We start from the raw sequence: 105,736 nt of genomic DNA, 5'->3' as shown, positions 1-105,736 counted from the left end.
GAAAACAATTTTGTCAAGGTGACATTTTAAAACTATAAAATCACAGAATTTTTTTTCTTAAATCTGTGTTTGTGTGTAGGTTGATATTGTGTTTAATGTTACTGTTATAACCGAAATCATGGAAGTTCTTAAGATTTAATAGTATAAAAGGCGTTTTAGTTGACAACATACGACGAACGCTAGAATTACAGTAACACGCAATAAAGTGAACAGGTTTGGCAATTTAATAAACAGTGTTGTTGTTGAATATTTTTATAAAGGGTCATTGAAAAAAAACACGTGTGCGATTCTCCCCCATTTCTAACCAGTTCTAACCCTTACTGTGATAAAGAAAACGGTGATCGTTACTGAGGAGTTATGTATAGGTATCCAAGATACTAATCTAGGCGACTACGTTGGCCTGAGTTATAATTTTTGATGAAAATTCATATTAAAAGCCAACTTTAGACTTTTATCAGGTTTCGAACCAACACAAAATCTTGAACGATAGAGCGCGACCTACTCTCTGTATCATATGCTAAGTTCTCCCTCTCATTAGAAATACAGAAAATGGTGTGATTCTATAGTTTAAAATAACACCATGACAAAATTAATTTCGGATGACCACGCACGGCCAAGATGATCAAGTCGCAATGCAGTCAGAACTGAAAACTGTAGGAAATAACAACAACAATCTACCTAAGTGGTTGCCTGGAAGAGATCGCAATTTTATAAAAAGTGATTAATAAAATACTTATAAACAAATCAACGTTTTATTTATCTTTTCTTTGATAAACTTCATTGCGAAAACTGGGCGGAGGGCGCTTGCTCAATCGCAGGTGTGCTTTCTAAGAAATCATTCCCCTCTCAGAAGTCGGAAGGCGGAGTGCATTTCGCGAGATTTCTGTGCGGGGCTATTTATTCCCACGATGTGAATTCTTCATGGGAAGGTATACTGGGGAACTTATAAATTCAAGTCTACAAAAGACAACTAAAGACAGACAAATCAAAATACTGATAATATATTCTTATTTATAAAACTAAGGCTAGGCTGGTAAGAAGAATTGGCCTACAATTTTAAAAATAAATTGAAAGGCCTAAATTTATATTTACTAGGGGGGCGTTCGAAGTTCAGATATTTAAGTAGGAGGCAATACGATATCCATGATACCTGTATAATATGCAGAATTCATCCTAGTTTCAAATCGTAGGCAAATTCATTTAAATAATAATTTATTTTGTTTGGTACCTACCAGTTTCCAAATTAAGCGCGTAGAGTGAAAAGAACTGAGATGAAACTCTATGACGCACTTTTTAATCTCCATGATTTGGGTAATGAAAAAATATTTATTAAGTGCGATTCCCACGTAAATATGATAGTGTATTATTAAAATAAGTTGACTGAAATGTAAGTATTTATGTTGAATAGATGAATGCCCATAATTGAAAATCGAAGTACAAAACGGTATAAGCCATTGAAAGATTCTGAAGGACGAGAACGAAACGTAGCGAAATTTTTTTTGGCTTCGAATTGGATCTAATCACAAATGTGTTCTTAAAGAACATGAGGCAACCGGGCAGGAGGATCATCTGATGTATCACAACTGCCACTAAAATTGTATTAACGAATTAATTAACTCATTTACATAAAATAACAATAATAAAAATTAAAAAAGTAATATTAGCAAAAGTTAGTGAAGTTTTGTGTAAATTAATGTAAAAAATTAATATAAGAACAATTGTTAAGAAAAAAAAAATTTTTTGGGCGGATAAAAAATCTAGATTTCGTAGAATTCTTGTTGAGTAACTAGATGTTCTTTTTGCGACGAAAATTTGATTTTAGTTCTAATATTATACACCGCTCTATATATTTCTATGGCTATAGGTATATATATTATATACATAAAACTCTTTAATCTTTAGCTTAATATGAATGCGATTACTAAAAATTATCAGTATTTGTGACTAGAGAAACAGTTCGGCCAATTCTATTTTAATATAAGATGTTTTCTATATTGACCACGTTGAGAAGAATATATATTTTTTAACTAAACACTAGCGCCATTATGACGATTGCCATATAGAATGTCTTCGTAGCTAATAATCTGATATTACAATTCGACACTTGTTTATATTTGCAACTCCCTATATGGAAATAGACTGGATCTTAGGGCCCGTTCAACTAATAGAAATTTAAAACTATTTATTCGCTTGACAGTGCGGATTCAGCGTAGGCACACTGCTGTTTTTTAAATGAATCTTCAGAAACAAAATCTTATATTCAAATAGTATAATAATAGAACCATATTTCAACAACATAGAATATTGCAAAATATGTTGATCGAGTTGAACGTAGGCTTGCGAATCTCAACCCTGAGGTCGTAGGTACGATCGCCGGCTTTACACCAATGGAATTTCTTTCTATGCATTTAACATACGCTCGAACGGTGAAAGAAAACATCGTGAGGTAACCGGCTTGCCTTAGACCCAAAAAGGCGAGGGCGTACGTCAGGCACTGATCACACATTAACAATTGATCAAACAAAGTCACTAGTGAAAAGTCTAAGTTATAATACATATAGAATGTGTGGTCCTTTAGAAAAATTGGCAACAATACCTCGGCTTGCGAGGCTCATACACCGTGGGAGGATATCATATTCGCTATCGAGAATTACAGAGTAAACCTTTTTTCCATGCTTAAACCCAATATAAGTCTATTACCTCTTTCAACTTTTTTAACCTACTTTCCCAAGGTCAACTATTTGTACCAAATTTCATCAATTTTTTCTTTTTTTTTTCCAGCTTTTAGGTATAGGCGTGAAAACGTAACAGATAGAGAAATACTTTCGCATTTTTAAACCTTCCACTTACTATTTATTTAAAAAGTTATGAGGTGTAGTTAATTTTAGAAGTCGTTCCAACGCCGCATTACCCCCACAGTACACTAGTAACCAGGTGCCACTCGTGAGAATCTTTAAGCGTAGGGAACCTACACAATAGATAAGATTGGGTTGTAATTATTCAGAAGTAGGGTCCTCCCGTGGTTCAATGGTTAACGCAGTCTCTAGTCCCAAGTTCGCTAATGACGTAAAAAAGTTTGTGTGCACGCTTTTAGGCCCCTGAAGAGATTTAATAATAATGGTGTAATTAATAAAGATATACGTTTTATTTAGAAAAAAGGTTCGTTTATAAGTATCCCAAAATAACATTTAATATTAAAAAATATATACAAAGAGTATGCGTAGGTGCCTAGCCAAATATAAGATGAAGCACTATTTCATCATCTAAACGAAATTGCGTATAAATATTAAGAAATAAAAAATGTAATTTAATTAACTTGTATAGCTTCCTTAATTCTAAATAAGTTTTAAGAACATTGGTTTTCTCTTTATATATTTTTATCATTTTTAATTATTTGCGATGAATTAAATTACTTTTTATTGAATTAATCTGTCCTTTGAATTTTAAAGTTATAATGAAATTACAAAATAACATGTATATCATATTATATATATATGTGTATAATTACTATTATTTTTTTTATTATTTAGAAAAGACAATAAAATCACTGTTAAACTATATCTCATTTTGTTACTAGAATTTAATTTAAAAACAATACATTAACAATAGAAAACAATACAATAAAAACAAAAATCCTTTTTCATACGACCAAAACACTAAGGTCAAGAGTGGGTGTCGGGTACCTTCTTAGACTAGAGGCAGCTGCTAGCATAAACCACCCCCGTTCCCACGCTAGCTACCCTAAACTCGGACGGCGCATACCCCAAAAGATTTCAACAATCTACTTCTTATTATTTTTTTTACCCTTACCGTGATTTTCATAACTGTACTCATTCTGTGTTAAGATCTGCGCGCGTGCGGGAGTTCCCCAGTCCAGGCGTATTTAGTTGTAAAATGGATACGGTCTTCAATAACAGTGTTTTGGCGAATATGGAGTCGACTGGTAGGTTAAGTTTATATTATTTTTAAACGCTGTGATATTTTATCGAACGAAATTTTTAAATTACGGATTGAATTTTTAAATTACAAACGGTGTTTTCAATTATAAATAATATTTATATTTTAACGTGAATTATACGCGATATTCGTAAATTCGATTATTATGGCAAATTTTAAATTGTATTTGTTGTGTTGGTGATGATAATATAATAAATATAAAAATTAAATTTTCTTTGCAAAATCTTTTTTCATAAATATCAAGTAGGTTAATATTCCTTTTGCTAAATCTCTCTTTTTACTTATTTCTTAAATATAGAAACAAAATTCATTAACTATTAACCGAGATGAAACATATATTTTAATTACAAAACTAGTTTTGCTACGATCTCTATGCATCGGGCTGAGTCAATGTAATAAATAAATTCATTTGAAAGCTAAAACTTCATAACATATTTGTATTTTATTTAATACTCCACCATTTGATTTTATCTAACTCTGAGTAGTACTTAAGTATTACTTATTAAATAACATTTGCGTCGTCACTATTTAATGTGCTCTCACGTTTACTAAGCTTAATAGACATCTTTAATTAACCAATTTACTAATAATAAATTACGTATTATACTCCGTTATAGATATCAACTAATATTATTCTAGTTTGTATAATATAATACAATATTAGTTTGTTTATGTAGTTCTATCTATAAGGTATACTAATATTGTATACACGTCTGAATTTACATAGGCGTATATGCATCGGGCATGGTGGCAAATTCTTATCCAATTTTAACTACCCACTGTGATACTAAAATAAATATTAAATGTTGGGACCCTATGTCTGTGTCCATCAATGATAGTAGCTTTTAGTGTGTTTTGTGGGATTTTTAGAAGTATTATCTCTGGGGGCACCTGTACCTACTGTCTACCGTGCGCCTAAGCCTGTAATCAGCGCCTTTGCGCTTAAGCCCCTTGGTAGAAGAGTCTTCGCCAAAGAAAACAAAATCAAAGTTTGAAGAAAGACTTGTAGTTTTGATTTTATACCATACTAGCGACTTTCATAATTCGGTAAAAAAGTTTCAAAGAGAGATCCTCTATACACAGCGGTATTTATTTTTTGTATTCGGTCCGGGAGTTTATAGATTATTCGTTACGAAACCGTTTGTCACTTAGAATAAGATTCAGGGTCGAGACAGTCACATGTGACTGAATTTCTCATGTCAGAAATATATTGTGTTTTAACATACGGGCAATCGATCGCGCTAATTCATGTCCATTCAAGTTTCCAGGCGCTCGAAACAAATCAAGAGTAGTTTAGATTTAAGTGCGACTTGATCAACGGTGATTCGACATCACATGCGTAGGCGCGCGATGCAACTCCAGACAGGTGTAGTGGGGTGGATAGCGCTCCGCCTGTGTTTGACGCCTGTCAGACAAGTCAGTTGGTTAGGACCTAGCTTAGTACGTGCACATACGCTGTATTCTTGTCTCGCAGAGGCAACCGGACCGGTATAGGCGACCTTACAAACCGTTCACTAACGTACTCTACGCGCATAGCAAAAATGCAATCCTGATGGTGCTGTGATTTCTTGTGGATAAACATGTAGGTTTTCCTATTCTTTATTTTGTTCTTTTGTTTAACGTATTATCCGTGGGAGTATACTACTTTGTATATCATAGGTTTAGGTAAATTGGGTGTCTATACTAAAAATAGGGTTGGCTTAAACTTTCAATTTTATCTAGCAATCAAATATGTAGTACTGAGTGTTATACACAGTAAGAGAGTGCAGTAAATTACCAATTGCAAACTAAGTACTTGATTTAAACTTAAAGCCTTATGTGTTTTAGGTAACGTTGAAGAGTTTTTCGCTAAGTGTTTTTAAAATTAAATTCATAAAAAACTTTTTAAATTCATGCAATATATTTAATACGAAAACGCGTTGCTATGGCAACTGATTAGACCTTCTTGTCGTTATCAATTCGAGTTCAAACATGAAACGTAAGCTCCGCGAGTGGATGGGGAACTAATCTTAACATTCCTTTAATAACTGATATTTTTTAATTTGCTTGATTTGTGAGAACTTTCTGAGAACTTGGGATTTAGCACAAGTATTCTGCCCTCAACAGCGAGAATATAACAATATATGCTAAGATACCCCACCCCACATCATCTTATGCACACTTAGAAACGCCTTATTCAAAACCAGTACAGGCACTTTTCAAAATATTAGGGGAAAAGCTATTGTATCGTCCCAAAGACACGCTATTGGCTTAAATAGCTTACGGTTCCGCCAATTGAATCTTTAAGATAAGGGTCACCGTGAACGAAGGCAGATGCGTAAAAGGTGCAATACATTATCAATGTTTGCTTATGTTCGACATCTCGCTATGTAAATAAAAAAAACGTTTTTGAAGTAAAAAATAGTATAATAGAGACCTTGGGTTCGTTACCTAAGCCATTATATTCAGCTTAAAAGGTGTTTTTATAATACATTTATTAACCTTTAATTAGGTATCCTCTAAGACATTACCAGTTAAACTTATTGTGTTTTGACGACAAAATAAAATGTATGCATCTAAAGTAGAGGACATTATTTTTTTAAACATTACTAACTAATATTTATCCTATTACATGTTATGATAGACGAAATTACTTATTTTATTATTTAAGAAAATAGATTTAAGTAATGACTAAGTTTATCAACGCCATCATACTACTAAATTTTGCAACTAGCGACTTATCAGTGGATAAAAAAACTAATTTAAAAATATTTATTTTTCAGGTTGGAGCACAATATTGGACCCCAGAAATCATGGAGAGGGAAGCAGCGCGTTCGAGGGAAGCATGGCTGAGCCTACATCTGAAGCTCTCTCATCAATCGTACATAAGCAACAGCGATTGTCTAAATTGCTTGAAAAGCTCTCAGAGCAACTGAGGAACAATAATCGATACCCCTTTCCCCATTGGCTAATGCGTGAAAAATCACCAAACGGCGAGAGACTACCGGATGACGTGCCACTAGACCTCTCTATAAAATCCGAAGTCCCGAAGCCCAGTCCACCACCAGTATACGCTTGCGAGATATGTGGACAAACCTTTACAGTTCACGACCGCCTCGCTAAGCATATCGCATCCCGTCATAGAGGTAAGGCTTCAAAATCGTCGCGGGCTTACGAATGCGACATTTGCCATCGTCGTTTCGCTCGTTCCGACATGTTGACTCGCCATGCACGCTCTCACAGTGGGGTGAAGCCATACTCGTGCGCAGTTTGTGGACAAGTATTCTCCCGCTCCGATCATTTGGCTACTCATCAGAGGACACACACGGGAGAAAAGCCTTACCGCTGCCCAAAATGCCCGTACGCGGCATGCCGCCGAGACATGATCACCAGACACATGCGTACACATACACGGCGACAACATATTGCTGAAATCTAAATGTTTTAACTTTGATCCAAGTTATGCATTTTCAATTATGGATATATGTGGATTTTAATACTAAAGATATATCGCCTAATATAATTGCATTGGTAAGACATATCACATTGCACGGCATTTGCGAATTTTATAATATTTGCAATGCGATTTGTCTACAGCTTTTTGTTTAGGTATTAAAAAGTGTCTTATTACCAACAAATCACAAAGTTATAGATACTGATAACTTCAGCACCTTTTTTTAATATTCGTAAGTCTATTTTATTTACCAATCGTCCGAATATAGGAATATACTAGGGCTGAATAAGTTTTACTGATTTATGATTCGAATAATTTTATAAAATACATCAAAATTCTATAAATATTGTAAAACATTTTCTTTTACGCTACTTTACTCGACTTTTCAAATTCTGCAGAATTCACAAAATATACCTAACGGTGACGGATCCTTTTTGTAAATTAGATTTTAATATTGGTTTAACCTGTTAATAAAATTTAAAATTAAATCATAAGAAATTTTTAAAGTACCATAAAGGTTTTATAACTGTAAGATAAATGTCGATCTACATTCCAGATTTAAAAATACAAATTTATTCTAAGTATATACTAACTAGTCGATGTACATAACTATATCGACAGACTTTGGAGACCTTGTTTCTCATTTAGAATTTCTGGAATCTTCCTCTTTAAAGGTCTTAAATTACTTAGGTATAAGGCTATTATGCTATTATTTATTGTTTGTGAACTAAGAAGAGCGGTAAGTGGCATCATGCTTAGCGTTTTTAAAAACTAGGAAAAAAATCGAAAGTGGAGCATTGGAACTATTACAAGAGTTTTTAGTTTTAAGATAAAGATGATTATCGTGTTACTCTATTGTCCAAGTTCGTCAATAAAGAGTTAAATTCGTTGTAGGATCTTGTAGGACTGTAACGAGAGTAGACAAGACTCCAAATCCTTGTTGACCGTCAACAGCAGCAAAGCAAATCAGCAGCTATGACTAACATTATACTGACGTTTATAATTTGACGAAACCTTCCAGGTATGATTCCGAAGCGAGACCAAGTCTCTCTGAATCTGGCCCTAGGAGCATAGTTTGATCAAAGCCTCGTGTCGGAATAATATGCCATTTCGTTGCGATTGGCCGGAGTCGCGTAATCGGCCAATCACTAGGGAATGTTACTTAGCAAGTGAATTAACAAATGAGATTAACAGAAGGGGCTGCTAATTATGTTATTATTGATATATTATGTTTGTAAATATCTGTATAGTTGTTATTAAGAATACCATCAAAAGTAGTATGTTTTTGTGTAGTATGTATAAAATTTAAATGCATTTTGTTATTACTTACAGTTGTAAATTTATTAAGTTTCAATAACTTTGCGTAAATTATAAATGTTTGCTTGTATATGTTATGTTTGTATTACATTGTGATAAATTGAATAAGTAATATTAAAAATATTTTGAGGCTTGATAATGTTATGTTTAAATGATGGTACTTAAATTCCTGCGTCCACATAAATTGAACACAGTTGTGAAAACAGAAAAATATACCATTTTAAAATAAGATCATATAACCTATTACTAGTTAGGTAAATATTAATGAATGTGTAAATCATATGTCTAATATATTCTCCCTATTGTAAGATAGTAATATATTTCAAACATTTATGAATAAAAGTTAAATTTATAAAAGAAATTTTATTTTAATATCGCCGGCACACACTCTATTTTTAGCAATTAAGCACATGAATGAATTCAAATATTTTGTATTCGAATAATCTTATTGTCACCGTCTATTTAACGCGTGAATATTTCAGTTTGGTTTTATAATCTCACTATAATATTAAAACACCCACCTTACCTGAGTTGAATTCGCATTGTAATTTTTATTACTTTATTAATTTGTAATCTACTAGAAACTCTCCAAGCAAAACTGAATAGTCTATCTATTTGTATTGTATATACTTTATTTAATAAATTTAAGCTTGTTGTACTGAAGATTCCTCCCGCATGTCGAAGATAAAAAAAATATTGACAACTGGCATAGAACGCTGATTATCCTGTAGCATTAAGGAAAAATAATTGAAAGGTCAGGCAAAAGAAATTTGGGCAGTTTTGAGAAATGAGTACATAAAGTAAGTAAGTTAGTAAGTATCCGCACATGCCAATGAGTAGGGAATTACTACTTGAAATTTTTTAGTTTCCTTACGAGCCCCCTAAACTACAAACTTTTATCTGCCGATAGTTTGATCGGGCGGGAGCAATGCATACGAGGCCAAATAAACGAGCGCCTTACTGTTTCAAAATAATTGGGAACTGGTCCCATCCAACTCATCAAACTTATTTGTCTGGCGACAAATTTGTATGAAAATGGTTACGTAAAAATGCGTGAACTAATCGTCATTGCCATACAAAATCATTTAGCGTAAGTGCATCACAACAGCTATCGAAAAGCCCTAACACCAGTAAAAAATTTAGCCAAAATAAATGCGTAGGTTCTCGATTCCAATTCTATAAGTCTGTAGTCTGTAGTCTGAATCGAGACTCGACTCAAGTTACTTAATATGTACCTATGAACTGAGGTCGAAATGTAATAATTAAATTAAATGATATTGAACCAGCTCAAATTAACGAAAAACAAACTCAAGATAATCCATCTTCAACACATCAACAAGAGTATATATATTTTTAAATACGTTTATTTTTTAATATGTGATAAGCTGTGGCATGTAGGTCGAAAATCCTCGCCTTAGCCCCATGTCCGCCATATCGTGTCACGGCGCGGCGTCACAACTCGCAGTGCAAGTGGCGACGATTAATATGTTTGTCTGATTTTGATGTTTGATATTAGAAAAAAATGGCAGTTATATTTTTTTCTATTCAGTAACGATTCAAGTTTTCTGAGATAGAAAATAAAATCATGGAGGACTAACTCAAACGTTTTTCGGTTTCGAAAAGGTATTCATGCTTCACTTAGTCCTAATTCCAACATGTGCAGTTCAGTTCAGTTCAGGATTTTTATTCGTAACTACTTTGAGACGACTACAGCGCCGCCTATATTTTAATTAGTTTTTAGATTATAAATGTAACGGTGTGATAAGTTTTGTGTATTTGTTTGGTAAAGATTTGCTAAATACTTGAATTATGCCCGCGATTATTTTTGACATCACTAAAGATGGCCGACTATATATTGTAACGACTAAGTAGTAGGCTAGTTTTCAGTTGGGACAGTAATACAGCAGCTTCATTCCACTTTTTCTATTACCTGTTTTCGATATATTTGACATAAAAATAAAGAAGATTTTATTGTTTGTGGTCTTTACCAGTTTACATCATGGCACCTCTTCGTGGAGGGAATTCTAGAAACAAAGCCAGCAGCAAGCAGGCTATGACGGTTTCTGAAAATCAAACAACTCAGGGACCCTCTACTCCAAGAGGTTAGTAACTAATCATAGATTTTTATAATTAATTTGTCCGAAATTTTGGTTTATTCAATCTATAGTTATCTACGATAAAACACGTAATTGATCCAAAGCTTATCTATTTTTCATTTAATCAAATTTTGATAAAATGTGTACTTACCACCACTCTTTGAACCTGTACTTTTGTTTATTTTTTTAAGTCACCATGAAAGAAGATATTAAGGAGCCAGAACAAAGTGTAACTTATTTTGTGGATGAAGAAGGTAGATACTATTACCAGCCTGCTGTGGATAATGAAAATCTTACCATGACTATTGATAATACAAATGATTCTGATGTAAGTTTATCCTGAAATCATGTAAATTTAAAATAGTAATGTGTTCCTATATTTTAATATTTAATTGTATCTTTTTCTGTATAATGTTTATAGTTTAGTTGAACTTGTGCAATTTGACTGACTTTAAAGGAATTAGTTGAAATTGCGATGCCTTAACACCTTATTACGCAAATGTCATATATGGCACTTCACTTGTAATGTCTTTTTAAATTTTTGACCAGACTTATTTGATTGTTACATGTAGCAAAAACATATTATAGTCAACGAAGATTACCAAACAGTCACATTAGTGCCATCGGAGTCTGATATGGGTGAAGTCAGCTATGTGCTGGTGGTTCAGGATGACAAGCAAGTTATGAATATTAATATAAAGGTTAATGAGGTATTTTAAGATATAAGCTTGCTACATAACTTTGTATTTATAAAATTTCTACATAATTACTAAATACATTATGTATTTATATATAACCACCTTTTGTAAGATGGTGAATTTGACAATAACAGTAGTCTTAGGCAATTCTAATATTGATTTATCTTAACAATATCAAATAATCAGTTCTCAATAACAGTAAATCCAATTGGTTTTACACATTTTAAAATGATTTACATCTGGTGAGAGTATCATACTGGTAGTTTTACTTTGAATAAAATTATTAACAAAATTTTTCTTACCTGCATGAATAATGCTTGGTGGCTCAATTAATACAATTTATAAAAATTAAGAAGATATTTTATGTAAATATTTGTTTTATATTAGGAGGAGAATGATGGTGATGTTTATACATTTGAAGATGAAGAAGACATAGCAGAAAAAGCTGATGAGCCATCAGATTCATTGGCTAAGGTGAGTTTTAAAAAGTTGGTTGAGCCTAATAATAATTTAATTATTCCTATTAACTACCATTTTACTCGACTAATGAATATTGTTACTCATATATTGCCACATCATTTTACTATAACTTAAATTTTATTTAATGTTTTTATTTCAGCCAAAACGCAAGCAAAAGACCTCGCGGCCTAATTATAATTGCACTTACTGTAATTATGTGAGTCACAGAAAGTAAGTACACCGTATCTTATATTTATTTTATTGAATTAAATTCATGTTATAGTACATACCATTCATATTTCACACTCATTTAATTGAAATATTATAGAAGCAAGTAAACTAACTAAATATTCAACAAATAATAAATAATTATAACTTAATAATGAATAATATTAAACTAATTTTTTGGCTTAAAGTAGATAATTATTCAAATATTCACTATGTTTAGTATAATATGTTTAAGCATAAACAACAATCTTAAAGACCTGAATCTTACTACACAACAGTCCTACAAACTATCTCATTACATTAGTGTTTTAACTGAAAGATAGAAGACTATAGATAGATCATTTTTGTGTATTTGTTTGTTTGTTTTTACCACTTTTTACAATTTCAATACACACAACACATACAATATAGTTACTGTAGTACTGCAGCTAATGAATCAACTTCATTATATATAAAGAAAGATATATATTCCATAATAATGAAATATAATTAGTAATTAAATTATTTTTTCTTAGGTATTTGCTCTTAAGGCATATGAAGTCACACTCAGTTGACCGACCATTTAAGTGTTCTGTTTGTGACCGGGCCTTTAAGACCCGGGTTTCGCTGAACAATCACACAAACACTCACAATGGTATCAAGCCTCATATTTGCAAATATTGCAGCACACCATTTACTACTTCAGGTAAATTTATTTATTTCTCTATCGCATATTTAATTAAAATGTGGTCTAAGTAAATGTAATTTAAATGGCTCCTGAAACACAGTTTTCTCTATATTCTTATAGCGTTTTGTTGCCAATCAATTGAATTATTATTTTGAAAAGCTGTACTATGTATGACAAAGACAGAGGTATTGGAGGACACGACCCAATTATTTAAAATTATTATTATTATTTCTTAGGTGAGCTTGTAAGACATGTTCGCTATAAGCACACTCATGAGAAGCCACACCGTTGTACTCAGTGTGACTATGCCTCTGTGGAACTGTCTAAGCTGAGAAGACATATTCGCTGCCACACTGGAGAGAGACCATATCAGGTAACTTGGTAACATTAACTTTAATAACCTTTGATCAATCGTTTATAAATGTATATTAATTACATATGTACAGTGTTTTAATAATAGAATATTTAGAATTGTGAAGCAAATTAGAGAGTAGAAAATGTATTAGAATGTCATGTTTATCTGTTATCTTTAGTGATATTTTGAATAAACAAAATGTATTTATTATTACTTTATTGTTGAAAACATCCATTCCATCCGAACTAAAGAATGTCAAGTTCATTGCGTCTTTCAGTCGGTCCCTATGCAAACACCTGTGTATCGTACACGGCCAGTCAATAGACATAGGTTAAATTATTGTTTATTATTTCAGTGCCCGCATTGTACATATGCATCGCCGGATACGTTTAAATTAAAACGTCACTTGCGCACGCACACCGGCGAGAAGCCATACAAATGCGATTCTTGCAACATGTCTTTCACCCAATCCAACTCGCTGAAAGCTCACAAACTTATCCACAATGGTAAGATTTCTTATGCATTGAGCTATTGATATTATAGTGCATGTTATGTATTTTAATATTTAATGTTGTTTAACAAAAGAGAATAGAAACATTGAGAATTGTTTTTACAGATTTTTGTTTTAAAAAAAATATTATATTATATTCATTAATTTATTTTATTATTCAATGGTAAAAACCCAGACAACTTTAGTTAATAAGTAATAATTGTTGGTTTGTCAGACACAGCCTTTTAATTTGTGAATGGTTATGGGACTTGTAATCTACTAAACACAAAAAAATTATTATTATATTATGAATATTTCTTTAGTGTCAGAGAAGCCAGTGTACGCTTGCGAGCTTTGCCCGGCGAAGTGTGGACGGAAAACTGATTTGCGTATTCACATTCAGAAGTTGCATACATCGGACAAGCCCCTTAAATGCAAGCGTTGTGGGAAAACCTTTCCGGACCGATACTCTTGCAAGGTTCATAATAAGGTAAGTTTTTTTGTGTATGGCAATAAAAAGCATATGTTTTTACAGAGAAATTAAAATCAAATAGAAGAGAGGCTTATACAAAGGCGACTTGATAGCGTTATGGATAAAAGGTTAAAACTTTATAAAATAAATTATTTTTAAACCAATAGTATATTATTTTAAATTATGAATAACAGTTAATTATTGATTTAATTTTTTTTAATCTTTAATGTTTTGAAAATTTTGGGTATATTTTGATTAAAACTTGAATTTAAATTTTACAGACCCATGAAGGCGAGAAATGCTACAAATGTGAGCTTTGTCCCTACGCATCGACAACGCTTCGACACTTGAAGGCGCACATGCTAAAACATACTGACCAAAAACCGTTTGTCTGCGATCAATGTAACCAATGCTTTAGGTGAGTAGTAAAATACCAGTTAAAATTCCTATAAGCCATGGGCCAAATTGCTTCATTTACAATTACTCCGAAATATATACAAAAGTTTTCACAGCAAACAGGAAGGAAAGGAATGACTAAATAGCCAATAAATTAAGATAAAGTAGCTTGAAAAATTCTGGAGGTCCCATGGTTAAAAAAACACATCAGGACTTAATGTTACCCATTTTTACACCTTAGATCAAGATTTAAAAATTGTGTATAAATATAACTGTTTTCAAAGTTTAATGATATCAAATTCATAGCATCATTGCTTAAGTGGTTAGTTTCATAATTCATATCATTTGAATTTATTAATTAATGCACATTTTTACTTGGGATTTTGTGTAAAAAGCCTTTATATTTTTTTTACCTTAGCTGTGCCAGTCAGAATGTATTATAGTCTTTCTCGAAACATGGAAAAGACATAAGAATATTTAATGTATAGATCCACTGGATGTTGTTACTTTTAAATGTTTGCTTTATTACAACATTATGGAACATTGCAGGCAGAAGCAGCTTCTTCGTCGTCACCAAAACTTGTACCACAACCCTGATTATTCGCCAAAACCACCCAAAGAGAAAACTCACGTTTGTCACGAGTGTAACCGCAGCTTTGCACACAAGGGTAATTTACTTTAAAAAAATATATATCTTCTTTGTAATATTTAAAATAAACAGCTATGCACTCTACATTTTCATGGGATATTATATTATATAATTTATGTTATTAAATAAAGAATAATAGTTTAGGATATCTATGCGATCAACACGTAAATTTTTTAATCCATCAGATCATCAGACGTACGACCTCCCAAGGTTAGACAATACTCAATAATGGCTAAATATTTTTTATAAGTGAAGTGATTAATTCCAGGAAACCTCATTCGTCACTTGGCTATACACGACCCAGATTCTAATCACCTTGAGCAGGCGTTAGCTCTAAGGATTGGCAGACAGAAGAAACTTAGGCCATTTCCGGAAAAAGTAGGACAATTTACTATACTATACTTTTTTTATGTTTTACTGCTTTGCGCAAAGCTTTTTAAAAAAGTTAAAATTAATTGAGAAGATTAAATAAAGTTATTAATTTGTCCACAAACAAAGAATACAATAATATGGTTAGTCATTTCAAAACGGATAAAAATATGATCATTGGTTTTAATTATGAGTGAACTTATCAATGTCAGACATGATAATTTGAAGAGAGAGCGAAATGATTATGCTATGCGGACATATAGTATTTTGTATTAAGTTTTTTATAATATATAATTGAAAAAAAAATTTAACTAAGACTTACTTCCAAAAAGTTTGTTTTAATAAATTCGAGGTTTGCCTATGTAATCTGTTTAACTAAATGTATTATGTCGAATTAAAATTTAATGCATTTGCGAAATCTTTACTAAAGTACCCGAAATGGCAAAATATTTTAATATCTATGAATTTTTAGCAATAATGCAAATGATTAAATCAGAGATTGCGAATCTATTTCTGCGAATATATTTATTACGCCATTTCATCAATGTATATGAAGATAATTTTAAATGCTAATAATAACTATGCGAATTTTTAAAATGATTGTATATTTCGTAAGGGGACATGAATTTATGACATTTTGGCCAATGTAACAGACATTGACAGTATGTAACGAAAATGCGAATGTAACAAACATAAAACACTTAATAGCGAACTTATATGTAGTGTACGACGCTAATGCACAAATTTGTTGTTCTATGAAAATAAATAATTATGTATATGGCAAAAGCAGAAGTTGAGTAAATATAAAAAGGTTTTAATTTTGAGTTAACAAGGATATATATTTTCCAGTCAATACGGGAAGAGAATTCCAGTTCGCTTCAAGAAGAAGTTGTTAAAATAGAAGTGGCCAACAATGAAAATAAACAAGATGAAAATATGGAAATAACTGGTGAAGAAAATCAAGAGTACGTGGTCTTAGAGGTCATACAATTGGAAGATGGATCTGAGCAACAAGTGTGCCTAATCACACCGCATTACTCTGACATGGAGAGACGAGGTACCATATTATTGAGTTAGCATTTTAATTTATATCGGTACATTTCATAATGCAAATAGTTAAACATAATAGTAATTATGGTAATACACATAGAATAGGTTTCAATGTATATTTAGATTGTTGCAAAATAAATTTCATTCATAAAGCTTACAACAAAATATTTAAAAAAAAATCTACGATTTTCAGAAGAAAGTGATCCAGCTAATGCAGATGATAATTCAGAAGGAGCCCAAGATTTATTCTACAAAACACAACTAAGAAAGACAATCGAACAAAATTTGAAAGCAGAGAAAGACTTAGATACTTGCTTTGGATTTGATGTAAGTCCTTTGGATTGCTTAATACGATAAGGTTATTGAACTATAAATCCCGTTTTTGAAGCTTTCTGTCGATCCTAAGTTAATTTTTTTCATACCTTTAAAATAATTATAGCTAATAAATAAATAAATATATATATATAGTACATAGCATAGCAATTCTTAAAAAGATCGGCAACGCAATCGCGAGCTTCAGTTCGCGAAATTCGCTTGCATTCAGATCTAGAGTAGTACAAACATTTTTCTCTACAAGAATTAGCTTAATGTTATTCCTATGAACTTGATCTATAGTTGAGTTTTATTTTTTTAATCCAAACAGATTACATATTGCCTACAGATACTGTAGGCAATTTCTTTGTCTCATAAGAACTATAATATTTAAAAGTTTTTCAGATTCTACCCAATTAGCTTTCTATACTGTATGTGTTTTGTTTAATTTTCAGGAAGAAGAAGAAGAAGAAGAAGTGGAGACTGTACCTAAATTTGAGGAACAGCAAAATGAAGAAGGATTTAGACTCCATTATGAATTAAGCGATGAAGAAAATTTTACACTTCACTATGAGTCAAGTGATGCCTCTGAAAAGGATGGTGAGTAATGGTATTAAGGAAATGTGTCTAAGCGTTTAGTTACACAAGAAATCATAAAGTATATTTAAGTTAGAGCAATTGAATCGGGGACCGAGTAATGCCTCAAATAGCTGAAAGAACTTGTGAAGGTGCATATCCATGTAATATTTTGTATGTTTTTCGTTATTAATAAAGAAATAATCAAATTTTAGTTTTTAATATTTTGTTGTAAGAGACAAACAGAATGAAGGTGTTTGTCTAGTCTGATCTTTAAGATCTCCCAACAAAAACGTTTGGATATGCATCTAAAGTTACATATTTGTTTGCCTTGCAATTGTGTAGAATAATTTATTTCAATGATAATAATGTCACATAAATTGTTTGTGTACAGTCAATGTGGCCTTTGTCGAACCAAAAATGTATTTATCAAATCCTGTCTGAAACTCCTGAATTCTGTTATGATTACGATGATTATGATAATATGATGATTATGATATGATGATTATGATAATATGATGATTATGATGCGTAGAAGAATCATTGATAAGAGTTTAATCATGTTTGGAGCCGTTCAAATATTACGTAAACAGATTTACTGAAATGTATCCCCCCTCCCTCTTGTCAGCAAAAGTAAGAGAAGGTATCAAAAAAAAAACATGTGCAATGGTAGAAGTGAAATCCTCAAAAACAAAGTTTTTATAATTAATCATATATATATATATATGATTAATTTTGTTGTGATTTTAAAATCGGATGCAACGATTTTAAAAACGTTCCTCCATCTATCTCATTTTCTCCCACGTTAAATCTTATGAATTTGTTTCTGTCTCTTTTTACTGTAGCTTTTTCCTTTGCCATTGCATCCGGTGCGAAATGCATAATAAAAAAAGTAACTAACTACTGTTGACCATCACCAAATAAGAAAATCAAATATCATATAAGGGGGGTAGTTTGGGTTTCTATAGTGCTTATGTAATACTTGAAGGGCCACTTCTTGCACAAAAGCTATTATATATAATTCAAGACTCGACTTGTTAAAGGGCACAGGTTATTTCAAGGTTTTTTTTTATATTTATTATCGGTGGGTTATTTCTGTGAAACTTGTACTAATCTGATTAAATATTTGTTCATTAAGCAAAAGAGAATTGTTCTTGTTGCATATTTGAGTAGCTTTTGTGCCACCTAATTCATGATTGAATTATTTACACAAATCTCACTACAATGTAAGGAGCTCAAATGTAACACCAGTTATCGCCCTTCATTGTAAATAAAAGGTAAATTTAGCCAATAACTATAGTATATCAATAATGTATGTGGAAATTGTAAATACGTAAGTTGTAATAATTGTGAATTTAATTAATTATGTATTGCTAATTTAACTTTAGATACTTTAAAATCGCCTATAACCAACTCTATTCACACTATTGTTATTTTCACTTAGCCATGGGCATTTTCAATAAAAATCACAACCCAAAAAAAGGTTTAGGGTCTGTTTCACAATGTATGGATAAAGTAGCAAATAGCTTTGCAACACAGAAAATTATTCGGAACATTAAAGTTCCGAAGAAATTTCGCACTATCTGACGGTCGTGAAACGCAAAAATACTGTTTATCCTACCAATAAGTAATAAATAGCTTATTTGGAACTTATCCAGGCATTGTGAAACAGACCCTTAGTATTAATAAGCGTTTACCCGTTGTGTAATAATAAGAAAGTTATTTAATAAAGAAATTTAGAGTCTTACGCTTTTTAATTTTCCTACATTTTAGTTTTTATTATTTCAAGGCGCCTTCAAATTTGCCGCAGTTTCGGGCTCCTTTGATAATCTATTAAAATAAACGTAGGTAATACTGTTGCCATAAAATATAAAAAACGCGCTGTTGCCGCGCGATTCAACGCGTGCAACCCGCAGTCGAAAATCAGGTTCAAGAATTTATCGATGAGGTTGAGATTCGTATAGCTATAAAAAAGGCATGGGAAGAAAAATAGAATAAATTAATTGAGGATTTCACAAACAAAACCGCAAGTGAAAAAATGAAGCCATATTTTTAATACAATTATTTTATCCATTATTTGCCTACAAAATGAATCCTTTCTAATTTTAATAGTGTAAAATGTACTACTACGATTCTCAAACTTAGCGACAGAAATGCAGCTGCAGTCCATGATTAATATTATTGTTAATTCATATGAAATTAATGAATTATATTTTTTTACATCTTTTATTCTACTTTCCTTGCAAGTTTATGGGATTCATCGGAAAATGATGAATTTAGTTTAGTTTTTAGCGATCTTAAATTATATTTATAATTAATTATATTTAATCTGAATAGTTTATAATCTTACAGTGTTCAGTGGTGTAGTGACAAGGTAAGGGAATAGAGGAAAATGGGGTAGTTAAGAAAACAGTCGGTCTACAAGTGAGTTTAATAGGATAACCTTACATAATTCCCATACTTCTGAAAAATTTATATTTTAAGATTATAATGCAAGATGTGATGTATATTATCAGTTTGTGATAGTCCAGCGGCTGTATCTTGCACAAGATCACCAACTACTCGCTCTTGTATCACCAACCTCCGAACTAATGGTTCCCATCCGCCGTAGTTTAATTCAGTCAACTGTATGGCTTTACGGACTATTTTGTGTGTCTCCAAACACCACTCCCTGAAAGACGAGAAAAGTTTGTCTTAATATGTATTATTTTTTTAAAATTTTTAGTTCGCTCATTTTTCTATTTAGTATGATATTAATTCCTTCTATATATTATGATAAAGTTTTATACCTATATGCCGAGTTCCGCGGTGCATTCAGTATTCGCTCCAACATCACATCAGACAACTTTCGTAACTCGTGCGCCACCTTAAAACCACAAATGTCCAACATATATACAATCGAATATTAGTGGTATTTTTTATTGCAAGAAATCTAATATCGCTAAACCTATTTATAGGTCTTGACCTCTGATTTCTTTATCTGTTGTCATTTCTCATAACTTGCTTATTAGTTGTGTGTTTGGCACACGCTGTCGACCGATTGATCTACCATTGATGTTATAATTTAAAAAAAAGCATAACCTTATAGAAAATATTAATTTTTAATGTTTTGCAAGGATCTGCGGACCTCCTTTTTGAAAATATATCAATCAACAATTTGGTGTATAATTCATATGTGACTCGACAGATTTGTATTTAATTTCATTTGGTATAAGGATTTCTATAACTCTATCTTTTAACTACGTTATCCGATTTCCGGGCTGCATCACTGAATAAAATATTTAAAAAAACAACGACTTACACAAAGCTTTATTTATAGTGAACATAATAGATGATCTTTTAGAATTAATCCTATTCTATGAAAAACCGATATTATTTATAATCTTACCTCAACACTGAATGAACCATACTGATATTCGAGACTTTGTATATTTTGCTTTATCAGCTCCACGCTCTTGCTGAATTCCCCTTAAATACAAAGCGAGATATTTATATTATGATTAATTTACATACTTTATATTTATATATTATATTATTTGCATACATAGACCGAATTTCATCTATAATATCTAATAACTTTTTGCCGGAAAACTTTGGTGTGCATAAATTTTAACATTAAAATGATATATATATGTAGTTTAACATAAATAGGCATGCTTAAAATATGGTAATTTTTACATACAGAAAAATATAGTTTATGACACATAAAATGAAAACATCACAAAACGAATAATCTAAATAAAAAGACTCAACATTTAAAACAAGGATATTTTTAAATAAAAATAATCGCGCAGTTTGCTAAATTCCCTCAGTGTAATAAAGTTTAAAGAGTTGAGAACATCGATATTTCTATTTAAAAAAGGCCTAAAGCACATATTTCGTATTTGTTTGGTAATTATTGTTAAAAATAAATATAAATCATTGGCTACACAGCCCGGGTTATAAAAAAGACCCTCTGGCATGAGTAACACGCTTACGCCAGTCCAAACACAATTTATTTTTCGACAAAACAGATAAATGTTCTCTGCAGGCCAGGATTAAATGTCTGTTGGTTTAACAATATTTTCTTTATGATAAAAAACCTTACCGGCATCTGCATAGGATTTAGCCAATTTATCTGCCGCGGCGCGTAATGAGGCATGATGTCTGTACCATACTTGCTGTTTTAACCGATACGAAGCTTGCATTCGTTCGCATCCCTCTTGCGGTGTTTTCGCTTCAATTGCTATAATTAATTTAATAAATTAACGGTATCTTTTAAATGAACAATAGGCTGTTTGAAAGTAATCTGTTTAAAACATGACCTTAAACATTGTTACGGAGTAAAAATAATCATTATCTAAGAATTTTTGGATTTATTTTTCAGTCACGTGACGCAAAACAATTATTGATTAGTCCAAGGATGACAGAAGCATATAATGTCTTTGTTAAGTATGTTGTATTTGTTATTGTTTTTGTTGTATTGTTATTGTATGTATATGTTTTGGGAATTAATTTGATCGGAAACTGATTTTAGAATCAGTGCCACGGTGGAACTCTTACTCATTAATAAAGCGATATTTCATGTTTTTAATTTTGTAAATAAAGAGACACAAATAAAGAAAAACAAATGCACGAGTAAGAAATTCAATTTGGAATACCAAACCTAACGACTAATCTTAGGTTTGGTCCTCAAATATGTCCATATTTGCCTATAACAAAATGTCAATTTCATATTTTTAATTCATTCAAATTAAAAAAAATATATTTTTTTAATCAATTTTATTGAATAAAAACCTTGAAAAGCCAGTTCTTCAGCCCTGTCCAGTATAGCTAGCGCCTTTTCCGGAAAGAATTCCGCATTACAATGTTGACAATGCGCTTTCTTGCCTTGCCATAGAACTGGCCCTTTGCACGATTGGCACGCATATGCAGTGAATAACATCTGGAATATTTTGAATAAAAAATATTATGTATTTATTCAAAATTATAATTTTACAGTCATTACTAATTCGATAGAACTACACAATCTCTGAGCCGTGATGATCCTATACAAAAATGAATTATAAACCTACATTCCATGAATTATAATAAAACTAGCAACTCTTTTGATCTCAGCCAAACAAATAGGTCTACCTCGATATAAACTTTAGTATTAACCAGTGCCTCGCGTGGGCGGCTTCTTGGTAACTAGGTTGTTTCTTCATCCAACAGTTATGACCTCCACCTCACTCTTGCTTGGACCCGATCCAGAATCAAAAGAATCCTAAATAGGTACACTGATATAGCGCTCTCTTCTGAGGCATAGCTGGCCGTATGCGGAACAATAAGGCCGTATGGGGTCAGGTACATTAGTGAAAACAAAGTATATACTCGAAAATAAACTATTTTTTAATAAATTTTCGAATCCTTGATTATTGTAACATTTATGTATTAATGCCAACTAAGATGTCGTTTATCAGAATGAAATACATTAATAACAAGTGGGAGTCATATAAGTTTATGATTTTGATTAAAAATTTTTTAGATTTCTAATCAATATATATATATATGCAAAATGAACTCCTATTTCGCATTTTGAAATTTATGTATAGTTTACTCGGCGTTAGCTAAATCAAAAACTAAATAGTCTGTTATGAATGTACTTTAGAAATTCTTGATTACTTCTCTTTATAATTTATGACCCATATAACAATAATTATATAGACTCTTAAGAATTCAGTAAAAGTCTACGATATATGTTTTTGATAATGAAACCATTGTAAAGAGTATTTTTAGAGATGAAAAAAAAAACAGAAATAAAAACCTATGATATGTTTTTGATAATAAAACCATTGTAAAGAGTATTTTTAGAGATGAAAAAAAAAACAGAAATAAAAACCTATGATATGTTTTTGATAATAAAACCATTGTAAAGAGTATTTTTAGAGATGAAAAAAAAAACAGAAATAAAAACCTATGATATGTTTTTGATAATAAAACCATTGTAAAGAGTATTTTTAGAGATGAAAAAAAAAACAGAAATAAAAACCTATGATATGTTTTTGATAATAAAACCATTGTAAAGAGTATTTTTAGAGATGAAAAAAAAAACAGAAATAAAAACCTATGATATGTTTTTGATAATAAAACCATTGTAAAGAGTATTTTTAGAGATGAAAAAAAAAACAGGAATAATATACATACAGCAAACTGTTGTTGGTCGCCATCAGCGCAGGCGGTGCACATACATTGGAACATGTACTGCGCCCGTAAGTGGGCGCGCCTTTGGGCCGTTGGTTCGCGTGCGCGATGCGGCCCATAGCAATTAAACACTTCCGCACCCGCCGACAATTCGCGCGCACAGCGTATTATTAATCGATTCTTGTAGAAACTGTAATATCGATGTATCTTTTTTTAAAGGATTAGACACAAATGGGCAAGCGACGCACCGTTATGTTTATGTGTTATTTAATGTATATTGTGAATATCCAAAGAAAGGTACTTTTTAACATCATGTATATGTAAACTTATAATTATTTAACATTTCAATTTATTCGACGTTTCGCGTGATTTTCAGTGTGCATGGTCACGGTGAGTCGTATAACATTTTCACATAACGTAAGATAAATAAATCAAAACTTTCTTTTGAGACAATTCGACTTAGGGTCCTTCAAGAAAAGAGCGTACCAATTCTTAAAAGGCCGGCCACGCACTCGCGAGCCCTCTGGCATTGAGAGTGTCCATGGGCGGCGGTATTCCCAGAGAGCCTCCTGCCCGTTTGCCCCGTTTTATAAAAAAAGACTTGTTATTAAAAAAATATTGTTACTCACGTATTAATAATATTGGGATCACAAGAATGATTCATCATTGCTGCTGAGGGATATATTGCAGTCGCCCGGCGAACTTCTCTCTCTGTAACTGTACGTCCTAGAAAAATGTGTTTTTTACAGATCACCCTGACTCATCTGATGATGAGGAAAAAGAATAGCATTCCCTTTTAATTTATTGCATTTTATTTACACTAAATCATTTTACAGTAAGGTCGGATTGTGATTATTTGTTTACGTTATAACATATTCAAGGTTACACAAGTTATTAGGCAACGGGCGGCCATGTTGCTTACAAGCGTTTTCTTTCAGGCAACCGTAGCTTGGAAAAAAAATACCTACTAATGGTACAAGAAGTACATAAATAATTAACAACAAAAAAAATCCACGTAATTAGAAATATATAAAGAAAATCTTAATTTATATCTATAAAAAATAAATAAAAGGGAAGAACTAAATCTAAGCGTTAATGAGTCATAATTAATATTAAAGTGGCAAAATGTAAGGTTTCTCTTAAAATACACGTCCTATTTTAAAATAAGATTGTAACGTCTAATGTAGTAAATGTATTATATATGATGTCAAAAACATCGAGCCTTTTTCGCACTCTTCTATTGCTTTATTCAAAAATAATTTTAAACAACTGTTAATATCCTAACTCTTACAAGTTGTCGTTGTCATGTTTTGTTTTGTTTTAATTTGCTTGGTATCATATTTTTATTAGTGAAACCTGTTGGGATACATCCAATATATTTATTTTGAACCTTGTTTTTATTGTAAAGATGTATCAGTTATGTTTCCAAATAAATTAATAAATAAATATGGTGTACTTTAATAAACAAATATTTCTATAAATAGTGTTTGTATACAATACCAGTTCCGTCATCGTAAGTAGACAGGCTCAACGCCGCATGTCCATTGCATACAAGTTGGCCCATACATCGTAACATAAAAGCCGCCGCGAACCTTTTCCTCTCCCTTTCATTCAATGGACCCAATTCAAACGTATCAAAGAATGACGTAAACCTCTCCAAGTATAAAATTAACATTGTTGCGGTCTGAAATTTAAAAAAAAAGTGATATATAATAAATGTATCGTAAACGAAGAATCCGAGCACATCAGAGCCCGAAAAAATAATATCGTATTAAAATATTAAAGAATTTTTTGTCCAGACAGAAACACATATGAGAGGAACTATATGACTCCCAATAGACACACTGAACATACATGCCGCCTAAACATCGTTATTGTCTACGCTCCAAGTTCAAAAGGGCCAGAGAAATTCTACATAACAGCGCATTGATACAGAACTGTACTGAGAAATGAGATATCACAATAAATGCAAAGATAGCAAGCACATAACATGACTACAGACAGGAAGTGAGAAGTTAGAGATAATATTCGATAGATCAGAAATAGAAAGCGAGCAAGCAATAAAAAAAAGTAAATTCGATTGTTGTTCGTGATATTGAAATATTTGTTATTTTTGTATTAGGTCACTTGATTAAGTAAATCTAGATAAAGAATACGTAGTATTTATTATTTATTGCCCTCAAATGGGTCGAATATTTCCCCTTTCCGGTAGAGAACTTGTTTAGTAGCAACACTAGTGAAATGTCGGAATTCTACGGAATGAAAAATCAGAGTATAGTATTTCCGATTTTCCTTTATAGTGCTGAATCGTAGACAAAACGGACATTGCTAAGGATTTTCTGGACAGTTAAATAAATAAACGTGCAATTAGACTGTTATTTTGGATTCAGGAAAAGCAGTCAATACATACCACAGCATACTGTATATAATCGTTATTGTTCATCTTATCGAAGTTTGTAACCAAATTGAACATCCTGTAGAAGTCAGGTGTTTTAGCCCTGTATATGTCAATTTTGTCAACTTGACTGTAGCTCTTGAAAAGTTCGTACGCTGTGGGCTTTGCCAAACTTATCGGCGTTGGTAGACCGTGGTAATGACTTATCAACAGCACCCTGTAACGAGAACAATAGAATAAAAATATTTATAAAGTCTGCACATAAGAATTTGACTCAATTTCTCCTGTCATTACGGTGATTTTTGCTCTTCTGATTTAATGAGTAATTGCTTAATAAACTGGTTTGTCTGAATTTATTTATAGCTGTATATACCGTATAGGAAAATACGACAACAGAGATCGATCGTATGCTCGTTCACGTTCACCATCTCTTAAGGTCCTGTTCAATTCTTTTCACGAATCGTTTTTGAAGAATACTCCTTCTGACTTCAAAAGCGATTTTAAATTCTTCCAAATTCCATTCTTCTTTTAAAGTAAAGAAATAAAATAATTCTAAAGAATATACGTTGATTGGTGTTTAAATTATATTTAAAATGGTAATCGTGATCTAGGACGGATGTAAAGGTTTGGTCAGGCAGCGTACGCGGCATCATTGTCCATTTTTGTAGACGAATACAAAACTGTCATCACGTTGGGCGGGATGATTTTCGTCCCGCTGTCTGTTTGACTACTTGAATGAATACCTATAAAACACAACGAGTTGCGACGGCTACGGGAGGCGACCGTTAGCGTCACGCCGGGCGCGATGGCTCTGTGTGACATGTCCTATATTAATTAGTACATTACAACTGTCACACCCCGTCAACTGTGTGATCAAACCATAAATATATCCCTAAGCGCCATATCTCTTTAATAGGACATCGGAGAAATTATCTGACCGATGTATGACAAACAATAATTCTAAAGGTTTTAATGAATTAAGACGAGACAAGAAAACAAAGCTTCCAGAACCTAATATTGATTAGAATATGTCATACCGTAATGCCAAGTGGGCGATGCCAATAGTAGGGAAGAGGTCACTTTGAGCTCCGACACACTCCCACTTATGAAACATCGCGAATGCTGTACTCCTACAAGCTTCACTACAATAAACGCTGCGTGAACAACTACTGCATCTAAAAATACATATTAATATTAATATTTTAAAACACCGATTATTATTTACACCAATGAAAAATTACAATATAATTTACTATGAGATGAATATAGTGGAAGAAGTGAACTAAATGAAAATAAATTATAATAAAGAACATTTAGGAGGCTAAATTTTAGTTTGAATGACTCACGGTAATGGATTAATATCTGTTTGGCAACACATCTCACATACTGGATCTTCAGAAGGCAGTGTGACCCATGCGTAAGGTTCTTCTGAGAATAAAACATCACCACGCTTTAAAGCCTCCTTCGCGATCACATGACGTCCAACTGTGTCGTTGTTTCTAAATAATAAAAAAAATAATATAAAATGAATTAAGCAAAATTATTTCTATTAATTAATTAATTTATTTATTTATTCACACTACGTTGCTAGAAAGAAACACAAATAACACAATATATATAAATTACATGGGATGCAACGGGCGGCCTTATCGCTAACAAGCGATCTCTTCCAGGCAACCCTAGTAAGAAAATAAAACAATAAATAAAAAAATGATGAGTGCAAGAAGTGCATAACCAGAAGTTATATAAAAAAACAAAATATATTTATATTAATCTATAGAACCTTAATCCAGAGAAAATAAAAAAAACAATATTAATAACTAACTAAAACTAAAAAGCTAATCTTACAGATTCAAGAATAGCAAATAGTGAATTACATTTACAAAACGAACAGGAGATACAAGAATTACACAGGTCACGATTGATCAGGATATGATAAGGTTAGGAAATATTTATAAAGAAGAGTTTTAAAAGACGATAGGATAGATTTATTTCTTTATATTTTTTTCTAAATAGTTTGATGTTCTTTTGTATTTCAGTTATAAGTGTGTAATATGCTCATTGCTCACAAAACCATTTAGATACAGTATAGGAAAACAATCTGGTGGCTGGTTACATTGAAGTATTTACTGAATCATGACATAACATAACATCTAATATAGAACCAGAATAATATTTTCCCAATACACAATATATATAGTATAATCTACTACTATTGGATAGAAAGCTGAGACATACTTTAGTTCAATCGAGAGTGATGCTGCATTGAATTCTGGATTGACACCATTAAGACATTCAGGTAGTACAACATTATATTCATCAAGTGAATGTGTATTTTCTCCAGTATTTATTTTTCTTTCCAAAAGTCGTACATGACGTTCAAACTCAGCTGTAAAATAAATACAGTCACTAGAAATATGTTTTTTTGAACTATTGGCAGGTTTCTTTTATGTTTAAAAACTATCTACTTAAAATTTTTTTTAAAGAATGTTTTATAATAAAATATTTAAATGGACAATGGCTTTCTCTACATAACATTATTTTAAAAGGGTTGATTATATAGTTTTGTTTTTTGCAAAGAAAAAATATTTTTTTGAAATCATGTTAAACAAAGATAAAAACCTTACTATTACTAAAGTTACACTTATAAATCTGACATACCCATTTGAGATGCTGACAGTTTAAGAGAAATTGCATGTTCTGAGGCACTTAAAATAGATGCCTGGGAATTTTTCATCTGGTTCAGCTCGATGTAACAATCAGCCTTTCGTAAAAGCAACTTATGTAACATTTCCCTTTTGTAACCACTTGCAATGGAGAGATCTATATCGGCTAGACATTCCTACAAAATAATTCTAATGCATAATATTTCTAAATTTAAGTTTAAACAGTTCATTAAATACAACAAACTTCAAAAAACAGTTCAAATTTATTATTTTCAATTCAATCTATAGGTTTGAACACTATAAAATTGTTGCTAGGTTTTCTATAAAAAAATAGATACAAATTTACTAAATTGATATTGCATAATATTATACTAATAAAGAAACATATTTTTCTTTCCTTACCTTGAATCGTTTCAGCCTAAGCAAAGCAGCAGATCTGTTTGCAAGAGCTAAGGCATATTCAGTATCATTCTGATTAGCATATATGACACTTTTGGAATAACATTGGTAGCTTTCATCTATTAAGTTGGCATGATACTTGTCATTTCCTTGTTGTCTCCATAAAAAAGAAACTTGGTTACATTTTAGTGCAGTATCACTTTCAGAAGTCTTCCTAGCATATGATAAATTCATTTCATGTAACCATTGCAACATTATTTTTCTGAAAATTTGTATATTTTCTCAATTATTATAAAAACAAGGCTTTTGTATAGTTGATTCTAATAACAAATTTACGTTAAATAGGCTAAAAGAAGTTAAGTAAGACATAAATTACATGTGAAATTCTATTGAGGTGTACTTACTTAACACCTTCATTGTTATAAAAATAGTTCATAGTATCTATTTCATTTTCAGTTGTTCTATCGATGTTTTTCTCTTCTGAAGACAGCAAAAGCAATAAAACTTCCCATTGTTTGGCACAATCCGGTGATATATAAGTACGAGCGGTCATCGTTGTAATTTTAATATTAAGCACTCACAAGAAAATATCTCAAATTATGATAATATTATGGTTTTTGTTTTTGCGGCATGCAAAACTCATAGAAAAAAAAATGTTATTGATTCATAGTCACAGAATGCAGTAAGTAGTTGCAAGAAATGTCAACTACGACTCATAATATCAAATAATGACAGAATATCACAGAGCATGGTACTAAAGTATAGATGCATCTTAGTAATAATCACAAATATCTTCTTTTTCGGTACTTCTTGGCAAATTTTCAGATCAAAAATACTTAGATACGTTTATGCTTGTTACACCACCCACCAACTCAGGTCAGTCACAGGTTTTACAGGTCTTACAAGAAACAGAGACCTACGGCAATCACCATGATAATATGCATCCTGTGGGCTCCCTCTCTTTCACAATTATCAGTTGTCATTTATCAAGGTTACTTATATTTTGACATTATAGTTTTCAGCATAGTATACGATTTTGTATTGATTTTGTGGCCTAAGCTGAAACTTAGGTTTAGTTTCTGAAGTAGAATTCATACAGGTCTTTCACATACAAGTAATAGATCGTAAAAGTTGTAGAAATGTCTAAAATTCTAGAGGCACAGGAACATTGTAAAGCAGCAGAAAAATAGTAAGTAAGAGAAGATTTTCATAATTATTTAACAATTACATGTAGTTTTACCTATTTATATTATTTTACTGTTAGGATATGTATATTTCTAACATCTTTTTCAAACAAAAAATGTTATTGATTGATTTATAGTTATCACTACCATTAATTGTATATAGATGTGAGTGGGAGTTAACTCAAGTACTGTTACCTTCTGGGGTTCCATTTACCATATTTTACTTATCCTTTGGGTGTATCATAATATTATCATGCCTTTGTTAATAGATTGTCTTTGTTACATGTTTATAATTTTTTTTATTAACAGTTTAAAGACTGGTTTGCTAAAGTGGAAGCCAGACTATGATTCAGCTGCTGATGAATTCAGTCAAGCAGGTATGTGATATATAACACAAGACTAGAAAGCACAGCAGTGTCATCTGTCGACAATAAAAAAAGATATTGATCAGATTATGCCATATGTTTTATCTAACCACTATATGTATGTCTTATGTATTTTTGTACTTCTTGCGTTTATGTTATCTAATTTTAATGGTAATAAATAAATCATTTTCAATTTTTGTAATATGCTTATAAATTTTGTATTTAAAATATGTACACTATTTTATACATCTGTATTTAATCAGCATAATTCTGAAGAATAGACAAGATAAACAAATTTATAGGTTATAAACATAATATGCTTTCAGCTCAATGTTACCGCATCGCCCGTGATGTTAAGAACTCCAAGGATTGTCACATGAAGGCAGCAGATCTATATGAGAAGAATCGTTCATTCTTTCATGCTGCTAAGGCGATTGAGAATGCAGTTATTGTCAGCAAGGAGTTGTCTTCGCCTGAGGAAGTAAGTTTTTCAAATTACTTATACAGCTGTCTTCCAATAATTTAATCATTTTTTTAATAGAATTACTTAGAGTTTTTCATTTTCTCTTTGACCAAAATGTTTTAAAACTAAATCTACATTCACCATAAAGTAAAACCATAAAGATGATGTCTTTGGGTTTGCTTGACTCTATACTACTTGATAATAGAATAAAAATACGCCAGTGAATGTGTATGTGAAAGTCCTCTTTTATTTTTGGTTATATTTTTTTATCCTATTTTGCATCACAATGTTATTTTACACAACTACAAACACTATTTTTACATTAGTAAAGTAAATTTATAATACAATTTTTTTATTGTCAGTTGTACAACATGGCATGCAATTCAAGCAGCTTGTACCAGCAACATGGTTCAGGAGATGCTGGCGCAAATGTCCTGGATAAAGTTGCAAAGATTATTGAAGAGAGGGCTCCCGAGCTTGCTGTCAAGTTATTCCAGCAGGCAGCTGATGTGTCTTCGGTAAGTTAATTATGTTTTTCTAAAAAAGTATTGTATACACAAATTTACCTAATTACTCAACACAACTTTCTCTCCAAATGTGGCTAATAACAAACATAATAATCATAATGTAAAGAATAAGACTGGTAATGTTGTATTGATCTCTACAGAACAATGAGTAGCGAAGGAAACGAAACGATCAGAAGGAAATTGTAAATGAATATAAAATCGAGTTTTTAAAAACAACTTGTCTGTCATTAAGAGCGATGTTCACGATGTTAAGGTTACATACATACTTGCTATTTTGTTACCAATTTTTTTTAAGGCTTTTGTCTTTAACAGGTTGAAAGCTCTCAACACCAAGGTACAGAATACATAAGCAAAGCGTCCCGACTTCTTGTTAAACTGGAGAGATATGACGAAGCATTGGATAGCCTTAGGCGTGAGATTGGCTTCCACCTTGAATCAGGTTATACTGGGGCAGTGGGACGACTTACAGTTGCCATTGTCCTTGTTCAACTGGCTAGAGGTGACGCTGTGGCAGCTGAAAAGGCTTATAAGGTAATGACGTATAAGGGAAGAAATTTGTTCATTATGTTTAATTTACAATTTAAATTCTCCTTTCACAAATCAATATTTCAATTATATTTTCTGTAATTTTTATTTGCGAATTGTCGTAATATGGGAAATGTCAGTGAATTTTAGGCTATGCATTTTGGTTTATTAGGAATGGGGTAATAATTGCGAAGTGCCTGAAATGCAAACTTTGGAAATGCTTTTACAAGCATATGATGAGGAAGACCGTGATTCAGCGAAAAGAGCGCTTGCGTCGCCATTTATACGTAGCATGGACGTGGAGTATGCGAGATTGGCCGGAACTATACCTCTGCCTGAAGGGATTGATCCGGCACCAAAAGCAGCTGTAAGAGAACATGCGGCGCCGTCCTATGTCAGCGCGAATACTGGCGAAGTAAGTATAGAGTGACTGTGAGTTTATTAAAAAAGTGTGTTTAGTGTACCGCCTGTAACTTTGCTCAGGTATCAATGCAATTACAAAAGGTTTATAATACTCTCATGACTATGTTTTGAGATGGGTATTATCCAACTTCAAAAAATAATAGATCATGTTATGTTCTATTTCAGCTTCCAAATAACGTTGTTAATTTTATAATTATGTTTGTCCAAAAAATTACATCTCTCACTTGTGTGTGTGATAACTGAAAAATAAATAAAATAAGATTAAATATTGTAATTATTATAAGTAATTTTGAATTGAGTTTGTTTATGGAAAATCTGGGAACCCTAACACAGGTATTTTTTACTTAAAAGGGTTCCCAAATCTTACACTTTGAAAAGAAAATGTACTTGATATATGAATGAATAAACACTTTCTATTATTTTTTATTTATTTATTATAACATACATAAATTTTGACAGATATTTGAATCAGATTTTTTTAATGGTACTGGTAGACTAGACTCTAGTGATCTGAACGTGTGATCGCTGACGTAAGTGGAAAATTTGGCTGTGGACCAATGACTTTTCATTGAAAAAAATTTTGTGAGGAAAACGCCATGCCTAAGACCTACATAATTTTTAAACCTTTATATTTAATAATATATACATCTTTCAGGCTGAAGAAGCAAGCGTGTCAAGAGCAGATATAGAAGAAATCGAGTATGCTGATAACAAAAAAACCGAAGAAGAAGACGATTTGTGTTGAATATCTGGTATTATCTCGATGTTCGGAATGTTCTCATTGTTCGATCAGGCGATGAATTTGAGGATTATTCCTAAATTGCACTTTCGTTGTAAATTATTGCTTCAATTAATCGTGTTGATATGAAGCTAAGAATCAATTTGTAATATGTGTACATTTTGTTGTATTTTACATTTACTATGCACTTTGATGCTTCAAAATATAGCCTTCTATATTCGGGCATTCGAATGTTTCACCATTTTGACATCTGTTCAGTAGTTTTAGGTTTAATTGTGACAAACATACATAATTCCTCAATATTATGGATGTAAAAAATCGTATTGTTATACCGTTCCAGCAATGCTTAAAACGGAAGTACTTTAGTTAATCAGTGGGTTTAGACGTAAATTGAATTTTCCCTTTCGATAAGTCTTCTTTAGATATTAGCTATCGTCGCTAAGCTACGAAATATCTTATTAAAATATAAGTGATACTCTTAAACTATATTTATTATCCATGGATATATGATAAACATATAATGTATGACTAAACATTCAATTTTGCATTTAATATAGGAGTCAAACCGGCGACCGTGGTTCTAGTTCCAGACCAGTCGCTTTCAACTTATTTATTTATATTTTTACTTCTGTAAATCGTTAAGGTTAAGTTTGTTCTAATTGTTATTTCGGCTGGGAAGCAAACGCCTATTGACAAAAATCAGTACTGTATTATAAAACACGAACATTGATTTCCACTTGATAGAACACAGATTACAGAAGTAATTTTATTTGTATAATGGTTATGTTTTAAATAAACAGTTATACTTTCGTTTATACTTTGTATAATGTTTTTTTTTTTTCATCTTAAAGATGTGGGATATTATAAACTGCAGTAGTTGTTTGTTAAGAGGACAGAAAATATTTGGAATGAAGTATATAATAATACTGCTCTATTTATATAGATAAGGTATTGTACTTAGTCATCTGTTTCGTTGAGTGAGGTTTGTAAATGGCGCTGTAGTACTTGTTTTATTGATTTGAGAAATTGAGATAACATTCTTAGGCCTATATTATAAAATTTAATCTTGAATGTAGGATAGATCCTAATATCAAATCTGTTAACACATGTTACATATATTTGTATAAATTTTATGTGAAGGACCTGTTAAATCCTTAGTATTTCCGAAATTTAGCGATCCTAATTTTAAAATAATGGTCAGACTTTGGGTTAATCCAGAAACACACATTACCGCTTCTTATTCATTTGTTATTACTATTTCTTGTTACTTACTCAAAACATGTAGCTTCACCTCCTAAATCATCATCATTAGAAATGTACATTAATTTGTTAAAAAGTAAAAATTGGTGTGTGTAGTATTAAAAGCATAAGAAAATATATAAGTAATTACTCCTTAAAATTAGCTTAAGATATCTAGTTCAAGCATTTATTTTAATGGATACAAATGTATTTATATAAAATGTATATATTTGATTAGTATATTTTTAAATAAACTATTACATGGATAATATTTTTCATGATTGTCAGTTATGTCCCAACATGTTGTAGTGATTCTAGATATTGACTTCTTTCATTATATATTCTGTTTGTTAAGTTCTATTATAGTAAATATATCTTGCATAAATGTTGAATTACTATTTAAATATTTAATCATGGGAACGGAGAGTTAATATTTACATTTGTAAAGAGTTAGATCGGCATTGCAGATTCAATCTTAATAAATTGACAACGAAAGTAGGTTAACATGAGAAAATATGTTTATTATCATAAGAATTCAAAGTTAGCCTGTTTCTTTGTTAAATAGCCAATACATTGGATACTACTTTTTATGCTGTATTTATGATAATAAAAGATGTAATACATAGAATATAATATATAATGTTAAAAAAATACTATGTAGGATATAATTTTGACAGAAAAGAACAGATTTCAATTTGACATGTATTTTTTATTAATTGAAGATTACCTGACTTATGTAAACTTGATTGTATAGTTTTAATTGTTATTGATCTTATATAAATATTGTTTATGTTGATATGATGTTATGTCAATTTAGAACATTTAATGCATAAGAATAAAGCTTTCAATGATTTAGTGTTATTATTTGCATCTGTAATTTTTATTAACTTTGCATTTAATTTTAAAAAAGAAGGTGGGTTCAATTCCCACCTTATGTCTTGCCTACAAAATTATGTAAATTTTGGGTCAGAAAATTTCTTACTTCAAAAACAAAATGTCAGAAATCAAATCTACACCAATGAGTACATGAATACAAGTGTTTTCATTTATGGACTCCACTAAAAACAATTGTGTAAGATAATAAAAAAGAAACTTCAGTTTTATTCGACAATATATTTTACAAATCATTTTTAGTCCTGCTTATTATATACTTTGCAAAACAAGTATTGTATACACAGTTATCAATTAAAATTATTACATCCTAAACACTACTTGCCTTATATACTATATTAGATAATTCTAAATTAAATGCTAGTTTTATGAGAATTTATAAAACTAGCATTTAATTGTAATATTTTCATTGTAATATTGAATGAATGAATAATTCTTATACTTAATGTTTATCTGTTGGTTGTTAGCATGGCTGATTATTCTTAGATATGGCTCTGATGCTGGATATGCTGGTACATATTGACTATTACAAATTACTTGACAGCTTTAGATGTTATAAGGTCAATAGATGTATTGCAGACAGAGCTTTGTCAAGAATTTATATATTTTTAAACATAAAATGCAATGCAATATAGATATTAATTTGACTGCAAGATTATTAGAAATTTTAGTATAGTTCCATAATTTAATAGATCAATAAAGAATATTTAAGGATAATTATTGTATGTTTTTGTGACTAAACATAGTATGTATGTATGGAGGCACCATAGGCGGTACAGATGATGTTGCTTCTGGTACTGGTTCTTTATCTTTGTTATTTTTAGGTTTTCTAAATTGAAAACCATTTTTACGAAGTATTTTTCTCAGTGTCTCTCTTGAACCCTTAAAATTTATTTCTTCTTTTAATATTTGCAAGAGTTTGTTAATGGTAGGTACTTCTTTTTTAAAAGTATAGAATTCATGTATTTTTCTTCTTATTACTTGTAGATCATATTCATCAACTTCAATTTTGCCTTTTGTGCGTACTCTCTTTTTAGGATTCTTTTTTAAGGTCTCTGGATCTAATATCCCTTGTTCTATAAGTCTCGCCTCCTTTACTATGTTTAGTACTGTGCGTTCAGATACACCTATAAAAAAAAGCTATATGAGGTTGTGATACAAGCAGACATAATTATAACAAACAAATAAATATTAAGTTATTTAATGTAGTACAGAAATTCTAAAAAAACGTACCAGTTGCGGCAGAAACTCGAACGTATACTTTACTAAGTGGAATAATAGGAACTTGCATCCGCTTTTCTTCATCCATAAACTCTTTCACCTTTAATATAATTTCACGAACTTCACTCGTTATATTTTTTGGCATTTTTACAAATCACTCATAAAACAAATCCCAATGAATTGTATATGTTAAAATATAAAAACTAAATGTCTATGTACATATTAATGTAAATTTGTAAATATTATAGTCTAAATTCTAAGATCCATAATTCATTGACTTTGAAGTTTACAAAGACGCAGGACGCTGTCAGTGCTATATAAAATGCCAAATGCCAATTGCCACTTATAACGAAGTGTGTAACATGGCGCGCTATTTTAAATAAAGGCTAATCGAAGAAATACTGATGATATCTAGGCTTCTAATCATACTTTTAAGTATAATTTTCATAAAAATATTCTTATTAAAAAATTCGATGTAGTTTTTTTTGTGTCTCTGTAAAGTCTATGCTTTATTCAATATTGACGTCGATTGTCGTGAAGCAATGATAGTTGTTACTGTATGGAGAAAAGTTTTAATAAAATTTAAAATCTTGCAGCAATTTTTAAAATAACATTATCATAGGACTTAGGGTCCTTCAAGAAAAGAGCGTACCAATTCTTAAAAGGCCGGCAACGCACTCGCGAGCCCTCTGGCATTGAGAGTGTCCATGGGCGGCGGTATCACTTAACATCAGGTGAGCCTCCTGCCCGTTTGCCCCCTGTTCTATATAAAATTAAAATTAAAAAGTAAGAAAACATGATCTGTTGGACAGCCCGGTTTCGACAGCATGAGAGTTGTTCCACACTTAGTCGTTAGAACTTGAATGAATTCTTTTTTACAGCAATTTAAGTACTTTTGTTGTCATTGGAGTACATTCTTCTACGTTGTCTTGAAAATGTATGCACGTCTCTTGGCTGGAGAATCCTTTTATGAACATGCGTGCTTAGTAATGCATGAAAAGGATGTCTTGGATTTGGAGATGAGTGGAAACAGTTGGTTTAAATGCTTCAGAAGGTGGTGGGGGAATTTATTCCTGCTCTCGTATAAAGATGAAAGAGCACAAGTATATTACACGAGCATACACGCATTGAGAATGGAGAGGGCCAAGCAATTTTATATTTATAGAAAGTGTATACATCCGTTGAGTCAGTTTAGGTAAGGATACAAAATGATAATATATATAAATTACGCAACACGTTTGTCTACTATATACCTAAACTACTTAACCGATTTAAATAAAATTTGCACATCGTATGCAGTTTGATCTAACTTAAAAGATAGCTACCTTATTATATATTATATAGGTTAAAGGATAGCTTACGTATATACCATATATATATATAAGTAATTACGTGTGTATGTCACTGAAAAAATGCGCTATCTTGCAAAGGAAGAAAGAGACAGGCTGTTTTAAGTCACAATAGTCGACAAAAACAACCTATTTTTGATCAAGAACCATTGATATTTCTACCATTTGGTAGTTTACCGAATAACAATTCGTCTTCAATTCGAATATTAGTAGTAATAAAATTTAAAAATACAGAAATTAACCTTTGTTATATTTAGAACTATAATCTATTGGCTTTTATGCCTATATTATTACTATTTTAACAGATAAAGTAATTGCCGATCGGTGCGTTTTTTTCAGACAATTTTGGGATTATGCTATTGTGCCGATTGTGATATTAAATATGATTATATTTTACCACAGCACATCCATTACGTACGGTGAGGCCGAGTGGCAATTTTACATGGCCAACGTATTTCTAGAAGGCCTACTTTTTCTGGATATCTACTTTAGTTTGAGCACTGGGTATGTCCATACGGATTCGAAACGGATAATTCTGAATAATAAAAAGATAATGTTACATTACGCTTCGACCAAGTTGTTCTTTCATGTTCTGGCCTCTTTTCCTGTACAGACTATCATGTTCATGAGATATGGAAGAAGTATTAACTGTGCGATCTGTAAGGCGAATAAATTCGTTATCGCGTTGCAATTTATCGGCATATTTCGTATGTATCGATTAATTGATGCTACAAGCCAATGGAGTACATATAGAAGATCTGTACAACTGACCTGCTGGCTTAAGTTTCTTCGTATCGCTATTCTTTGTTTTATCTCTATGCATATTTTGATGCGCTTAGCTGATATAATATCGGTCCTTAAGATTCTATCTAGGGGCCGCATAAGCCCTCGTTCTTTTTACGCCTCAGTATTGAGTATAAGATACGGTAGCGATCCACCTCCGGACCACGTGTTCTACTATTTAGAGTGTGCAAGAATCTGCAAGTCATTTCTACTGTTTAGCTTTAGCCTCACGCCTGATGCTTATTTTCCCGATAAGATGACGTCATTGTTCGCGTATTTGGTTGCCATGATGTTTTATATGTGGAGTCTTGTGGAGTGCTATTTTTTATTAAGCTACCTAAAGTATACCGAAGACCAAATGTACACTTGTGTAGACAGAACTTTGACTTTGTCACGGTGGAGAATGTTGCCTGACAGTTTTAGTAAGAAGTTATTGAGTTATTACAAGTTTAATATGACAAAGCTAACTATAACGGAGAGACAGAATGGGCTGTACAGAAGCCTTCCTAAAAGTTTGAAAAATGAAATTGCTATATCTTGCAACAGTCGCATGTTATTGAGAATACATTATTTTGCCGAGTGGCCGTCTGAATTGATCGAACAATTGGTAATGTGTCTTAAAGAGGAAATATATATGGCAGGAGATGTCGTTGCAGAAGTAAGTATTTATTACTTCTTCTACTGGTTCCTTTTTTATACTTTATTTTAAAAAGAGAACCAGTAATATAGTTCCTTTTTTATAAGTTAATTAATATATATTTTTATTTTATACGTTTAGTTAGATTTATAATCATTTAAAAGAATCAAATACACAACTACCCGCAATTCTTTTAATCGTCGAGCGAGTTTGCTTATCTTGCCGAAGCCGCGTACAAATTATTTGAAGAAGCCCATTAGGTATGAGGGTCTGCAATTATTTAATCAATTACCATCTAAAATTCACAATATAGAGAGTTTGACAAATTCAAAAAGACAGTAAAGATGCATGTTAGAATGAACACAGTTGACTAAAATTAAGAAATTATTTTTTAAAACTAATTAAGGATCGTCTTAATTTCAGGCGTTATTAAGTTGCAAGTATAATATTTTTGTATTTACTATGTATACGACTTGATTTTAATAGTTTAGTCTAAACTTTATATATGAAAGATTTAGATATATACACGAATTTTAATGGTATATTAATACTTACATAACAAGTGTTACCTAAGTTAAGGTTGTCTTTACACATATTTACTGGTTTTGCTTATTTTGTTGTTTTTGTGTTTTGATTCAATTAGGGCTGAATTTTTTTGAGGCATGTATGTAGGAATCCGTTTTAGAAAACCCTCATTTTTATATGTATAGTTTGCATGATATGTCTGGAGGAAACAACATCACACTGACATATTTACATACATATTTCGCAGGCTTTTGTTTTTATCGACAAGTATATAATGACACTTGAATATCTATATAAGTGTCTAGTCTTCTGTCTCATAAGAAGGAAGAAACGAATGTTAACTATATTCTAAGTAAATACCAATTGAATTATACATTTTAGTCTTCCATACCAAGTGATGGTCTCATGATAATTGATGTGGGTGTGCTAGCAATTTATTCAACACGAGATGAAGAGGTTGGCCATTTGGTAGACGGTGACTACTTCTGCGAGTTATGCCTAGTCACAGATAAAGAAATACGAATGTCCTCGGTAATCGCTTTAACCCCGTGCAAGGTACATTTTATTTATCTAACCTCTCTGGCTAACAGCTATTTATTTATTTGATTTTTATTTGTTGATGTTGGTACTAAAGTTATATAAGTAATTAAAATGTGGTGAAATCTAAATGGAATAAATTATTTGTCAGTTTGAATTTAGATACCTTTCTACATCCTTTTAAATTTGAGTTGAGGAACTTTGATTCTCAGAGCAATTAAATATAAAATATTTAACAATCTGATGAAAATATCGCATTCTGGTACTACAGTTGATTGCCAGATGTGAGCCTTTCTTCACTCTTTTCATTTATCTCATTGGAGACTATTTAGATGAATTTATTATTAAAGTAAATAATATAATTATTATTTAGATATTACTACAACTAACGGTAATCGTTGATTACTATTGATGAATTAATCTGTTGGTATCGTTTAGCTTGATAAAAGTATTGTCGTGTTTCAGATATTGTTTCTGGAGAAAATAACTTTCAGAAAACTGATGAGATCATACCCAGAGCTGTTCTATCAATTGAAGGATTTATTAACGGAAAAATACACATCGCAACGTCGAGCCTCCATTAACCCACTTCCAGTAAAATCAATAAATATTTAGTTTATTGCTTCAATTAAAAGCATACAACTTAGTTACGCAGTTTTGCGAAAAGTACCGTCTTTCAACTATATTACGACGACGATGGTAATAAATTGGACGCACGGTGATTCCTGTAGATGAGATGCTTGTGTTATATATTTTACGATGTTTTGTAATCTTAAAAGGAGTAAGTACATTTTGTTTAATTTAGTTTTGAAGCATTACCTGAAAATAAATAGAAAAAAACACTAGCCTCTTAGGTCTGGCGCTCAGATTTTCGTATCTGTTTTTTTTCGTAGGTAGGTGATCAGCCTTTTCTGCCCTGACACACGTCATCAGCTTTTTGGGTCTAAGGCATACGGGATTCCTCGCTATTTTACCAACCATAAGATTATTGCGTAGATAGAACGTCCATTGGTGCACAGTCGAACCAACGAACTTAAGCTTCAGACTCACACGCCACTGAACGCACTGTATGAATGTTAGAACCAATAATACCTTTATTTGAATAAAGTTTAGGGAAAATCTTCAGTGAAAAGGTTTGGTGGGAACAACATTCCTTCGACCGTTGCCTTTTATTTGTTGAACTTTATTTATCAGTATTAATACGCAAAAGCCAAAACGAAATACACACCAAACATAAAATACAGTTAACAATTATCAATTAACAGGTTAATAACATTTAGGTTAAAATATCATTGTAAGTTAGTATAAATGTATAATTTATATAAAATACCTTTACCTGTTTTGTTTTGTTTTAATTTAATTACCTATTAACTATTATATAACTTTCAACATATACTTTCTGGGCTTACTCAAATCAATGTATGAAGTCCATAACATTCTCTTCAGCCACAAAATTACTTTCGCATTAAAATATTAGTGGCAGCGGCATGACCCACAAGCCGATATCCGCATTCGTCTTATGATTATTGTTTCAAACGCAACAGATGTCGCTCCTACGTGACCGACATTGTCAATAGATGACCAAATGTTTTCCCAATCGTGACCAAAGCGGGCCAATATAGAAATAAGGTTTTATGAGAGCTATGTAGATTCCGCGATCGTGGTCACCGCGCGAGGAATGCGAAATAGTTTTTTCCTTTATTTTAATTAATATTCACGTAAGAGGCGCGTTACAACACCTGGCAAGTTAGAAGTGTTGTTCAATGTATAGAAAAGTAAATCGAGGCATTCTAAGTAGCCAGCTAGCGGACTGTGAATCTATTAGTGTAGATGATTAAGTGAAAATAAAATTTGAGATTTATTTATTAAGAGCATTTGCGTCGAGTTGTATTAGAGTTATCTTGGGAATGTGGGCGTTCTATGGGCGGTATTTACACTTACGTACACGCGTACACGGTACATACACTTATTAGCATCGAGTCAGTTTTGTTCCTGAAGTAATAAAACATGCCTTGAAAGTTGACAATCGTTTGGCTTTAAAATATTAAATCTAAACTTTTAACCTCTCCGTATGAGCTAAATACATTTGGTGTTCCTGGAGGCGTTGCATCTACAAACAATAGTTATTATTGATTAATTACTAAATAATTATTTTTAACAAAATTGGTAATAAACGTGAAAAATAATGCCAGTCGAAAGTTGCAATTATAACTTTATGAAGCCAATGCAAAAAGTGATAGTAACACACATCAAGAATTTCAAGTTCCGAAATTGGGTTTCTCGATCAAGCCTCTTGGATGCACTTCCCTGCTTTTTTGTAGCAATCACTGTTACGTGCCAAGGATATTATCTAATGTAATACTCTTTACATAATTGCGTAGCCATGTTGCGAGTTGAAATTAAGGTTAATACCAAAATGAAAACGTGTAATACGTTAAATACTATTACCAATATTAAATTAAATTATGGTATCGACTCGGAACACTCGAAATCATAATAAATAGTAATTTTGATCGCGAAATTCTAACATACATAACAATACTAACGAAAACCTATTATAATTGAACAAAAAATATTAATTATAAACATGACGGAAGACATATTTTAAGGTTTTTAAAAATATAGGGTTTTATAGACCCACAAGATTATGAACCAATATGACTCAGGGCAGTCCATGGGCGGTATTATTATCTATATAAAAACAAATACACATTAAATATATACATATATATATATAACTGTATAAATGGAGCAGACTAACTTAAGATGAAGGATTGGCGCTTTCGAAATGAGGTGCTGATGTTAAGCATACCATAGATCGTTAATCCAATGCATCGATCCAGCTCCATATTAAAACCCGTTTATCAACCACAATCCGACAACGTTTCGTTTCAAACCTAAATAACCTAAGAATATCATCGTGATTGGCAAAAACACCGAAGGTAAAAGATCGCGTGGGCGTAGGTAAAAGACCGAAATTGCAGGAAAATTCATCAAATTAGATCTTACTATACGACCACGATACTCAAATAAGAGTCACCGACCCAGCGAGAGAGAAGCGGAATAGCGATTCTTGCTTTCATTATGATCATTATTTTGAGAGAAATATAATCGCCAATAGTTCAACCGTGAAGTTTTAAATGAATAATTATGAACAGATAGGAATAAATTATAGTAAAAGATATATGTTCTGTGGTTTAAATTTTTGTAGCTGTGTCATGGTACTAGGTAATAAAAAATCTGTAAATATATGAAGTCTAGTTTGAGAATCAAATTTCTCAGCAGTTACACGGCACTGCTGAGTAACAATATTGAGTTTTGCTATGGTGCTAAAGATTTTGAAAGAACTATAGGGTACAAAAGGGTTATAGGGGTGATATAGGGTTAAAAGATTACAGAGGCAGGCGTAAACAGTTTGATAAGCGATTGCTTAATTCATACTGTGGAACCATGTCTCGTCTCATAGACGAGAACTAATACGAAATTGAGTACGTTTTAGACATAAGGGGTCATAGTTCGCACCAATTCTTGACTGTCAGAAGGTTTAGGGCTGAGTACAAGGAACGTCAAAACGTCGTCACTTGTCATATATTAGATTTTGACACATGGTTGTAATGCTGAGTGACCCTTAATATAAGTTTATAATCATAGTGTTGTTAATTACGTTACCAGTTGTTATGTTGAATTTTTAAATCATAACCAATCGCTTTAAAAATATGTATGGCAAATTCTGTTTAAAACTTAGATTATCAAAATATATATTAGGTATTAGCTGTATGTACCGGCTGCGTACAGATAGACCTATATTACCCAGAAGTAAGGTACGATTTTGACGGGAAAAAAATTTTTATATCATGTATTTTTTGTGATTGTACGTTATAAAATAAATGGTGAACAGTTGATAATTAGGATTTAGGCCAACAGTAGTCTAGCTTATAATGAAATAGCGATATGTTTACCAAATGCAATGTGTATTAAGTTTCATTCCAATGGTTACGTAAAGATTACATTTACAGGCTAATAACATATTACTGTGAGAATTCCATACTTAGTGATGGCCTCCGCAATTTTTTTGTTTCCCTTTCTATTCATATGGACTAGTTACGGAAGTGGATTGTTAAAAATGATTGTTGTGGTAATATAAATAGAAAATAGGTAATTATTTGACTTGAGTGCTTGTCGCACAAACGCCTATAAAACCAATGCAAGTAATTACAATCCATCTTCAAATAAAACAGTGCTGTTATTCGCTCCGGGAATACCATGTCTCCAAAAATATAGAACCAGTTTTGGTGGAATGGAACTGTTCCTTAAGTTGAAATATATCTGATTTACATGACTATATCCATATAACTTTAAGTTCCCGAAATTTGTAGTCAAACGCATTTACGAGCGATTACGATCAACAAACTTTTCCAAGCCAGTGCAATGATATCACGTCTAACTGATAAAATCCCCAAAAATGGTACTGTCTTCATTGAAGGCTTTTCCGTTTGTCTCACGTTGTTTTGTATTAGAAAATGATATTTCGCATTTATTGGCCAAATATTACATTAATTAAATTTATTTATTGGTATATATATTAATAATGTAATTTGTCGAGGTTTTATAAATAGGGTTTTGATTTTTAGAATCTTTATAAAGACAATTGGATTCAGTAATGGAGATGAAGCAGGCCAATATGATTACTACAATTTGATTAAATAGAAGTAGATGGGATCACGATAGGAACTGGTTTAATAGTACCTAGAATTTTAGAATAAGCTTACAGAAAGCACAGTTTTAAAGTAGCAAATATGTAGTCGTCGAAAAGTAGTTTAAAAACAGTTCATTAAATTTTAGTTATTGATTACTAAGCCATGTAAAGATTATTATAGGGGTGTTTGGACTACACTTATCACTGAATTTTACGACCCATTCTCAGACAGGGAAAAAGATCAGAAGGAAGATCGTAACACAAGATATATACATATATATATATACATATATATATATACATATATATATATACATATATATATATATATATACATATACGCTAAGACGCACCACATCTCGTGCATTGGATTTCACTGCAACGGTGATGGCGTAAACACGATGAAACCAGATTGAGGATATGTTACAATGTTGCCAAACTCTTTATTATTACCAATCTAATAATATATACTTAGGCTTAATAAATTATTGTTTTATGTTTTGGTCACGCACTGTTTCGCAATTAAGGGTCCGCCTGGGAATCAAGGTTTGACTGTCAAAACTTAAAGGAAAGGTTTGATTCCTACATATTTTTTTAATGAAATGTAATGATCAATATCATTTCAACTAAATCAATCAGATATCCTATTCATCAAGGATTTTACTAATATCCATATGTTAGTTTATTCTACGGAGCCTTTATGTATGGGTTCGGTGGTGAGAATGTTATTTGCGGATTGCGGCACGTAGAAGCTAATCATTTTTAGAAACCATAAATGGAAAAGGTTACAAAAGTATCAGTGTCTCGAAGTTAAGGACTTCAAACACAAATACTCGATGAGTCAAAATAGCTTTGATTTTTTATAACAATTATCTCTCTATTACTCAACGATTTATATTAAAATGAAATTGAAATGTCTAGATTTATTCGCACGCAAAACACAATTACGAAACTATTTTCCGGCATCATTATAACGCAGGGGTTCGTATAACAGCGCCATTTTGTGGACCTCCAAAACAGCTGAACGGATCTGTCTAATATGGGTCGTAAAATATCGCAGTTACAATATCAACTTAGAAATAATAAATAACTTTCATATAAGTAAATAAGTACACTTATGAACTTCACAAAGGAAGTTGAATTAATAATAAATTTACATTTACTAACAGTTCGCAAGACAAGGGCGTAGAGCTCTTTTTAATCGCTAAGTTATGAGTCATTCAAACTGTTTGAACCGGAGTAAATCAATAACAAGGATTAGGATCATTTAAATACTTGTCAAATTTATAAAAACTTTATTGATTATTTTACATTCATGAGATCTTTGAATTTAGTTAGTGATAATTATGTAATTTCGCTTGGGCGTTTGCTGTAAAAATGAATTGGTTTATCTTCTGGAGCCTGGTTCGTTTGTCTGTTTCGAGTATTTTACTGGAGAATGTAACCATTTGCTTTAAAATGCTTTGTTTATATTTTTTTGTACATTCAACAAGTCTTCATGAATATACTGACCCGATAATGTCATAGTCATAATGTACTTTATCTGCTTATTGATCTTACTATACAACGATATTTTTAGTTAAAATGTTTGTTATTATACTGCCTGGCAATATTGCCTGTCAGCAATGTAGCTGCCGTGGTTTTTTAATATTTATACAAAGAGTTATACTTTACTTACCATTAATTACTCTTTTCTTTCCATAAAAGGCTTGCAGCTTCGACACTACAAGTCCGCATAAGTATAACTAATTTTCATTGCACTAACTTTTTGCTATAGTGTTAGCCAAACACTTGATTCTTGACCGTGACTCTGTAGTTGGAAACCAGCTCTAGGTTTTCTATGTTAAATAGAAAAGTATAAATGTTAACACGTGAAGATCGAAGAGAATCAAATAAACAGGGGTTCCATTCTACTACATTATTTTCAGTTTTTACCAATAAGATAAGAATAAGACCTAAGTATCATTTTGAAAAATCCGGGAACTTAATACAGGCATACAAAATAAATGTTTACCTAATGCTTGTATATTATTTTTTCTATATCGCTATATAAGATAAAGTTTTCTACATAAAGAATTAATCTCGTAGTGTTTGATATTTATTTTCGCAGGGCATAAAAATCGCAAATGCAATAATAAGTACAGCTTATATAAAAATAATGATATTGCTTACACTAAAGTGTTTTAAATATGATATAACATTTATTATATGTCATGTACAACTTTACACATTTCTATAGTTTAATCTCATATGCTTTCAAAATTTAAACAATGATAGTTACGATTAAATCAATAGTTACCTCATAAAATTCCGTACATCCTTTGCAAATTCCTGAAGCTTGTACGTTTGACTTTTCGAAATCACTTTAATAGCAATCACTTGATCAAGTTACACCCCACCTTGGCAAGCCCCACCGAAATGTGAAGTTGCCTATCTGCGTTCCTTACACCATAGTAAACGACCTTTCTAAAACTGCCGGGTTGCCGGTTAGTAGGGATGAACTAAGGGGCAGAATTATGCAATTATTGGACTCGAGTAAACCATATATAAGGATGGCAATGGACTGTGGTGAGTATACAGACAGCAAGTGTCAGACTAAGTGTAGCTAATCAGTTCAGCCAATTAAGCAAGATGTACACGAAACTCGCTGTAAGTTGAGACTTTTTGCTATCAGTAATAATATAATATTTTTCTGTTATTTAAATAATATATAAAGGCAATTGAACTTCTCAGTGCCAACATGGTCATCTTTTAAACCAAACTGTTTCTTAGGAATTACGCATAACCATTACTGAGTAAAGGACATGTTTAAAAATTTTCATTGGGTTCACATTTAAAGTAAAACTTATACTTCTGGAGACATTTAAGAAACAATTGAAAAGCGATGCGTTACGTTTATTTAGCATTAATTGCATTTGAATTTTCAGCTCTTCACCCTCTTAGTCGCCGTGGCCGTGGCAGTGCCAACACCAGGAGGCTTCGGTGGACAGTAAGTACATACAAGAATTATCAAATTGAATGCAAATCATCGACAAATTATTGATGTCTCATGAAAAATACGATTAATGTTTTTATATTGCGTACCAATGACATGTTTGCAAGCGCCTTATTATTAAGAAACATAACTAATTATTTTAGATTTGATAGATAATTTAATGTTTTAAGTCATTATAATTGGACGATAAATTTTGGATTATGTCTAATATGTCAGAATAGCTGTTTACGTATTAAATGTATCCATTTGGTATTTAAAGTTATTTACGTTGGAAAGAAAAAGTAACGAAACAGTTTCGCTGAGAAACAAACCATGCACCTGGGTTTGCTTTCACTACAAAACCATGTGGTCGTGGTTTTCCAAAGTATATATGAAGTATACGGCCATAATTAATATAATAACAATTTGCCAATAATCGTTCAAATAACCGAACCTATCACTGAACATTTTATCCTATTGGAGAGACGATTGTCTGTCAATAATACGGGATTTAACATCAAAAATATCTAAAACGATTTATATAGATTCAAGTTGAAACAAATGAAAACAATATGTATAAAATCCAAATTAAAAAATAAAAGCTAAAAATTTCAATTCCGATTACGTAATTTGCAAAAAATATAACTTTATGCACTGTTTAATATAAATACAATTATAAGTATGCGACAGCGTAATTAGATATTACGTATGAATCGCGAAAGGATTTTTTTGATTTTGTAATCTTAGTTACACACGTGTGATATGTCCGAGAAAACTGACGACGAACAACCAATCTTAATAAATGTTAACATTAATAATTTACGTCCTTATTCACGTATTTTTCTTTATGGACTCAACGCGAAAGAAAGCAAAAGAAAATAATTAAACATTTACTGTTACTAATATTACGCATTCTGCCACTAAAGCTCCAGACGGAAGTTAGCGGCACTAAACTGTCTTGTACGCAATAATTGATCTGCATAATCCCAGTGAAAGGACTGCTTTCGAAGCAACCTTTGTTTATTAATGTCGGCTTATGTAACGATAAACGCTAAGAATTCTAAATACTCTGAAAATTGTAGTATGTGAACATTTTATTTTTTTTTGAGCAGAGGGATTCATTGGTTTTTCGGATGAGTGATAATTATGATCGAGAGAGGTCGTGCACGTCTTGCCAACTCTAGTCTGTAGCGTCTGTTTGAGCTAAGGGTCTCTATGTGTAGGCAGATAACCAAATCGAACAAGCCTGCCAGACGCTAACGCACGCAAAAGATAACAATAATCAATATGAGATTATTATAACTTAATTTTTTTGGGGTTGTTCGGTGAGGCCACAGTTTTAACAGTACCAGTTAATAAAAAGCGTGTAAGGTGTACAATCAAAATTCAAACTCGATGGGTTATGTTTTATTCATTGGTCGTAGATAATAATTACGTCTAAATCGCTTCCAAGTTGAGCAATTTCAATGTAATTTTTTCAAATAAGTAATTTGAGTACGAGTAACAATGCCTGTCAAATTAGAGCATAAAAATGTACAGCATCACATGTAACAAGTTAATATAATACTTAATAACAAAACATTCACTTGTTGCGCAATAGTCTGTATGGATATGCTGATGTTAATTGGTTTGTTAATAGTTTATTATCAAGCTTATAGTACTTTCATCTGTTGTTTTAAAGAGACCTAGCCTGCGAAAATTAAATTTAGATTTATATGAGGATTAGTTTTTCTATAAAAAGATACTGGACCTCTGTTCTAAGTAGTAGTAGTATAGGTAAGTAGGTGATCTTCTGTGCCGGAAACAGGTCGTGTCAGTTTCATGATTCTTCCATCACAGTCCCAGCGAGTGTTAAAAGCACACATAGACAGTCCATTGGTGCATAACGGGGTACGAACTTCGACCTAAGGGAGAACAGTCGCGCGCTGATGATAACACTGCTTAGTTTATTTTACGTTTACCCTTAAAATATACATATCTTGCCAATATTTGTCTTATAAAAACGTAATATTTCGCTGTACAAATATGCGTTTTTATGCATAAACTATCACAAGTGAAACATTCAGTAGCTATTTGAATCTTGTTCTAGTTGAGGTGATCTGTATACTAGTGATACAATTTCAAATCAATAAAATCCTATATATTGTGCTTTAGTAGTAAACTTTCCGTTTATGCATTTGTATCTGAAAATAGCCGACGAAACCAGCCCTACGATTAATTTCAGATTTTTGAAACCTTTGTAAGATTTTTTTAATTGGACATAATATACTTTATTATTAGGTCATAAGCACAAGTCTAGTATTACACAATACTTGTTGAATACGATCGCTTTCTCCGATGTAGTGAAATGGACAATTTTCTTGCGCGACAGAATTACTTAACTTGATGTAATGGTGTCCTAGTTTTCCATAACTCACTTGGTACTTTGAAATGTTACCGCGTAATATTGTAGCGTTTAGACGATTTCCGGACTAAGTTGTTTTTCAATATGTGCTTCCTAGTTAAAGGCGTGAAAGTCTTAAAAACGTATTATTTCATATTTAGGCATAATACAATCTAAAGACCTTTGCCAAAAAAAGTTTCAAACTTTTAAGTTATTAATCAACGTACTTTAGGTGTCCATTATGTACACAATGACACGAGGCGAATACAAAATGATCAATTGTCAATCTTTATTAATTTAGAAGTTTTGTAAGATGTAGTTATGAGATTCCACGAAGGAAATGACATTCTAAACCATAAATATAATACTTATCATAGAAAAACCTTTCCAGCAAGCACGTAACCATCCATGTACCATACAAAGTGCGCACCATCCACCATCATCATGTCTCCAAAGTACCGGTGCCAATCCACGTGCCTGTGGTAAAGGAAGTGCCTGTGATCAAGGAAGTGCCTATCTACAAGCACGTACCAGTCCCAGTGATCCAGCACGTACCATACCCGGTGATCAAGAAGGAAATCATAGAGAAGGAGGTGATTGTGCCTGTCCATCATCATGAAGAGCACATCTCCCACGGATGGGAGGGCGAGTCGTTGTCGCATGGCTGGAACTGAACGTCTCTGTTAATTAAGAAATTAGTCTAAGGTAATTTCACTACGTAAAATATTTTTGTTATTGCACACACCACATAATTGATTTATAGCTTTTATTAGTTTTTAGCTATTTGCTTCAGTGAAGCTGATTTAAGTTTAACAATGTTATTTTATAACAAAATTCTTTCATGTTTTTGGCTAATCCGTTTACAATTGAGTCATGTATCGATTCCTGGTTTGGAATATCCCAAATAGTCTCGGTTCGGAAGGGACGATTACACACCAAAAATCTTACTACACCAATTGTATCAAGATGGAATTCATTTAAATAAACTTTGTAAATGCTAATTTATTTGTTTCAGGTAATATTAAGATCCCTCAAATCATCGTCATTGTAAATACAAACAGTATTACTTATATACGGAAGTGTGTATGTATGTGGATTATGAAACCGTTTCATTCAATTTTGATTTTAAAAATAGTTTGTTTGATCTATTATAGATTGTATTATCTTGTCCGTGTTCTTTTTAAGTTTTGAATTGTTCGTAGTAAAATTGATACTATATTTTAGAAACATGTATAATAATTTTGATCTTGGGCATTTTTGGCTTACCGCCCGTTAGCATTACGACGAAGACAAGTCGTATTTGGAACAACTTTTTTTTAAATTTTTATTTCAAATTTCATTATATACTATTTAAAAAGTTCTACGCCTACAACTTTATAAAAAAGGTACTGTGAGGAAATAACTCGTTGACGCTATTTGATAATTATTGTAATGATGTTGGATACATGTACCTTGCTTAACACATTTGTATATACAGTAACCAAAGAAAATAAACGATGAATATTTTTTAATAACTGTTTTTAATTTCTCCATTAACTTTGCTTATGCGCCTGTGGGTTTTTTCTATACAAATTAGTCTTATAAATCTACGTGTAGCATCTACTCGTATTGATTAAAAACAAATCCGGTTATGTTTCACTATAGAAACTTTTTAAAGTTTTAGGATTTCTTTCACAATGTCCGGATAAGTTCCAAATAAGCTATTTATTACTTACTAGCTGCTTCCGCGAACTTCGTTTCTCCTTAATGCCTAGCCTACCTTTTTAGTACATGCCAACATGGAACATTTTGCTGTGCTACCCCCTTTTTTTATTTTTCGGTTGATTTTTTACACCTTGTGTCCGAAAAACCCCAATATCTCACAGAACCCTATTTTTGTCAAAAATTAAATATAGCCTATATTACTCGTGGATAATGTAGCTTTCGAATGGTGAAAGAATTTTTAAAATCGGTCCAGTAGTTTATGAGCCTATTCATTACAAACAAACAAAGTTTTCCTCTTTTTATTATTAGTGTTTATTAATATATATTATATTGGTAGGATAAACACTATTGTTGCGTTTCACGACTGTCAGGTAGCGCGAATTTTCAGGATTTCTTCGGAACTTTTATCTTCCGAATAATTTATGTGTTGCATAGCTATTTGGTACTTTATCCATACATTGTGAAACAGGCCCTTAATGTTTCCACTTTGCAATAATACAATTTAGGCTATTATCTCGGTTATCTTAATAGTTTAGTGTCCACGAATTACTTTATTAGTTGCTTCTTTAACTCTGAGGCGTTTGTCTATTTTTATAAAACCATGACTACTTAAAACTTCATTAAAGCGGTAACGTTAAAGACATTCTACAATATTTTTGGATATAATTTATGTAAAAATCGGTAATCATATTTTCAACTATCTTCGAGTAAATACTAAAATCTTTAACATATAACCCGTGACAGACGTGTTATTGAATTATAATACCAATAGGTAATTTTTATTATAGTTAAATACATAAATAAAACTTCTTTAAGATTGTTTTAAATTTATATTACGTTCTACACATTGGCAATACATGTACTATACATCATCTTTTCCATAATTCTCTTAACAAATGACACGAAAGCTCATACGTTGTGAAAGTGAGAATATTAGTTGATAGTGCTTTATATATCGTTATTTGTAAGCCTCTATAGAGGCCGAGGAATCCCTCTATCTTCACAGTATCAGCTATACATTGGATCAAATTAGAACATTTAACTAGATTTCTTGATGTCGTCGGAGTATAAAATTTGTCCTCAGATTTATGACTCTGCAAAGATAAATTGATTAACTCCAGAATAATGTAGTTTTTTGTTATTAGTAGTTGCACAAACCAAAACATGACAAAAAAGTGACAAGGTATCATGGCAATATACGCCCCTTTTTTTAAATAATGACGTTCATAAGTCTAGGTATAACAACAAATACATTCTGATTATGAGCACCGTTAGTCCAATTGTAAAGAACTAAAATTCACGAGAATTTTGATACAGTATAGAACTCTACGGTAAAGTACATCTATCAAATATTAATGAAACAGTAAAAAGCAGCCAACCGTGCCATATGTAAATGTAGTATTTCAACTAAGAAAGAGCCTTCTATATTTTGTATGAAGAGTAACTTCCGTAACTTAACACTGACTAGAGAGTCAACTTATGAACACATCGTCTAAGTTTACAGAGTCGAAACCTGTTTTGCTTTCATCACAAAGTTTTAATTCCTCGTATCACCAAGTCGTGTACACAAAAAACCTAATATTAACTATGTATCTAATAAAGTTAAGAGAACATACAGAGATTTGTAGTCTTCTCTTTGCTAAGTCGAATGGGTACATAGCGACCTTTGAAATGAAACCGGCAAACAGTCCTGCAACACTGGTAGCTAAAAGGAGGTGTTCTGGTCTTGTCGGCGCCTTTTTCTCTTCTTGTGTTCTACAAGAGTCTAAATAGTCCAGTATTATTGGCTGCACGAATCCAAAGACAGAAAATGTAATACCCACTTGAGGACCGAGCTAAAACAGATATAAAAACATAAGTTACAGATCAGGGGGCAAATGGGCCATAAGCTCAGCTGATGTTAAGCGATAATAATAATTAAACGATAAGCGATCGCTGCCCATGGACATTCACATTAACAAAAGCGTTGCCAGTGCGATGCTGTCCCTTTAAGAATTCGTGAGGGTCTTTAGTCGAATTGGTTCGCTTACTTCAGTCTGCATATTTAAAAAAAGAGGTTTTTGATAGATCATTTATATAGTGGCCTTCTGTTTCAGTACTAAACAGTTTTTGGTTTTCAAATAGTCGGGTCATCGCATTCTAAACTAACAGGCAAATCTCGAGTAACTCTTCGATGTGTGCAAAGCTTTAAACTACAATATTTTCTAAATAACAATAAACTTCTCTATGTTCAAAGAAGTTTCCCTGTCTTTTTTATAGAACAGGGGGCAAACGGGCAGGAGGCTCACCTGATATTAAGTGATACACATGGACACTCTGAACTGCGGACGTCGAGTGGAATTTCGTATTCTGCCTCGATGATGAAACTCAGCTGCAGGTATTAATCCGAAAAAATGTTCTCCTTTTTTAGTTCATACAGCCCAGTAAAGAGCCATAGAGACATAGGTCTGTATAGTACCCTATAGTTCTATTAAGTCTTTAACAGATTTACTTAGTTAGAATAGAATAGTTAGAATTTTTAAAATTATTATTTTACGAAGTTGTTAAAAAAACATTTGTTTTGGCGTCTAAATAAAAATATTTACCATTAGTACCCCAGCCGTCCAGCCCTCATAAAAGGCAAACAACCCACCGGATCTATATACAGCCTTCGCTCCATTAAACAGACCTTTATACTGCTGTTGAACAATCATCTGACGAACTCTTATTACCTCCAGTGGGGTCACCAGCGTGGCGCTGCAGGTACCAGCACATATGCCGCATAGGAATTGTAGTATATTTCTGAAATTTAGTTATAGATGCGCTTCAAAACCTGACTATTGGAACTCTATATAAAATCTATATAGATACTTAAATTTTTTTTTCACTACAATAAGAAGAACAAACTTCTGCATTACTCTAACCCTAAGATCCAATTGGATACTCGTGTATGCGAGAACTGTGTTGTTGGCCTTCTTAAAGGTGCTACTAAATCACAATCATTACTGTAAGTAATTTTAAAATAAAGAACCTCGGTCTTCAGATATTTCGATTAAAAAAATGTTGAGCAAAAATGGCACTTAATACTGTTGTCATTAAAATATATAAGGCGCGTATTTACTTGTGTTCTGGATCGACCGATGACGATTGAAAAGCATATCTTGTTGTTAATTCATACACGTAAAACTGGCTGCTCGTTGACAATATTGAATGAACCTGGTACAAATATAGTTATAAAATATCTTCTACGATGTCTGTTTAAGAGGTCTTAGCACGTAAATTTAAATGAATAGCTAGAAAAATCGTAAAAGGATTATTTACAACTTAAGTTTCGCGTCGTTTTTTATAAACCTTGGATCCGGTCGGATCGACAGTCGACTTTCAAGACGTCGAAAACTAAAATCGATATGAACGTGCCTTTAAAAATTATTTTTACGGAAAATAATGTTTTTTATTTGGATTGCAACATTGTCTAAATTTACGAACGTATTGCTAACATATAAATTGGAAAAAAATTGGATAATAGCATTTTATTTTTTTGATTTTTCTTTTAAAAGTAAAATCCAAATCTGGCCAAAATGTGCCGAGACGAATGCAAGATAAGACTGTGTTGTGGACTATAAATTGTAAAGTAAATTTATAAGTATTTTATGGGCCAGGAATAATAACCTACTTGGCCAAGATAATGCCCATGCCAGAACGCCGTCATGCCTTCCTCGAAGAATATCTTTCGGCTGGTTTCCATCAACGTTCTCTGTCTGCGTTTTCGTTTTTCCAGTTGCGTTCGGATTTTTAACACGTCCAATGGTTGGGTGAGAAATCGAGTTACAATGCCTGATATACAACCTGCTATAATTTTTTGATGAGGCGTCATATCCTCGTCTTTAGCGAATCCAACCATTATTGAAACATGGTTCGATTGAATTGGATTTTTGAATCATGATATGTTATTATCATTTGGGGCCATGACATTGCTGTGTCAATGGCGTCTAGGGTTTATGATAATGAATTCTTCTTTAGTTTTTTATATCTGTCAATATTTTGAAAAGGGCTGCTGTCGACACTATCTACAGGCCGTTGGTGAAAATAGAGTAATTTTCTATACTCTTTAATAAAACTGACATTCTTTTGCTTAACTTAAGACTATCCAGTGAAACAGAAAATTGTCAATCTTTAAGTTATCAATATAAGCCAATCAAACTGATTTAATTGGATGCAGTTTCACAGATTCTATTTCTTCTCCAACTAAAATTATTTGTAATGCATTAAATAATCTATATGATTTGATGTGTGTGTTAATATTTAATTTGTTAAATTCTTAGTACTATTAGGGCCTGTTTCACAATTTTTCAGATAAGTTCCAAATAAGCTATTTATTACTTATTGGTAGAATAAGTAGCTAGTAACTAGTGTTTGTTGCGCGTCATGCAAGTTTCTTATTCGGAACTTTTTTCTTCCAAATAATTTATGTGTTGCATAGCTATTTGCTACTTTATCTATACATTGTGAAACAGGCCCTTAGTATCTAAGCTTTTTATATAGCTCAGTATAATTTCGTAAGTTAAATAATATCTTTCACACCGATCCAACCTTGAACTTTAGTTAAATAGTTTTATGATTAAGGTGGTAATACAATTAAACTGTTAATAGCATAAGTACATCAATTCAGCCTGTCCAAAAATCGAACAACCTTCATCATTTGACGTCACCTAATTCTAAGCCATGAATATATATAGCAAAGTTAATATTGTTCTATACATTAATCATCCAAATTTGGTGCATAATTGCTTATTGTTCTGAGGCACTACGGTTAGGCGTTATTATTTGGACAGACGCTTTACAGTGAAGTTAACTCGCACACGGGTGAGTAATGCGTTATCATGCTAATAAGCAAAACATAATATATGTTTCTTATCAGTTGTGTGCTTATTATGCGAGCGATTGTATGTGCGATTTAAAATATATTTATTAAGAGTACCAACGAGTTAACTTAGTTTGAATCGCAGTATTTGCATTTTTGTGTAGTGCGCAGTATTTATCATTTAAAAGGACTTTCATCAAGTAAGTACATTTTAAACATTTTTGTTTTTTTAGTAGTGTACTTAGAAAACAACATAATTCAAACATTTTACATAGAGTCTCCCAAGATTCAATATGAGATGTACTTGTTGTTTCGAATTAATTTGTTGTTCTATTTTGGTACCAAGTTCAGTTACAGTGTTAGATAAACGAAAGTAAAGTGATTAAGATTAATCACTCAACAGTTAACAATTAGAAAATTTACTATAGCTAAAACTTATCACTAAAGCTTAAGGAATCTTTTATGACCTTTATGCTTGGGAATATCACCAGTATTTATACGAAAATAAGCTAGTTTTAACGGCTTTGCCCAGTGAAAATAATGTAGTAAATTTTTGTTTATTCAAATTCAATGCTGATCCTTTGGAGCGACTTTTGGTTGTTGGTGCTGTTTTATTTGTTAGTACTACTTTTAATCAACTTCTTCCGAACTATTTCGACTTGGGGTCAACAAACACACATACCACTCCTCTGGCATGTAGATTCATGATCGGCGGTATCACTTAAAATCTAGCTAGTCTGCCGGTTTGCCCTTTGTTCATAAGCAAAACCACAATCATGCACGGGCGGAAATGTTATACTTATGATAATATGATATAAACAGTATTACTGTCCCGCTTCTTTCATTTTATTTGTCGCTAAAAACATATACATACATATACAAGTACGAACAGACATCGGTACAGAGATAATAGTTAGTTTCAGAGAAAATCACATCCTATGCCGAGTTAATTATGTCCGGCCACCTGATGCCAGGAGATTCAGGAGCCAGTTCTGATGATGCAACGAGAAAGGTACATTTCAATATTTATCTAGATATTCTTTAATTTTCTTATTTATAATTGATTAGCTTAGCGTGTTTTTAATTAAAGAAATTGGACTCAATGTTATTTTGACAGCATTATCTTTAACTTTAAATAATTAATGTATTTACTGATCAAATCATTGGCTTAGAAAGTATTGTTGACAATTCCACCGTTACAGATGTAAGATATGAATAGTATGGAAACGGTTATATCTAGTAATTACAAATGTTTATTACATACTAAATTTAATAATATGAAGAAAATTACATTAATTCCTATATATAATTCACCTTAGTCAAAGTCAAAATTATTTAATTCATATAGGTAAACAACTAAACTTATCAACATCGGAAAAGAAGTTAAATTAATTCCAAAATTTACATAAAGTACCAGTTCGCTAGTATAGGGCGTAGAGCGGGCAAGAAGAACTGGCAAGAAACTGTTCGCCTCTCGCTAAGTTTTGTTTATATTAATTTTTATATACAAATTGTTTGAACTGGAGCAAATCAATCAGCAGAATTAGGATCATCTAAATATTCGTCATATTTATAAAAAGCTTTATTGATTAATTTACGTTTACTTTTTTAAATTTATTTAGTAATATTTGTCTAATTTCGCTTGGGCATTTGTTACGAATACAATTTCCATATATGGAGTGGTTTATCTTCTGGAGCCTGGTTGGCTGTACGCTTAAATTAATTCTGTTTCGAGTATAACACTGGTGACAGTCACCATTTATTTTCAAATCTTTTATATTGTATTGTACATAGAAGGCTTAAGAACATATTGACCAGATAGTGACATAATATTTTATTCCTTAAACTTATTCATTAGCTAAGATGTTTCTGCTATGTATAAAATGGTACCATGGTAACCGGTATCATGGTAAAAGTAAAAGTACCATTCCTTCAACGTTGTATGATGTCTGTTAAATTTCCATTGCAGCTTTAAAGTATATGACAGTAATAACGTCCAATCACAATAAAGTACTCAATAAATCGATAACAACTTATGAATCCTCGTTCTATACATTATAGGTTTATGGTATCATTTTGCGAATGTTTTATACACAATTCTATATGTAACAATAATTTGCAAAACTTATTATTTACTTGAGAAACTCTACACTTATTTCAAAGAACTAGTTCATGAAATACAGATTTATGTTTAAGTTTTTAATTATTTGCTAGTTTTACTTTGGTTTTTTTTTCTGTGTAAATGTGTACGGTGCAGTCAGTCTAATGGGCTATTATATATATATATATATATATATATATATATATATATAATTACTGTGATTGTTTTGTGTCACGTGACGGAAGTATGAAAATCAAAATTTTTAATCACCGATTTTTTGATAAATTAATGATTATTTTCGGCTTTTTAAATTAATGTTTTGTACAGATTACTATCAAAATAAATCTTTTTTCTACTGTTAAGGGGGACGGCCCGTTTCTGTATTATACAATAATAATTTGTCTTTTTTTTAATTTAAAGCTTTAAAATCTGCGGTTTTTTTGATGATATTGCATTTAGTATTATCGTAAACACTTCGCGCTTGTGAATCACTTAGCTAAGGTACTGAAATTAGTCCGTAATCGTTTTGTATATTATTTAAGCTGAAGTAATGATAATTTATATTCAAATTGCGTCACGTACATTACTGACAATGCTGCAAAAATTTTGCTAATACATTCTAACACGTTTCGAAAACTGCATAAACTAAATTTCTATTGTTTTCTTTGTCATTACAGAACGCGCGACCTTTTCATTTACCAGCCTTAGCGAAAAATGGAGACGTAGGTAAATATATGCTAGAAAATCCCAATTACCGTGCATACATAATTGTATTATCAAAACAAAGTACCAAGTCACTTTCAAGTATTTTAGCTCTATGAAGATGAAGTGTGAAAGTTTAATCATATTTTGAACTAACTACAGATAAACAATTTAATCAATGGCCAAAATTTCCAGGTAATAAATCGTCAATTAAATCTGGGACCTTAGAAGATGATCAGAGGCTGCCACCCGTAAGACCCCAACGTGGGATAAAAACAAGACAAAGTAAGTATGTTTTGGTCGCTCTCTAATTAACCTCCTAATCAGTAATAGTTTTGTTTATCGCATTATAAATTAACATAGTATATATGTGAAAGTGAACATTTATTGAATAGACGAAATTGGCGATTGAAAAGAGTGGCGGAAAGTTTCTTGCCAGTTCTTCTTGTCCGCTCTACGCCCTTGACTTGCGAGCTGGTAGTAAATGTAAATTTACAATTAATTAATTTTTTTTACGTTCATAAGCGTACTACCTATATGAATAAAGATATTTTTGTTTGTTTGAAAAATAATTAGTTCTGCGTATATGGCATTATTTACCTAAGAGTCCTAATGAAAGAAAATTGAATTGACGTATTTATCAACCGTTATACAAATACGGTTAATTAATTTAATATTTTAGACTATCGGAAAAGAAAAGCAGTGACAATAAAAGATTACTTTGATAATAACAAGAAGAATTTAGAAAAATATATTATGGAATTTGTGACTGTTGAAGAACTGCAGCAGTGGCTTAGCAGGAAAACCATCAGTAACACTGTGAGTGTTCGCCACATACGATTTATATAAACAAATAATTATATAATTTCTTTTCAGATAATAAAGAAGCGAAAATCACTATTAATAACACATTTTAATTAGTATTAGTGCTAAACAGTTCATTAATATCTTTTCAGTGATTAAATATTTTCCATTATTTGTTTGTATTAGACCAATATACTAACACTATGAAAAAGTATCTATAGTAAATATGTACAATAATATGATATTTAAAATCGCTACTTTCCTGCTCTTGTACATGAAATTATATACAATATATTTTTATAGACATCCTCAAACGACGACAATAATGAAGTGGGGAATAAAGAAAAGTTTTTGGTAAGTTAATACATATTTCTTATTCATATATTTAACATTATAAACCAAAAACAAGAACCATAGGTAAGAAGCAATTAAATAAATACCTCTTAAACAGCTTAATGTTATGATAATATTTCCGAGTAGTTGTCGCCCGGGCCCGGCGGGAGACCCTTGTCCCTTTTTAGAAAGATTTCGACACTCCCCTGCTGCTTAGCCACTCAGTCACATATCTGCTTGATTGCATGCCTGATGAGGATGAAGCGGGTCCCCAAAAAAAAAAACAAAGCTGAAACTTAATTCTACATAGAGAAAGGGTTCTTTAGTTCAATCGACTGATTTGATTTTTTATCTAATGGGTGAAAAAAATAAACAAACGTGGGGTGACAATAATAATGTATATAATAATAATTTTTTTTATTGTTTCTCAAATTTTTACCGCTTTGTAGATTAAAATGCTAATGTGCATTTAGCATTTCAATTAAAAAAAAAGATTTTAATGTCATATGTTTCATGTTTTTTTATTTCTGCCATATAAACTCTCTATCGTACGAATGAGCTAAGTATCAGTTAATTAAATGTAGTAACAAACTCTACGTCTGAATACCCTTCAGGCCGCTAGTTAAACGGCTTGCCTGTTAATTGAACGGCTTATTAAGCTAAGCTGTGACATATATATAATAATTTTAACCTATTTGTTTAGCAAGGTTTTATTGTCGTGTTGTCTTCTGACATAGATCGATAGAGTATGTTATGAGTATTCTATTCTACGTACCTGTTCTACAAATCAGTAAATTTCTTTGGATGTTCATTTCTCTCACTTGTCTTTGCTCTTGCCTTCCATTTAATATTTGGTCACCGACTGGTTTTCTTATAAAAAAATTAAACATGTCATACTATATAAAATTATCATATTAATTTTTCTAATATTCACGCGACATTTTCTAAATTAATTTGGGTCACGCTTATCGCGAAAATATTTCGTTGTAGGTACTGGGGTCTACTATGGCCTCTTATTACGAGAATAAAGACTATCTGAACAAAGCTTAAATGGCGATGAGATTGATTTTATTATAGTCTCGGTTGCTAACAAAAATAATCAATATTAATATATTTTAAGTCGTATAGTCAGTTTTTTTGTTATAATTTCCTAGATATTGGGTATAATTCAACTTTAGGGAAATACGTTTCAAGATTGTTCATACAGTATTTCCTTAACAGCTAACATAACTATATAAAATAATAGTATTTTTTTATAGAACTCGGGCAGATGTACTGAATATTTATGGCTAGCCGTCTCCCTTAACTTAATGAGAGACGCGGTTCATTTGAAATACAATAATAAATATAAAAGTCAACAAAACGTATTTTATATTACGCCGATTAAGTTTTCCGTATATATTTCAAATAAATCGTATAGATTCCACTCCCCTTATTGATAAAAATAAGTCTAATTGCACCGTAATTAAAGTACTAGTGTCTCATCAACATGTGTTAACATAATTTAACTTGGAGGTTATTATTTCATTTAATTATTTATCTATAACTTAATTAAAGCTACACATATACATAATATAAAAGAAACAACATAGACAGTATACAATGCCAAGACAGATTACATTTTTAAACAAAATATATGAAACAGAAAATTTAAGTATCTTATTATAATAACTACTACTGTACGATAAAGTCAAAATCTTTCCGCTTCGTAAAATACTTCCTCACACCCTAATATTTCCTCTTTGGCAAGGTGAAAAATGTCATCATAAATTGTATTGTATGGCTAAAACCCGATACATTGGCGAATAACAATTACATGTTCGTACGAGGCATAACAATTGTGAATATCTTGCATTGTAATCTAAAGTTTATATATTACGAATTTGTCTCTTAATAGTACATGAGTCGATGCTATTTCAGAACACTATAAAATCATTTGACAATGTTAAGGATGAGGAATCTGCAATAAAGGAAATACTCATTTCTGTTGGCACGGCATTGAGTGCTGGCGCGATTGGATTATACAAACTGTTTCCCGATGACCCGGCCGTCGTTCAATACTATGTGATTGATAATCAGGTAAAATTGGTGTTTGAAAGGAGAATTAACAAAAAAAAAAAAAATATATATATATATATAGGTGGTAATATTATTAAGAGTATTTCACAGGGATGTCTTTTATAAATATGTAATGAATTGTTAATTTATTCCTGTTCTTTTACTGAATTGTTTCTCAAAACATTTTCTTTACACGCAGGTTCAAATTTATATTAACTTACTGTGGAATTTATGCGAAAAAAAAAAATTATACATTTCGAATTAAAATATCTAACTTCTTCTTTAGAATACATTACGCCAGACAGAGGCAGAATATACAGAGAACGTCCTGCAAGTCGCTAAAACTGGTGCAATCCTTCGGTTATCCACAGTCATGGACAAATCATTAACAAATACGGTAACTCGGTTTTATCATTATCATATATCACGCTAAGGTAATGTAGAAGAAGATTAAAAATACAGTGTATACACCAATGTCAGTTTTCTCAAAGAAACCCCTGATACCAAAGATGTTAATTAGCATTGTCGTAAATTCTTTTCAGAAGCTAAAGCACGTGATGTATCAACCGATTTTGAATGAGTCTGGACAGACTACTTATATAGTAGAACTCTGGAGATCCAATGCTTTTGACGAAGCAGAAGAGAAACTATGCTCAAACTTTATTACTTGGAACAGTCTAGCACTGCACTATTGTAATTTGTATTGGACAAAGAACCGGGAATATGATATGTACGGATTTTTACTACAGTCTGTGAAGTAAGTTATTTCATCCATAAGTTATGTATAAGTTTACAGATTTTGCTTATTGCTGAGACTTCATCTGAACGTGAATTCGAGCCGATCAATTCTTAAAGCCTCTTTTATACCGGCACCCGTAGTAAAAAGTGAACGATCGACAAATACGCATTGTTGACTGAATTGTAAATGATTAAATCATATTATGTATACAAAACACTGATTCACTATCATAATATCTACCTATTACTTTAGTTACTCTTTATATATTTTAATTCTGAATAGTAATGAGATAATCTTAAAATTTCAGATCGATATTTGAAGAAATCGAATCCTTAGATGACGTAATGAAGAGGGTTTTAGAATTTGTTCAAAAATTGGTTAAGGCAGATCGGGCGTCTCTGTTTCTTGTTGATAATAAAAACTCAGAACTAATACCACCACTATTTGACATTGACAATGAACCATGTGAACTGAGAGATAATGGCAAAGTTCAAGATATAAGACTGCCCCTAAAGAAAGGAATTGCTGGCCATGTGGCTGTGACGGGTAAAAATCTTAACATAGCTGATGCCTACTCGGATCCAAGATTTAACAGGTGCTGTTGCGAATGTTTCTATATATGTGTATTATTAGAGCTTTTGAACATAAAATCGTTATTGAATTTTATTAGCACTTAGATGAAAGTTGTGATGCTAACGTTATTCTAACATTTTGACCATTCAAATTTGGCGTCATATTTCATAATCTTTATAAGCCCTAACATTAGCGCTAGACTAATGGTTAAACTTAGAAAAAAATAATAGGAACAGAATCCTTAAATGTATAAAAATTTATTTAATTAAGAAAGTGAGCATTTAATTATAATTTATTATTTCAGTGAGGTTGATGAACTAACTGGATATAAAACAAAAAACATTCTTTGCATGCCTATTAAGGTTCAAGGTAAAGTGATGGGCGTTGTTCAAATGATAAACAAGAGAAACAATGGTACATTCGACAAAAAGGACGAATTGGCATTTGAACGCTTTTCCACGTTTTTTGGACTAGCGTTGCAACACGCTAAACTTTATCATGACATATTAAAACAAAAACTAAAGTATGAAGTTGTTCTGGAAGTGATAAGCTATCATAACACTTGCAAAGAACGTGAAGTTTACGAAATCCATAAGGATATTGAGACATTTAATATCAATATGGATAATTTTTATCTGGATCCTTACATGTTTGATGACATCCAAAAATGCAAAGCTGCTATAACAATGTTTGATGACTTATTTGATTTATCAAATTTCGATAGATTATCTGTAATAAGATTTATACTTACCGTGAAAATAAATTATAGACAGGTGCCATATCATAACTTTGATCATGGATGGTCTGTTGCTCATGCTATGTATGTTATGTTGAAAAATGATAATGAAAATCGATTCGATAACAAAATGGTAAGTGTACTTGTAAATTAAATAGAATATTGATATTAACTTGTGTTTACTTCATGTTACGCGACCCTCCGGGAAAATATAGACAAAAAAATCCTATCGTTGCTCGACGTTCTTATTACTAAGCTCTTTGCTGATATATTATATGCAATAGGTACTATTTCTGTAAACATTTTGAATTATACCCACATCTTAATAACTAAACGTTGATTACAGCGACAGGCTCTATTTGTGGCTAGTTTATGTCATGATTTGGATCATCGTGGCTATACTAATAAATATCTTAATGAAACGGCATCACCTTTAGCTACTATGTATAGCACGTCTCCTCTAGAGCACCATCACTTCAATATCACTGTGAAGATTTTATATCAGGTAAAGTTTTTGTTTAAATCTTTTTTCATAAATTTATAAAGCATACATATAAGAATCTGTATTACGTGCATCAAGTATATAAATAAGAATTTGCAATTCAAACAGAACCATTTCATTCTCCTCGCAAAATGAAAAAAAAAACATCGAGGTCGGGTCATACACAATAGTCTAATCCTACAAGTTTTGTATTCTCCTTTACATAAATTTATAATTATCGGATACCGTTTATGCTTATTATTTATAATCTCTTTCAGAATGGTCACGATATATTTGCTCATATGGCACACGAAGAATGTCGTGACATTTTAAAAGATATTGAACATTGTATATTAGCAACGGATTTAGCAGCATTCTTCCCAAATATGAAGAAAATGAAATCAATATTAGAAGTAGACACAGTTCAACAATTTAACTGGAATGATCCGGATAATTGGTATTATTATTTTCAATTGCAGTTTTTAGCATTTATGTTTGTCGATTGTTCAAATTTTGGGATCTAGATTTTTTTAAATTACTTATTTTGAGCCTTATGTCTGCAGATACCAGTATGTATCCCAAATTTAAGCCCTTTTAATATTTATTTATTCCTATATTTTAAATACATCATCATCATCATCAATGGTTATACAGTCCCTTGTGGGCCTTAGCCTCCTCAATTACACTTCGCCATCGCGATCTATTGTTGTTTGTTGCCCTATTGTTTCGAGGTCCTTGACAACTCCATCCCACAAACGCAGCCTCGGTCTACCGGGTTATATATTTTAAATACAATATTAATTAAAAAATGTACAATTGTCTATTCCAGTAAACTAGCAATGGCAATATCAATGACAGCTGCTGATCTCTCCGCATCTACAAAACCTTGGGATATTCAAATAAAAACTGTGCAAGTAATATTTGAAGAGTTTTACGAACAAGGTGATAAGGAAAGGGCGGCTGGAAAAATACCTATGCCTATGATGGATAGATACAAACCTGAAGAGCAAGCAACTAGTCAGGTATGATTTTGTCGAAACGGTACGCGTGGCTTAGAAGTAAATTTCTATCATAGAATCATACCTATGTCGGGCCAAACCGACAAAGGTAATTTAAATCAATTCAAGTAACCGTTAAAATATGCAGTATGAAATCCAAATCTGATTTGAAAATTACCATCCTTTATCTACAGGTCAGTTTCTTGGAGCAAATATGCGTACCGTGTTACGAAATTCTTCAAGAAATACTTCCGAATACAAAACCAATGTACGAAATGGTGGGTAAAAATCTCGAGTCATGGAGATCAATCAAGTCAAACAAAAATTTGAGTAACTTACAGCATAACCGGGTTCTTAATGATGACTTACAAACTTCAGGAGCTCAGAATAATTTAGAACAGAAAAGTAAAATAGTCAATGAACTAAAAGTACAACATGATAATTCATATAATGGCGCTTTAATTGAAAATAAAATAAACAATACACTTCGAAAAATTGATTCGAATGAAGACCTTAGCGATAAAATAAAATTTAAAGATAAAGTTGGTAAAATAATTAAGTTGTTACCTATGCAAAGTTCCACTGATGATGAAGGTGTAGTAACACCAACACATAGCCGACACACACAGTAATTTAGTAATTATGTTCTCAAAACCCATGATTTCTACTTGTTAGAGTCCCACTTATGACGGTATTATGCCCAATATCCTGGGCAGATTTAGTAGTTGATTTTAGAAGATCGGCCGATTTTGTAGTTTTTTCTCGTAGGGTATTAATTAGAAACTTCAGTATTTTTATTTGCACAATGGGTGATTACCGTATTTTTCAAAAAAGAAAACTTAAGTAAATTTAAATTATCCTTAAGTTTAGTATTAGCAAAGTTACTGTCTCGTGACCTGGCTTCTATTAAATTATAAGAGTTGCTGGCTTGAATTACTTTAATTTCATCAGACATTAAAGTTATTCAATTGTTATCAAAAAACGGGAATAATTCATTAATTTATATGGATTAGCTGTAAGAAAAAAAATTAAACTTAAACTAACAAAGGGCTGAACCAATATAACCTTGCTTCCAGCTACACCTTCGTTTTTATAATTTAAAGCTTCTGTTGCTTATTCAATGTAAGAATCATCTCTTATCTATCTTGAATATAATATTTACAAAGTAGTAAAATGTTGAATGACTAAACTATTATATATGTATTAACGCCCAAACCCAATAACCTATCTCAATCCATTTGACCATCTGTCATATATCTTTCTAAAACCGTTTAGATAGAAAAATTTAAGATAGGATATTGGTACAGACCAATATCCTATCTTAAATTTTTAGTTTGTTTGACGGGTGGAACAATGTGCATAGGTTTTATTTAGTTTATTTGGTTTACATTGATTAACAACGTGTAAACTCGGTCAAATGGAACGACAAAGAGGAAAAAGGTTGCATTATATCCGTCGCCAAAAAATGGATTGTCTTTGTAGGGTTTGGTTATTGGGATGCAGATAAGAGATCGATTGACTGTTACCTGCTGAAAATCCACAATCTCAGATTAGTTTCTATCTGAAATTCAATAATCTCTAATCCATTACATTATTGGCTTCGGGCGATAATAGTTTAGTCCAAATGATAAATGAGATTTTAATCAAATAAATTGCTGAGTATTACTCATATGTAGTAATTAATGTATGAGAATAAAATAAGATCGTAATAAATAATTTGTTTTATTTCGAAATCCATTTAACCAATAGTCTCCCCGTTCCTAGCGACGTTGTAAGCTGCGAGGTCATAAAACGTGAGGAAGAAGCTGAAAAAAATATAAATTATTCACTGTATGGCTCCATGATTTTTAGGAAGAGGTTTCAGGGACGAAATATCAATATTGAATTAATCGCATCAACAAATATAGGATTGGTAGTAGGTGCTTTATGTTTCCTGTAAAGCGAGAAAATCAGTTAGCAAGAGTATCGAATTCCTTCGTAATAAAGTCACTTACAAAACCAATTGTGTGAGGAGATAAAATTTTAAAATATTGCTTAGTATTCAACAAAAGTAATGAAAATATCACATACTTATCCGGTTTTATACCCAGCTCTTTGTTAATAAAAGCGGTTACTTCTTTAGTTATGACTTTGTTATCATCAGGCCCCAAATGTCCGATCGATTCTATCGATGCCACTGCCCCATATTCCGTTGATACTCCACCGAACGACAAGGGACATTCTCCGGATATGACGACTATGAAATTCTGAAGACAATTTAAGACATTTTAAAAATGGACTTTCTGCACACTATCGTGACAGAAATGATATCTTTTTGATAAGGAAAACCTGCAGAATTTTGTACTTGGAGAACCCACTATATTAAAAAAGATATGCTCCGGCCCTTGCGTATCTTAGATTACTAATTTACTTATTTTACAATAAACATAAGTATTTCTATACACAACTACGTACGATTGTGTAACTATTAATTTGGTTTTCGTTTTCATTCTTACACTTTATAAATACTTCCGATTCCTTATAACTTAAAATAATAAATCAGTGGCGCTGCAACCTCTTTAGGTCTTGGCCTCATATTTCTGTATCGTTTTCATGATCATTTTTAAATCTCATAGACATGATCAGCCTATAGTGCCTGACACACGTCGTCGACTTTGTGGGTTCAAGACATGTCGGTTTCCTCACGATGTTTTCCTTCACCGTTCGAGCAAATGTTAAATGCGCACATAGAAAGAAAGTTGGTGCACAGCCGGAGGACGAACCTACGACCTCATGGTCGCACGCTGAAGCCACTGGGCCAACACCTAATAACTTACGTTCATCGAATTTGGCAGTTACATCGTTATATCGTATATCTTGGCGATGTACATTATATTAATTAATATATTTTACATAGCATAATTATATAAACAGATTGATTATCTAACGTTAGAAAAATGTCCAGCCGGTCCAACCATTATTTTTTAATTTCGATTACATAAAAGTTCTGTTTAACACGGTTTTAACTGAAGCTTTTTGTCACATTTCATCACAGTGTTAACAAAAAGATTATAGCAGGGTCACTACTATGTATTTTCCAATACAATACCTACAATAATCGCGATATCAATAATGAGTTTTTTGTACCGCGCGATCCCAAGGTTGCAACAGTGCTACTGATATTGACACAAATACATCGAACACGCATATAAATTAATCAGGGTCAGTAACGCTGGAATTTTTAATTGTTATTATGGAAGTTGCATATTCCCCGGTACTTAATATCGTATACGCAGTATGCCACTTACGACTAAAACTATTTTGATAATGTATATTATTTCATAATAAAAGTATGAAAAAGAGATGTATATCTGGTAAAGGGAATAGTGTCGAAATTATACACAAAACTAAATTATTATTTCGTAGTGAACATTCTTGCAATTGCTCGCATTTTAGTATGTAAATTTTATATATGAACGTTGGCAAATACTTACTTGTTCTGGCTTCCTCACAGTTTTGGAGAGCACGGGCACAATTTTAGTGACAAAATCTTTAGGAATTTTACTGTTTGGCAAATTTGTAAGCACCTTTAAGCACGGCATGTTTAATATCTAATATGCCACAAACAGAAATCGTATCTATATATATGTAAAACAATATCAACCAAATGATAAGAGATAATTTTATAGGTATAGCTTGTTTACTTAAGATAATGCTGTAAAGTTTTGAATGTGTAGAAGAGGATAAATTGATTGCTTCAATGTTGTGAAATACCTAATCATGAATTGATTGAATTGGGTTTATGTGACCAAAAGCACTATTGTATGATTCAGACATATGATCAAAGATAAGATTGGATATAAATTTGAATTGGTTTATCAGGTTTGAGACTAATTTTAAAAGACTTTTATTTAATATTTTGTATTTATATATATATATCCTTTTTGTGTTTGTTCTACGATTTGTGTCTTTACAAAATACTGTCTTAATTCATAAATTCATAAATCATTTGAAGACATTTGGTCGTTTACTGATTATCACAGAGTATATATTGTAATGGAATCGATAACAATGTACTTACTAACATGGTTTTAAACATATTTTAATAGCCGCATTACACCGACATAGAAATAGAGTAAGCGATATCAAAGTCATAGCAAAAATTTAACGCCTAATAAAATTTGAGAGCAATCTTGAAGAAAACAAAAGAATCCTAAAGTCGGATTTTTCGTTATAAAATTTCCATATAAAATGAAGTAAGAATGTAATACGAAAGGAAGATCAACGCATGTCAACATCACGATGCTGACATTCTTACGCTGAACTCAGAAATTAAAATACCCAGAACCTCTTAACAATAATGTCCAGGAAGAGATAGAAGGATTGCGCAATAGAAGAAAAGTTCTAGACCGCTTGGTAACTGGTTGTGAAGGACTACGCAGGTGCTCTGCGACATCCAAGAGCAATACCAGACATTGTAGTTCTTTCCAGGTACGTAGCGCTGATGCCTTGGGATTTCTTGGTACAAAATCTCAAAGTTCTTCTTAAGTTCTTCTCAAGTTCTTGAGCAACATGAGGTAAGTTGTACATGTTTTTGTGATTTGCCCCGCCCTACTTTGTTCTACGTCGGGGCACCAGTTTAGTGTTTGCGGTACACAAATGAAAACCGAAAAATGCATTAACAGTCTTTATTGTAAGCATTGTATTACATGACGGGTTTAAGACGATTGACCTGATCCGCGTGACAAATAGAATTACGAAATTTCTATATAGACATAATTATACCGCTACAAATCCATTATGCCTTGTTGTATTGTAAAACAAAAAGTTGGCGATTAAAAAGAGTGGCGGAGAGTTTATTGCCAGTTCTTCTCGTTCATTCTTTCCTTCCGACAGTCAGTCGTTTCTAGATTTGAGAAGTGGCAGTACATGTCAAATTAGAAGCATTTAGCATTTAATACGTATTTCTGTAATGACGTTCATAAGTATACATTGTGTTACATAAATTAATAAATGATTTTAAATTTTTGTTCTTTCGATATGCGCATCTGTTTTAGGAGTTACAGTCTAAGGCGTGTTTTTTTAATGGGTATGCACTATCGCGAGACCCACATAACCCTCCCGTACAAAGCAGTCGCACCGCGGTAGGGTATGCGCAATGCATTTCCCATAATAAAAAAGGAGTATCAGACTGCGAATAGTTATAACGCTGGGTTGCAAAAAAGTCATTGAGGTTTGCAACAATGTATGAACTCGTCCTACATCTAATGGCACTGAGAAGTGAGAGGATTTAATCGTATTGATTTATTACATAGATAATGCATTTAAATGACGTTTTATTGCAATTTGTTTGCTCTCTTATGTTAATCTTTGTTTCTATAGCTGGCATATATGTGTCATAGTAAGAGAATTACTGAGAAGTTAGCGGTGAAAAGACTTGGCTTGTTAAATCCATTACTTGATATAAAATATAAAATAAAACAGATTTCTGTACCTGTTTCATAGTCATTTCTCAATATAATATAATACGGTGATCAGCTAAACACACGCCATCGACGTTTTGGGTCTAAAGCAAGCCGCTTTTCTTAGGATGTTTTTCTCCATCGTTTGAGCGAATGATACATGCTCATAGAAAGACAGTCTATCATTAAACAGCCGGAGATCGAACTTACGACATCAGAGGTAAGGGTCACTGAAGCTACTGCTTATTTACTATTTGTACTAAAATAAAAATGTGGACTACATTGCCTTGGATTTATTTTGGATTGCATATATTTCTCATAATTTTATTCTCCTTTAGCGATAAGCGCCTCCTCCCACCTCCAACTAAATATTTAAATGTTGTATTCTCTGCTTAACCGAGATCTGAATTTAACCATTTTAAAAGAAGATAATTCAATTCTTTCTTATAGCAACGAATATCAAATTCCATTACACTTTGTTTTAGGATGCGTAGGCGACTGGCCATTGTGCTTATGTTGATCGCCATTTAATATTACGAGATCTGCAACCACACCCAGTTGGCTAATGGGCTAATAAACAGATAAAATACTAATGCAGTTTTGCGTAATAAATATTGAATTTAATCCTCTTTTATATGGCAACAGTTTAGCTTATCTTTTAGTTTCTATGCCAATACCTTTTAATAATAATTACATAATTACTAAGTTGTTATTTATTATGGATGAATTTCTATTTTTTTACATACATGCTCACAGAAATTACCTTTCCATTACCGAATTTTTGCCTTTTGTATTAATTACGTTTTCATTTGCATACCGTTTTGAACATAGATAGGAACACTACAACACATTTTGAGATTAATTTTCATTTAAATAGGCATCGAGCTTCAATCTCTTTCGTGTAGAAAATAACAATGAGAAAAAGGTATGTGTGAACGAAATGTCTATTATAAAACTGGTTTTGAATTTTTACTCCGATTTCTTGAGAAATACCGATGCGTAAATAATAGGATGCTTGTCAGATGCCATCAGAAAGTTATTTTGAAGCAATCAAGATTTAACAACAATGACTCCTCTCACGGCATTATTACCTTCACATAGGTCAAAATAATCGTTTCCGTAAAAAGAAAAAAATACATAGAGAAGAACGGTTTACGTAAACTATATCTCTGCTTTAAGTCATATGGACTAAAATAAAGCCCGTATTGAAGAATCATCAATTATACGTTTTAGTGAATGTCTTGACAGGGAAGAGTTGAGGAAATCGTTAGACGTTACCCACATGACCTTCAAATTAAGAGCGCGACTGAAGAAGAGTGTCTTATCACACGTTAGTGATTGTTAAATTCAATTGTTCTTACCACCATGTTGTTCCAAAGCCAAGCATTTTCTATGATTATCACTGGATCAAAGTCCATCCGTAGATTATAGATAGACCCAAGTACCTAATAAAAGAGTTTTCGCACTGTGAATGTGTGTGTCATAAGTAAAACGTTTATATTATAACCTAATATTAATTTCTAATACAATATAGTTTGTGAAGAGATCAAGTGCATTGCTATGCAAAAAGTGCCAATCGTAGTAGTTGAATGACATTCAAATATCAACTTCCATTGCAGTAGATAATTATGGGAACACGTAGGTAATAAGGAAGGTGACTGTATACAATGAAGAATTGGTAGGGTTGAACAACTGAAGTATTTAATAACAGCAATAAAATTAATTGAAAAATTTAAAGGTTTAATCTAAATCAATGTTAATTAATGTCTATCTGGCAAAATAAGTTTTCATTATTATATTTATTAATTGCATGATATGTGTTATGTGTTGGTAATAGACCATTTAACTAAGTGCGTAGCATTAATAAAACAAATGAAAAAGTGTATCTTATCAGAGCATTCTGTATAAAATAATAAATGACCTACCAATCTATAAATTATTGTAACTTATATTAATGCAAACAGAAACTTCACTTAAAAGAGATATTTGAAGCACTGTTCTAAGTGTGCACTTGACACAAACTGACAAGTTGAATTTCAACACATTACTTTTGAAATTACAAATTATTAGCACTTCATACATATTTGCGATCTTTAAACCAAAATCTAGAGGTTATATGAGAAAAGCAAGTGAAACCACTCAGTCTTACTATATACTAGGTACTCACACTGGATCAAGTTCTCAAATTCATGAAAACGTACTGGAATATTCAAAAAGTCCTCTAAAACATGAAATGTTTCGGTTTCTACGTACTTGACTTAAAAAGAGAAGGAACCGTCCAGTGACAATCATGAACCAGTTTTTGTTTCGCTCTATTCTTTAAACCTTCATTGGCGGCTGTAATCCACACCAACTTTTTGGGGATCAAGAGGGGATATTGGGTTAGCATGCGTACGCAGTCATTAGTTTTTATTAACTTATTAACCCTCTATCATCATCCTCATCCAGTGTCGGAGTCCAGTAGCGGATTCACCCTTCACACTCAGCTATTTATTTCATTACGTCTTCCATGAATATTGATTAAATGACAAACAAATTGTATGTAAAATAACATTTGTCGACAACCCTATAACGTCGTGTCAGACTAATGGATGAGCAAGTTCACGTGATTTCCTTGATGAAAGTTTCGCTGACATTATCCTATAGGGGTCATGCATGCTATGATTATGCTTCATTTCTTCATGTTTAGGAAACAGATTACAATTTAATAGTTTGACTTAAGATTTATTTTGAAAAAGTAATTTTTTAACGTCACTTTCAGCCATTTGTTCGGAGACTGATTAATGATTTTACATTGAAGAATGGTGATGTAACTTAACAATCATTACTTCAGGCAAGTAGGTCAGCCTTCTGTGCTTGATAAATAAAATAATAATAAAAAAAAATATTTATTGTTTCTCAATTTTTTTACATTATACATGAGTATGAGACAACCCCCGTAAGTAGTCAGAGACACTAGAGTTGGGGTTGACTCGCCACTTCCCTTATTTATACAAATTCTAATAATTCTAAAAAGAATAGCTATGAACTTATTCTATGCATGCGTGTTTGTGTGTGTATGTGCGCATGTGTGTGCTGTGTGTGATAACTATGAATAGTTTCCAGAAATCAAATCTAACGCTAAGGTTTGCACCCACGCTTGCCGCGCTGGAGGTTTGGAGTTTTATTTTCAAGACCGGAGTTTTGTGCGGTTCCGCAGCCGCCGCGGATGCGATTATCGCCCGCAGACTTGGCGGTTGATTATCCGACTCGCCTTGTCGCCGTGTCTCGCCTTGCTGAGCACACCAAGCTACTTAGAACATATAACACAACCAGATTACCTGGTGATTTTCGTATCGCTAACAAATATTTGTATCTAATACATACATAAATTTCTGAATCTAAAAATATAAGGGAACCATTTGAAATAAATAAACACTGTGAATAAATATATCCAAGCTCCCTGGTGAGTCCGCGAGTAAACTGAATAAAAATTCCTTCGATAACTCAATACTCCTTTAATCTACATAAGTAATATATTAACTGACAATATAAAACAACTCACTTTGAAGGCACGTTTTAAATAACAGTTAGCGCCATCTAGATACACTCGTGCAAAACTTTATACACTACATATATTCAACACACTGATTCATTTATTTTTGATTGAATTAGGGTCAGAACAATTCAATTCCGTATAAAGTCGCAGGCAAAAACGCGTTATTATATAGTTATTGAGAAATCTATCACGGTTTATTGTTAAGAAATATTTCAAAATAATGGATTACATGTGTTTGAAACCCATTATGTTTCATTTAACGATCGATAAACTGGCGTGAACTTTGTAGGTGTATTGTAGGTAGATATTTTATGAAGCAATTTTTAGCCCCCTTTCTTTATAATAAGTTAGATCGTTTGGTAGTATTTTTCTTTAGAAATATATCGATAATATCTCTATTTAACGTTTTAGTACTCGCGTGTTTGACGTTCAAGTGTATAAATATTACCTAAACGATTAATTATACATTGAATTGAATGTTCTACTTTCGATACATATAAGTTCAGTAGATTTAGTAGAGATAATTATTTGGTACCTAGTAGTAGGGTATTTCTATTATACTCACAAATATTTAAAATAAATAAGCCTTATCAGTAAACTAGATGTTAGGTTAACTGACTAAACAACTGATGACTCACCAGTATAATACTAAAAACAGAACTAATTTAAGCGAACTAATTATACCAATAAGGCTCCAGAAAAAAACTACTTCTTATAAATTGTATTCGTTTTTACAACTACACAGCGACGATGCAAGCGATATTAGAGAATTAACACTGAATAAATTGAAAGCTCTCGTTATAACTTCAAATTAATTTATAACGAGAGCTTTCAATTTATTCATTCCTTCGCCCTAATGGGTTGAGCCCTCGTTAAAAATAAATTATCAATAAAGGCTTTTATAAAGTTTGACTAATATTTGTAAGATCCTAATCCTTGGGATTGATTCGCTCCAGTTCAAACAATTTGTATGACTCAAAACGTAGCGATTAAAAAGAGTGGCGGAGAGTTTCTTGCCAGTTCTTCTTGCCCGCTCTACGCCCTTGACATGCGAACTGGTAGTGAATGTATATTTAGAATCAATTTAACACCTTTTCTGTTGACGTTCATAAATATACTTTTTTACCTTATAATGATAATATATGAATAAAGTTATCCTTCAGATAGCCTTCAGACTTTGCTTAAATTAGCATGTTGTCAAATTAAAAAAAAAAACACGAACCTTCGTATAAATAGAAATCGACTACACGAATTGTATGTCATAACTGACATTATCTTCATTATCCTTCTCTATAACATTATTGATTAGCTTATAAATATAATTCCAATTCGACTTAGGGTCCTTCAAGAAAAGAGCGTACCAATTCTTAAAAGGCCGGCAACGCACTCGCGAGCCCTCTGGCATTGAGGGTGTCCATGGGCGGCGGTATCACTTAACATCAGGTGAGCCTCCTGCCCGTTTGCCCCCTGTTCTTTAAAAAAAAAATCAATAAATAGCTAAAAAATCTTGACGAAGTATTAGTATTAAGTCGTCTGCTATATGTAACAAAAGTGGTTTAATTTGTGAAACTTGGCACATACAGATTACATAGACTTATATTACTCGGGACGTGACAGAATTCGTTTGGAATAAATTTAATTTAAGTATGTATTAAGGATGCATCAGGCTGTGCAGTTTTGCGTAAGAAGATTACGATGCTCAACAGTCTCTTCCTGGTTTAAATTCCGCTTGATTTGTTGATAAATTCTTGCTTAATTTTCTAACTTTTCCATTGACTAAAGCCGCGTTTACAATAGTAACGTTAACGACTCAATCAACGTGTACTTAAAATATCCGGAGCGTGTTGCAATAACTAAAATTTCTGAATGCTGTGAGCGAATCAAATCTAATAGTACTATAATTATAATAGGCCCTATTACTTCACGGTACAATTTCAACTTAATTGTACCTTTATATTTACGTAATGTGATATAACCAGGCAGGGCGCTACGCAAAACTATGGGTGAGATTGAAACTATCAGAGATTTTCAGAGATATAGCGCTAATTGTCGTACATCGAAAATTCATTTGATTTTGACATACATTCAGAGATATTTTTTCTGTATTTTCTTCTTAACACAAATTTATTTACGGGCCAAAGCCGTACTAAAAGAGACGGCCCTTAAGCATTAATTTAAATAAAAACAACATTAAGAGTTTGATATATTCTGTAGTGGGCTGATATTAAAAACCATTATGTACCTATCTGATACCTAATCTCCATTGTTAAGCAAAAAAATTCTAGGAAAATTTAAAAGAAAGTTTAAAAAATTACTTTTTGTAACATTTTTGCTTACCAAAATTGTCAAATATTTTAAAATAATAGCTTGTTGCATACTGTAAATAAAACCGAGGGTACCTGTAGTTGGTCGTAAAAACCGATAGTCGTAACAGCCGATGACTTTATTAAGTACCTAATACATAGAACTCAGCCGGTACTTTTGGTTTTGGTCATTATAACAGGTATATTGTTCTAAACAATGTTGTCGTAAACGGATTTAACTGTATATGATATGGTGTCCTTTAATAAATAAACTTCAAATAAACCAACTCAGCCACGGAGTCAAAATGACCATAAACTACGTTAATTACGCTTCGAAGCCTTGAAGTCAACGGATGCGTGGTGCAAACATAACTTTCTACAGTTGTTTCATAATAGGGTCGTGGAATCAAGATCGTAGCGCAGAAATATTAAGGCTTTTAATATACGTTCAGATTATTAATTGCCAAAAAAAAAACTTGGCGATTAAAAAGAGTGGCGGAGAGTTTATTGCCAGTTCTTCTCTTCCGTTCTACGCCCTTAATTTGAGAACTGGCAGTAAATGTTAAATAAGAATCATTTTATATTTCTTTTCTTTTTTTGACGTTCATAAGTGTACATTATGTTACCTATATGAATAAATTATTTTTGACTTTGACTTTGACATTATTAAGGAACTATTTTATGTCTAAATATCTCAACAAATATTTTCAGTGAATTCTAGATACATGCAGACTATCTATTAAATTATATTGTCGTCAACTTTTCAGGGAAATCCCAGTGGCTTGGAAAGCTCTTTAAACCAGAGTTCAATACTCACTGATTCCCGACTCATGCACCCAACATGAGTCTTGGCTTTCGAAACGAGAAACTTCCACCGCTCCTTGATTAGTTTCTTAAGTTGATGCATTACCCTTCAACAGGTAACTTCCAATAAAGGCTGTACTGTATGATAACTTTCAATATCTATATATAATAATCTTGGGTTTAATCATTGTAACCTTGTATGTATATGTGAGAGAAGAAATAAAGATTATTATTATTGTAAATATTTGCCATTGTCTGTTGCCCATTCAGATATATGTTCTGGTTTACAGCAGAATAACGTAAAAAATACTATAATCTTGAATGAAGATCTTCAAAGATTCTTCATTTATCGTAATGCCTATGTCTATAACGTCTATATTCTTATCTATAATCAAGGTCAAATCAAGGAATCTAAGATTATTAAAACAAGAAAGGGTTAGCGTTTACAACCATCTGTTTACCATCGAGCATCGCAAGGCATTCAGTGTATGGACAGCCTAACTTGATACATATCTTCACATTTTTGTTTGACCACATTGAACTCTGGCGCCATGTTACCTAACATAACATTGTTATAAATAAAACTATAAACGGTGTAAATATTAAGTAGTTTTGGCCAACACATCGCCTAATGGATGGATGGAACCTTGGAACACTTTCTATTCTCCTTATTAAATTACGTTTTGTACTCATCACAAATGAAGATTTTGAACTTGAATTTGATCTCCATTTAAACTCCATTTAAAAGGTAAACATTGATAAGTGAACGTTCTGTTGGACGACCTAGGCCATCGTTTCCCAAGCAGGGGATCGCTGTCTGTTGAACAATAATTAATACAAACTACATATTCAAAAGATTCTATTATTAAAGGATTGAATAATGATAGGTTATAAACTTAGTTATAATTTTACAGAGACGGCTGCAAGACTGTTTTACTTAACTTTTTACCTTTTTCGTGGTTCGCGACATAAAAATGGTTGAGAAACGATGACCTATGCTGCTGATAGAGGCCGAGAAAGGCGCGGCAAAAATTCGCATGAAATAAGCATTGATATTTTGTTTCACTTCTGAAGCCTTTATAAATTATTTAATATGAATATTAATAAATTATTTTGGTTACGTAATCATACGAATTATAGTAATAGAAAGATTATCTCTAAGAGGCGATTCACACATACAAACACACTTGTTGCTAACTGTCAATTTGACACAATTATATCGTTATTAATATAGGTAATGCAAATGCTTGCAATGCAATAGCAAATGTTTGTAATAAAGAAATGAAACATTTCGGCAGTTGTTTGGTACACACAAATGAAATCATACTATTGTAAATTCAGGTGTCCTCTTGCCAATTATAAATTAACCAGCCAATTTGTGTACTTTTTGTGTGGAAAACTAAAAACGGGAAATGAATGCTATTAATAATGTCAAGGATCTATATCTGTGTATATATAACAAAAATATGGTGGTTATACTGATAATCTAAATATTCATTCTCTTCAACAAACCAACAGGTGTGCACAAATAAACTATTGATGTCGTAACAATATGCCGTATTCGAATATTTCGCAGACGGAGAAAAATCCTAAGATGAGTTAGTCACGTGGTACAGAATATTTAACAAATATACACATTAAAAATTATGTATTCCGTTTTGATGTTTCAACGACAGTTGCACAAGTGCACTAGTATTCTTGACCTCCAAAATGAAGCTAGTGTTAACTGAATACATAATGCGCTATTGTGAATGTTCAAGTTACATCACCCAAGACCACCGTACCAGTAATAGCATTGTCTATCAGTGACTTGTCAGCACCTTTTACCTTTGCATAAAAAAAACACCTACCAGAAAACATGCGACATGTTTTGACATGATAGTTATCGAAAAATTAGGTGGAATGTATAGAAAACCGAGATTTGGCCTAATAAGATGTGAACGTCATGAGAGAATCACCCTTCGTCATTTGTCACACCAGAGATCATAACGATGGCACTGATGGATGAACAGTGAGCAAGCCAACAGAGGAGGAGTATCCTCTTCCATTCTACTATAGAAATTGAAGAAAATATATATTTTTCAAAAATCTATTAGTAATGATTACTGATCTCAATCTCTTTCTTTAGAGTCGTCAGTGTCAAGGCATCTGTATCACCTCGACGTCCGTTGTCCCATAACTGAGCGTTTCTTACGGCAGTTCTTACCGCGCACCACCACTATGTGGAACCAGCTGCCTTCTTAAGTATTTCCGTACCAATTTTTGGGGTCCTTACAAAAAGCGTACCAATTTTTAAAAGGCTTGCGAGCCTGTGAGTGAGTGCCCATGGGATGGTATCACATCATGTAAGTCGCCTTCCCGCTTGCATCCTTTTACTTAAAAAAGTATAGCTCATCCCTGAATTATGGACAATTTCGTGTCATTCGTAAGTAGACAATACATTTGCAAGGAAGAGTGTTGTAAATCAATACAAATTTCATAGATCGAATAGATTATTAGTTAACTGACTTACATTTGCATTCTCATATGCAAATGACGAAGAATCTCTAGAACAAACTAGGCTAGTTATTATGTAAAAATTGTAATAATTAATTTGAAGGTGCAGAACAAACAGAAACTACTTCCAGGCCATCGCGGACTCGCGGTGGAGAAATCCCTCTGGGCGTCCTTCACCGGGAGACTCTTTTGGAGATCCCGGAACGCTCCCAGCACCAGCACCCAGTGGTGGATGGACAGGCGGTCCTTCGTATTCTTCAATTCTGCGCTCTACAACCATCGTAGGTCAGTTGTACCAATTCTTCATAGGTCGGCAACGTCATGGCACGATGCACTCACATTGTCACATCAATTAACATCAGATAAGCCTCCTGTTGTATTTAGCCAAATAACAAAAAATAGTTTTTAAACAATTTAGTTAGCATTGCCCTTAAATAAGTAAAACTATTTTTTATAATTTCAGTACAATTTAAAAAAATGATAATTGGAATTAGGAGTAAATTTGTACTCTACGTTTTAAATTTAAATAATATTGGTGTTAAAAACAGCTTACATAAAGAATAAAATAACAGTTACATAAAACAAATACATTCGATTAATTAACATAATCAGCCATTAAAATTTAGAAAAGTTATTTTAACGATCGAAAGACAATAATAAATTTGCATCTGCTGAGTTGACCTTTTAATTTTATTTGAAACGGGTAAATTATTAATGTGTTTAAATTAATAAAATTAGAACTGAAGTTCAATAGTTATTGATATGTAGAAAGACCAAGTCTTCATTCTTAAAAAGAAATGGTATGATTATAAAGTTAAAGAACTTAATTTGCTATTTTGTAATTCGTAATAGATTATTTTTATACAGTATTTCTTGATTTGGAACTAATTAGATTGTATATCGACAAAGGCTTTCTCCAAATGTCGCCATATTGATCTGTCTACGTTATTATGTACCAGAATTGAATCTTATGAAATAGGTGAAACAATATCAAAAGAAAAATGCATATATGTATATAAGTAAAAAACTATATATTTAAATTTTGCGTATAACCTATAAAACTTTCCTTAACTCAAGGCTTTTCAACAAGAGTCTTTGAACACAGGGCCTCAGAGATTAACAAACCAGTTACCTAACACTTTTTATGACTCAGCAAATTTTAAAAGATAACGGTTTTTTTGGAATTCTCTGCGTCAATTCATGGTGAACTTTTAAAGTGTCAGTAACTAATTACACTTAATCAGACGATGATAAGTTTTCACTTATGACGCATTCAACACTTTGCCGGTGTATGTCATGGTAATGTAAATTCAATTTACTTAAGGTATTGTTTGATTATATTAGCTGTGTATTATTCATTGCGTTCATTTTGTGTGTACACACAGTAGCATAAATAAACATTTAATGTTTGCAAGAAATACATGAGGCGTTAAAGCGTAGCTTAGAAGTGAAATCGGTATGTCTTAATGTGATATGACGTTCTTAATATGCAAAGTTAAAGTACGAATGTATTAGGAACTAAATTAAACATGTAGGTATGTACGGTCATCGAGTTTTTTAATAATAGAGTATACTAGCCCGCCCCGGCTTCGCACGGGTGCAATGATACTAAATACACTACAGAAATTTTGTGAACGTTGTATATAAAAATGTGGGTTATCCCTAAGAGATAGACATATACCATCACGGACTTTTCTGTAGACCTTTTCAATGTGTACAATACTTAGTACATTATTTTGATAAAACTCGTAGGGTTCAGCCTGCGTTTGCAATGTAAGCGGAAAAAAATTACGGCATCACATTAGAAACCTCAAAAATACTACTAGTACTTCTCCACTTTTTAATGGATATTATTATACATATAAACCTTCTTCTTCTTGAATCACTCCATCTATTAAAAAAAACCGCATCAAAATCCGTTGCGTAGTTTCAAAGATTTAAGCATACAAAGGATTTATATATTATATTTATAAAATATATGCGAAATAAAAAAAAACTTTAATTGCTATGAAACAATAGCTATGAAGTTAAATGTAATGAAGCTGTTGAAGACAGTGTCTCCGTCAGGCTATACTCTCGGGGTGTAACTCCGAAGATATAAGAAACATCAAACAATCGCTGTACTAAAAGCTGAACACTGTAATAATATAATAATTGTGTGGTTAGTTATGACATCAACGCGTTAGGTTCATTTTGGCTACGATCGGCGGCCCGTCCGGACTGTCATGTAAATGTTGTCAAACCAATGACCTGCCAGAATATTCCAGGCAAATAATATTTTTAAACATTAATTAAGTTGGCGGTATTTAAAGTTTCTTACAAAAGTTAAATAATGTGTCGGATTTGTGATACTTTCGTAAATAAATGACACTGTTTTAATTTGTAGTTATCACCCAAAAATTTAAAGGCATGTACGATCTCGACACACGAAATGTCAACTTACCGAATAGTGAAATTGAGCTTGTGATAATGTCGACTTGATTATTTATAATTCGCGTGACAGGGAAATTAAAGTATTATTACGTATTTATTTTTATCTTTCCACCATTACAGCGACTTAATCGATGGAAAAGAAAAAATCCTTAACTGTTACCGGGTTCATTACCCTTTGAAAGAGAATCCTTCGTTTCTCCCAGGGAAGACCTCCACAATTCGCTAATTTGCAAAGTACCATATAGTAGGGGAGCCCACGATGCTAAATGGGGATTTACTCGAGCGTCATAGAGACCTACTGGGTAGCGACTAGCGAAGCTTAGATGATAATAAAAAAAAATATATAATGTACTTAAAAATATACCTTTTCATCGGTGGGGGGAGGTACTATAGATATATTATTGTCACAATTTAATCCAGTGTTGGTCCAGTGAATATATCGGACTTTACCGCTACATTATGTACGCGTAAGTAGTTAATCTCTCGACTAGTTTATTGCGCACCCGCGACATAGGCAGTAATAGTTGCCGTCTCCCAAGCTTTATGTGGCTAATTGGCACTCGGAAGTTCGGAACCTAATCCTTCTAACACATTCAGCATTGTAGAAGTATGTAGTATGTATGTAGTCTACTCGAAAAGATTTTCAATTATCTTATATTATGTACACTTAACATAAAACTGAAATAAATGGGGAACACAACACTGACAACATATTTTTTTAAAGAAATAGTCGCTATCGTCATTAAAAAATAACTAACAGACTAATTGCTCATCGTTTACATAAACCTGGTTTAACGTAACTAAACACGATTTCCCAGAGCGTCGTTCTAATGACAATCGCAATATAACGAGGAAATGCTGCCAACGTTAAAGGTACACTGTCAACAAGGACCAAACTTTATTATTACTGGATAAATATTGTAACAAGATTTCATTATATTACAAAGACTGCCACATTAATTTGTAATAACATTATATTCTCGTTGATATACCTTAAAATATTAATTTCATTTACCAACAATACAATTATCTAATTATTAATTTGATCATTGTTCTTCTAGCCCTTAGTTTACGAACGAATGATTTCTGGAATTATATATTAATATAATCATTATAGGAAATGTAATATATAATAACAAATAAATAACCGTCGGTTTTAATATATATTATATGATGAAACTGGCGCTAATATCTCCATATAAGAATGATTTAAAAAAATACTGTCCGCTTAAAAATAATACGAGAAGTTTATTATACGAATAATCTGGTGTTTACGTTTATAAAAACATGACCCCGCAATTTAAGTGAAGCCAAATATTACGTAATTGCACTTAAAATGTGTTATGCACTCTCACTTAAAGTTCGTGTCTTAAATGTCTTAACTGAACACTGAGCTTAAGAATAAGACAGTCTAACACTGTATGGGAATTTCCATCGTATTGAGGAACATTGTCATTCGCATACGCTATTGTTTTACTTTTTTTTGTTCTAAAACATTTATTCAAACCAAATAACATAATACATAAAAATATACCTAATACCTAACCTTGTTATTATTGTTTTAATTATATGGAAAGCTTTCCTATTTCCTATTCGGTGTTGCAGGGACTACCTACAATTAGTCCAAGTAAGGATAATCCACTACTGAAGTAATTATACTAATACAATTTTGACATGAAGTTTGACTTCTTGTTAGCAGCATGCACAATAGATTATTATGTCATCTTGAGCCACAAAAACATGATTGACAACGTGTTGAAATCTTTCTTTAGATATTTATATTTAATGATGTATTTAAAATATATTAATTTTTGCGTGTATTAACGTTAAACGTTTTATTTTTGACACACAATATTGAGTAGTGGTATCAGCGAGCGTCTCTCATAAGGTAGTAAGTTCAATCACCCCTGGGCACCAATTAAATTTCATTCTATGAGTGCATTTAACATCCGCTCGAACCTGCTTGTCTAAAACCCAAAAAGTAGACTTAGATTGACAAATGACGATGAAACCGATTTATAAATCTGAGGCCCACACCTAAAAAGGTTTTAGAGCCTCTACTTTTTAATTGTATTATTTTATGTATTCCAAATGCTATTGCAATCAAAAGCTTTTGTATATTTTTTTTAATGGTTTATATCAGCCTTATTTCACAATGTCCGCATAAGTTCCAAATAAACTATTTATTACTCATTGGTAGGATAAACAACAGTGTTTATTGCGTTTCACGAGTGTCAGGTAGCGCTATTCGTCATGAAACGCGAAGTATCTTATTTGGAACTTTTATCTTCCGAATAATTTATGTGTTGGTAAATTTGGTACTTTATCTATACATTGTGAAACAGGCCCTTAATGTCACAGATTACGGTTTGCTTTGTACCAAAACTAAATTAAATTCAAGATAGCAAACGATATTGACAGTTACATACTGATTAATTATAAGTAATTAAGACATTCGTTAGAAGCGTTGTATATCTTAGTAAAGTAGAGTACTATCAAGTACAAGCGTGCTGAATTATGCCACTGTAAATGGATTTTTGTACGAATAAGTTTATCTATATACATAGCTATAGGTTAATCATTTGGTATAGAATGAGCATTGAGCAATGAATGGCATTCTCCTATACATCATCTATTTGTAATTGACAGCAATGTTTTCGTAATTATTTCTAACTAAGGCCTTCGTGGAAAGTGTTTGCTTATCGTAAGCATCTAATGTAATTTGGTTTTAAGCGGCTCTAAAGATTTTCGTTTGTTTCGTGTATTTACTAACACACTAGTAAGTAATTTAAGTCTAATCTAATTTACTAATAAGGATATTTAACATAAGAAAGTGTCCCATAATATACATACTATCTCTAATAAAAACACATCCTAATGTTCCATACATTACGATCTAGCTGAACTTAAGTAAGTAATTTAAGTCTAATCTAATTTACTAATAAGGATATTTAACATAAGAAAGGGTCCCATAATATACATACTATCTCTAATAAATGGAACTGTACTTGTATTCTATTTTATTTTCATTTACCAATTTTTAGTACTTAATACTAACGAGCACTAACATTACTTCACTTGTTCACATGGTTTAGTCCTTTTCTGTCTTCTAGGCCCATGGTGTCAAGGAGTTGAATAGCCTCGACATTCACATGATGGCGGAGCTATAATCTTGGGATCCAACAGTTTTTTCATTATGGAAGGACGTCCTTTAACTCCCGTAAGAAGTTCTGTATGGATGTCGTCATTGTAAATCTCCCAGGGAGCATGAAATAATGTCTTTAACGTAAAAGTAATATTCTTTGAATTTAAACTCCTTAAAAAATATATTATTAAATGGAGTCTCTTTAGGCAAGTTTCTAAAGATGTACCCCCTTTTAATAGCTAGACATTGACTGCTCTCTTGAGCACTTTGTTTTGGAATCGTTGGATTATTTGGATGTGGCGGCTACTACTGGTACTGCCCCACAGCCGGCAACTATTAGTCCATATATCAGGAGTTATTTTTTGATTAATAATTTATGTTGTACTGATGGAATGCCAACTGACTTAGTCAAACGAAGATCCAATTTCATAATTTAAAACAATAGTTGTGTGAACTCGTTAATTTTTGAATTTAAGAGGTCGTCTTTGGGTTTGCCTTAATTATTTTCAATCAAATAGATTAATGAGAAAGCCCCATTCACACTTTTAAACACTATATTAAACTTTAATATCGATGAAGTAAGACAATATTATAATAACAAATCGTTAATTTGCAGAGAGTGTTAAGAGAAGCAGAAACATCGTTAGTTCACTTCAGATGTTTTCAACATTACTATCATGATAAATATCGGCAAATGGAATTCAAATCTAATGACATCTTAAACATACAGCGTGTTCTGAATAGATATCTAATAAATTTGTGCACTTGACTATTTATGTAAAATGTAATTGCAGAGGCGAAGGAAGCCGCAAAGCCTTGGAGTTAAAAGTGATTCTTAAGCATCATACTTTAAACTGTAGCATAGTTATATATAAACACTTATACATTCTTCTCTCATTAATGCTGAAAATTTGCTTTAAACATTTGTTATATTTATTAAAAAACTGGCAACAAACGTATTCATGATCGGCGATAAACCCTTTCTTGTAAGCTTCTCGTTAACCAGTATTCTTTTTCTGTAAGATCAGATTAGTCTATAATTAAGTATGGTGCCTAGCTTGCTTTTTAGCGATTAGCCCACTGAAGTACAAATTTGCTAACCATACAACGTAGAGTCCTGCAAGAAATAAACGTAGCAATTCTTAAAAGGCCGGCAACGCATTTACGTTGTTACAATGTGAGTATAGATGGACGGCGGTATCAACTAATCTGATAAGTCACCTGCTCGTTTGTCTCCTATTATATAAAAAAACTGCGTAGAATTCACACTCAGTAACATACTTAATGGAAACTGACAAAATTACAAATCATCCTGTTTACAAAAGAAAAGCGTTGAGCACTGTTGTCATGGCAACCGTCTAAGCTTCCTACGGTATTAATGAGGAGCTGAGGGACTAATTTTAAGATTATCCAGCCATACGTAGTTTGATTAATACTCTGAAGTGAATTCAATATTTAATGCGTAAAGTACAGAGACGTTAATTAGGATGGCATTTCATGACTATTTGTCACAAACTTACATAAGATCAAACAGGTTTATTGGATCGACATTTCGAAAAGTTCAATTATATAATATGATCTCTTTTTAAATAATACACACCTCAAATCTATATCGTAAAAGGTTAAGTTGGGTTTGCACGTTCTCTGGAACTACTGAACTGAATTCAAAAATATTTGTGATAGATAGTCCAGTATCGAAGCAGACTTGGCTAAGGCATGAGTAAGTAAGTAGAACAAAAAGACAAGACAATAGTAAAAAAAAATATGTATGAATCTATTCATCAAAAGAAAAATTCAAGGTATTGTTTCTGAACAAAACTTCAAGTTCGAGTCGCATCTTCTTGATTTAATTGTTATAGTTTTCTCTTCTTAATTAATTATTTTTATATTATTAATATCCTAAGTAAATTTACATAATTCCAAACTAACATAAATATAAATAATTCTAATATATAATCTATATAAATTACCTTTAAACTATTACCTTTAACCTTCAAATGTAATAACTAAAATATATTATTAAAAGGAGTCCCTTTAGGCGAGGTTCCGAAGATACTGGCAGCGTTCCCCCTTTGAATAGCTAGACTAATTCTTTGTCCGAGGTAGCTGGCAGCTGTTCGGTCTCCAGTGATGTCGACTAACATTTTTGATATCTCCCTAAAAAACTTTATAGCGTTAGGCCCCCTCGGACCAAGGGTCTCGACACCGAATGGGACAAAATCATATTCAGAGCCTAGAATATATATGATAATGATAAGAATATGATAATGATAATTAATTAATTTCATCTAATTATAGAACCATACTTTTAACGGATAAGAAATCAATGGTCGTGTGTTTGAATCCGGACTCTCTAACAATATCTTCTTACTATATTAGTTGTATAGTAGTTATAATGGTTTTTAAAAATAGACTAAATGTACTTTTTGAGAATATATATTATTGATTATTTGGGTGAAATTAATTCGAATAAAAATAAAATAAGAATTGACTAATTGTTATGGCTATGAATGTATGGTATGTATGTAGCTTCTATCTAAAATTCCTTTTAATAAACATTTGTACGCCATTATAATATGTGAACTTTAGATTGTACCATCATAACATACGTGTACCATATTCTTGCAAATAAATTATAATCATTAATATTTTTGTTTTTTAGTCTGACCAAATCCGTTTCCTCATTACGTCTTCCAAAGGAATTTTTTTTATAAATTTGTAAATTTACTTGCAAGTACTGTATGTATATGTTGCCAACAGCCATTTTATTATGTATTAAAGATTGAATTACGTATATTGTATAGAATATCATTAAGTGTACACGCAATGCGTAAGCTATCTTGGACCGTTCATTACATAACAATATTTTTACGTACTTACAAAATAATTATTTTCTAAATCTGACCTGGTTGTTGCGATAGGGCTGTCAAAGAAAATTTAAATATTTTGTATTATTATTTTTTAACAGAAATTAATTATTTTTAGTATGTATACGTGACCAGACTGGCGCACGTTATGCTGTTGTCACTGGAGAATTGTAGAAATTTAATGTTTATATTGTTTTACTATTTCGTGTACCCCAAGGATCCTATTTGTCCCTCCTTTAAGAACAAAAGTTTGAACAAAACTCACCGACACCCATATATTCGTGACGTTTCATTAAAATTTTGCATTCATGCGCCTAAAGAAGTTTCACTTCAAAAATCTAATAATTTAAATCTTTCTCGATTCCACTTGAACAGACAAAAGATTCATCAAAATTGGTCCAGCCCTTTAGGAGTTTTATTCCGAACACATACACGGAAGATTTATATTATATAAACCAGCTGTTTGCTGTACAGATACATTACCTAGATACTTATACTATACTGCACGCCATCTGCCGGGTTGATTTGTATAGTAAAAACATACACAATATATTAATTGATTGTCACACAGTCATATTTTAAATCATCTTTTATGATTAGATAATGGCAATTGCAATACGTATACTTAAGAAATCTTTGAATGAATGATGTGATACCTCTATTGCTATGTGACAACCCTGAATAATTTACGCGTAGTTTAGAGGGGAATTTTTATAATTATCACGTATACCAAGAATCACTTTCTTTGTGAATGTGTTATTGGGCAATTATCTCGGTGAATTATTTAATACCGTTGTATAATCCAATGGAATTTACTTGGCGGTGAGAATGGAAATGGGTATTTCTAGAATAACTAAGACATTAATAAAAGGTTTTCTAACTTCTTGACTGAGCAATAAGCTCTGCCCTGTCTCACGTAACATCAACATGGTAACTTCGGCTAGATATTGTGACTCCGTCGTTCGGGAGAACAAGAACAAAATTTCTTCATTCATAAAGGTAAACAAGTTCACTTATGAACGTCAAAAAAAATTAAATTAATTGTAAATTAATAATGAGAGGATGGGTATTGCAATATAAAAAATTAAGAAAACATTTTCAATTTTCAATCGTTGACGTTTCATTTTCTGGGCTGGTCCTCGTGTGAAAGTGACAAAAATTAGAAAAGAAAAGAGGTAACCCGACATCATAATATGGCAACTGGGCACTAATTTTGGAGAAGGTACAGACTACGTTTGCGCCTATGATTTTGACAGATGACAGATGACGACTTGACGTCAGATTTAAACTGTTTCTATATATTTAACAATTAGATAAATCGATTAATTTTCGAATTCATAAAGTAAACTTTGACTGCCGAAGTCTTCGATTGGGAGTCACAATGGTTCTTAGGCTGTCGTCAAAGGCAGGAGTGGGCCAAGCTTGCCGCCAACCCACATAATAGTGCACAAACATTGTTGTTGTCAATCTACTTGTAGTCTATCATTTCTGGTTTATAAAGGTAACTTAACACTAATATGTAAACATTTATTGCAGAAAAGATAAAACATAAAGTTCTGAAAAATAAACCGTATTAGATAAATTCAATCAATCAATCAATCAAAATATCTTTATTCATTTAGGTAAACATGTACACTTATGAACGTCAAGAAAAACTTATTAAATTAATCGTAAATTTACATTTACCACCAGTTCGCAAGTCAAGGGCGTAGAGCGGGTAAGAAGAACTGGCAAGAAACTTTCCGCCACTCTTTTCAATAGTCACATTTATAAAAGGCTTTATTAATTAATTTACTTTTAACAAGGGCTTTGAATTTATTTAGTGACAGTTCTCTAATTTCGCTTGGGAGTTTGTTGTAAAAACGAATACAATTTCCATACTTATATGGAAATTGTATTCGTTAGACTTCTTAGAGTGGTTTATCTTCTGGAGCCTGGTTGGTCGCACACTCAAATTAGTTCTATTACGCGTATTATAGTGGTGAAAGTCACCATTTGTTTTAAAATCGTTTAAGTTTTTTTGTACATACAACAAGGCTTCAAGAATATATTGACCGGATAATGTCATAATATTTAGTTCCTTAAATCTATTCCGACTCCCTCGGGGAAACACAACAAATACTCCGAACAGCCCGCTTCTGCAACACAAATATGGATTGAACCTCTGCACCCACAGTAGAATACCGTACGACATAACGCTGTGTAATTAATCTCCAGTTCTAAGAATGTCAGTAAGATATCTTACATAGACACGGATAAGAGGCAACGCGGGACCAGCACAGCTTATACTAAAATGTCCCACCATTAGTGTTTGACACCGTGGACCCACTAGCATTAAGTGTTACTACAGCCGCATATAGCAAAGCTGTTAGGTTTTCTATACAAAACAGTCGGTCATATCATTCCCATAAGATAGAGTAATGTAATTCTTGCGAAACACGATTTGCGACGAGATAGGTTGGTCACGTTTGTAAGGGCAATGGTCATAGAAAGTAAATACACGTTATACGATGTGTAAAAGTTTAATTAATTACGAGAACACATAGTATTTTTTAATTAACATCGATTGTCTTAATTTAATTTTAATATTTCTATCGCCCCGATTATCTGCTATTATGACACTTTTGATTTATTTAAAAAAAATCTTCTTCGTTTTTCAAACTAAGTTAATTGGTATATATAAGAAATAGACATTAAAATAAATAAATATATTATAATGTACATTTTACAATGAATTATGCAAACAAAAAATCGTCACGTGCTTTCTGTTTCACTTGCACAAAACAAACGACCGATCTGAATAATTTTACCATTTACGGTCGCGAAATGTTTTGAAGAGCTAGTATTGTTTTGAAATTGTCCATAACCAGGTTGCACAAGGATGCAAATAAATCTATTATTTGTTTTACGTTTTGTAATTTGAATTTGACAATTAAATTGCTCAACATCACAACTGTTAGGTGATGATGCGACTAAAATTAATTCCTAAAATGTGTTTCACAATTGTTCCATATGTGTCGTACTATTTATCAGCGTAATTCGCCAATGCGTTGGGTTTTAGCTAATTTTCCGACGTACAAAAGACGGTGTGAAGAAATATTTTTGGAAGCGGCAAACTACGAATAACGATTTCTTTTTAATTCTATTAATGTATTTAATTGACTTAAATGTAATATCTTCAGAACCTTGCCTAACCAGCGAGTCCATTTAATAATATATTTTATGAATTATTTTTAACGTTAGTTTTATTTTGTTATATTAATTTATGTTAGCTGTAGGATTTATTTATTTTAACATTCTGTAGAATATGATTATATAATTAACGTTACTTATACCATGTACACCTTTGAATTTAATTTTTTCAAATATTTACATTCACGTACCCTTAGATGCTTTTATTTTCTGTTTCAATGTTTTGTTTAACCATTTGTGTTTTCTTTTATAATAGGTTTATTTGTAGTATATATGTGTAAGATTACTTATCGTTAAATAAATAAATAAATAGCAATTGGAAATAGGTGACGTCATTAATGGCTTAAACTTGATCAGACAAAAATGATGGCTTTTAATATCTCCGAGTGATCTTTGAGAAGCCTGCGGGTTTTAACATTTTAAGTTTAAACAGTTTATTACTTATATTATTATTATAACAAATCTTAGGTATATTTAAATTTAGTAACACCTGATACTGCGATGTTTATGCAATGTTGTTCCGTTCTCAAATAATATGCGGAGTTTTGAAGTATACTTCGTACATCGTTTCCGTAAATTGGCGTATGCTTGGTATATAACCGTATGTCGTGAGCTTACCTACCCTGTGCAATTATATTTTTCATTTAATTTTATTATAATTATTCAATTATATTATTCAATAGAGTAAAAATAAATAGGCACAAAAATCAGTGTATCCTTGGTCAGGCAGAGTATCATTGTTTACATAAATTAACATCAAAAAGATATGTAAGAATAAAGTCAAAACTACTAGACTGAAGCAGTCCAAAAAATGCTTAATTATCCGTAAGTAAAATTATATTATTTAATTTTATTGACATTACAGCTATATCTCGCTATTTTCGCCATTCGCAATTATTAATATTCATTAATGTATTTTTCACTTCCTTTATATAACAATAAAAATTTATACATATGTAATTGCATGTTCAAGAATAAAACATTATAATTGGCTATTTCATTAAATCGTCCGCATTCAAGATTGCTTTTTAGCGATAACGTGCGAAAAATACGTATGATTATCATGATTAAGGTAATGTTTATTAACTATGCATGTGCTATATATATACACGCAAAAAAATTTAAGTCACTTCGCCGTGTTTTACGTTATAAGGACTGTACGATTGAGGGAAAATGAGCCAACCTCCAAAAAAGAAAATACACCAAGAGATGAAGACATTCCTTTGGACATGGAAAAAATGACTAAATGCCGTAATACTTTATATTTCACTCCATGTTCCATGCCTACAATATACTGATAATGGTGCGATTTCACGATCCTCACATCAACATCAACACCAACACATGTATGTTTGTTAAATGAGTAGAGAACTTATACCAGCTTCTCGTAAACTGACCACTGGTAACCCAAATACTGGACCCGATCTTCCCTAGCTATTTGTAAAAGCGTATGGCCCGGTCTGTGAAGGATACTTGTTGTGTCAAGTATGTTCACAAACCAACAATGGGCGTGGAGAGGCGGACGCATCCGCTGCATCGCATTTCGGGAAGCGGATAGCGAAGCGATAGCGGAAGCGGTTGGTGGCGCCTTGGGGTTTTAGTGCCTATGCTATGGCGGTACATGCCCTCACATTCACACCATCACACAACACGAGTTAGGTATTAGCCACTTAAATATATTATATTATTCTTCCTTTTATAAATGTTTGAAGTTCTTTGTAAAAATATATTTTTTAATTTTGGCTATACCTTTTTTTGAAAAGATATTTGTTATATAATTTATGTTAGCGTTAAAAGTAAGAAATGAACGAGTAAATTAATAGCAGTTTGAGAGGCGTTCCAAGAGACTAGACCTTTGATGACTTTGATTTGAAAGTATTTTTTATTACACCAATTACAATTTAGAAACAGCTGTTAATAGTAAAAGTTCAAAATAGTAATAACAATGAAGATTATAGATTGAATCGGTGAATCTCTTTACATACAGTGTAATAATGTAAATAGCTAGTAATGATGTGGCCATATAAGCATAAAATAACATTAACTTGATGTACATTTCTTCCTTATTGGAAACCTTGATTTATGACAAGAGAAAAGAAATTACGGTTGTCCATTTTCGTATGATATGTAGCAGTACTACTCTACATTTAATTTATTCCATAGAAATACATCTCACAATCCAACACCAGACAATAACAGTATGTAATAAAATAGTTTAATATCACATAAATATACTAGCAGACTCGGCCAAGCGTTGCTGTGGCTAAAGTTTTTGTTATATTACATAGTAGTAAACTATTCAAGGAATACGGTAGGAGAACTTATGTGAAAGGTAGATAGCTTATGTGAAACGTTGGTACTTTTAACACAGTGCCATCTGTTAGAACTGTATCCTATAATAAACAAATAATTTGCAATAAAATAAAATTGCGACGATAATTAAAGATCTTACCTATCCTATCTCTCAAGTTGGATCGAACTGCACATGGTGTGCGAGTTCTATTATAATCGGTTAAGTGGTTTAGGATTCCATTGAGGACAAACATTGTGACACGAGATTTATATATATTAAGATATATACATAATATCTCGATGCTTCGGTTTATTTTAATGACGTTTCTACACTCGATTTATTTACTAACTTACTTAAGCAGACAAAAGTAAGGTGACTTTACAATAAAATATAGATAATATATACACATTACCACAACCATGCAATTTCTCCTATTTATCTCTTATTCTCTTATTTACAACGAGCATAACTCTGTAATATAGTCTAGGGAAAAAGAAATGGGATTTTTAGGGCGCCTTCTAATTTTTCTATCCATGTCCTGTATTTCTTATGGCTTTTGAAGTAATGTGGTAAGCATGCAGACTGCAGTGCAGTAATTACTTCGCGGAAATGTGCGAAAAGCATTACAATGCAAACATTGACATAAGGCTTAGTTACAGCGGCAATTGAATCGAACCTTGCGTAAGAATTAACTTTGAATCCTTTTTCAATTGACGATAACTTTTACAATTATTACAATTATTATCGCGTCTGTGGCGTAGTCATTACGGGTTTCTGATATCATTCATGCGTTTGTAGTAAAGCAGCACTACACCATTGGCAGGAAAATATTAATACAGTGTATATGTCGTAGCTTAAACAGCCGAGCCTTTTAACTACACGGCGCCGTTTAACTGGCAACCTGAAAGATGTTCAGCCAGTTGATCAAACGCCTATATATATATATATATATGCCTGTTGACTGGTAATTTAAATTTAATTCCACTTTATGCCACTCTCAAACTCAATTTTATTTTATTTATTTATTTTTATAGAAAAGGGGGCAAACGGGCAGGAGGCTTGCCTGATGTTAAGTAATACCTAAACGGATATCTTCAAACTGTCAATATAGCGTCGGCAAACCACAACTTTGATGTTGTTTTCAAAGTTTGTTTTTCATGAAACGAGTACAATGGAAGAGTGTACTGACAATAATAATGTTAATTTGAATCAAGCAATTACATTTTTTTAAAGAAATATTTTTTATGGCATCTGTCGTACGATGACCCTTAGGTCATTCGTACAAATGCTTACAATAGCCAGTCAGTTTATTAAATAACGAAACAAACGCTACAGCTGACCTTTCAGGCCGCTTGTTAAACGGTACTGTTTAATTAAACGGCTAGGTTGTCAATTGAATGGCTAATTAAGCAGTTGGCTGCGACATATACAAATCTGTTCGGTTGATAGTTTTTAGACACAAGTACGCGCGTGACATGTCGTCGATATATTTTGATCTCAGATAAGCCAGTTTCTTCAGTGTTTGTCCTTACAGTACGAGCAATTATGAATTGCGCTCATGGAAAGAATCCAGTCGTCTTTCGAACGCACTATTCAGTCCCATGCTTGAACCAGTACGTTGTCACTGTTCGCTACGGGAGATAATATGACATACAATACTAAGTTTTCGAGACTACACTAGTGAACTAGTGAGTTTTAACTGTTAGAAGAAAAGCTTAGGTTGAAAGAGAGTTTTGGATTTCGGAGTCTTTAGCCCAAAAAAATTTGCATAAATACACGAATTTGCTATTTAATAAGTGCTGTTGTATAAACTTTGCTAGATAGCATTTAATGAAGTCAAATGCAGGTTTGAACTATACATTATTGTCAAGGTAATCACAAAAGTTTTCTTGTTGTCGCATTTTTTGTTTTCGATTCCGTCAACTATTTTCTTGTTCAGCATGCTTAAAGAAGCAAGCTTTTGTAGCTGATTTCTAGCATCAGACATTTCTATATCGAAACAAATGGCACAGGTTTTTATTTATACGTCTAACATATTTTTGGTGACGACATTTGAAGTATTCGTTATCGCAAGTCATCACCCATCATATTTTTTGCAAGTCATGATTATTCGGGCATACTAGTTTAAATGTGGAAATGGTTAAAAAATTACGAAAATGTTTATAATATCACGTATGATTGATCAACAATTATTTCATAAAATATTTTTATCGAATATCCAGAAGTCCTCAACCGAAACACAATATCAGACTAACCTCTGAACCAGGAGTTTTTTTAATTTAAAAAAATGTAGGCTTCTACACGCTGTATCAAATCTGAACGCTAGGACGGAAGAATAATACGGGCCTTGGGGCACCGTCTCATTGATTATTTTAGTTATACACTATATGGAAAAAAGTTTATGAGCGTCTATTATGAAAATATGAACTAATATATTTTCTAACAGCTATGCTTAGTGTTATGAATTGAACCCAATAATATAATCAGAGAAGTCATGAAAATTGAAAAGCTACATGCAAGTACAAAAAATAAATTATTTAACACCTGAATTCTTCCTGTTCTTAGGTATGGTAGCCAAACATGGGCTTTAGACATTACTAACAAACTGGCAGCCAGCCAACGCTCCATGGAAAGGAGTATGCTTAACGTTAAAAATCAGATCAGAAAAACTGGGACATAAGAGACAGGACAAAATTAATAGATAATCCTCCAAAATAAAAAGATTTAAATGGCAATGGGCTGGACACACGATAAGAGAAAAAGACAAATGGAGTAAAATTGTAAACGATGGTACCCTTGGGAAGGCAATATAAGAGGAAGACCACAAAACAGATGAGAAGACGACATCAGATAAGTGGCAGGAGTGATGTTGAACAAGAAGTTGAGTTGAGTGACCCAAGAAATATATGAATGGGAAAGTTTGGAGGAGGCCTTTGCCGACTGTCAAACAGATCTGCAGAAATCAAGCAAGATCCAAATATAAGAATAGTATTTTTTTCAACCTTTCAATATCTAGTTTTATAAAGATCTGTCTATGTGTGTACCTAAGTCAATCTGAATAAAAGGCTACATTATAATAAACTCAACAATAGCTCAAACCTGATGTCTTGGGTGTGGTATGGTAAGAGCACAATTAATGCTTAGTGCGAGTTAACAACGACGGAAGAAACGGATAGTTTCTGAGACCAGGATAAGGTTGTAAGGTGTAGATCTGCAATATAATCTAGATAAGTTAGTTTGAAAAATGCAATATAACTAACACAAAGATGACCTTTCTCGGAAGTCGCATTACAAAGACGACCCTTTTTAGAAAGTGGAGAATACACAGCCCCGATCCTTTGCTTCCGTATGTTCAGTGCATTACCAACTATTACGCAACACTTAAAGCATGACAATTCAAGATTCAAGATATTAAATGAAAATATGGTTATGCAAGTAATTATAATAATAATAAAAAGTGTTTATTCATTTTAAGTACATTTTCTTTTCAAAGTGTAAGATTTGGGAACCCTTTTAAATAAAAAATACCTGTGTTAGGGTTCCCAGCTCTTCCATAAACAAACTTAATTACTTATACTTAAAATAATTACATTATTTAACCAATTTTTTGAAGCGTTTCCTTTTTAATTAATTGTGTGAGTGTAAATGTGTGAGAGAGTGAATGAGTGAGTGAGTGAGTGAGTGAGTGAATGAGTAAAGTGTATTTACATCGTGGGTCTCAAAAGCAGCTCTAACACTGCATAAGGCGTGTTCATAAGCCAGTCTTTTATTGGAGTTTTTAGGTTGTTACGGTCTGACCGACTACAACATCCCTATTTCTTTTTAAGACCAGACCAATTATACCTATGGAAATACCAAAAAGGTGGAAGAAACTATTAATGTAAAAAATGCTATATGACTAACTAATAAATGGGCTGATTATTTCCTTGTATACGTATTTGCATCTTCCGATCTACAGACTGAGTTATCATCAGTTAGTGATTGAGGTGTCATAAGATGACGACTTCCAATAGATTAAAATGCTAGCTTTATAAGTTATTCTATCTGTTACTTATAAAAAATAAATTAAAAGAAATAAAAAACCTTGTTATTTAATACTTTTAAAGAGTTTGTTTGAAAAAGGTTTTAATTTTTTACCTTCTTTTGTCATTACCACTCCACCCAGACAATATAATTTACATCTAACTCATAACCTTGGTTATACCTCTATATGGCCTGGTCAAACAAGAACATCCAGCTGGCCTTGTTCCCATAGCCTCTAAAGATGATTTTTACAATAATAATAATAATATAATAATAATAATAATAATTTATTTATTTTCTCCCATATAACATTTACAACAATGAATACGATACAGCTCAGAAGATATTGGGAGACTGGTTTCCAAACTAGATAAGAACCTACAGTATGTAGTACATACAGGGTTACCTTTCTTTATGACCCCAAAAGTTCTTAGAATGTATGGTTCCTACATTAACAGCAAACTATTATGACACCTTGAAAAAAATTTGGTTACTCGTACTTATATGCCCCTTTATCCCCTTAATCTCCTTTAAAACCCCGGGGCAACTAAATGTTGTTGTATATGACTGTAAGAACCAAAAAAATACATTTAGTTACATATAAATTAGGATGTGAAAGTTATATCACCATATAGCCTTACATTGCTTTATAAAATAAATTCATTAATTCATATGACTGGCTCTATTATGTCTTTTATTCAAAGACAAGAATAGAAAACATTTTATGTAATAGTAAATTGTAATAATTTAACGCCAACATATGAGTGAATAGACATTTAAAGAAATGAACCACATACATGCCTTGCAATAGACCTATTCAAAACATTAATCTTATTTTTTTTCATGAATAATGTAGTTATGCAACCTAACAATAGCTAAGTTACATTTATATATTAAAGTAAATAATTTGAAGAGTAAAGCAAATGTTTCCAGTTGTTGTGTTGGCTTTAAACAAAACGTTTTATTTCTCATACATTTGAACATCTGCCAAACGCGACCGAAATTTTTTAAAGAACTAGAACTAGTGGTCTACTTTTTTTATAATATAGTGGGCAAACGGAGGCTCATCTGCTGCTAAGTGATAGCCCACGGACTCTAAACAATCCACCCGTACGATATAGAGAGGCATATAAGTTTAATATAAGGCCTTAATTTTAAGTCAGTCAATCTACAATAAATAAAAACATATTTTAATGTATATACTATAATATAATATTGAATTCCGATTCGAACTTTACGCTGAAACTCACTGTTAGATAGCATTTATTCATTATTTATAGTTTATACGATAATATAATTCTGTCACGATAAGACGATATTGATTTCGTGACTTCTGAAGTTCCACTGATAAGTCAACTTGATCATTTAAGTATTTAATAAAAGCCTAATTAAGTCATTAACTACACATGTATATGTTTTAACAAAGAGTTTTAAAATATAACTAATCGTTTACTATCTACAACCAATTCCATCCGAATCAGCTTAGTAATATGTGAAAGCGAAACGGCTAGATTCACGTACGGATGTCTCAACAAATATTGTTGCTTGAGGATGGAATAATAATTTTAGATATGAATATTTATTCTTTTGTAATCTTATTAATATTCTCCGCCGTTAATTGAAGTAGTGTGAGGTCACGGATTCACCCGATTTTTTGTTCAAACACACAAACATACCCGGCTTTAGATTTAAGTTTCTCATCAAAATTTTATAATGAATTTCATAACATATACGTTCGTGTCAATAAAATTATGTTTCAATTTATGGATATATATAACACTGAAACATCTTACTACAAATGGCAATTATGATTGTTTGGGATAAATTGTATAAAGCTTATTTAAATATTGGAACTTATAAGGATTTATTTCAACATCTCTAAAATAATACAAAATTACTAACTGGTAATAGTAATTTTATGCGGTTATTTATTTAATTATAATTTCGAATGAAATTCAATGATTTACTAAGTGATTTACAAGTAGAAGAGAAGAGGGGTTTGAGAATGTTTCTGGAAGGACGGAGTTCTTAATTAAGTAGTTAATACTATACTATAGTATATACATACATTTTTATTAACGTGTATTATTTGATATTTTGCTGAAAAAAGACTTTAATTTATTTTGAATAGTAAGTATTATCTACTGTATTCATAGATTTTACAAAAAATGCTTGTCACATCTAGAAATGAACCGATTTAATGTAAAAAAAACAACCCTTATCTCTTGGGTCGCCCTGTATATATGTTTATACTTCAGAGAAACATTTTGCTATTATCAACTTCGCAATAGCGTTACTATGCCAACATTTTGATAATACTTAATCTACTATTTGACAAATATGTACGTGCGTAATCCACATACATGCCAAAGTTTTAATCACTTATTACTACCAATTATCAATTTTCATCAAAACAAATAATTTAATACATAAAAATATAACTAAAAACTAACCTTAAAATTTAATAATTAAAAAATATTATTAAAAGCAGTCCCTTTAGGCAAGGTTCCGAAGATACTGGCAGCGTTCCCCCTTTGAATAGCTAGACTAATGCCTTGTGCGAGGTAGCTGCTTAATTGCCTATCTAATCTGTTATTTAGACATGCGTCGGGTTGTCTCTCTCCCTAAAATATGGCGAGGGGGCCAATGGCTGGCCATGCGTCATACTCGTGAACGGGTGCTACTTGTGGTGACTGGTCGTACTTGAATTCGTGTTTGCGGTGATATTAGTTGTTTATACTACGTCTTTGCGTGTTGTTCTCACGAGTACGTAAGTGCGTGCTCCTATTTCACCATGCCTCCTGCTGATAGAGGACAAATCTTTGTTTTTAATTTTTTTAATTTTTTATTTTTTATTCTTTATTACTCAATATGTCATATGGAACATGGTGTAGTGGTTGCAGCTCCTTACAAGCACTGTGTAAAAAAAAACTTGGCGATTAAAAAGAGTGGCGGAGAGTTTATTGCCAGTTCTTCTCTTCCGTTCTACGCCCTTGATTTGAGAACTGGCAGTAAATGTAAAATTAAATTCATTTAAGATTTCTTTTTTTGACGTTCATAAGTGTACATTGTTACCTACATGAATAAATAAATTTTGAATTTGAATTTGAATTTGAATTTGAATTTGATAACGTTATTGTTCAAACACCACGTTACTGTAAATAAGACTATACGGACAGAAGATTTTGCTTTCTATAATAAGATTTAATAAGCTCTCACAATCTCGAGTTTAACGCTTAATTATAATGTTAGTCTAGACGTCGTAATTGGCAGATTTTGCATATAAATTAGTATATTTTGATTGCGAATTGGATACGTCCTCGATTTTACTAATATTCCTCGCTCAAGTGTTGCGAGAGTGACCAGTAAGAGTATGTTATCGGTATTATGAATCTTGTGAAAACTTTGGTAATTGATTAAGAATTATAAGATTACGACATACTTTAAAGCAAATTTTATGTTAAATCGATAACCAATTTTATAGTAGTGAAAACTTTTTAAAATTAAAATAAAGACAAATTGAATTAAAATTGTTAAAATCATTCATTTTTGTTTAGTTATTCATCACATTCGAAATTTAAAGAAATAATTGTAGGATTATTAACATATTGACATTTAACTAACAAACAAAAAATCCTAAGCAAATTACCATATTACCCTAGTTTAGTGGTAAGCGAAAACTGCACTGCCTGTACCATTGTCATTGATTAAAAGCAATATATATATAAAAAAATAATATAATAATTAATTGTCTTCCAATGCTTACAATTTTTATATATTTTAATTTATAAATTTAGATTTACCCGATTAACTCGATCTGCTAACTGCCTTTCATACACGGGTGAAGATACAAGAAGCCGAGGCAATTTTCTTTACATGAAGGGGTAATAATCTTTTAACCTTTCTTTAGGGACTAAAAAGTATACATATATACATGATATAGTAACATACAATAAGCCACTGCGTCCCAAATTTGCCTGATTGCGTACCTGATAGGCTAGGATGTAGGGGTCCCACAAAAAAAAAACAATTATGAATGTTAGTCAATCCAGATTTACAAATTGAGGGTATTTAACTCACGAAAACTGGTATATCTCTCCGCTACTATTTTTAATCGCCAAGTTTAACGATATTCATGTAAGCAACTGTTTATTATTTGTCTTTACTCTGGCTGGCTTCGCAAACTGGACTATGAATGTGGACTTTTTCTATCGGAGAAAATTGAAAACCTAAAATAAATATACTTAGGACATTTAGGCTGCCAGGTATGCTAGATAAGAGATCATTTCCTTCACTATTATCTACTATCTAGACAAGGTAACGCACAGATTTTGCAACAACGAGTGTTGTAATAGATTTAATTGTCTTTGGTTTCACACGCTTCATATTTGTAACACTTTATTATCCTTATTTATTTATTTACTGTGGTAAAAGAAGTAAAATATGCTTAATAAATAGCCGAACTTACTATCCATAGTAAAAAGAGATTAAAAAATTTCAGCGACTTTAAATAAAGGCAAACAAAGAAAGATATAATAATATATATTACATATATTTCAGAAATAGAGAACTCAAAAATTTGTGAAACGATTGACTGGAAGTTTTGGGCAAACATACATGTTCGTTAACCTGTGCTTGGAAGCCAAGTAATTTTTTATAAAAAAAACATTAAAAAATTAAAGAGGATTATTTAGTTATTAATCTAATTACTTAATTATTCAGTAATTAATAGTATAAGTTACTGTTTAGTTACAATACCCTTTTAAATACTTTAAATCAGAATTAAACTTATCAGGCATTAGATCGTAAGGCAACGTAATTTAAATATAAATCTATAATAACACGACTTATATTGGCACCAGTACCACTTTACATCAGATGACTCACGTCCCTCTAGCCCGTTTGTCCAATATTCTATAAAAAACTTTCCAAGTCTTAAACAACAACAAAGCAAGCACGTTCAAGCTATTTTTTCCTATTCACTTCTTGTCCAAGGACTAACATTTGAATTTTCAACTAATATAGGTCAAGTTCAGTACTAAAATACAGTATGAATACTGATCTATTCACATTCTTTCGTAATTTTGCCTTACGTGATTGAATTTGCTTTCAAACGATTTTATAGAAATAGAACGTTGAACAAAATAGCACCTTTGTAAAACCGACATAGCTTAGGCTATCTTGAAGACTATTATAATACTTCGAACGAAGAGCTCAAAAAAGCTGTAAGCTGAACATACTCTTTAAAAAATGTTATTTAAAATAACAGCAGTATATATAGGGCGCAAAAAATGCTTTAAAAATCCTAGAATGATTAATTCAATAATTCCTATAACCGACGAGCATGTATGTGAATGTGATGAAACTGGATAAAGTAATAGAGGTATGTCAGGACCGTAGCAATTGGAGCTTTGTGGTTATAATTTTTAATTTGCCATTTGGGTAACATAATCTTGTGTCATTTCAGACAAGCATTGATGGTCGAGATGACCATTCTGGTAGCTGGTCTTTATCAAACATAATAAAATAGTTGCGAGAAAATATTCCATAACTATTTCCTTGAGTGAATGTGTTACGTACTCACACAGGAGTTATACGCGAACCACATATCTGCCACAAACCACTGGTTACGTCACAAGACTAGTCCATCTAACGAATCGTTGACATCGATACTATCTACTTCCTTTAACTCGTGTTTACTGAATAACTTTTGAACAGGAACGGTACTCCGTAAGCCCCAATAGCGATCCAAGTTTTTTTTTGAAGTTTTTGTTGTTAGTTGTTTTTTTTATATACTATACTTTTCGAAAAGTCTATGGGACGAAAATGACAAGAAATTAATTCTGTGTCTTTTTTTTAAATTGGTACTACCAATACGATTGAACTATATAGTTACCTATAATTAAGTCTGGCGTCGAAGGTTTGAATTGATGATTTGAGCTGTTTGTCTTTTGAATAATTGTCGAGGCAAGGCGATTTTTGTGAGAATTCTTTAGAATGTTTTTCTTCGCCATACAGCACAAGTATCACTTAACATAGTTACTTTTTGCGAGATATTGTTATAGATACGCCTTATGTTTTATGTACCAGGGAAATTAAAAAAATAATAACCTACTAGGAGGTTCCTGAAAAACACTTCTCACCTTCGCACCGTTTTACTATATATACAATAGCCTGATACGTGTTACGTAAGGTATTTTGGCAATAAACAAAGTTATTATTATTTGCAATCGAATGACCGAAACTAATACCTCGAGAAATTGTAATCAAGTTATTTTGAAAGATAAATATGTGATCAAATTTCAAAAATAGTCCTTAGTATTAATTATTATTAATAACAACGGGTGTTTCTAATAAACACTTCAACTGAAGTTAGTATCCCATACAAAAGAAATCTTCTATTAATTTTGAGGCAATATTGAAGTATGTTACATACCCTATCATCAGTTTATATAATGTTTGATGGATGGCTCTATGCGCAATCAATATGCTGCGTGGGTGATAAAAATAATAGTTACAGTTACC

The 105,736-nt window shown here is 32.0% G+C and overlaps 10 protein-coding genes across 14 annotated transcripts; 6 read left to right on the top strand and 4 right to left on the bottom strand.

The window, feature by feature from the left end:
• Positions 1–3,856: 3,856 nt before the first annotated feature.
• On the top strand, positions 3,857–9,018 carry LOC111003311 (zinc finger protein 287-like). Of its 2 annotated transcripts, none has more exons than XM_045634282.1 (2): positions 3,857–3,943; positions 6,720–9,018. In XM_045634282.1, exons 1-2 carry the CDS (start codon positions 3,895–3,897, stop codon positions 7,373–7,375), a joined length of 705 nt encoding a protein of 234 aa, XP_045490238.1. In that variant the 5' UTR covers positions 3,857–3,894; the 3' UTR covers positions 7,376–9,018. The 2 variants fall into 2 exon arrangements, with proteins under 2 accessions (XP_045490238.1, XP_022129441.2); XM_022273749.2 differs by lacking the exon at positions 3,857–3,943 and adding an exon at positions 5,395–5,539.
• Positions 9,019–10,155: 1,137 nt separating this feature from the next.
• LOC111003310 (transcriptional repressor CTCFL) lies at positions 10,156–19,268 on the top strand. Of its 2 annotated transcripts, none has more exons than XM_022273747.2 (16): positions 10,156–10,330; positions 10,699–10,809; positions 10,995–11,131; positions 11,376–11,504; positions 11,889–11,975; positions 12,121–12,191; positions 12,704–12,873; positions 13,092–13,228; positions 13,566–13,716; positions 14,024–14,190; positions 14,454–14,590; positions 15,118–15,236; positions 15,486–15,595; positions 16,436–16,643; positions 16,830–16,963; positions 17,410–19,268. In XM_022273747.2, the coding sequence occupies exons 2-16, from the start codon at positions 10,707–10,709 to the stop codon at positions 17,554–17,556; spliced, it is 2,007 nt and encodes a 668-aa protein (XP_022129439.2). In that variant the 5' UTR covers positions 10,156–10,330; positions 10,699–10,706; the 3' UTR covers positions 17,557–19,268. The 2 variants fall into 2 exon arrangements, with proteins under 2 accessions (XP_022129439.2, XP_022129438.2); XM_022273746.2 differs by having other exon boundaries at positions 17,404–19,268.
• A 669-nt stretch (positions 19,269–19,937) lies between these two features.
• On the bottom strand, positions 19,938–29,810 carry LOC111003374 (SET and MYND domain-containing protein 4). Its single transcript, XM_045634218.1, has 15 exons — positions 29,551–29,810; positions 29,150–29,408; positions 28,743–28,923; positions 28,320–28,470; positions 27,428–27,580; positions 27,119–27,256; positions 26,097–26,298; positions 25,187–25,370; positions 24,316–24,412; positions 23,690–23,876; positions 22,301–22,448; positions 21,612–21,749; positions 20,913–20,992; positions 20,314–20,390; positions 19,938–20,195 (listed from the first exon to the last, which is right to left on the bottom strand). Exons 1-15 carry the CDS (start codon positions 29,697–29,699, stop codon positions 19,997–19,999), a joined length of 2,343 nt encoding a protein of 780 aa, XP_045490174.1. The 5' UTR covers positions 29,700–29,810; the 3' UTR covers positions 19,938–19,996.
• Positions 29,811–30,148: 338 nt separating this feature from the next.
• On the top strand, positions 30,149–35,472 carry LOC111003314 (gamma-soluble NSF attachment protein). Its single transcript, XM_022273752.2, has 7 exons — positions 30,149–30,335; positions 30,640–30,707; positions 31,022–31,176; positions 31,521–31,676; positions 31,998–32,216; positions 32,383–32,625; positions 33,289–35,472. Exons 1-7 carry the CDS (start codon positions 30,286–30,288, stop codon positions 33,376–33,378), a joined length of 981 nt encoding a protein of 326 aa, XP_022129444.2. The 5' UTR covers positions 30,149–30,285; the 3' UTR covers positions 33,379–35,472.
• A 212-nt stretch (positions 35,473–35,684) lies between these two features.
• On the bottom strand, positions 35,685–36,997 carry LOC111003315. Its single transcript, XM_022273753.2, has 2 exons — positions 36,736–36,997; positions 35,685–36,629 (listed from the first exon to the last, which is right to left on the bottom strand). The coding sequence occupies exons 1-2, from the start codon at positions 36,866–36,868 to the stop codon at positions 36,220–36,222; spliced, it is 543 nt and encodes a 180-aa protein (XP_022129445.1). The 5' UTR covers positions 36,869–36,997; the 3' UTR covers positions 35,685–36,219.
• A 545-nt stretch (positions 36,998–37,542) lies between these two features.
• On the top strand, positions 37,543–41,236 carry LOC111003355 (potassium/sodium hyperpolarization-activated cyclic nucleotide-gated channel 2-like). Its single transcript, XM_022273801.2, has 4 exons — positions 37,543–37,918; positions 38,412–39,513; positions 40,399–40,572; positions 41,020–41,236. Exons 1-4 carry the CDS (start codon positions 37,587–37,589, stop codon positions 41,167–41,169), a joined length of 1,758 nt encoding a protein of 585 aa, XP_022129493.2. The 5' UTR covers positions 37,543–37,586; the 3' UTR covers positions 41,170–41,236.
• Positions 41,237–47,791: 6,555 nt separating this feature from the next.
• Positions 47,792–52,118, top strand: LOC111003395. Its single transcript, XM_022273860.2, has 4 exons — positions 47,792–47,899; positions 48,178–48,239; positions 50,999–51,312; positions 51,623–52,118. Exons 1-3 carry the CDS (start codon positions 47,882–47,884, stop codon positions 51,279–51,281), a joined length of 363 nt encoding a protein of 120 aa, XP_022129552.1. The 5' UTR covers positions 47,792–47,881; the 3' UTR covers positions 51,282–51,312; positions 51,623–52,118.
• Positions 52,119–53,166: 1,048 nt separating this feature from the next.
• Positions 53,167–56,255, bottom strand: LOC111003368 (mitochondrial thiamine pyrophosphate carrier). The gene is made up of 5 exons (XM_022273824.2): positions 55,964–56,255; positions 55,412–55,506; positions 54,897–55,092; positions 53,928–54,146; positions 53,167–53,405 (listed from the first exon to the last, which is right to left on the bottom strand). Exons 1-5 carry the CDS (start codon positions 56,189–56,191, stop codon positions 53,181–53,183), a joined length of 963 nt encoding a protein of 320 aa, XP_022129516.2. The 5' UTR covers positions 56,192–56,255; the 3' UTR covers positions 53,167–53,180.
• Positions 56,256–57,109: 854 nt separating this feature from the next.
• On the top strand, positions 57,110–68,389 carry LOC111003325 (probable 3',5'-cyclic phosphodiesterase pde-5). 3 transcript variants are annotated; one of them, XM_022273768.2, is made up of 15 exons: positions 57,110–57,351; positions 58,065–58,163; positions 59,930–59,978; positions 60,150–60,239; positions 60,637–60,773; positions 61,062–61,112; positions 63,012–63,170; positions 63,436–63,546; positions 63,695–63,906; positions 64,196–64,483; positions 64,766–65,330; positions 65,544–65,702; positions 65,957–66,135; positions 66,508–66,700; positions 66,871–68,389. In XM_022273768.2, the coding sequence occupies exons 2-15, from the start codon at positions 58,104–58,106 to the stop codon at positions 67,306–67,308; spliced, it is 2,691 nt and encodes an 896-aa protein (XP_022129460.1). In that variant the 5' UTR covers positions 57,110–57,351; positions 58,065–58,103; the 3' UTR covers positions 67,309–68,389. The 3 variants fall into 3 exon arrangements, with proteins under 3 accessions (XP_022129460.1, XP_022129459.1, XP_022129458.1); XM_022273767.2 differs by having other exon boundaries at positions 57,111–57,351; positions 58,069–58,163; positions 63,692–63,906; XM_022273766.2 differs by having other exon boundaries at positions 57,111–57,351; positions 63,692–63,906.
• Positions 68,383–70,301, bottom strand: LOC111003327 (MIF-like protein mif-2). Its single transcript, XM_022273769.2, has 3 exons — positions 70,150–70,301; positions 68,747–68,922; positions 68,383–68,481 (listed from the first exon to the last, which is right to left on the bottom strand). The coding sequence occupies exons 1-3, from the start codon at positions 70,255–70,257 to the stop codon at positions 68,415–68,417; spliced, it is 351 nt and encodes a 116-aa protein (XP_022129461.1). The 5' UTR covers positions 70,258–70,301; the 3' UTR covers positions 68,383–68,414.
• Positions 70,302–105,736: the final 35,435 nt, after the last annotated feature.

The sequence above is a fragment of the Pieris rapae genome, chromosome Z (genome assembly GCF_905147795.1).
Source record: "Pieris rapae chromosome Z, ilPieRapa1.1, whole genome shotgun sequence".
NCBI lineage: Eukaryota > Metazoa > Arthropoda > Insecta > Lepidoptera > Pieridae > Pieris > Pieris rapae.
This window is presented reverse-complemented; position numbering and strand designations above follow the sequence as displayed.

Coding starts and splice junctions, on each gene's coding strand:
- LOC111003311 (XM_045634282.1), top strand. CDS start 3,895: ATGGATACGGTCTTCAATAACAGTGTTTTGGCGAATATGGAGTCGACT. Junction 3,944..6,719: donor GGCGAATATGGAGTCGACTG/GTAGGTTAAGTT, acceptor TTTATTTTTCAG/GTTGGAGCACAATATTGGAC.
- LOC111003355 (XM_022273801.2), top strand. CDS start 37,587: ATGAATTCTTTTTTACAGCAATTTAAGTACTTTTGTTGTCATTGGAGT. Junction 37,919..38,411: donor CATCCGTTGAGTCAGTTTAG/GTAAGGATACAA, acceptor CGTTTTTTTCAG/ACAATTTTGGGATTATGCTA. Junction 40,573..41,019: donor TCGCTTTAACCCCGTGCAAG/GTACATTTTATT, acceptor GTCGTGTTTCAG/ATATTGTTTCTGGAGAAAAT.
- LOC111003325 (XM_022273767.2), top strand. CDS start 58,104: ATGTCCGGCCACCTGATGCCAGGAGATTCAGGAGCCAGTTCTGATGAT. Junction 59,979..60,149: donor AGCGAAAAATGGAGACGTAG/GTAAATATATGC, acceptor CAAAATTTCCAG/GTAATAAATCGTCAATTAAA. Junction 63,171..63,435: donor ACTATGTGATTGATAATCAG/GTAAAATTGGTG, acceptor CTTCTTCTTTAG/AATACATTACGCCAGACAGA.
- LOC111003368 (XM_022273824.2), bottom strand. CDS start 56,191: ATGGTTGGATTCGCTAAAGACGAGGATATGACGCCTCATCAAAAAATT. Junction 55,507..55,963: donor ATGGGCATTATCTTGGCCAA/GTAGGTTATTAT, acceptor TATTTGTACCAG/GTTCATTCAATATTGTCAAC. Junction 54,147..54,896: donor GGACGGCTGGGGTACTAATG/GTAAATATTTTT, acceptor TATCTGTTTTAG/CTCGGTCCTCAAGTGGGTAT.
- LOC111003327 (XM_022273769.2), bottom strand. CDS start 70,257: ATGCCGTGCTTAAAGGTGCTTACAAATTTGCCAAACAGTAAAATTCCT. Junction 68,923..70,149: donor CTGTGAGGAAGCCAGAACAA/GTAAGTATTTGC, acceptor AATTGTCTTCAG/AATTTCATAGTCGTCATATC. Junction 68,482..68,746: donor CTGGGTATAAAACCGGATAA/GTATGTGATATT, acceptor TATTTTTTTCAG/CTTCTTCCTCACGTTTTATG.
- LOC111003310 (XM_022273746.2), top strand. CDS start 10,707: ATGGCACCTCTTCGTGGAGGGAATTCTAGAAACAAAGCCAGCAGCAAG. Junction 11,976..12,120: donor CATCAGATTCATTGGCTAAG/GTGAGTTTTAAA, acceptor TTTTTATTTCAG/CCAAAACGCAAGCAAAAGAC. Junction 16,964..17,403: donor ATACTTGCTTTGGATTTGAT/GTAAGTCCTTTG, acceptor TTTAATTTTCAG/GAAGAAGAAGAAGAAGAAGA.
- LOC111003314 (XM_022273752.2), top strand. CDS start 30,286: ATGTCTAAAATTCTAGAGGCACAGGAACATTGTAAAGCAGCAGAAAAA. Junction 31,177..31,520: donor AGTTGTCTTCGCCTGAGGAA/GTAAGTTTTTCA, acceptor TTTTATTGTCAG/TTGTACAACATGGCATGCAA. Junction 32,626..33,288: donor TCAGCGCGAATACTGGCGAA/GTAAGTATAGAG, acceptor TACATCTTTCAG/GCTGAAGAAGCAAGCGTGTC.
- LOC111003374 (XM_045634218.1), bottom strand. CDS start 29,699: ATGACCGCTCGTACTTATATATCACCGGATTGTGCCAAACAATGGGAA. Junction 28,924..29,149: donor TTAGGCTGAAACGATTCAAG/GTAAGGAAAGAA, acceptor ATTATTTTGTAG/GAATGTCTAGCCGATATAGA. Junction 26,299..27,118: donor ATCGCCCACTTGGCATTACG/GTATGACATATT, acceptor TTCTCGTTACAG/GGTGCTGTTGATAAGTCATT.
- LOC111003395 (XM_022273860.2), top strand. Junction 48,240..50,998: donor CCAGGAGGCTTCGGTGGACA/GTAAGTACATAC, acceptor AAACCTTTCCAG/CAAGCACGTAACCATCCATG.
- LOC111003315 (XM_022273753.2), bottom strand. CDS start 36,868: ATGCCAAAAAATATAACGAGTGAAGTTCGTGAAATTATATTAAAGGTG. Junction 36,630..36,735: donor TCGAGTTTCTGCCGCAACTG/GTACGTTTTTTT, acceptor TTTTTTTTATAG/GTGTATCTGAACGCACAGTA.